At 35.2% G+C, this 120671-nt stretch overlaps 2 protein-coding genes and 1 pseudogene across 6 annotated transcripts; 2 read left to right on the top strand and 1 right to left on the bottom strand.

The window, feature by feature from the left end:
* The first annotated feature begins 6715 nt into the window (after positions 1 to 6715).
* On the top strand, positions 6716 to 8296 carry LOC124897961 (annotated as a pseudogene).
* A 14296-nt stretch (positions 8297 to 22592) lies between these two features.
* On the top strand, positions 22593 to 71908 carry LOC107867830 (protein-tyrosine-phosphatase PTP1). 3 transcript variants are annotated; one of them, XM_016714275.2, is made up of 8 exons: positions 22593 to 23006; positions 52162 to 52258; positions 52347 to 52429; positions 52551 to 52685; positions 64181 to 64312; positions 70339 to 70487; positions 70577 to 70718; positions 71287 to 71908. In XM_016714275.2, the coding sequence occupies exons 1-8, from the start codon at positions 22632 to 22634 to the stop codon at positions 71368 to 71370; spliced, it is 1197 nt and encodes a 398-aa protein (XP_016569761.1). In that variant the 5' UTR covers positions 22593 to 22631; the 3' UTR covers positions 71371 to 71908. The 3 variants fall into 3 exon arrangements, 2 of the variants coding, with proteins under 2 accessions (XP_016569761.1, XP_016569762.1); XM_016714276.2 differs by having other exon boundaries at positions 71535 to 71908; XR_001673363.2 differs by having other exon boundaries at positions 22617 to 23006; positions 70582 to 70718; positions 71535 to 71908.
* A 14034-nt stretch (positions 71909 to 85942) lies between these two features.
* Positions 85943 to 99321, bottom strand: LOC107867829. 3 transcript variants are annotated; one of them, XM_016714274.2, is made up of 4 exons: positions 99062 to 99321; positions 95918 to 96241; positions 91131 to 91195; positions 85943 to 86307 (listed from the first exon to the last, which is right to left on the bottom strand). In XM_016714274.2, the coding sequence occupies exons 2-4, from the start codon at positions 96191 to 96193 to the stop codon at positions 86283 to 86285; spliced, it is 366 nt and encodes a 121-aa protein (XP_016569760.1). In that variant the 5' UTR covers positions 96194 to 96241; positions 99062 to 99321; the 3' UTR covers positions 85943 to 86282. The 3 variants fall into 3 exon arrangements, 1 of the variants encoding a protein (XP_016569760.1); XR_001673361.2 differs by lacking the exons at positions 95918 to 96241; positions 99062 to 99321 and adding an exon at positions 91438 to 91717; XR_001673360.2 differs by lacking the exons at positions 95918 to 96241; positions 99062 to 99321 and adding an exon at positions 91278 to 91715.
* Between the last annotated feature and the right edge of the window lie 21350 nt (positions 99322 to 120671).

Genomic DNA, 120671 nt, shown 5'->3' on the forward strand with positions numbered 1-120671 from the left:
AAAAAAAAAAAAAAAGAGGACAGAAAAACGAAAAAAAAAGAAAAGAAAAAAAACTGAAAAAAAAAAAGAAATAGAGAAAGAAAGAAAATTAAGCAAGAATAGGAGAGAGATTATGAATTATATTTAATTGACAAGAAATGCTATGAATTGTAATTAACTAAAACTTAGACAAAATAGAATAATTAGAAATTTATATTTGTTAAGTCATGTAGTTATCCTTAAATTAAAGTAAGGGGTAAATTTGACCAATTTCCCTTATTGTAAAGTACATAGAAATTTACCAACATGGGTTGTGGTGCAGTGGATGGGGCTGATCCACCCTTAATCAGAGGTTGAGGGTTCGATCCTGGGTATGCAGAAACTCTGTTGGGAGCTCTGCCACCTTAGTGGGCCCTGCAACACGCGATCCGGATTAGTCGGGGCTCTAATGCAGGTACCGAATACCGGATTGGAAACCAAAAAAAAATACATAGAAATTTATTAGATATGATAAATATGTTTAGTTATTTCTCTAGTCTTTAAAAAAAACTAATTAAAATTTTAATCAACATTTACTCATAGTTTAATTAAAAATAGATATCCTGCCATTAATAAGAACACCTTTGGCCATGTGAAAAGAAATTGTGATTTGAAATCATGATACAAAATCATTTGAGCTGATTAAAATTTTATTTAGACATGCAATTTGAACTTTTTAAGTTGTATGTTTTTTTATAAACATAAAAACCTATTTATTGTGAAAATTATCAAAATTGCTTCAATTTTTTATACAATAATACCAAATAAGTAAAAGTTCACAACAAAGATATAATACACTATCACAAAGCTATTATTAAAAACATAATGTTTATTAATTAAACTTTAATTCAATGAAAATAAAATTGAAGATAAATCGTAATGTAATACACTCTTTAATATAATTCTTCCATATACTACAGACAATCTACTCATGTTGAATATACATGTAATAACATCAATTAGTATAAATTTTATTTACTAATGAATTAAATATAAAATAAAAAAAATTCATAAAATATAAATTTATGAGACAATTTTTATATTTAAAAAATTTAAAATTATAATATAAAATTCTAAAATGAAGCTTTTTAAAGAAAATTTCATCGAGATAGCTCATCGGAGCGCATTTCAATAACAATATGAAATCACATCTCGAAAGGGGAGATGCTATTAAAAGGGATAAAATAGTTATCCAAATAAGTGGGAGTCCTACAAGTCTTAAGAATCAGGTAGAAGGGACAAATGAATAAATAAAGGTTAATGAGATTAAATTTCAATAAAAAAAATAACTCAGCAGTCCTTAAAATTTAAATATTTACATATTCACCTCTCTATTTATTTCTCAAAATCTCAATTTTTAGCAAAATACATCCAAAGAAAAGGCGGAGATCCAAAAAATGGGTGTTCTTGTTGCCTTCTACCCCGTCCCTTCAACCCGCCTAAAATTACTACTTTAGGTATATATTTGTCCTTCCCCTTCTTCTTCTTCTTCATCACTTTTTATATTTGTGCTTTTATTGAGAAGATCATCAAGAAAATTTTATAGAAAAGAAAATATCAAAATATTATTAAACTTTCTTGAATTGTTTTTTTTTAACTTGAAATTAACTCAAAAAAGTATTATTGATAAGTATAAAAATAACATTGTGGCCATTCTTCAGCTAGGTTTAGTAAACTTAATCTGATTATCTTAGCCAATAACTTTCGTAGTTGTACGAACAACTACTCAAGTTTTTTTTTGGTAAACAGGTAACTTTTCCATTTAACCAAAAAAGCATTACAAACCGGCTGGATACTTTTGACTCAGCTCTAGCTCACATTAGATCTGTTTTCTATCTATCTGCTAGTTATCTGAATTTATATTGGATAGCATGTTAATCTATCTAAACAAACTGTCCATTTACTATGTTTTTGACCTACTACAAATAACTAAATGACAATGCTTCTCACTCTTTGTCTGACATTCTTTTTATGGGTAGTAAATCTTCTAGCATTCCTATAAGCCCATATGTGATATACTGCTGCTGCTAAGTAGAATCCAAGTATGCTAGCTATTGGTCTACTATTGGACATTAGGTGCACTAAGCGCTGAATGTCATGCTGACAATCCTTTGTGCTCTGCTGATAACCTAGCCAATGTAGAATGGAGCTCCAAAGAGTTTGAGAGTAATTACATTTAAAGAACAGATGCTCAAATATTTCCTCCTCTACTGTTGTACATAGCACGCGCTCTTTCTGCACTTGAATACCCCATTTACTAACTCTATCCACAGTTGCAAGTTTGTTATGTAAAGCCAACCAGAGAATAAATTGGTGTCAGGGAATCATCCCTTTCACCAAAGCCACTTTATTCCAAGGCACCTTTTGGTATTGTGGTCTCATGTAGTGGTAAGCCTTCCTGATACTGAATTATTTCTAATTAGTCATTTGGTGCAGTTCATGATGGATATTTGTTGTACCTGATAGCTACTTCCTTGCATCAAGAACATTCTTCATTATCCAGCTAGCTTGCTTTGGAATGCTGATTGTGTCTATACTGTGCTCTTTTATATAGTAACTATGGATCCATCTAACCCATAGTTTGTCTTGCTTCTGTTCCACAGGCCACAGGAGCTTGCAAATTGCAGCTCTATTCCAATACTAACATTCATCCCTCCTGCAGTTTTAGGTTGACAAATAGTTGCCCAAGCAACTAAAGCATTCCTAGAGCAATTATTATTTCATGTCTAAAGGAATATTCTGCACATTGTGGTAACCATATTTGTGATCTTTTTAGGTAGTAGAAAAATCTGTGCCTAGTATGTCTCCATCTCAAATAATAAACTTCTCACCAGTTGTATATAACCACTGTAAGCTAAGAGCTTGGAAGACCAGCATTTGATTCTATCAATTATCCTCTCCACCAAAGGCATACACTGAGAGACAGATAGTTTTCTAGCAGACAAAGGCACCCTAAATACCTGAAAGAAAGGTCACCTGGTGCTAAATGAAACTCCCTCAACATCTATTGTTTAAACTCTGAAGTGACTCCAGCAATATATAGAGAGCTCTTTTCCATATTTGCTTGTAAACCTGATATAACTGAGAAGTGATAAAAGTCCTCAAACATTAGTTTTATGGATATCTCATCAACTCTACAACTCATCAGGAGATCATCAACAAAACATATGTGGTTAATACCCAGCTTGTCACATCTAGGGTGGTAATTAAATTGGGGGTTATGCCTAAGTTTCTGCAAAGTTCTATGTAAATATTCCATCACTAAGACAAAAATCAAAGAGGACATAGGGTCCCCCTGTCTTTGTCTTTTCTTTGCTGGGAATACTGTGGTCATCCCTCCATTAATTAGTAGAGTATATTGAACTGTTGTCACACATTCCATGATCAAGCTGACCATCTGAGTTGGCAAACCAAACTCCAGTAAAACCATCTTTAAGAAAGGTCACTCCACTGAGTCATATGCCTTCCTTATATCCACCTTAATAGTGCACCTAGGTGACACCCCTTTTTTTAGAGTATCCCTTGACTAATTCATGTGGAATTATCACATTATCAAGGATATTTATACCACTGATAAAAGCTAATTGTGAAGGGCTCACTATATAATCCACCACAGCCTTCAACTTATTTATGATAAGCTTTGATATCATCTTGTACATTATTGTGCAGCAGGCAATTGGTATGTATTCCTTGACATAAGAAGGATTCTGAACTTTTGGCACCAGTGTCACAGTGGTAATATTAACTCCCTTCAACAGTTTACCAGTCTCAAAGAATTATAGTATACCTTCTGTAACCTCAGTACCTATTATATCCCAGTATGCTTTGAAGAATTCTGCATTAAATCCATCAATTTTAGGGCTCTTATCAACTGGTAGCTGCTTTACAACTTTCATCATATCTATTACTATTATAGGTATTAAGAGTTCTTATTGCTGTGTAATAGATAAACAGGCCCCATCTCCAGCTATTGTGATGTCCAACCCTTGTAATATATCAGTTGCCTGTCCAAGCAATGATTTGAAAAAGTGCACAAATTCTTGTTGGATGAGTTGTGGGTCTGTCAGCTTCACTCCCTGGTCAGTAGTGATTGAGGAAATCCTGTTCCTAGCTTGTCTTGTCTTCAGGTAGGCAAAAAAATACTTTGAGTTCCTGTCTCCTTGCTGAAGCCAGAATGCCCTTGATTTCTGCTTTAGGATCCTCCCATTGATTGTCTCCCAGTACTCTATGTTGTGTAGTATTTGTCTCTCCTCAACAATGAGTTCCTAGTTGAATAAGGCACTCTTCAACACTTCCTGTACTTGGTTTAGTCTGGTCTTGTAGCCATCTACTCTTTTATCCACAACATTTATTTCTTTCTGCAACACTTTAGCTTGACCAGCTATATTGGATAGTTTTCTCCATATACTATATATCTTGTAGCCTGGTACTTGTTGTTTCCATATTAATCTTGTCAGGGCTTTAAAATCTTCCTACTGCATCACTATATTAAACAACCTAAAAGGTCTTCTCACCTGCATCACTGTGAGGTTAGTACTAAGAACTATAGGTGTGTGGTCAGAGCACCCAAAGTCTTTATACTCAACCTCTACATGGTTGTAATGCATGAGCCATAAGTTATTACCTATGCCTAGTTAATATGACTATAAATACTTGCCTAATGATCTCTCTTATTTCACCAAGTGTATCTATGACCCTTACTAGGCAAAGGTCCTATTCCAACATTATCCACACATTGCTGAAAGTTTACCAGTTCTTGTGGAGTAACCGGTTCACTATTTATCCGATCATCATGAGATAAAATAGCATTAAAGTCACCCAGCACCACCTAGGATTTTGGCATACTGCTCCTATGTGGCTCAGGTGATCTCATAAAGTTCTTCTTGCAGCAAGTGTGTTGAAACCATATAAAAATGTCATCTAATATGTGAAAGTGGAATTCTTATCTTGGACTGCACAATTCACCAGTTGTGCTGAGGTTTCCAAGATGGTGACATCTACATTCCTCTATTTCCAACATACCCATATCCTTCTATTTTCTATAGCAGGGTAGTCAACATATACCTTTCATTCCTGGCTAAATGAATTCTAAACTTTTTTTGCATTTGTAGCCTGTATTTTTGTCTCCAAACAACCAATAACATCTACCTTATTTACTTGGAAGAAAGATCATAGTTCTTTCAATTAAAAGGGCTTATTAAGCCCTCTTATGTTGCATGAGCTAAATATCACGTACCTTCTATCAGGTCAGGTGTTTTAGCCCTGTCAGTAGGTACAATTGGTTGGTTTTTCTCCTTTCTTTGAGAATTCAGATGTTGCATTACACATCCTGTGCTCATAGGATTCTTCTGATAAGCTTATTGTAACGTAGGAAAAGAAACATCATGATTCATTTTAATTTCTTTTCCATTCTTCTGTTGTCCTACTTCACCTTGAAACTCATGAATTTGTTTAATTGGGTCCTTCTGAACCTGATCTTTATTCATGGATTTTGGGAGCCATGTTGGGTGAACTTTCCTCCTTCTAGCTTTGGGTCGAGTCACATCTTTTGGTGATTTTACCTCCTTGGTTCCTTCTTTAGTCTAACCTGTTGTGTGACCCTTATGCATATAATCCTGGCAAAAGTCTGGTGCCCACTCAAATTCTATAGCCTGTGTATGAATCATACTATCTTATTTTTCAATATACATCGCCTCAGGCAGCTTTTGTGTGATATCTACCTCGATAAACATCCAGGCGTATAAGATTCTTTCAACCTCCACTGTTAATCGACCAGAACATATAGGTTTCCCAATGGAACTTGCTATTCTACTGAGATTCTCCTTTGCCCAGTAGTAAATTAGAAGCCCAGGGAGGACAATCCATAGCGGCATGAAATGTAGCATCTCATCTTTGAATCGAAAGTCCTTTGCCCAATTCCATAACGCCATAGGAAGGTTATTATACGTATACGGCCCATTTTGCAGGATTTCATTCTTGTCAGTCTGAATATCAAATAAGAACACAAAATAGCCTTCATCATGGAAGTATACTCACGGTGTAGTGATAAAATTCCAGATGTTGTAGACAAACTTTTTCATATCCTTAAAACTTGGTGTTCCTCTAACTACACAGCTTATTAATGCATTTTCCCATTTACCACACTCCTCCTCAACCTCCATATGGTATATTTTCTAGCCATCCTTAACTATCGGAGGGATATAAGTAAGCTCCATACCTTCTTGCACTTGGCGATTATTGGCTTGATTCGATTTGGTCTGCTTTAAATCCTCCTTCATAGGTAGTATAGCTTGCAGTGCAGCTGAGAATGTAAGTTTCCAAGCTGCGTTTGAGTATTTCGCCTCGTTATCCTCCTGTAGCATTTCCCCTTCTAATATCGATTTCGCATTAGTCACATCTTCTCCATTATTCCGGCTACTTTGTTTCATCAGAGCAAGGGTGTATGGTATACCGGAGTCCGGGGTGATCGTTTTTCCTTGGGGCTCCTGCGTTGCTTGTATTGGTGGTCGAGTAGCTGCTCGTTGTTGTGCTAGCGCCGCTTGGTGCACGTTAGCAACTGGTGGTATCAAAATGTCCCATAAAAAAGTTCGGGTTTTTCATTCTTTCTCCCCTCCCCCCTCCCCACTTCTCTTTTTTTAATAAATAAGGCCCGCAGGCCCCTCTCTAATAAGGAAGGAAATGAAATAATCTCAATTTTATGAAAAATCTGGTCCGATGGTTGTTCTCCACTAACCACAAGGATATAGGTACTCTTTATTTCATCTTCAGTGCCATTGCTGGAGTGAAGGGCACATGCTTCTCAGTACTGATTCGTATGGAATTAGCACGACCCGGCGATCAAATTCTTGGTGGGAATCATCAACTTTATAATGTTTTAATAACGGATTACGCTTTTTAATGATCTTTTTTATGGTTATGCCGGCGATGATAGGTGGATTTGGTAATTGGTCAATTTCAATTCTGATAGGTGCGCCTGACATGGTATTTCCACAATTAAATAATATTTCATTCGGATTTTTGCCTCCAAGTCTCTTGTTCTATTAAGCTCAGCCTTAGTAGAAGTGGGTAGCGGCACTGGGTGGATGGTTTATCCGCCCTTAAGTGGTATTACCAGCTATTCTGGAAGAGCAGTTGATTTAGCAATTTCTAGTCTTCATCTATCTAGTGTTTCAGCCATTTTAGGTTCTATTAATTTTATAACAACTTCTTCAATATGCGTGGACCTGGAATGACTATGCATAGATTACCTCTATTTGTATGGTCCATTCTAGTGACAGCATTCCCACTTTTATTATCACTTTCGGTACTGGCAGGGGCAATTACCATGTTATTAACTGATCAAAACTTTAATACAACCTTTTCTAATCCTGTTGGAGGGGAAGACCCCATATTATACCAGCATCTCTTTTGGTTCTTCGGTCATCCAGAGGTGTATATGAACATTCTGCCTGGATCCGGTATCATAAGTCATATCATTTTGACTTTTTGGGGAAAATTGATTTTCGGGTATCTAGGCATAGTTTATGCCATGATCAGTATAGGTGTTCTTGGATTTCTTGTTTGGGCTCATCATATGTTTACTGTGGGATTAGACGTTGATACCCGTGCCTACTTCACCACATCTGCCATGATCATAGTTGTCCCCACTGAAATCAAAATCTATAGTTAGATCGCTAACCATGTGGGGGGTTTGATACAATACAAAACACCCATGTTATTTGTTGTAGGGTTCATCTTTTTATTCACCATAAGAGGACTCACTGGAATAGTTCTGGAAAATTTTGGGCTAGACATTACTATACATGATACTTATTATGTGATTGCACATTTCCATTATGTACTTTCTATGGGAGCCATTTTTGCTTTATTTGTAGGATTTCACTATTGGGTAGGTAAAATCTTTGGTCGGACATACCCTGAAACTTTAGGTCAAATCCATTTTTAGATCAGTTTTTTTGAGGTTAATATGACCTTCTTTCCTATGCATTTCTTAGGGCTTTTGGGTATGCCACGTCGCATTCCATATTATCCAGATGCTTACGCTGGATGGAATGCCCGTAGCAGTTTTGGATCTTATATATCCGTAGTTGGGATTTGTCATTTCTTCGTGGTCGTAACAATCACTTCAAGCAGAGGAAAGAACAAAAGATGTGCTCCAAGTCCTTGGCCTGTTGAACAGAACCCAACCACACCTGAATGGATTGTACAAAGTTCTCCAGCCTTTCATACCTTTGGAGAACTTCCAGCTATCAAGGAAACGAAAAGCTATGTGAAGTAAAAGAAGAAAGGGTCGTCGATTGCTACTAAGAACCTAACAGAACTTTTCCAAATGTGGGAAACCACTTGTGTAGGTTAGGGGTAAGAAAGCCCAAATAAGTATTTTATCCCTTATAAAAAGAAAACGGATTCTTGAACCCCTTTAACGCTCATGTCACATCGAGGTACTATAGAAAAAAAAAAGAAAAATCCGATCCAATTTATCGTAATCAATTAGTTAACATGTTTTGGTTAACCGTATTATGAAACACAAAAAAAATCATTGGTTTATCTTTCTATCGAGCCATGAAAAATATTTAACAAAAGACAGAAAGAAACCCACTACCTTTTTACGTCAAGAAATATGTGGAGAAACTCCCGATATAATAGTAAAAGCAATATGTGTAGTGGATTAAATCATCAAGTTCCCATTGAAATAGGATCCATACAAGTAAAAGCACTTGCCATTCGTTGGTTATTAGCGGCATCTCGAAAACGTCCGGGTCAAAATATGGCTTTCAAATTGAGTTCCAAATTAGTGGATGCTGCCAAAGAAAGAGACGATGTCATATGCAAAAAGGAAGAGACTCATAGAATGGCAGAGGTAAATAGAGCTTTTGCATATTTTCATTAATCCATGAACAGGATCTATACATCTCGATCAAAAATGAATCAAGAGAAAAAGAAAGAATCAGAATTGATCGATAGATTACTCAAAATAAACGAAAAGAAAACAAAAGATGAAACATATCATAGACCAACTAAGCCCTCTCGGGGGCTTTCTTAAAGAGGAACCTTATGTAAATACCATAGAATAAGGTTTGATCCTACTCATGGAGATTCCATAACTATTCCATAAATAAAAAGTTCGACATAATTGGGATTTTTTTTTAATTGGAAGCAGTTACTAATTCATGATCTAGCATGTACAGAATGAAAACTTCATTCTTGATTCTACGAGAATTTTGATGAAGTCCTTTCATTTGCTTCTCTTCGATGTAAGTTTGATTTCCCCAGAATTAATCCTAATTTTTGGCCCAATTCTTCTTCTGATGATCAATTCAACCTCTGATCAAAAAGATATACCTTGTTTATATTTCATCTCTTCAACAAGTTTAGTAATGAGCATAACGGCCCTATTGTTCAATTGGAGAGAAGAAACTATGATTAGCTTTTCAGGAAATTTCCAATTTCAATGAAATCATGCAATTTCTTATTTTACTATGTTCAACTCTATGTATTCCTCTATCCATAGAGTACATTGAATGTACAGAAATAGCTATAACAGAGTTTTACTTATTCGTATTAACTGCTACTCTAGGGGAAATGTTTTTATGCGGTGCTAACGATTTAATAACTATCTTTGTAGCCCCAGAATGTTTTAGTTTATGCTCCAACCTGTTATATAGATATACCAAGAAAGATGTACGGTCTAATGAGGCTACAATGAAATATTTACTCATGGGTGAGGCAAGCTCTTCTACTCCGGTTCATAGTTTCTCTTGGCTATATGGTTCATCCTGGGGAGAGATTGAGCTTCAAGAAATAGTAAACGGTCTTATCAATACACAAATGTATAACTCCCCAGGAATTTCAATTACGCTCATATTCATTACCGTAGGAATTGGGTTCAAGCTTTCCCTAGCCGCTTCTCATCAATGGACTCCTGAAGCATACGAAGGAGTGCGATTCATTAGAGAAATTCTTACCTCTCTATCTATCTCTAAGATGTTTGGATTTTTCAAAACTCCATGGATAGGCAGAAGAGAAATGCTATCCCCACTCGGACCAAGACAGAACTTTTACTTGTTTAAATAACAATAAAGGTGAAGAAGGGTCAAGAACGACGATTCTCTTTATGATAAATAGATCTATTTTGCAAGTTCATTATTACAGGTAGTTCCTACAAAGGATCGAACTAATGACGTATACAATACTTGAATTCTCGATGTAGATAATACATAGTTGGTTCTCATCCTTCAGAGAATACGAGTGTAATAAGAGCATCAGTCGATAAAAGGAACACCCTAAGATGACCATCTCGTGGCTATTGAGAATGAATTAAATCAGATGGTTCTATTTCTCAAGCTTTCTGACTTGCTCCTACGAAACCAAGGTCGAAAAGATTCAAAAAATCAGTCATTCACAACCACTAATGAAGGATTCCTCGAAAAGTTAAGGATTAGTAATCCTTTTTAGAAATCGAATGGATTCGATTTTATACATACGTGAGGAAGGTAATAAAAAAAAGCAACTGGGTTCTTCTTTCTTTTATCACTTAGGAGCCGTGTGAGATGAAATTATCATGCACGGTTTTAAATGAGAGAAAGAAGTGAGAAATCCTCTTTTCGACTCTAACTCTCCCACTCCAGTCGTTGTTTTTCTTTCTATTACTTCGCAGGTAGCTGCTTCAGCTTCAGCCACTCGAATTTTCGATATTTCTTTTTATTTCTCATAAAACGAATGGCATCTTCTTCTCTCTAAGAAGAGCAATTAGTTCACTACATGTCTTTTAACAAGCAAGTAAGCCAACTATCTTATCTCATTAGTGAAGCTAGAGTACATGAGTAGACTGTTTTTCTTAGTTAGAGAATGGAATTGATAAAAAAACTTTCTGTGGGCTTTGTTGCTCTCCCCAAGAAAGATTAGAAGGTCAGAAATAGATTCGCCCTGTGTGTTTCTCGCGATACCCCTGTGGAAATTCCTTCTAAGGAAGGCACTATTGAATAGCATTATTTTGAACGAGATATCGTAGTTCGTATCTCGGATTCCATTCTCATGAAAAGGCCTTTTCCTCATTTGAGAGGAATTTATTCATTAGCAAAAAGCTAAGCACGCTCCCTCCCCTGTGAGACCGGAGGTTCCTTACAAACTACTGTAAAGGGCGGGCATCTCGTGCATGTGTACGCTACCGAGCTCCTTAAGTAAGGACTAGACTCTGTCCGAGTGTTAGAGATCCCATAGATAGGGGAAGGCAGAGTGTTAGCACGCTGCACCTAAAGATATCACTATCTACATCGCTATATTCGAACGAATCCCAAGGAATGTAAGTGAAAATCTTGGTGGTCGAAAGACCTAGAAAGCACAGGTCTGAAATTAAGAGTTAGGAGGTTCCCGAGATACGGCCTATAAGATGATGGATGGTCTAGGTAAATAGAATACAGCCTTGCAGATAAAGCCACGGTCGATGGTAGAAGAAGAAGTACCATCCGGTGAAGTTGCAGCTCAAGCTCAATGGGAAATCAAAAGGATCCTACAAGATAACCAAAAAGAAAGGGTCGTGCTAGTTGACCAGTATAAGAAGAAAATAGACTTTCTAGAGGAAGAAATAGAAATACTAACTTATCAAGGCACCATCGATCGGTTAATAGAAATGAAAGAAAGAGAAATTTTTGGACTAATAGCTGACTATAATAGTAGAGTGGTCTCTTTTCTCTAGAACTAGAAGCCTCTTGGGATACTTTGAACTTGGTGAGCTTGGAATTGATTTTTTCTAAAATCTGTTCAGATAGTTTGAAATCATCATTCAGGTTTGGAAACTTATCCTTGTGGAATTCCGGAATCTTGAAGATAGGATTGGAATCCCGATCAGAAGTTGTAGAATAGTTAAATGTGTCTGAGAAATGCAGAAGTTGTCCTACAACTATCTATAATTTTGGGACAAATAATGTAATAGTGAAACAACTTATGTTAGTTGTGTCAACAACTTTTAAAGTTGTTCGACAATTATGTACTGTTGTTGGTCAACTAATTAGTTATTTGGACAAATAATGTAAATTTGGAGCAATTTATTAATTGTTGAAATAAATATTTGAAAAATTGTAAAAGTACCTAAAGCTACTAAAGTTTTCTGCCAATGTCGATCGCTGTGAAACAACTAAATAGGTGTAGAGACAAGTAATCAAAATTCTTTAGCAATTTTGAAGTTGTTTGATGAAGTCTCACTTGTTAGTATTACTGAAATACTTAGTGATGTCTTCAAGTACTGTTCCCATCTATGGAAGATCAAATAATAATAGGAATTGATTTACATGGTGAATGGATAGAAAATCCTACTCATTATACTTGGTGTTCGAAGGGCCGAGAGACAGTACCTATAAAGATACGTGAGAATATTACGTATGATGAGTTGGCTGAGATCATTATTTCTAGGTTTGAGTTAACTTGTGATAAAGATGATCTCTCCATTAGTTACATGCTTGGCTTTGTGGAAAAACAAAAAGGAGCTCCTTCTAAGATAAGAGATGATCGTGATTTGCGATTGTTTTTAGATGATCAAAGTAGGCCCATTTTAAGAATATCTGTGGCTGAAATGATTGTACAAACAACAAATTCAGTTCCAAATAATGAAGACCGTCATGTTACTATGGATATTCCAATAAATGAATAAGTTGCACATAATTCTATCTCAACACAAGGCAGCCACATAAATGATGACGGCACAGGCTTTTATAAAGGTAAAATTTTCAAGGACAGGGGAGAATTAATTAAATTATTGAAGCTTGCTTTTGTGAAGAAGGCTCAAAGATTCAAATCGGTGAAGAATTATGCAGATGTATATTATGATAAATGCGTAGATCAAAATTGTGATTGGTGGCTGCGAGCTACAAAGCTTAAAAGTTGTAATAGATTTGAAATTGTTAAGTATCGCAACACTCACTCATATGGAGCACAACACATTATAAGTCATCATCCACATGCTTCTACAGATGTCATTGCAGAATACATGCTACCTAGTTTCTTGAATGGAAAAGGTCCATACACAAGAGATATAAAAATTATAGTTCAAGCAGATTTAGGTTGCAAGATTAGCTACTAGAAGTATTTGAAAAGCAGTGAGATAGAAAAGGCTATGATAAGAAGGACACTAAAGTATGGGTATGCCGTTCTAGATGGTTACCGTCATATGCTTATGAGTGTAAATGAAGGACAAGACATCCTTGAAGCTTGATGACCAAAGAAGGTTTAAATATTTTTTTGTATCTCTTGGAGCTTGGATTAAAGGATTTATGCACATGAGAAAAGTCTTAGCTGTTGACGAAACATTCTTAAGTGGTCGTTATGATGGAGTTTTGTTGGTTGTTGTGGTGTAAGACACAGAGAATCATATTTTTCCTGTTCATTTTATGTAGTAGATAAGGAGTGTGATGCCGTATATCAATACTTTTTTAAGAAACTGTTAGAATTCGTCCCTAATACTTCAGAACTGTGCATTATTTTTTATAGACATCCAAGCATAGGAAAAGCAATATTAAAATTTTATTCTGAAGCGCACCACGACTATTGTACGAGGTATCTTGGTAAAAATGCTCGTACAAATTTTCATTATAGAGATTTTCTTGGACATTATTATCATGCAACAAAGGCATACCGAAGAGAAGTGTTTCATGATCATCTTTAACAAATCAGAATTATCAATGCAGAAGTTGCTAATTATCTACAGAAGATCGGCTTTGACAAATGGAGAAAAGCATATTTTCCAGAAAACAAGTAAACTTTTTTTAAAAGTTCAAATGTAAATATTGCAGGTCCCTAACAACTACAGTAGTTATTGCAACAACTTTCATAGTTGTTTCAACAACTACAGTAGTTGGTCCAACAAGTACAGTAGTTCATCCAACAACTACAGTAGTTGTTCCAACAACTACGATGGTTGTTCCAGAAATTGCAATAGTTGTTGAGGATCTACAATGATTGTATTTTAGTTTCTTGATATTTTTAAATTTTTAAACTTCAGATATGATGTATTAACCTCAAATATCGCTGAGTCTGTTAATGCAATGCTTAAAAAAGAAAGAGAATTTGCATTACTGCTTTGTTCAATGATATAAGTAAGAGATGGTCGAAATTATTTCATGAGAGACGGATGAAATATGCCAAATTAAAAATCACCTTTGTCCCTTCAGCAGAAACTAAAATAATGGTTAACAAGAATTTGGGAAATAAGCTTTTGGTCCATCAAATAGATGAAGACACGTTCAGCGTTACCGCAATAATGGGATCGCAATGGTCAGTCTACGCAAAACATGTTCGTGTCGAGAGTTTGATTTGGAAAAAATACCATGTCAACATGCTATAGCAGCACTTAGACATAAATTTTGAAGATGAGTATGGCAAGATGATTTACGAGTATTCTTCTCCATATTATAAGGTAGAGTCATACATACTTACATATGAAGACCCAGTTTATCCGGTGCCAGTTGAAGTATTTCGGAACCTTCCACTAGAAGTTTTAGAGAGAGTAATACCTCCACCTGAAAAGAAGACTAAACCAAAAAGAAAGCGGCATAAATGGATACCTACTATAGGAGAAGTGGTTTCAAAGAAGATAAATAGATGCTCTCTATGTAAAAGTATTGAACACAAAAAAAGTACATGTCCTACGAGATCGAATGGAGTTGCATGAGTTTGTATCATATTTATAACATGCCCTTAATATTGGTAGTTGTTTTTTTGGTTTAGCAAACAATTTGGTGTAAATTTTTGGCTTGTAGCAATCAAGACATTTAACAAACATTTTGAAGTATAATCTGGAGAAATTCAAACAACTTATATAGGTGAAAGGAACAAAAAAAATTCAGTTTTTCTTAAAAAATATTTTTGTTCCAACAACTTTGTGCAATTGTCGAACAACTTTGATAGTTGTTCGACAACTTTGCAAAGTTGTTCAACAACTATCAAGTTGTTCGACAACTGCGCGAAGTTGTTCAACAACTGTGCGACGTTGTTCGACAACTATCAGAAGTTGTTCAACAATTGTGTGAAGTCATTGACACAACTAATGCAGTTGTCGAACAACTGTTCCAATTGTTCAAGCGACTTTATTTTTTTAACTTAATAAGATTGTGGGACCCACTTGTCTCCTTTTTTTAATTAAAGATCGGCAGAGTCATTTTCTGAATTATTATGCATAAACGAAGTCGTTAAATAATAATTGAAGATCGACGGAGTCATTTTCTGAACTATCAAATACAAACTAAGTTATTTAATGGAAATTGAAGATCGATATACTTATTTTCTAAATTATATGCATAAATGAAGTTGTTTAATAATAATTGGAGATCGACGAAGTCATTTTCTGAATTATCAAGTACAGACTAAGTTATTTAATAACAATTGAAGATCGATATACTTATTTTCTAAATTATTATATGCATAAACGAAGTCGTTTAATAATAATTGAAGATCGACGGAGTCATTTCTGAATTATCAAGTATAGACTAAGTTATTTAATAACAATTGAAGATCAATATACTTATTTTCTAAATATTATATGCATAAATGAAGTCGTTTAATAATAATTTAAGATCGACGGAGTCATTTTTTGAATTATCAAGTACAAACTAAGTTATTTAATAATAATTGAAGATCATCTGAGTCATTTTCTGAATTATTATGTATAAACAAAGTCGTTTAATAACGTTTAATAATGATTGAACATCGACGGAGTTATTTTCTGAATTAATAAGTACGAAGTAAGTCAGTTAATAACAATTGAAGATCGATATACTCATTTTCTAAATTATTAAGTATACACTTAAGTCGTTTAATAACGATTGAAGATCAACGGAGTCATTTTCTGGATTATCAAGTACAGACTAAATTATTTAATAATAATTAAAGATCGACGGAGTCATTTTCTGAATTATTATGTATAAACAAAGTCGTTTAATAATGATTGAATATCAACGGAGTCATTTTCTGAATTAACAAGTACATAGTACGTCATTTAATAACAATTGAAGATCGATATACTCATTTTCTAAATTAGTAAGTATAAACTAAGTCGTTTAATAACAATTGAAGATCGACGGAGTCATTTTCTGGATTATCAAGTACAATCTAAGTTATTTAATAATAATTGAAGATCGTCGGAGTCATTTTCTGAATTATTAAGTATAAACTAAGTCGTTTAATAACGTTTAATAACGATTGAACATCGAAGGAGTCATTTTCTAAATTAACAAGTACAAAGTAAGTCATTTAATGATAATTGAAGATCGATATACTCATTTTCTAAATTATTAAGTATAAACTAAGTCATTTAATAATGATTGAAGATCGTCGGAGTCATTTTCTGGATTATCAAGTACAGACTAAGTTATTTAATAATAATTGAAGATCGTTGGAGTCATTTTCTGAATTATTAAGTATAAACTAAGTCGTTTAATAACGATTGAACATCGAAGGAGTCATTTTCTGAATTAGCCAGTACAGAGTAAGTCATTTAATAACAATTGAAGATCAATATACTCATTTTCTAAATTATTGAGTATAAACTAAAGTTGTTTAATAACGATTAAAGATTGTCGGAGTCATTTTCTGGATTATTAAGTACAAACTAAGTTATTTAATAATAATTAAAGATCGACGGAGTCATTTTCTAAATTATTATGCATAAATAAAGTTGTTTAATAATAATTGAAGATCGACGTAGTCATTTTCTATAGGAACAACTAAAGTAGTTGTAGGAACAACTGTAGTAGTTGTTTAAACAACTGCAGTAGTGGTTGTCCAACTAAAGTAGTTGTAGGAATAACTGAGGTAGTTATGGGGACAACTAAAGTAGTTGTTGTGCAACTGAGTTAGTTGCAGGAACAACTGAAGTAGTTGTTTTAACAACTGCAGTAGTTGTTATGCAATTGAGTTAGTTGCAGGAACAACTGAAGTAGTTGTTTAAACAACTGAAGTAGTTGTTGTGCAACTGAGGTAGTTGAAAGAATAACTGAGGTAGTTGCAGGGACAACTAAAGTAGTTGTTATGCAACTGAGTTAGTTGCAGGAACAACTGAAGTAGTTGTTTAAACAACTGCAGTAGTTGTTGTGCAAATGAGTTAGATGCAGGAAAAACTAAAGTAGTTATTTAAACAACTGAAGCAGTTGTTGTGCAACTGAGGTAGTTGAAGGAACGACGGAGGTAGTTGCAGGGATAACTAAAGTAGTTGTTGTGCATCTTAGTTAGTTGTAGGAATAACTGAGGTAGTTGCAGGGACAATTGAAGTAGTTGTTGTGCAACTGAGTTAGTTGCAGGAACAACTGAGGTAGTTGTAGGGATAACTGAAGTAGTTGTTGTGCAACTGAGTTAGTTATAGGAACAACTGAGGTAGTTGCAGGGACAATTGAAGTAGATGTTGTGAAGCTGAAGCAGTTATAGGAACAAGTGAAGTAACTAGTTGGACAGATAACATAAGTACTTGTTGTTCAATTACTTTAACTTGGAAATAATTAAAGTAGTTGGCACAAATACGTTAATACTGAAATAGTTAAATCAAAAGCTAACACAAAAAATAATTTCATTGATCCAAATGTTCTTGTAAATCAAGTACAAAAAGTAACTTCATACACTAGTCAATATCCCCAACTAATCCTTTAAGGATTCAACTCCTTCTCAATCACGCAACATCATATCTCATCCTAAAATTATCCATCTCATTGTCATTAAGGCACATCAAATTCATCCCAGTAAGCAAGTGATCAATAAAAACACAAGCATATGGTCCACATGCTGCACAAGAATTGCTTCTTGGGACATCCTTGAGACACTCATACGACCATGTAGCATTTAAAAATTTTTAGGCAAATGATTGAACACCCCGCTTTGCTTGAGTAGTTTGGGCCATAATTCGAGAATGGGTTGAATAGCAGTAAGAAAACTCGGTTCATCACACACATCAATATTGCAGTCATAAACTTGAATCAAACCCTTCTCCATTAAAAACTCGAGTGCAATAAAATATGTATTCTTTATGTTCATCATAGTGTAAATTCTTTTTGCTCCATCCCACTTTCAACCATACAGATATGGCTTTTCACCACTATAATATTTAAGTATGTTACTGTCCATCTTAAATAATGTGAGTGCCTCATGCATTGTTGGAGCACCATCCACTAAACTCTTATCACTCAAATTCTTGTACGGATTATACAAGATATTGCAGAAATTTAGATCTAAAATTAGATCTGCTTGGTTATAATGTCTGGGAAACCAAATCTCTTGCGCATAAGGGACAAAATTTCATTAACATGCTGCAAAATAAAAATAACAATCAAATAAATATCAATAGGTAATTGAACAAAGTAAAAAGTTGGTAATATTTACCTTGCACTTAATCCAGAAATATGGATCAGTCATGTTTATCAAGTCTTAATAATTAAATTCGCCAGTCAAATACATTTTTCTTTCCTCTTCCTTCTTACTAATGAAGTCATTAAAGACCTATCTTTTCTCCACATCAAGAGGTTTATACAAATTCACTTCCAATCAATTCTTTCTCCTTGCATTTTTGGCCTTGGAATTCATGGCCAATCTTCTTTTTTAACGCAGGAGTATAAGGAGATTTTTTTGCATAGCTCGGATATATAGTCCTCTTTGATTGCTGCCCATCTAACTTTGTTGACAAGGATTTCACTTCATTCAAAAGGACATCATACTTACCACAACATGTTTGACATTTACAACAACAATCAACATTAGAAGCATTTACGTTTGTTGTTTTTGTCACACACGGAGTATCTCTCCCACCAAGATCAACAGTATATGAGTCACCTCTTTCTACTCCACCAAAAGATCTACAAATATCAAATGCAATATGGCCAACGCTATCTTTCTCAACACCATAATTTCTCACAACACTATTCTCCCCACCAACCCTATAAAAAATTTTCTCATCACCAACTCTCTCAAGATTCTCCTCACCACCACTTATATCCAACTTTATTGCAGTTACACATGACAACTCATCTTTTAAAACATTAATTTTTGGATCAGATAATCTTCATAGGCCTCAATATATTGAACAAAAATCCTTTCTTTCTCTATGTTTGTTGGGAAAAAAAAGGGTGAACAACCTGATTTTGTATCTACATTTAAATTAAAAAAAATTATATATAGTTTGGAACAACTAATTTAATTGTTTAACAATAATTTCAGTTGTTTGTTGTTGTAGGAACAACTTTAACAGTTGCAGGAACAACTGAACTAGTTGCAGGAACAACTTTAACAGTTGTTGGACAACTGAAGAAGTCGTGGGAACAAATTCTACAGTCGTTGGACAACTGAAGTAGTTGTGGGAACAACTTAAGTAGTTATTGGAATAACTCAATTGTTGTTGGACAATTGAAGTAGTTGTGGAAACAAGTACAGTTGCCCACTATTTGAAGTTATTGCTTTGCACAACACAACTAAAGTTATGTACATATATAATCTTACGTTTTCTCTTGTCTGGTCAATAGGATTAACAGTTAACTTATGAACGGGTGTTATAGTCATCCATCTAATCATTCTTAGGAATGATCTTTCCGGTGAAGGATCCTTAGAAAGTCATTAAATTGCCGGAATAGCTTCAAATGCCCAAACCTATAATATAATAGTAAAAGTAGCTTATTGTACACAACAAAGTCATGATAATAGTTTAACTGATAATCAAAAAATGAAAACTTCAATGTAATTACTTACCGCGAACGCCCATGGAAAGCCATGAAGGTTATACTGTGATTTGGTTGGATCAAGCTTCTTTAAAAGATAGCTAATGGTAACATCGAAGCTTATTCGACCCCATGGATATGAATCAAATACATTTTTATTCGACGCTATCTTTAACCACTAAGTTTCTATCTTCTTATTTGCACTTTTTGAACATAAAATACAATGCAAGAACCAAACCACACTAAAAGCCACCTTTTGCCTTTTTATCAACTTTGGATCCATTATCTTCTCTATGAGTACATCAACATTTGGAGACTTACCCACTACATCAACTAACTTTTCACTTTTTTTTCCAATCTTTGCTAACTGCTGACTAAGAGGAGAAAAAGAATGACATCAAAGTCCAGTCATGATAGCAATTTAATTAATCCCAAAACATATCGACAAACCATTATAATCAAACTAAATCTCCTTTTGTCTTTTACAAAATATTCGACGAAGACAAAGTCCGTGTACTAACTTCATTGAAGTTGTACTGCTACATTTTCATCCAACTTCAGAAAATGACCAAAACAAGTCTTTTTGAAATTATTTTCAATATGCTGACTTCTTAGAATCTTTCTAAACTCAACAAATTGAGCTCTAAAGCCAACTCTCGCATTGATCTTTGATTCATATGGCTCAAACACATTTAAATGGGTTTTAAATTTATACTTTTCAATAGAAATTGATTTGACATAATCTGAAACTAGAAAAGATCTGGGTTCTCTATGATTATCAGATGATTCAGTACCTTGTGAAAAATTATCACCACCAATATCATCGGTTCTATCTTTTTTTTCTTTTTCTCCTGATTGCTCACTTTTTCTTTCACCACTTTTTTCATTTTCGCTTGATTTCTCACCATTACTCCCATCATCTTTTTTCTCTTCACTTGATTTATCGCAGCTGTTCTCGCCACTTTTTTCTTCACCTGATTGCTCACAACTATTTTCACTAGTATTTTTCTTTTCATCAGATTGCTCGCTGCTACTTTTCATTATTTTTTTCTTCAATAGATGGCTTACAATTACTATTTTGAAGTGTTTCTTTTTCATTAATCGAATGCTCATTATTTTCAATATTTTTCTTTCGGGCAGCGGCTCTAGCTTTTTTCCTAGCATCTGGGACAGGGGAAGATGCTCTACTTTGCTTCCTCTTATATCGACCCATTATCTACATAAAATAGCAAAAGTATAAACTAAAAATAGAAAAACTATAAAGCAAAATAGTGCAATTATAGAGCAACTAAAGCATTTCGTAATTGTCAAAATATGTCAAATATATATATACCAAAATTCACTAAAATACTACAAAATAAAAGCTTGGATATAGAAAAGAGAAATCGCCTATTCTTTTTTCAATCAAACCCTAGTTTTAAGCTTAGATATAGAAAAGAGAAAGAAAATTTACCTTGTATCAGAAAACTTGATAGAATTGATTATCTTTTTGATAGAAACAAATGTAAAAAGAAGAGGAATGAATTATAAGAGAAGATTTGAAGAAAATGGTGGAGAAGAAAAAAAGAGGAAAGGATGAACTGGACGTGAAGAGAAGATGGAAATCAATTTCTCTATTTTATCTGTGAGTTTCAAAGGAGACCATTTCAAGGATGCAAAGTTTCAAATAGTCTAATTTAGTCCCTTTTACGTTAATTAAATATGAATTAACTAAGTTAAGTAAATAAAGAAAAAAGAGAAAAAATAAATGGGGTCCACTTCTCAGCTCATTTTTCTCTCTCGAAAGTGCAAATTTCTACTAAGGGCCCGTTTGGCCATAAATTTTTTTCCTTTTTTTCGATTTTTTTTTCACTTTTTTAACTTTCCGAAAATTGTGGTGTTTGGTCATAAAAATTCGGAAAATTATTTTGGAGTTGGATTCCAAAAAGTGAAAATAATTTTTTGTTGTTTTCATAATTTTCCACTTTCATTATTATTACATATAACCCCAATCTTTAAATTTTTACACAAACATCTCTTATAACTACAATCAACCACCAAGAAAAAAATTATTATTTATTTTCTATGGTACGACATCATTTTTAATTGTTACAGATATTCTAATCTTTTTTCTTCTTTTAACCAAAATTTACTAACGTGAAGTAAAAAAATTATAAATGGCAATCTATGGTAGAAATATATCAACTTTGTTTTGAATGAACTATATTATAGAAATATAAAGCCTAGTACATTATTTTATTTAAAAATGAGAAATTTAATATTTTTTTCTTGTCATTCTAATTTTCTGTATATGTCATATAATGACTATTGTGATTTTAATAAATTATTAAAATATGGTCAATAAAGTTACATATCAAACATAACGTCATGATCCATATTTACGATACAATAATATTCAAGGAAAATCAATATCATCAATAAAGAACAAGCAAAAAATTAGCACTAATCTATTCAAAAATAATTCATCCGTAATTTTTTTTTTAAAAAACCAAATTCAATAAAATAATTAATTTAAGTGAAAGTAATTAAGAATTTTCATCAACAAATTTAAGAATATATAAAATATATTTATATCCATCAATCATATTTATTAAAATATAATTACTCTATTCCATCGATTATAGTTAAATAAACTTATTTAGCTCGTGTTTGTGATATTTTTATTCAAATTTTAAAAGAATAACAATCATAATAATTAGTTTGTTGTTAATTATTTTATCAATTGAATACATATAAATTATTTTCTCAATATTTGGTTGTATGTTAGCAAGTAAATTAATAATTGAGTGATTTTGATAATTTTTAAAAATTGAGAGCATAAAATCATATTAAAAAAAATTTAAAAAAAATTGGCCAAATATAGCTGTAACTTCATCTTCAACTCAACTCTAACTAACAAAAAATAATTTTCATGGCCACAGAGCTATTAAATAAATGGTGTTTGGGGGTAGTATATGTTCCCCTTTCGAAGTCAGGGGACAGCACCATTTCCCTCGTGGGACAGGCGCAGACTCCTTAGACCCAAAAAAGAAGAAGAAAAAAAAAAAAGTCGTAGCCACGGGTAGCGCCGCGTCAGTTCGGAGCCGGAGCCGGAGATCGGCAATGTCTGCCGCCGGTAATCCGTTATCTTCCGCTGCCACTTCCACGGAGGCGCCTCCACCTGACACTACTAAGAAACCTGTCGATTTCTCTGCTGATTGGGTTCCTTCGTCTGATCAGCGTAGTTACTGTTTGGAAGCACTAAAAGCCTTTAAGGAGAAAAAGTCTCACTCTCCAGAAAAAATTGCCTCTGAATTCTCATCTTTGCAGGTTTCCTTTTTCCCTCTCATTTTGTACTCCCTTCATTCGCTTAGACCTTTTCACGCCCTTGAGAAATAGTAATGATCAATATGAGTATATATTTATATTATATATGGTCTTAGATCTTGGTGAATAATTCGAGGACTAAGTAAGTAATGATGTGGTAAATTTGGGAAAAATAATTGTACTTTAAAAGTGATGTTTTTTGTTTGTAATAATGGACAAGTACAAATGAACAGAGGTACCTTTTCGCTATTTGTTTGAAAACCTCTGTGGCGAAATGTGGGCATTTACTGTAGTTTTCTTGCCAAAAGGGTATTGACATATTGTATTATCCTTGCACGTTCAGCCGAGTCAGCACAGGGGTGGAGCCACCTTTAGGGAAGGGTGGTAAGATGTACACCCTTCTCTGGAAAGTTGGTCAGATGTACACCCGTCGGAAAATTATGTGTTGAATAGAGGTTAAACGTTAACCATAATGAGTGTATATTTAGTTTTGCACACTCTTAACATAGTTGAGGACAAAAATTTGCACACCGTCCGCCAAATTTCTGGCTCCGCTGCTGACTCAGCAGCACCTTAGTTAGCTTTAGGATTAGTTGTATTTACTTGTGTTAGTTACAGTTAGGCTAGAGTTGGCTGTTAGTTTAACTTACAATTAGTTCACAGATGTTTTGTTTTTTCAGCTATACACGCGTATATAAGCACAATGTGTAGCATGAACCAGTTTGAGTTATCATTTCCGAAACTTGGACTCCACTGCTTTGTGTCTTTCCTCACTAGTTAACATTCTAGAATCCACCATTAGAGCTCAAATTGAGCCCAAATTGTTCTTTGCTTCACATTTAACATGGTATGGGAGCTCTGGAGTATCTCCTTGTGTTGTTCTTCAATTGGGACATGTGTTTTTATTTTATAACTGTGGTGTCCCGGCCAGCTTGCGCGCACCTCGATTAAATCTACGAGATACTTGCCACCTGTCCACCAAGGCTAGAACAGATGGGAAGAAAACACCTAGTGTTTGTCTCTGCTAGGAATTGAACTTGAGACCTCATGGTGTTCATCCCAACTTCATTGAAGGGACATGTGGTGTTAATTTTTGTACAAATAGCAAAAATCGAATCTCAATCCAACTTTCTATCTTCCAAATCATTTGTTTTCGTCTTCAATTTATTGATCAAATTATTCCTCGTGGCTATAATCGGAATGAGCAATCCATTGTGGATCCAAGTAGTGCTCTTTACATGTATCTTTCTGACAATCCTAGTTTTTCGCTAACCATTAGGCGTGCACCTAATTTCAGGTGGGAAACTCACAATCCATATGTAACTCGGAAAATTAGGACAACTTAGGTATGTTTTTGATCCTCAATTCCCTAAGTAAAACATTACAAAACAGGGCTTAGCGTACTTAGCTAGATGAAATTCAGATAAGATTCTACTCTATCTACATAAAACAAAGCATTGACTAAGTTATTACATAGATCATTTGTGAGAAATAATGGAGAAAAATATTATTGAATTGTGTGTTTACATAATTACACTGAGATCCTTTTCATAGACACCACATTACAATCCTTTTTCAAATAGGATTTTATTTTCTATTCCTATTCATACTCATATTTTAACACCCCCTTCAAACTGGTGCATACAAGTCATATGTACCTAGTTTGTTACAAATGTAATTAATACGAGAACTGGTGAGGGACTTGGTAAAGATATCTGTAAGTTGATCACTTGACTTCACTAAACAATATCTCTTGAGAGAATCTTTTCTCTGATGAAGTGACAATCAATCTCTCTGTTCTTAGTCCTCTCATGAAACACTGGATTTGCTACGATATGAAGGGCTGCTTGATTATCACACACAATTTCCATCTTACCGATTTCTCCAAATTTTAGTTCTCTCTGCAACTGTTTGATCCAAATTAGCTCACAAGTTGTTACAACCATTGCTCGATATTCTGCTTCCGCACTAGATCGAGTAATCACACTCTGTTTCTTACTCTCATAGGACACCAAATTAACTCGTACTAGAACACAATATCCGGATGTAGAACGTCTATCAGAGGGTGATCCTACCCAATCAACATCTATATATCCAATGATATGCTTATGGCCTCGATCCTTGAAGAGTAGTCCTTTACCAGAAGCTGACTTTATATATTGCAGAATACGGACAACTGCATCCCAACGACTATCACATGGGGAACTCATAAACTGACGTCAACACTCGCAGGAAAAGATATGTCAGGTTTAGTCACTGTGAGATAATTCAACTTTTCAACCAACTGCTTATACATTCCAGGATAATTGAGTGGTTCCCCCTGTCTTGGCAGGAGTTTAGCATTTAGATCCATAGGAGTGTCAATGGGTCTACATCTCATCATTCATGTCTCCTCAAGAATGTCTAAGACATACGTGCATTGAGAAATAACTATACCTTATCTGGACTGAGCAACCTCAATACCTAGAAAATATTTCAATCTACTGAAGTCTTTAGTCTAGAAACGGGAAATTACATGGGATGACTCCAATAGTGGGTGACTTTGAATTTTTGACCTTTATAAGAAAAGTCTTTAAAGACTAGCCTTCCTTCTTTTTTTATGTATAGTACAAGTATATTTTTGCCCCTCTACACCTCAAGTATTTTTAAACTTTTCATTCTCATTTGTCTCTCAACTTCTATTTTAATTTTTTTTATTTTTCTTACGTTAACTTTTATTTTTTCCTTATTTTAATTCATTTGTCTCAATTTTATTTTTCTTTTACTTTTTTCCAAACCTTATTTATTTCTTCATTTCTCTCTCTTTTTTAATTCATTAGTCTCAATCTTTTTTTATTTTTTGTTTTTTTATCATTTCTCATTTTTTCTTTTTCATTTTTCTCAAACTTTATTTTTATATTTTTTCTCATGTTTGTTTTTCTCAATTTTTTTTCTTTCTTTTTTTGTTATTTATTCTTTTTTTTCTTAATCTTTTTTTTTTTCTTTTCTTTTTTTTTTTTTTTTTTCTCTATTTTTTTTTTTTTTTTTTTTCTTTTTTGTTTGTTCTCTTTTTTCTTTTTTCTCAACTTCTATTACATTTTGCTAATAAATAAAATGTTGGATAATCTGCAAAGGAATCTTCTTCTTTTTGACATCAAAACAAATTTACGGACATGACTTGTTGTTAGAGAAAGTCCTTTGGGATAAGTCTTGCCTTTAAAGCAAAAATTATAGAACAACTCATAAATCAAGACACAATGTGGAGTCTGGCTTGTGGAGCATAACTTGTTATTTGAAAATCCTTGAGTTAAGTCTTGCTTGTAAGACAAGAGTTAATAAATCAAGAAACAATGTGGTAGTGTCAACACTTGTTCATTGGGCGTAACTTGTTCTTTTGGGAGGTTCTTGAGCTAAGTCTTGTTTTCGAGGCAAGACCTAAGTTACTCGGACTCTTCACTTTCGGAGCCGCACCCGTGTTGACACGACATGGTGTGGGTGTGGGATCCTTACCCGATATGGTCAACCGATTTTGGGTACTTTGACCAGAATCGACTTGGAAAGTCTGGATAGATTTATGAAATTCTATAATCAAAATTAAAGCTAAGGTGAAACTAAAGAAAATGGAATACCTTGTATATAGAAGTTTCTATATTATTGCTTTTCTTTTTATCTCCTTTTAGGATTTTCTTCTTGAAAAATATTTCTCCTTAAGATTTCCACATAATATCTCAAAATTTATGTTTTATAACTCTATTTTTAGATATTTAAATTATTTTTTGCCGAATCCCCGCACCCGTATCCATTTCTAGATCCATATCTCCAAATCTTTAAGTTGAGACCGTGAAGGATCCGACCTCTAGATTCGTACCGTATCGGACACCCGCACCCGAGTCCGAGCAACTTAGGGCAAGACCAATAGAGCATCACATAAATCAAGACACAATATGATAGTGTCAACTCTTGTCCATGGGGTGTAACTTGTCGGCTAAGTCTTGCCTCTTAAGGCAAGAGTTATAAAATATCTCATAAATCAAGACACGATGTGGTGGTGTCAACTCTTGCCCATGGGGTGTAACTTCTTGTTTGAAAGCCCTTGGACTAATTCGTGCCTCTAAGGAAAGAGTTATAAAATATCTCATAAATTAAGACATAATGTGGTAGTGTCAACTCTTATCCATGGGGCATAACTTGTTGTTTAAAAGTCCTTGATTTATAAAACATCTCATAAATTAAGACAATGTGATATTGTCAAATCTTGCCCATGGAGCGTAACTTATTGTTTAAAAGTCCTTGGGCTAAGTCTTGCCTCTAAGGTAAGAGTTATGGAACATCTCATAAATCAAAACATAATGTGATAGTGGCAACTCTTACCCATGAGGCTTAACTTATTTTTGAAAGTTCTTGCGTTAAGTCGGGCCTCTAAGACAAGAGTTAAAGAATATCTCATAAATCAAAACACGATGTGGTAATGTCAACTCTTGCCCATAGTGCACAACTTGTTGCTTGAAAGCCCTTGGTCTAAGTCTTGCCTCTAAGAGAAGAGTTATAAAGCATCTCATAAATCAATACACAATGTGGCGGTGTCAACTCTTGTCCATAGGGCATAACTTGTTGTTTGATGGTCCTTGGGCTGAGTCGTACCTCTAAGACGAGTTATAAGAGCATTTCATAGGTGAAAAACACAATGTGTTAATGTTGACTCTTGTCCAATGTACGTAACTTGTTTGAAAATTCTTGAGATAAGTCGTGCCCTTAAGACAAGAGTTATAGAACATCTCATAAATGAAGACATAACGTAGTAGTGTCAACTCTTACCCGTAGGGCATAATTTGTTGTTGGAAAGTCCTTGAGCTAAGTCTTGCCTCTATGACAAGAGTTGTAGAACATCTCATAAATAAAGACATAACGTGATAGTATTAACTCTTGCCCGTGGGGCATAATTTGTTGTCTGAAAGTCCTTGAGCAAAGTCTTGCCTCTAAGACAAGAGTTGTAAAACATCTCATAAATGAAGATATAACGTGGTAGTGTCAACTCTGGCCCATGGGGTATAATTTGTTGTTGAAAGACCTTGAGCTAAGTCTTGCCTTTAAGGCAAGAGTTGTGGAACATCTCATAAATGAAAATATAACGTGGTAGAGTCAACTCTTGCCTGTGGAGCATAATTTGTTGTTTGAAAGTCCTTGAGTGCCTCTATGGTAAGAGTTATAGAACATCCCATAAATAAAAGCACAATGTGATAGTGTCAACTCTTGCCCATAAAACGTAACTTCTTGTTTGAAAGTCATAAGTCTTGCCTCTACAATGTGGTAGTGTCAATTCTTACTCATGGGGCATAACTTGATTGAAAGAAATTAAAGAAAAGAAAAAAATAAAAATTGCGAAAAAAGAAGAAAATGAAGAAAAATATTTAAAAAAAATCAAAGAAAATAAAAAAGTAAAATAAAGAAAATATAGAAGCTGAGGGGAGAAAATAAAAAAATGAAGGTTGAAAAAAATAAAAAAAAAGACAAAAAATAAAGATTGAGCAAAATTTTTTTAAAAAAAAGAAAAAGAAAAGAGAAAATTTTTTAAAAAATAAATAGAAGCTGAGAAAAGAAAAAGGAAAAAAGTAAGGGTTGAGAAAAACTAAAAATAAAAAATTAAAAAATAAAAAATCAAAGTAAAATTAAAAAAGAGAAATTTTTAAAAAATAGAAGTTGAGAGGAGAAAAAGAAAAAACAGTAAGGATTGAGAAAGAACTTAAAAAAAAGAGAGAAAAGAAAAGATAAAAAATAAAGTAAAATAAAAAAGAGAAAAAAAAGGTTGAAAGATAAATAAGTATGGAGTTGTTTAAAAATATTTGAGATATTGAGCGGTAAATAGGTAATTGTGTTATATAAAAAAAGAAGGGAGAATAGTTTTATAAGACCATTTTTATGAGGGACAAAAAACAAAGCCACCTATTGTAAGGGTCATTTATGTAGTTTACCCGTCTGAAAATGCTGAAAGAGATGTTGCTTCAAATTAGTGATACCATATTGATCATTGCCAGTGATAACGATATCGTTAACATAAACCACGAAATAAATACACAGATTTGGTTCAGCATGCGGATAAAAGACTAAATGATCAGCTCCATTACGAATCATGCCAAACTCCTGAATTACTGTGCTAAACTTTCCAAATCAGGCTTGAGAGGACTGTTTCAGACCATAGAGTGACCTGCACAATCGACATTTAAGGCTACTAGACTCCCGTTGAGCAACAAAATCAGGTGGTTGCTCCATATAGACTTATTCCTCAAGATCATCGTTCAGAAAAACATTCTTAATGTCCAACTGATAAAAAGGTCAATGACGAACGACAACAATAGATAGGAAAAGATGAACAAATGCAATATAATCAAGCCCAAATATTTGCGTATATCCTTTGGAAACAAGGCGAGCCTTAAGCCGATCAACCTGACCGCCTAGACCAACTTTGACTACAAAATCCAACGACAACCAATAGAAGATTTACCTGTAGGAAAGGATACAAGCTCCCAAGTACCACTCGTATGTAAAACAAACATCTCATCTATCATAACCTACTTTCATCTTGAATGAGAAAGTGCTTCACCTTTAATCTTAGGGATGAAAATAGAGGACAAAGATGATACAAAAACATAATAGGGTGATGATAGAAGATGATAACTCAAGAGAGTATAATGTGGGTTAGCACTACGAGTGGAACGCATACCTTTTTGAAGTGCAACTGATTGGCTAGGAGGAGGAAAGTTCGCAGTAGAAGCAACGTCCAGTGCATGACATGAATCATCTAGGACTAATGTTGGACGCAGACGATGATGATAAATCAGAAGTGGTGGCACTGCAGCTAGAGACGTTGAAGAAATCGTTGATTCCTTAAAGGTGCGGGTAAGACTGAAGACCTTAGAGATATCAGGATGATCAGATACACTTTGGAGGCCTCGCCAATTTCTTAGCCAAGCAGATAAGAAGGGAACTTCTCTACTCAGTACTGCATTCGGTATGCCCTTCAGTTAGATCTTCTCGAAGGGTTTGAATATGATCCTAAATGGATGCTCTTTGAGTTCTGGAGGTATTTGTTAACCTTGCAAGGCATGTAGCTCCAAGTCCTATCGATCTGCATCATCATGCATCCCTCAACTGCCTTCCAAGGTTATAGTTACATATGTTAGAAGTTCACCGGCACCTCATCGGTATCCAATATCCTACTCTAAAGGCGGGGTTCTTTCCGGCAATATGACCGGAGTTACTACATTAGGAGAAAATAACATCTATTACAATGCTGGATTTAAGTCCTTCGAGATTATTAAATGTCATTCAGGAGCTTAAACATGGTACGAATGGGTTAAGCGCAACAGGAATTTAATGAGGAGAGTTCGAGTCAGTCATAAAGTTTTGAAGTGGTTGATATCGGTCTTTATTGAAGCATCAAAATCACAAGAGAAGAAGTCGGAAGATGGAGGATGAAGGACCACTTCTCAGAACTCTTTTTGCACCCTCAAGTACAACGAAAATGGGAGATATATTAGCTTCGTTGCTATTTAAGGCCAGAACAAATCGATCATCATCACTCCAGAGAGTTTGGGGTAACATAGCCCACAAAATATCTAGATTCATTTACGTTCCAGAAGTAACACAGCAACCTCAACTTGCACCCGGACTACTGGAAGGATCCTTCAAAGAGGCATGCACCACTAACAGATGGTCAACAGAAGCATCTAGAAAAGCCCAAATGCAGGTCGACAGGAACATAATCAACATCATAGGGGATGCGTTGACTTCAACCAAGGATCTGCTGAGCAGATGCTTAGTAGCCGGATTCCAGTCGATGGCGCATGAGCTTCCACATCTGAATGAAGTCAGAAGCTGGGCTTGTAACATGTGGAAAACAGGTGGAGGAGTTGATGTCTTCGCAATGAACGATGGTATATTTTTATTTGACCTCCCCTCAAAGAAAATAGTTGAACATGTTTTGAATGGAACATGGTTATGGAAGAAGAATAAGCTGGTTCTTGAATGGTGGAACCCAACTACGGGATGCTGGCCGACAGAAATCACCCGAGATTGGGTGTGGATCAGAATCCTAGGGCTTCCACTAAGCATGTGGTCGCAGAAGATCTTCAAGCAGACCGGGGATCAATGTGCTGGCTTTACTGAAACAGAGGAGGAGACATCACTAAGAACCACTTGCACTGGGCTCGCTTAAAGATTAAAGGTGACAAAAAATCAATTTCGCCAGAGATTGAGGTGTCCAGTGAGGGTGTCGTCTATACGATCCCGATATGGGTGGAGTCGGCAGTCACCTTCAAAATGGAGAAGGAGAATAGAGAAAGCGGAGGCTATGATTCAGGGGGTGATACTGTCGTGGGGGCCAGCTATGTGGATGCAGATAAAGATGAGAAAGATCCAGTTGTCGTGGGCCCCGGCTATGTAGGCACAACAGAAATTGATGAGAACTCAAATAAAGTGTCACGTGCAGATCATGTGAGAGCAAAAGAGAAGATGTGGGCTGTAGCGGGCAGAATTAAAGAGAATTTGGGCCAGATCTCAAACACAAAAAAGGTTAGATTTCAGGAACCTATTAAAAAGGCCCAAAGAGAAGACATAATGGACTTAGAAATTCAGGCAAATATTGCACAACTGAAGTCACTTTATGACAAGCTGGAGAACACACAGGCGAACATAGAGAGATCAATTACCCACTCTGTTCTTGCTAATCAGGTAGCGGAAATCTCAGAAAAAATAGACGAAGGAGAGACATTAGCCATGCAATTAAAGAGTCAAGGAGAAATTATGAATCGATTGGTAGAAAAAGCTATCCCACTGACAGTGAAACTGCCAGCAGAAGGAAGTGAACAGGAGGATAACACCTCTGAGTGGATTCACGAATATATTATCAAATTAAGCGCAGAACTTGGTGTGGATTTTAAGGGTCATGAGGAAAAGGCGAAGGAAATTTTCAGGAAAATAGATGACAAGAAGCAGTAGAACAGAGGCAATCAATTAACAGTGCAGACCAATGAAAATCAATTGACAGGGAAAAAGAAAGGGTCGAATGAATTGAAAAGGGTAGAGAGATGACAAATTTTGGAGTTATGGAACTAGAAGTAAGGGGGGATATTTGCCAATAAAAGACAAATGTATTTAAAAAGTTTTGTGGAATGTGCAGGGGTTGAATTGTGGGAGGTAGAGGGGATTAGTTAGGAATATTTTAAAATCTTGGTAGGCGGATATAGTATGTCTCCAAGAGACAAAGATGAAGGGGGATATCACAGAGATGGCGAAAAAGATCTGGGGAATAGGTTGGTTGATTATGTTCAACTTGAAGCTAGTGGGACTAGGGGGGCATTATTATAATGTGGGATGAAAGGGTTTGGGAAGGTGTAGTAAGTAGTGTGGGGATGTACTCTATTTCTTGAAAGCTCATCGGAAGAGATCAGAGCTATGAATGGCACTTGACTGGCGTGTGTGCTCCTAATGGGAAAGTAGAGAGCGAAGATACTTGGAGAGAAATAGGGGCTGCTAGGGGTATCATGACAGGTCCATGGGTCTTATGTGGTGATTTTAACACTACTAGGCATCTATCTGAGAAAAAGAATTGTATCAGAATCAATAAGGCTATGACCAACTTGTCTGAATTCATAGAGGACATGGAGTTGTTGGACTTGGAACTAAAAAGAGGTAAATACACTTAGAAGAAAGGAGACAAACATGACATAGCTGCTAGACTAGATAGATTTCTCATTTAAGAGGATTTGGATAGCAGCTTCAGAGAGGGTTGTATCAGACCACTCTTCTATCATGCTGCATTGTGGAGATTGGAGGCGTCCAACTCATATTTCAAGTTTAAGAACTGGTGGCTACAAACAGAATGGTTCAAAGAGAAAGTGAAAAGTTGGTGGGATTCTTTCAGATTTTGTCCGTGTTTCTAAGATGAACGCTTTGAAGATCAAATTGAAGGAATGGAGCAAGACAACTCATGGAAATTTGGGCATTTAAAAACAGAGGTTACTTGCTCAACTAGCAGAATTAGAGGAATTACAGGGACACAAGATCCTTCGGGAGGAAGAAATTGCCTCTGGAATGTCTTTGACCAACAAATTTGAAGATATTGCTAGAAGAGAAGAAATATTTTAGAGACATAGGTTTAGGGCCACCTGGCTAAAAGAAGGAGACAACAATACTAGCTTCTTTCACAAAACAGCCAATGCACATAGAAGAGTGAATACAATTGACAAGTTGAAAGTAGAAGGAGAGATGATAGAAAATCATGACGATATTAAGAAACAAGTAATATCTTTTTACAAAAACTTATATGTAGAGAGAAGATTGGAGACCTCAACTGGATATGGCAAACTGTCCGAAGATCAGTGAAGTGGAGAACTCCATGCTAGAGGTTCCTTTTGACGCCCATGAGATTTTGGAAAACATCAAGGCATGTGCGGGAGATAAGGCCACGGGACCTGATGGCTTTACTATGGAGTTTTTCAAACAATGTTGGGATGTTATCAGTGTTGATTTAGTAGCAGCAATCTAGAATTTTCATGAAAGAAGTTTCTTTGAAAAGAGTCTAAATGCAACTTTTGTGGCTCTAATTCCAAAGAAGGTGGGTGCTGATGAACTAAAAGACTAAACCAATTAGTCTTATTGGGGGAGTCTACAAAATCATAGCTAAGCTTTTAGCAAAGTGACTCAAGAAAGTGATGCATGGCCTAGTGGATAGGCAACAAATGACATTCATTAAGGGAAGACAGATCATGAATGCTGTGTTGATAGCTAATGAATGTGTAGAGGCGTGACAAAGAAGCAACAAGCCAGGGATAGTTTGCAAGCTAGATGTTCAGAAAGTTTATGACTTTTTGAACTGGAACTTTCTACTTTGGTTATTAGGAAAAATGGGATTTAAAAGGAGATGGATAAGCTCGATCAAACATCGCATCAGCACTGTGATGTTCTCAATTTTAATTACCAGATCTCCATGTGTTTTTTTCCTTTCGCAGAGAGGCTTGAGGCAGGGGGAACCATATCCCCATTTCTATTCATATTAGCTATGGAGAGGATCAGTAGTCAAATCAACACCGCAAAAGGGAAGGGATGGATCAGGGGATTTCAAGCTGGTGAATTAAACAACTTGGAGATAACTCACCTCCAATATGCAGATGATACGTTGGAGTTTTGTGATGCAGAAATAGATCAAGTTTTGATTCTCAGAGTCATATTTATCATTTTCGAGGCAGTATTAGGTCTCCATATTAATTGGAAAAAGAGATTTATTTATCCTATCAATACAGTTGCTGAGATAGAGTTGTTGGCTACAAAATTAGGAGGTAGAGTAGGTGAGTTCCCTACAACTTACCTAGGCATGCCTTTTGGTGCCAAGAGTAAATCAAAAGGTATCTGGAATGGGGTTCTGGAGAAATGTGAAAAGAAGCTCACAAATTGGAAGAGTCAATACTTGTCTTAGGAGGTAGATTGACACTAGTGAAGAGTGTGTTGGATGCAATACCATCCTATATGATGTCAGTATTCCCAATGTCAGCTTGTGTAGCTAAAAACATTGATGTTCTCATAAGGAATTTTTTGTGGCAAGGAAGCGAAGACAAGAAGAAGTTTCACTTAGTTAAATAGGAGAAACTAATTGTGAACAAGAAAGCAAGAGGTTTGGGAATTAGAAATTTGAGAAAGCAAAATCAAAGTCTCATGATGAAGTGGCTTTGGAAGTTCACTAATGAGGAAGGCATGCTTTGGAGGGATGTCATCACAGCAAAATATGGTATGAGAGATAAGTGGATGACAAAGGTGATAAGCACTCCATATAACTGCACTGTGTGGAAGGCAATTAGGAATTTGTGGCCTATCTTATACCACAGAACAAGAGTGAAGGTGGGCAATGGGCACAAGACCTCATTCTGGGAAGATAAGTAGAATGACGACTCTATAATGAAACAACTGCATCTTGAGCTGTTTAATTTAAGCCAACAAAAACTTGCTACTGTGGTTACCTTGTGGACTGGACAAGGGTGGAATTTGGAACTAAGAAGAGACTTGTATGACTAGGACACTGACAAAGTGGCAGAATTTCAGAATTCCTTATCTTCTTTCACTAATCTCACTGATGAGAAAGATCTGTTGATATGGGAGAGGGACAATCAGGGGCGGTTCTCCGTCAGATCAGTCTACAAGGAGCTTAATATGGACGCAGGATAAGAGATCAACTGGCCATGGAGGATGATTTGGAAAACTAAGGTGCCTTACAAAGTAAACTGTTTTCTATGGTTACTAACTAAAGAAGCAGTTTTAACTCACGAAAATCTTAAAAAAAGAGGTTATCAATTGGCATCCAGGTGTTCTCTATGTGGAGAGCAAATTGAGACAATAAACCATCTCTTTTTGCATTGCCCGTGGACAGATCAGCTTTGGAGAATGTTCATTTTCCTGAAAGGGATGAAAGGGATCAGGTGGGTGAAACCACGTAGCATTAAGGGAGTTTTAATTAGTTGGAACAGGGACAGTAATGCTTTGAAGGACGAGGAGAGACGGAAGATTGTCCCATCATGTATATGGTGGACAATTTGGAGAGAAAGAAACAACAGATGTTTTGAGAATGTGCAAAGTAGCTTGCAGAAGATCAAAATAAATTGTCTAGGCGTTTTTTATTTTTGGTGTAAACTTGATGTATTAGCTCAGACAGAAGAAATTTTTGATGTGCTAAATTATTTATAGGCACTAGTTAGCTCGAAAATGATGTAAGTTGTAACAATTTTTGGAGGGGAACTGCAGTTTTGGTTGTAGTATACCTGTGGATATATAGAGTAAAGTTACCAATTAAAAAAAAAGATATCAGGATGATCAGATGTATAGTAAGGTTGAGATTCAAAAAATGTGACATCGACGGACATCAGGTAGCGACGAAGATCCGGTGAATAATAACGATACTTTTCTTGAATGCGAGAGTAACCAAGGAAGACACATTTGAGAGCACGGGAGACTAATTTATCTTTTTCTAGGCTAAGTTATAGGCAAAACAAGTGCTCTCAAGACACGAGGGGGATAGAGTGGAGGTGTGAATGTTGAAACTGTATGGAATGGGGAACCTGATTCTCAATAGAAGATGATGACATTCTATTATTTAGATAGAAAGATGCGAGGATTGCATCGCTCCAAAAATGCAGCAGAACATGGGATTCAACGAGGAGTGCGAGTAGTCTCAATAAGATGCCTATTATTCCTTTCTATTGTACCTTTTTGTTGAGGGATGTACTAATGGCTGGTGAATAATTCCTTGGTGAGTCATAAACTCCTGAAACCAAGGATAAGTATTCTAAGGCATTATCATTGCGAAAAACATGGTAGAAACACCAAATTGATTTTGTATTTCAGTACAAAAATATAAAAAATAACTCAGGACGATCTTTCATTAAGAAAATTCAAATACATCTTGAAAAATCATCAATGAAACTAACAAAATAACGAAAATCTAAGGGTGAACTGACTTTACTAGGACTCCAAACATCAGAATGAACTAATGAGAAAATAGACTTTGAATAACTCTCAATACTACGTGAAAAAGCAACACGGGTGTGTTTCCTAAGTTGACATGACTTATAATCTAATGTGGATAAACTAGACAAACTAGGCACCATCTTCTGTTGCTTGGATAGACTCGGATGTCCCAAACATTTGTGAATTAGGTTTGGAGGGTCTGTAACGGAGCATGCTGTGAAGGAATTTGAAGAGGTAAAATGGTAAAGGCCTTGTGATTCATGTTGTGTGCCAATCGTCTGTCCTGTACTGCGGTCCTGTATTAGAAAAAAGTCATCCGAAAAAGTTATACTACAATAAAGGGTACGTGTCTAACGACTATCATATGCAAGATTAAAAAGACAACCAGGGACATAAAGAACATATTTCTAGAGTGACAGAAGATAGAGGTTTGGCTTGTCCAACTCTTTTTGGTTGTGTTCGGATCCTATTGGTTAAAGAAATAATATGAACTCAGGAAGAGAGTGTGAATATACAATATCAGACAGAAGTTATTTGTCACCAGAAATATGATCAGAAGCACCTGAATCCATGACCCATGATCCAAGAGTACTAGACTAGACTGTGAAGCACAAGCAAAAGAATTACGAGTAACAGAAACATCAGGCTGAATAATCGAGGCTACTTGTGGAGATGTCTGCTTGTTCGATACTAAAGGAACTCATCATATTCTGTCTGAGCAATATGAGCATTATTGGTTGGTCGATTAGGCTGTGGAGATGTTTGATATTGCTGAAAACTTGCTGGACAAAATATGAAATTGTAGGAATTAGGGTTTCGGCGATCGAAATCTAAGAAACTTGTCGGAAACTGAAAAAAAGAAACTGGTCGGAGCTCGAAAAAGTTGCGTGATCCCCCAACCCCCCTAAAAGGAACAACTCAAAAAGTCAATCGGAGAATAGCTCACGCATCGGCGCATGACACAGATCTCACCGAAAAAATGAAACTTCGGCAAGTGCGTGGGAGCACGTGACTTAAGAGTTTTTCGGTGGTTTTGGTCGGGTTATTGTCTCCTGAGCTTTCTGATCCACGTGGTGGTGTTGGATTTTGCACATAACCTACAAAACAGATAATGACACAAATCAGTCACCGAAAATTGACGCCCGGTGACTGAGTTTTCTTTTTTTGAAGTTTCTCACGAATGCTCTGATACCATGTGACAAGTAATGGAGAAAAATATTATTGAATTGTGTGTTATATAATTACATTGAGAAAATATTTATAGACACTACATTACAATCCTGTTCCTACTCATATTTGAACTTCATTAACTACTACTCCCTCCGTCTAACAATACTTGTCCACTATGGACTTGACACACACCATAAAAACAATAAATAATTGGGGTAATTTTACTATATCAACATTTAAATATAATAAATTTAATACTTTGAGAAATGGATTGGATAATGAATAGTATTTAATACCAAGGGTAATGGGTAAATTATCCATTGATTTTCCGAATTGGACAAGTATTGTTAGACATCTACTTTTAGTAACATGGACAAGTAAAGATGGATGGAGGAGTACTTAGAAAGGAAGCTGCTACATCTATGACTTCATGACTCCTCTACCCTTTGATTGCTAATACATGTTATTTCTCTGGCCAAACTCTCATTGTCTCTAGCTTTACCTTGAAAATTTGTGGCATTTCTCTCTAGACACAAGTATGTATGAATTCTGCATATACCACTTTACTGGCTTTTGCAAGTTTTGTCTTCTCCTTTGTATGCTGAATGATCCATTGTAGGCAGTGGCATAACATAATGCAATTGCAACTTGGTGAGTAGCTTGTTCGATCGAGTTCCTTTCATGAAACTCTGTCCACAAAGATTTAAGCATTTCATCGAGTTCCTTTCATGGAATTTTATCCATCAACATTTACATAGATGTGAAAACTAGTCTTTTTTCCCGCATTTCTGGGTGTAACGACCTGATTTTTGGTGATTTATGTGAATTGTTTATTTCTGTGAGATTTGACCATTCTACCCCTCCCCGTGGTTGCTTTGTGGTATTCCTGGGGTGTGGGGATGATTGACACAATTCTCGGTGTATTTCGGAGTGATTTATGTGATATTGTGATTTTTGGTGGCTTGAAAAACCTTATAGTTGACTTCAATCAACATTTATGAATTTGTGCATCTGATGGCAAAACGGACTATGCCAGCAGATTTGAAACGTCGATTTTAGGGTGGTAACATGGTTGGTATGGTTTTATGGGTTTTATATCTCATTTCGACCCTCGATTTAAAAAGTTGTGAAATTGGGTTTTAGGGGTCAACTTTGTGAAATGATGTTTTTTTGAAAATCTGATATCGCCATTGAGTCTGGAGTGTCGAATTTGATAGGGTAACATAGTTCGTTTGCGTTCGCAGGATTCCTAATAAATCCCGTCCCGAGGGGTCTGCGGAGACTCAGAATTCTCCAAGTCTCCGGCTGGTGCACTGCGTAAGCTACTTTGGTCGCTTATGCGACTCGGCAGATCAGACCAAGTGTCGCATACGCGACATCTTGATCGCGATCGCGAGCCCCGCGTAAGCGATGACAGGTTTGCTTATGCGACACCGGCCCTCAGGCAAGGTATCGCGTATGGGACACCTGGTCGCTTATGATATAGTTGCTTAAGCGACCCCTTGTTCGTGTATGCGATGCCTGGGTCCCTTGAATACTTATGTTTCGCCATTTTTCACCATTTTTGAGACTTGAAGCTTAGAGTTTCGTGATTTTGAGCAATTTCCTCTTTTTCTAAGCTTGGGTAAGTTCCAAAACATCATTTCAACTACTTTTCTTCAATTTTATCATTTAAATCTTGTTTAAATGTGGATTTAAAAGTGGAAATTTGGGATTTTGGCCCAGAAGCCTAAAAGTTGTAGTTGTTCAAACCCTGATTTCATCCCGTTTTCACTTGAATAAGTTTCTAATCTTATAATTATCATTTTTCTCTCAATTTCATCTTCAAAACGAACTCCAATTCTTGATTTTAAAATGGATTTCAGGGGTTTTGCTAGTAGAGCTGGAAAATAGTTTTTTCGTCGATTTGAATCTCGTTTTTAACTCATTTTCACTTGGGTTTTCAGTTGTAGACTCCTAAAAATATAGGGAACATGTTTCAAAAATAAAATTACGATTTTATCTTTTTTTTCGAAAATTCGTTTCCGAAGTTCGTATTGACCCGGACCCAAAAATAGGCAATATGGGTATCGTTGACTTTCTTTTGATGCAAATTCAATATTTCTATGTCTTAGTTGATTTCGAGTCCATTCGTGGGAGTAAGGCTTCGGATTAAAAGCTTTCAGATCAATTTTTGACATTCGATGTAGGTTATGGCTTAACTTTCTTCAGACTGAGCTGGGTAGCTAATGTTGATACAAAATTATGTTAAGGATGTGGGAACTAATCATGAAAATGACTATTTATCGTGTTGTGCTCGTGTGGGGGACTATATATTGATGTTATTTGACAGTTTTGGAATATTATTTGCTATGTGTGACCGTATGGGGTCCTATATGATGTTATTGACCTTGAGTATGTGGAATTAGTTGTATCTTGTTTGATGAAAAAGCCTAATGTGGTATCAATGGTGTTAGTTGTATCTTGTTTGATGAAAAAGCCTAATGCGGTATCAATGGTGACTTCTTTAATGTATTTCATTCTATTGGCATATGTATTATGTTGGAGTCATGGATGGTTGGATAAATGAGTGGATTTTGGCTCACTTGGTTAGTATATTGGTTGGATATGAAATCTTTCATTCTGGTTGATTGTGAGCATTCCATCCTCATATTATATTCATTCATGAAATATTGATACCATCGTGGAAATACTAGAAACACGGGCTTTTTCTTATAGAAATTGTGACATCTTTAAAACCCTCTACCGATGAATGTGCCGGAGAGGAGATATGGATATTGGTATTTGATATTGGTTGTATACGTGTTGGCAAACCCCCATGGGTCCTACGCCGAGAAGCTTTAGCTCCGTAGGTATATATAGAGGTTGTGCGACATCTTCGTGCATCACATCATCATCATTATCATCATCCGCATTGCATTTTATTTACATTGTACCCCTATTTGTGTTGCTTTATCTCCCTTGATGTATACTTGTCTGTTTATTTCCCCCTTTGTACTTGTATATGTGATATCTGTATACTTTTATTCCTTTCTCGTAATTGATATGGTGTATGTGAATAATATAGAATTGTTATTGGAGACGGTGTGGGCCACCGTTTGGGACATTTTCTAGTTGCAAGTGACGTGCCTTAGTGTGTCTTTTGTATACTTTATTTTCTACTTTGCTCAGTCGGCCTATGATACCCATTGAGTATAAGTGGACCGTACTCATCCTTACTACGCCCTTTCGGTGCAGATCCAGGTTTGAGTGCGCCTCACGATGGTTGATTTGGGCGACATTTGGAGTTTTTTTAGGTAGCGGTTGATTTCATGCGTCCGGAGTTGACTTCTGCCTTTGCTTATTTAGACTTTGTCTTTATTTATATTCAGAGACAAAGTTGTTCCTGTTTAGATATCTTATGTATTTTGATCTCGAGTTGTACTATGACACCAGGTTTTGGAGTTAATTCCTCAAAATGTCATTGAACTAATGTAAATATCCCACTAAAGTAATTTTTGTTTCTTTTATGAAAATATTGTCACTAAACTATGTACTTCTTTTCATTATAAGGTAAAACTAAGAAATTGTTAAGGATATGTTTGGAGAACCGCAAGGAAAGCGAAATTAGATGTAATTACATAATCCAATTCTCAATTAGGAATAGAGAATTAGGTGCAATTACGTGATGTAATTACAAAGTTACATTTTATTTCTTTTTTTAATTTTAATTTCTTTTTCTTTTAATTTTATTTTTTATTTTATTATTTTAATTTCTTTTTTATCTTTATTTTTTTCATTTTACATTATTTATCTTTCATCTCTTTTCTTCTCATTTTTCAACCTTTACTTATTATGATTCAATATAATTACTCATATTTTTTTCTTCATTTAGCACATTATTGCATTTTTATTCTAGTGTTTGAATTAAAGTAGTATTTCATTATTGAATGAGATGACTTATGTATTTTTCCTTTCTTTTGCATTATTTACTCGTTGGAATATAATATAAGAGTATTGGGTTTTTTTCTTGAATTTTCAATTTGTGTTTTGTTTTGTGTTTCAATTTATTTGTTTTAGTACTATAGACTTGTTATTTTATATTGCATGTCATTGCAAATTGTCGAGTTAATTTTCCAAATTGTCATTGAATTGTGCAAACATCCTACTAAAGTAACTTTTGTTAATTTCTTTTAGGAAAATATTGTCATTAAACTATGTACATCTTTCCAAAATAAGGTGAAACTAAAAAATAGTTAAGGACATATTTGGAAAGCCATAGAAAAATTAAAATTATATGTTATTAGACAATTTGCAGTGACATGCAATATGAAATAGCATGTCTATAATACTAAAACAAATAAACCGAAACATAAATTCAAAATCCAAGAGAAAAACATAATACTCTTGTATAAAATTCCGACGAGTAAATATAATTCAGAAGACCGAAAAACACATAAGTCTATAATCTCATTCAATAATAAAATACTACTTTAATTCAAACACTAGAATAAAAATTATAAAAATTCAATAATGCGCTAAATAAAGAAAAAAATATGAGTAATTATATTGAATCATAAGAAGTAAAGTTGGAAAATGAGAAGAAAAGAGATGAAAGATAAATAATGTAAAATGAAAAAAAGGTAAAAATAAAAAAGAAATTAAAATAATAGAAATAAAAAAAGAAATTTAAAAGAAAAAGATATTAAATTTTATTTTAAAAAAATAAAAATAAAATGTAACTTTGTAATTACATCACGTAATTGCACCTAATTCTCTATTCCTAATTGAGAATTGGACTATGTAATTACATCTAATTTCACTTTCCTTGTGGTTCTCCAAACATATCCTTAACAATTTCTTAGTTTTGCCTTATAATGGAAAGAAGTGCATAGTTCAGTGACAATATTGTCCTAAAAGAAACAAAAGTTACTTTAGTGGGGTGTTTACACAAGTTCAATGACATTTTGAGGAATTAACTCCAGGTTTTGGGATTTGTTTGGTATCTTTGATTATATTTCCGTATTTCTGTTTTACTATATATATATATATATTCGACTCCGTTCTAGGGGTTTTGCCTTGGTTTTGGTATTGATTTATCATTGTGTATCAGTTTGGGTGATAGATTTACTTGGCATGACTTGCCGCGACAAGTGCTATCATGATCCTTGGTTTTTGGGTCGTGACACGGGAGACAGTTTCGTTGACCAGGCTGCATTCTTGGGTATTTGTGGTAGTTACACCACGAATGGGTGGAAAAAAAGTTTCTTGTAGCATGTGTTGACGGATATCAACATATAAATGGGAATTCTTTTTTTTTGATAACCGTGATGTCCCGGCCACCTTACGCGTAACTCGGCTAATTCCATGGGATACCTGCCACCTTCCATCCCTGCAATAGGTACCAGGTAACTCTGTCCACCAAGGCTAGAACAGATAGGAAGAAATCACCTAGTGTTAAGTCTCTGTTGGAAATTGAACCTGAGACTTCATGATGAAAATTAATTAATTAGTCGTTTTGCGTCATTTGAATCCTAGTCTCTCACGGTCTTTATACAGTTTCATCCACCTCTGGTTGGGTACTTGCAATAATTATGAATGGATGCGAACAAATCTCTTATAGCCTCATATTAATAAGATGGATATCAACATATATGTTCTACATAAGGTGCATGGTCGTCATTATTTTGGTGATATATGCTAAGTTGCATGGACTCTTTATTTTTGTTGCCGAACCCGAGTTGACACAACACTGGTGCGAGTGCTGGATTCCTGTAGGATTCAGTCAATCCACATCGGATACTTTGACCAAAGTCCATGAACAAATTTTAGGGAAATTGAGATTTTGATTTCTCAAAATAAAACAACACTGTGACGGGACTAATGGAAGGGCCTTGGGCCATATGTGGGGATTTTAATATCACTAGATATATTTTCGAGAAGAAGAATGGTACAAACAGAACAAGGGCATGAGGGAATTTTCAGATTTTATCGAAGATATGAAGCTAGTTGACTTGCAACTAGAGGATGCTTGCTAAGTATACTTGGTTCAAAGGAGACCAATATGAAACTGCTGCCAGGATTGATAGGTTCCTAGTTTCCGAAGAATGGGATGATTGTTTCCAAAACTTTAAACAATTCCCCCTTCAAAAACCGAGCTTTGACCACATCCCTATAGCACTACTTGGAGGGCCTTGGATAAGGAGCAAGAACTATTTTAAATTTGAAAATTGGTGGTTGGAGACAAAAGGTTTCATTGACAGAGTAAAAAACTGGTGGCCCTCTTTCAATTTTCAATTTCTCAGGGAGGTCTGACTATGGCCTAGCTTGCAAGCTTAAAGCTTTGAAATCCCAACTCGAAGAATGAAGGATTGGGGAGATTGGGAACTTGGGCATACAAAGGAAGAAATTACTTGAACAAATGGCAGACTTGGACACTGAAAGGGCAGATAGAGTTCTCACTGATGAGGAGACAACTAAAAAGTCCGAATTACTTCTAAAATATGAGGAGTTGCTTAAGAAAAAGGTGATTTCATGGAAACAAAAGTCAAGAGTTCTCTGGTTGAAGGAAGGTGATAAGAATACTAAATTCTTTCACAAAATGGCAAATGCTAATAAAAGATACAACAATATTGACCAATTGGTGATACAAGGAGAACTTACCAAAGAATCAAGCTGAATTAAAGGAGAAATTGTGGACTATGTTATACACAGAATCCATCCATTGGAGACCTATCTAGCAAAATACTCAATGCCCAGTTCTAATAGAGAAGGATAGGGTGGCTCTCCAAAGTAACTTTGATGAAACTAAAGTTTTGAGGTACCTCAAGTTGTGTGCATCTGATAAAGCACCTGGGCCTGATAGTTTCACTATGGGTTTCTTTATCAAGTGTTGGGAGGTGGTGAAGCCGGACATTCCGAACACTTTTCAAAACTTCTATGATCAGGATGTGTTTGAGAAGAGTTTTGATGCAACTTTTATAACACTTATTCCTAAAAAGAAAGGTGCCAAAGAGTTGAGAGATTTTAGACCTGTAAGTCTGATTGGCAGCATTTACAAGTTGCTTTCTAAAGTACGGACGGAGAGACTAAAAGGGGTGATTAGCAAGTTGGTAGATTCTTAGCAAATGACATTCATTAAAGGGAGACAAATCATGGATGCAGTCCTGATTGCCAATGGAGCTGTTGATTCTAGAGTAAAGCAGAAGAAACCAGACATTTTTTGCAAGCTTGATATGGAGAAAGTGTATGACCATGTTAACTAGAGATACCTTGTGAAAGTATTAGAAATGATGGGTTTTGGGCAAAAGTGGTTGAAATGGATGAAGCAATGTATCTCAATAGTCAGCTTTTCAATAATAGTCAATGGTTCTCCTGCAAGATTCTTTCAATCACAGAGAGGACTCAGGCAAGGTGATCCTTTGTCACCTTTCTTGTTTCTAATTGCTATGGAAGGACTGAATAATATGATCAAGACAACGAAATTGAAAGGTTGGATTAGGGGTTTTGAAGTAGCCAGAGAAGGGGTTGACAACCCAAAAGTGACACACCTTCAATACGCGGATGACTCACTTATCTTTTGTGATGCTGAGGAAGATCAGCTGAAGCATTTAAGGGTAATCTTGATTTTGTTTGAAGGGGTTTCTGGTTTGCATATTAATTGGAGAAAGAGTCTAGTGTATCCTATTAATCAATTCAACAACATGAGCTGGTTAACAACAATCCTTGGTGGTGAAATTGGCACTCTGCCAACTACATACTTGGTATTACCTCTGGGAGCTAAATCTAAGTCCATGGATATATGGAACAGTGTAATTGAGAAGTGTGAGAAAAAACTAGCCAGTTGGAAAACACAATACTTGTTTATGGGTGGAAGATTGAGCGTCAAGTACTGCGAAAGGCAACTTGGAAGAGTTATTTCCTGACATCTATAGTTTAGTCACATTTCAGCAAGGGTATATAGCAGATTTATAAACACCGCAGGGTTGGAACTTTCAACTTCAGGAGACAACTTAATAACTGGGAAGTTCAGACGGTAGCTGAATTTTTCAACACAATGGAGCCTTTCAACGGCCTCCAAACGGGGGAGGATATCTTTTGGTGACAGGAAACAATAGAGGAACATACAAAGTCAATAGAGTTTATAAGTTGATGGATCAGGCAAACCAACAGAATACAAATTGGTCATGGAAACAAATCTAGAAAAGTGGAATACCACACAAAGTATCATGCTTTGTTTGGTTGGTTGCTGGCCAAAGAAGCAGTCCTAACTCAAGATAACGTTATGAAGAGAGGGATAACCTTATGCTCTAGATGCTTTCTTTGTGGGGAAACATTAGACACTGTTAACTATATGTTTCTACACTGCAAGTACACTTAACAACTATGAAGAATTCTTTTTAGTTTGAAAGGCATTTCCTAGACTATGCCCAGGAAAGTCTCCGAGGCTTTAAAGTGCTAGGAAGAAGCAGGAGCACAGGCAAAGGACAGAGACAGATGGAGACTTATCCTTGTTGCTATATAGTGGGCAATATGGAAAGAGAGGAACTTTAGGTGCTTTGAGAGCATTCAGAATAGTGTACAAAATGTGAAGTTTAAATGCATTCTACTGTTATGTTTTTGGTGTAATCAGGTATACTCAAATGATACTGTCTCTATAATTGATGTTTTAGACTCAATGTAGTCATAGAGCAGTAAGATTTGGGGACCACTTGTAGATAAGGTTTCAGTTTGGTGATATCATACAAAGTTACCAAGTTCAAAAAGAAAAAAAACATATAGTGTTATTCCACAAGTAGGATCTGGGAAGGCTAGAGTGTAAGCAAACCTTATCTCTACCTCTCGGAGATAGAGAGGTTGTTCCCGAAAGACCCTCAACTCAAGTTTAGCAAATCAAAGCAGTTATGAAAAAAGGATTTCTCAAAATAGAACTTAAAACAAGTTTAAAATATGGAAAATGGCATTCCTTCATTCCTTTTTAGCTTTTTCGTTTGGTCAATATTTGTTTTTTGTAAATGTTTTCTGTTTCGTAGAAAAGAGGGATAATTTCTAAACTAATTATTAACATGTTGATTTTTTGACAATTAAAATTTATGCTTTTTATGCCCATCTTGGAGAATGAATGATTAAATTCTACAACATACATGCAAGTTTTCTACATAATCTCTCTCAAAATTTAGAATATTTTTATGGCTCTAATTTTATAACTTTTAATTCTTTTAGCGAATCCCAGCACCGTATCCATACCTGAAAGCGTACCCCGAATCTTAATTTTATATTTTGACGAATCCAACTCTCGGATCCACATCCGTATCGGATACCCACACTCGAGTTCGAACAACTTAGGTGATATGTGCGTAAATAGATTTTTCAGTTTTCTTGGGTCCATGTTGGAGTCAGGGGGACAGTCGTTATACAATTTATGTAGGTTGTTACTTATGCGATAGGGAATTTTGAATGGCATGGTAAGCAAGCAATCTGTTATGTGAGGCCAACTCCACGTTCCCTTGTCCGGATTGCTTGTGGATATCTCCTTATTAGGAAGCCTTGGAGAAGACTCAGGTTGATCCCTTGTTGTGATAGATTTTAGCACTAGCATGGTTTGCACCAAATTTCTAGTCTAGTCAATTGAGAAATAAGGGCTCACTGAAAGCTTTGCTAGCCTATATTAATAGGACGAACACAAGCATATAAGTTATACATACGTGCATGAATATTTTCTTCTTCGGCAAAAACCAAAGAAATGTAGACTTAATGTGCTTTTGGGTCGAGATCTAGGTGTATCTTATCAATTTTTACATAGCAAATTGGTAGAGATAGGTTCTTCTAGCACATATTATCATCCTTATATCGTGATGTTCACCCTACTAGTATGTGCTAAATATGACTGCACTAACCTTTTGAATCCTATGATTAACCAATGTTTAGTTTTAGAATTATCTCTTACAAGAACTAAATGACTCTGAAAACACAAATTTTACTTTAAACAGTAATTGGTTGCGGACCCCACTTTGTGGTAATATACTGGGTATGTTGTTGTTGATAATTGATTGCAGATGTCACCAAAGAGGAGAGATTGTAATTTTCTAGTATTATTTATTTTTAAAATATCTGACCGTATAAATAACTAAAAATCCAACCAAAGAGGAGAGATTTATGTGACACAGTAGTGTTACCCTGATATACTAGAAATGACATAACTAGTGTTCCCTCTTCTTTAGTTATACTTTGTCCAGAACAATGCCTATGGATAATTGTCAGAACAAATATATTGCTAATAATACACCATTTTTGTTGCTAAGTATAGAACATTTCTTTAGAGTTTGTTGAATAGATCATGAAGTGAAAACCCAGAGTTTAGGCTACTGAAGTTGGAGGCAATCATAAATCTGTGATGCTTCTAGATGTTTTGAGCCACATGCGTGCACACTGATGTATCCAATGAGCTTATAGCCTTTGTCCACAAGTTGTGTAATGTTTGAAATTGCATATTAATGGGGATAAATCATCGCAGTTATTGGTCTAACAAGGACTTCCTAGTAAGCGCCAGGTCATCAGTTAATATTAACTGCTTGCATACATTTTGTACACTGCTGAAATATAATAGAAGTCTTGAAACAAAAGAATACGGAATTATATTTGAGGTAGAACGGGGGGAAATCCTATTGAATTTCCTTTTCTACTACAACAAACCCAGTATATTCCCACAAAGTGGGGTCTGGGGAGGGTAGAGTGTACGCAGTCCATACCAGACCTCTAAAGAGGTAGAGAGGCTGTTTCCGATAGACCCTCGACTCAAGATTAAAGACAGTATACAAAAGCATCAAAAGCAAGGAACATGATAAAATAACATAGGTACGACATCCACAGAAGATTGTACATTGCCAAACAAAGAACACCAAAGTCCACCTAATTACTGGCTACGACTCATCCACACCCTTAGCCCTCTATCCTAATATTTTTCCTCCATACCTTCCTATCCAGGGTCATGTCCTTAGTCAGCTGTAACTGCTCCATGTCACGCTTAATCACTTCTCTCCAGCATTTCTTCGGTCTACCCCTACCCCGCTTGAAACCTTCCAAGGCCAACCTCTCACACCTACGAACTGGGGCATCCGTACCCCTCCTCATCACATGACCAAACCATCTCAACCTCACTTCCCGCATTTTTTCCTCCACAGATACCACTCTCACCTTCTCCCGAATAATATTATTCCTAACTCTGTCAGCCCTTGTGAAACCACACATCCAACACAACATCCTCATTTCCGCCACTTTCAACTTCTGGATATGAGAATTTTTAACCAGCCAACACTCCGCTCCATATAACATAGAAGGTCGGATTGCAATTCTATAGAATTTGCCTTTTAGCTTGTGGGGCACCTTCTTATCGCATAAAATACCTGAAGCGAGCCTCCATTTCATCCAACCAACCCCAATACGGTGAGAGACATTCTCATCTATCTCTCCATTCCCCTGAATCATAGACCCGAGATACTTAAAACTATCCCTTTTGCAAACCGCCTTAGAATCCAACTTCACTACCACCTCCTCGTGCCTCGAGTCACTAAACTTGCATTCCAAGTACTCCATCTTGCTCCTGCTCAACCGAAAACCTTTAGACTCTAGGGTTTGTCTCCAAACCTCCAGCTTATCATTAACCCTTTGTTGCGACTCATCAATCAAAACTATATCATCTGCGAAAAGCATATACCAAGGCACCTCGCCTTGTATATTCCGCGTCAACACATCCATCACCAAAGTGAATAAAAACGGACTAAGAGTTGATCACTGGTGCAACCCTGTTAAGACTGGGAAATATTCAGAATCTCCTCCCACAGTCCTTACCCGTGTCTTCGCCCCCTCATACATGTCCTTAATCGCTCTGATGTACGCCACCGAGACCCCTCTGGCCTCCAAGCATCTCCAAAGAACCTCCCTAGGGACCTTGTCATACGCCTTTTCCAAGTCAATAAACACCATGTGAAGATCCCTCTTCCTCTTTCTATATTGCTCTACCAGTCTCCGCATAAGGTGAATTGCCTCGGTCGTGGAACGACCAGGCATAAAACCAAATTGATTCTCCGAAATAGGCACAATCTTCCTCAACCTTTGCTCCACCACCCTCTCCCAAATCTTCATTGTGCGACTCAACAACTTAATACCCGGTAGTTGTTGCAACTCTGAATGTCACCCTTGTTCTTATATAAGGGAATCATCGTGCTCCATCTCCACGCCTCAGGCATCTTTGCTGACTTAAAAATATTGTTAAACAAGTTGGTCAGCCACCTTAACCCTGCCCCGCCAGAGAACTTCCAAAAATCCACCGGAATTTCATTAGGCCCCGTCGCCCTGCCCCTTCGCATCTTGCGAATAGCCTCACTGACCTCCTCTACCTTAAAACGCCGACAAAAACCAAAGTCACGACACTCCCAGGAAAGCTCCAACTCCCCCAACACAACACCTCTGTCCCCTTCATCATTCAAGAGCCTATGGAAATACAACTGCCATCTTTTCTTAATGAGGGCGTCTTCCACCAAAACTCTGCCAATACAACTGCCATCTTTTCTTAATGAGGGCGTCTTCCACCAAAACTCTGCCATCCTCCCCCTTAATGCACTTCACCTGGTCCAGATCACGACCCTTCCCCTCTCTAACCTTGGCCCGCCTAAACAACCTCTTCTCCCCGCCTTTTTCCTTTAACCCCTTATACAAACTCTCAAAAGATGCTGTCTTAGCAGCCGTAATTGCTAGCTTAGCCTTCTTTTTAGCTAACTTGTACTCCTCCCTGCTCACCCGCTTCTCTTCTTTATCCTTGCTCTCAACCAACTTACCGTAAGCCGCCTTCTTCGACTCCACCTTCTTCTTAACATCTTTATTCCACCACCAATCCCCCTTAAACCGGCCAGACCAACCCCTCGAAACACCCAACACCTCCCTAGCAGACTCCCTGATGCAACCAACAGCCCTATCCCACATACTATCCACATCCCCCCATACTCCCACACCCCCTTCGCCTCCAACTTCGCCCCTATCTCTAAAGCACTATCCGGAGTCGAACTGCCCCACCTAACTCTAGGTTGACCCTTCCCACCTCGCCTCAACTTGCCCTTCTTGATAGCCAAGTCCATCACTAGGAGTCAATGCTGGGTCGCAAGATTCTCACTTGGGATTACCTTACAATCCTTGCACAAAACTCTATCTTCCTTCCTAAGCAGCAAAAAGTCAATCTGGGTCTTGGCTACCCTACTATGGAAAGTAACCAAATGCTCTTCCTTCTTCGGAAAGCTGGAATTCACTACCACCAATCCAAAGGCCCTCTCAAATTCCAAGAGAGCAGCTCCCTCGTCATTCCTAATCCGAACCCAAAGCCCCCATGCACATCATCGTACCCTAACTGCAAAGACTTGATGTGCCCGTTGAAATCCCCTTTTATGAAAATCTACTCCGAACTAGGCACGCCTCTAACCACCTCATCCAAAACCTCCTAAAAACTTTTCTTCTCCTCCTCGTCCAGGCCTACCTGTGGTGCATACGCACTACAAATGTTCAATGTAAACCCCCCCTCAAAACCAACTTGATAGTCATAATCCTATCACTAACCCTTTTAAACCTCCACTACCTGCCCCCTAAGCTCCGCGTCCACTAAGATGCCTACGTCATTTCTACGCCTATCACTACCTGAATACCACAACTTGTACCCATCTACATCCCTAGCCTTGGAACCTACCCACTTGGTCTCCTGGGCACACGCAATATTAATCTTTCTCTTCCTAAGAATCTTAACTAATTCTATCGACTTACCCTGCAGGGTCCCAATGTTCCACGATCCTACCCTCAAAATATCAACTCTCTTATCCCCTCTCTTAATACCTCGCACTCCGCATCTCGAACCTAACTCAACACCAGCCCCCGAACCCACCCCCAACCCACCAAGACCCCCAGGACATGACCCTATTCTACCATGAGCCACCAAGCCACTACTCAACACAAAATACAGCAAAGGCTAAAACAACAGTACCAATAAAAGGCACACGCAAAGCACAAAATGCAACCAAAATTCAAGAACAACAGATACTAGAAAAATAAAGAAATGTAATAAAATTCAAGAAATAAAATTCAAGGTTAGAATTCTCTGGGATATATAGAAATCCTGTCGCGGGCACATACAAAAAACACAGTAATATCTACCTCTAAGTAAATCGGGCACAACTAAAAACACAAGTTGCTTAGATAACAATTACCTTTTCTAAACAATTTTAATTGTTCTAGGTACAGAAAATATCTCATTTATGATGTTTTGGATGGTTGTTCTGCTTAGAAAGGATCTCAACAGCATAAAGTACGAGATACTTTTTAAGGAAAAAAATTCATCTATCTGATTTGTATCAAGCATGTTCTCTTATATCTTGAGAAATTTTGAGTCTATTGTTGTCTTTTAACTCCCTGTTATTTCGTTATCCTCCTCTGGTTTTATTCTGCTTCATTTGATCCATGCTAAATTCAAGCTCCTTTCGTTCAGAAAAATAGGTTGAAAGCTTCGGAAATGAAGAGTAGATGCTTGGTGGCATTGGACAGCACAAACATCAGCAAGAATCGTTATACTGATGTTATCCCATGTATGCTAATCTGTTGTCTTTTCGTTTTCTATGATTTTAAGTTGTATTATTATTTTGAAACAATTGTATCGAGCTTCATTGCTCTCAGTTGACAATAACAGGGTTGTTTTGGATCCATGTAAAGACTACAGACCGTTAGCTAAGGGATATGTCAATGCAAGCTTTATAGCGGTGGATTCCTACATCCTTCACTTGGAATTATTTAAAAGCCCATTTCCCCTACTCGCTTAGCAATCAATATTTACATTCAAAATCTGCTTCTGACCTCTTATATTTCTCCTTTTGGTTGAAGATATCTGAAGGGGTATCCCGGTTTATTGCAACACAAGGTCCACTAGCACACACCTTTGAAGACTTCTGGGAAATGATAATCCAGCAACGCTGTCCTGTGATTGTGATGCTTACACGATTGGTTGACAATTACAAGGTATTCAACTATTTAGACTTTTTTGCCATTAAAAAGTTGCAAATGGATCTTAGTTGAGTATTGACCTTTTATCTCAAGATACAAAACCAAATCGAGGAAGAAGAGCATGGAAAGGCTGAAGAGAAAAATTATTATCTTATTATATACCTTCATACGTTCGCCCACCGAGCTTTGGTCAAGCAGTAAGGGTGCTATATGTGATGTGTGGGTTAGGTGTTCATCATGTGTTTGAACACTGCTGCAGACAACATGGCGGTATTTAAGTGGGGAAGAAGAGTTTAGGCTGGACTATTATTCAACGAGTTTTGAATTGTGCGCCAATGGACATGGAGATTTTTTGGGTATCATAAGAAGATGTTTCTTGGTTCTTCCATATATGCTCCTATCTGAGAATACTGAAAGGCACCATAATGTTGATATTGCTAATTAGAGTTCGCATTATTTTATGTGTTCTTTCCTCATTCCTTTCTGGCTCTAGCATCAAGCTGGGGGTCATGGGTTTAAGGTTTGTACTTTGCTAAATATATGTGATTTAAACATATCTTGTTGATGTGAAACAAGAAAATAGAAGCAAGATAGATATTAAAGAAAGATACAATTAGATTCAAACAATTAAAGATGTAATGGTGAAACTAACCAAAACACCACTTAATTGGGAACTAAAAGCACCTAATCTATTAAAATCCTCAAGAAGGTACCTTACTTGCAAATCCTAAGACAAGTGTTGAAAATTCAACAAAGGATTCTCAAGCTCTCAAAGGAGGCACAAATTTTCAATCTTCAAAAACTAGTGGTTCAATCCTGATAGCTAACTAGAAGAAGTAAATAACAGACCAAATTGCCCTTCATTTAATCCCTCGACTCCAGTGGATTTAACTCCTTTGCCCAAAGATGTTATTGTGAGTATAGATGCAAAAGCTAAGACAATAGCTATGAAGAGCATCCATGACAAAGTAAAAGTAAGATTGCAAACTGATAAGGCTAACAAAAATGCAACCAAAAGAGCCAATAAAGAATGAAAAAAGGTCACCTTTGTACTTGGTGATTCGGTATGCGTTCACTTTAGAAAAGAGAGATTTCCACACAAAAGGAAGAACAAGCTTATGCCAAGAGGAGGAAATGACCCTTTTTAAGGGCTTGAGAAGATTGGACATAATGCTTACAAAATGGACTTACCAAGAGAGTATTTGGTTCAAAATGTTTCCAATGTTACTTTATCTCTTTTTGATGTAGGTTTGTGTATCTCTACTTCTTCGGAGGTAGCGGTATGGACTGCATACATTTTACCCTCCCCAGACCCCACTTTGTGGGAATACACTGGGTTTGTTGTTGTTGTTGTTGATGTAGGTTTGGCGAATTCGAGGACAAATTCTTTTGAAGAAGGGGAGAGTGATGTACATCAACGTGATGCTACTTCACGAAGGCTTTACACAAGAAGTCAAGCTAAGGACCTTGCATTTCAAGCTTTATGGATGAAGGTGAAATTCTTGGAAGGTTGCAATATGGATGACTTGAAGATATTTAATATACCACACTCAAAAGGGGTTATACCAATAGATCTATGAGTAGTTCTATTATATGCAAACTTAATTAATGGCAATTAATCCTCCCAAGAAGTTAACTTTTCGTTAACCATAGCTTTAACCATGTTACCTAAAGTTCTATTAACCACCTTGGTTTGATCACCCGTTTGAGGATGTCAAAAAGTAGACAATAACAATTTGGTTCCCAAATTTCCCCACAAATACCTCCAAAAATGAATAAGAAATTTTGAATCTCTATCAGTAACAATTGTTCGGGGAATACCATGCAATTTCATCACATTATTATCAAATAAAGTAGTAACATGAGATGCATCATCACTTTTATGACAAGCAATAAAGTGAGCCATTTAGAAAATCTATCCACAACAACAAAGATGCTATCCTTACCATTCCTAGTCCTAAGGAGGCCAACAACAAAATCCATTGAAATATCTAGCCAAGGACCAATAGGAATAGACAAAGGGGTATACAAGCCATGTGGTTGGGTTCAAGATTTAGCATGCTTACAATCCAAACACCTAGCACAAATTATTTTCACCCTTTCATCATTTTAGGCCAAAAGAAATGTTCACTAAGAATAGGTAAGGTTTTTGACCCATCAAACCTCCATTGTGTGCTCTATCTCCAATAACTCTCTCATGAAGACATAGGTGCATAAAGTTTTCCATTTCTAAACAAGTAGCCCCCCTTAATTCAAACCTAGGTGTTCTAACTTCATTTCCTCCCTTAACAACTTGCACACACCTGTTTAAGCTCACTTGACACTCTCCAAAGACTTGTCCAAAATCATCATTATTAGAATATAACTCCTTCAAACTCTCAAAACCCATCAACCTAGAAGTCAAGGTATTCATCAATGCATATCTTCTAGGTAAAGCATCCGCCACAATATTCTCTTTACCTTGCTTATAATTAATCACTTATGAAAAAGACTCAATGAACTCTATCTACTTGGCATGCCTTTTATTAAGCATATTTTGGACCCTAATATGCTTCAAAACCTCATGATCAGTTCTAATCACAAACTCCTTATGCCACAAATAATGTTGCCAATTTGCTAAAGCTCTCACTAGGGCATAAAGCTCCTTGTCATAGGTATAATATTGCAATAGAATTCCGCTTGATTTCATACTAAAGTAAGCTATGGGTTTCCCTTCTTGCATCAAGATCGCACCAATGCCTACTTCACTAGCATCACACTCAATTTCAAACATCTTCTCAAAGTTAGGAAGTTGAAGTAATGGAGTGGAACTAAGTTTCTCTTTCAAGATTCTAAAGGGTTCCTCTTGTTTTCTACCCAAAATGAAAGACATCCTTCTTAATAACCTCAGTTAGAGGAGCGGCTAGAGAACTCAAACCCTTCACAAATCTCCCATAAAAACTTGCCAAACCCATGCAAGCCTTCTAACATCACTAATGGACTTAGGAGTTGACCAACTTCTAATAGCCTCTACCTTTTCATCATCCACCTCAAGTTCTCTTGAACTTACAACAAAGCCAAGAAAAACAACACGGTACACAAAAATAACACTTTTTAAAATTCACATACAACTTCTCATTTCTCAACACATCAAATATCATTCTCAAATGTTGCACATGATCATCCGAACACTTGCTATAAACCAATATATCATTAAAATTAACCACAACAAAATTATTATAAATGACTTAAGCATAGCATATGGTTCATTAATCGCATAAAAGTGTTTGGTGCATTGGTTAGCCCAAAAGGCATCACCATCCACTTATATAACCCAAACTTAGTTTGAAAGCGGTTTTCCATTCATCTTCGAATTTTATTCGGATTTGATGGTATCCGCTTCTCAAATCAATTTTAGAGAATAAGGTAGAACCACGCAATTTATCTAGCATATCATCAAGCCTAGGAATGGGATGTTGATATTTTACCGTAATTTTATTAATGACAACAATCTACACATCCTCCATGTCCCATCCTTCTTGGGTACTAGAATTACGGTATCGCACATGGACTTAAACTTTCTCTCACCAAATCTTTATTCACAACAACCTCCACTTGTCTTTGCAATTCTTTGGTCTCTTGAGGATTGCTTTTATAAGCTGCTTTGTTAGGTATTTGAGAGTCCGGTAAAAAGTCAATTTCATGCTCTATTCCTCTCAGAGGCAACCCACTTGGTATTTCTTCCGAAAACAGATCTAGATCTTTATGATCTTGCAACAAAGAAGAAACAACACTTGGCAAAGATAAAGAGGTTAGTTCATTGTTAGAAAGCAAAGGATAACCTTTAGGTTTAATAAATATGACTTGAGTAGCATCCTTAATGTTTAACTCTTTTATGCTCTCTTGATTTTGCAAAATCATGCACATTTTCTCTTTTTTTTTATTCTTTTGTTTTTCTTGCTCACCTCTTTTTTTGTAATAACTCATTCTCACTTGAGCCGTGTATAATACACCCTTGTGGTAGGGCCTTTCCTCGGACACCGCATATAGCGGTAGCTTTAGTGCACCGGGCTGCCCTTTTTTTTCTTTCTCACTTGAGCTCTCAACCTCTTATTTTTCCTCTCAAGTTATCATTTTTCGCTTCCTTACTCCTCTCTTTCTTTTCTCTCTCAAGTTTTTCTTTCAAGTCTCCCATTTTTTTATATTCCTTACTCACTTGAAAAGGAGAAAGAAGGATAAGAATGTGTTTTTTTACCATCCTTAACAAATGCGTATTTATTTGACCTTCCATCATGTTTAGCCCCCACATCATATTCCCATGGCCTTTCCAACAGTAAATCACAAGTTTGCATTGGTACAAGATCACAAAGCACTTCACATGGTAATTTCCAACCTTGAATTTTATCAACACTCTCTTGGTCACCTTGAGTTCACCACATTCATTGAGCCATTGCAATCTATAAAGTTTTGGATGTCTTCTTGTTGGAAGTTTCAATTGTTCTCCCATAGATACACTAGCAACATTAACACAACTTCCACTATCAATGATAAAGAAACATAATTGCTCTTGAAATATACATCAATTATGAAATAAGTTCTCTCTTTGATCAGGATCTTCCCTTGCTAGAGCACTCATCTTCTCCTCACAACAAGAACAAGTTTTCTGTCATCATTAATTTCTTCTCCATCACTTTCTCCCATAAACTCATCACTACTATCATCCTCCATGTGGTTATCTTTAGATTTATCTTCGATTTGATAACCATCATCATTCAATGCAATAATAGTTCTTCTATTAGGACACTCATTTGCTTTATGACCATATCCTTGTCATTTAAAACACTATATTTTAGATGGAGTCTTAAGTTTAGCTTTGTTACCTTCATCTTTATAGACCACCTTTTGTTTTGCCTTTGTCTAAGTTGGACTTCAATTCTTGTTTTGCACCTTTGGATTTATCCCAAGTAGGGGATGATTTCGAAAATTCCTTATTTTTAGCCCAGGAAGAAGAAGAAGATTGCACCTTTGACTTGTTTTCCTTTTAATGACCCTCCACCTTGAGTGCCATTTGATAAAAACTTCATATAAAGTAGAAAGACAATGCAATTCTAATAGTTGTCTTACCTACTTATTTAAGTCCGAGATAAATCTTGCCAAAACCTTCATCTTTTCATCATTGAAATTAGCTTGAAGCCTAGTATGCTCTAGCTCCTCATAATACTCTTCTATACTCTTGCTTTCTTGTTGAAGTACTTTTTGAGTGTATTTTGTTCATAATCTTGACCCACAAACCTTTCTCTCATATGCCTTTTCATGTCATTCCGACTTGTAACAAAGTCTCTATTCACCAAAGCATCTCTTCCAATTTTCTCCCACTTTGTAGAAGTAAAACCCTCAAGGTGACTTATAGCGTAGTTCATTTTTTCAATATCACTCAAATTATTGAGATTATATTGCCTTTCAAGTTTCAAAATCCAATCAAGATATTCATTCGGCTCACTACTTCCTTTGAAGAACGGAAGGTAATCTTGATGTTGAATCCTCGATCGTCATTATCATTCCTTCTATTGTATTTTCTACCATCAACCGGATGCTTCCCTCCATTCCCTCATCTTATTCCTCTCCCACCTAACCTCTCTTGTTGAACTTGATCATTGACTCCATAATCATAATTATCACCATCAAAAGAATCATGCTCTTCAAGGTTATGTTGGACTCTCATTTGAGTTTTATTGTCTTGTGGTGGAAGTTTTCTTTGTTGATTTTCCTCCTTTGGAAGTGTTGCTTGATTGCAAACTTTTGGTAAAGTAGCATTAGGAGAGAGGGTATCTTGCACTACCACTATGCGGGATAGAGTTGTATCAAGAGGAGTCTTACTTGTTCCCTCAATGGGATTGAAAACATCAAGTGGCTGCTTTGCCATTTCTTGATTTCTCACCCTTCTATCCACATCTTCCAATTTTCTCTCCATATCTGTCATTTCTTCCAATAGTTTTTGAAGCAAAATTTCCATTTTGCTAGAGGATTCTCCCTCCAATTGAGTCATTGTACCTACAAAAATAAATAAAAAGTTAGTAAAAAGAGTTCCTCACCACTCACTCACATCATGTTTCCCTCTTTTTATCATTCACATTGGTGTATCACTCTAAAGGCCAAAGGCTTTTAACGCCACCCTCAAATGAACTCATTCCACTCTTGTTTTTGCCACTCTTGAATAACCGAAGGTTGAGAGTCAGCACTCTCAAATAATTTACAAGTGGTACTGCTTCTTCGGGATGGAGTGGAGTTTATGTAATCAAGAAAGGACAATTAAAACTAAAGGACAAGGAAACAAATAAGCATACAATGAAATGAAAGAAAAAAACATGAAATAATTTGACACAAATAAATTAAACTGACACAAACTAGTTTATCATTAAGTATGAATTAAAACTCAAAGTAAACTAGCTAGAATTAACAAGAAAAGAAGAGAAAACAAGTTTAAAAGATTTGGACTACTTTGTAATTCTCAAATTCATCTTCTTCAATACCCAAACAAATGAGCTCAAATTTGAAATAAAACTTTCCCACAACTCTATCAACAACTTCTAACCAACAATTTCTTTAACCAAACACCAAATCAATTAAACCCATTTTCAAGTTTCATCTTCGACATGACTTTCAATATTTTTTTGAGCCATGTATTCATTGTTTTTCTCAACTAGGAAACAACATTTAACTCAAGGAATAATATCAAACAACATTTAATCAAATTTGATTTTTTTTTGGATTTTCTCTTTTAAAAAAATAAATCTAAACCCCAGGACTTAGATTTGTGAAAACAGATCTAATCCAGGCTCTTGATACTAATTTGATGTGAAACAAAAAGATAGAAGCAAGATAGAAATTAAAGATAAAAATTAAAGAAAGATAGGTACAATTAGATTCAAACAATTAAAAGATGTAATGGTGAAACTAACCAAAACACCACTTAATTGAGAACTAAAAGTACTTAATCTATTAGAGTCCTTAAGAAGGTAGTAACCTTACTTGCAAATCCTAGGACAAGTGTTAGAAATTCAACAAAGGGTTCTCAAGCTCTCAAAGGAGACACGAATTTTCAATCTTCAAAAACTAGTTGTTCAATCCTAATAGCTAAGTATTTATACTAAGGGTTAGAAGAAGTAAAGAAATACCAAATTGCCCTTCATTTAAATTACAATCTAATTTAAATGGTAGACGCTTTGTATATTAAATATCTTCAAGTCATCCATATTAGAACCTTCCAAAGATTTCATCTTCATCCATAAAGCTTGAAATGCTTGAAGGTCCTTAGCTTGACTTCTTGTGAAATGCCTTCTTGAAGTAGCGTCACTTTAATGTACATCACTTGTTTACCTGTACCTATTCTTCTTTATTCAAATATGCATGAGCTTGGGCTTCGATTGAGTATTCTAAATTGATATTGAGTAATCCCAGTGGACATTACGCATTGGCAAGTTTGTGATTTAGAGATGAAAGTATAGCTTGGAGGGAGAAATTGTTGCCATAAGAATTAACATATCCGATTGTTGGGTCAAATTGCTATTCAATCACAACGACAACAATAATAACGCCTCAGTCCCAAATAAATTAGGGATCGGCTATATGAATTCTCACTAACCATGTTTCTCTATTCTCATTTCAGGCCAATATTTTGCAAAATAATAATAAAAAGAAAAATATACTAGAAGTTCTCTATATATTTTTCATTTAACCCACTATATTCTTACATAGTGGGGTCTGCGTCTCATCAATCAAAACTACATCATCCGCAAAAAGCATACACCAAAGCACCTCTCCTTGAATACGACGCGTCAACACATCCATCACCAAGGCGAATAAAAACGGGCTAAGAGTTGATCCCTGGTGCAACCTTGTCAAAACAAGGAAATGCTTTGAATCTCCCCCCACTGTTCTCACCCGAGTTTTTGTCCCATCATACATGTCTTTAATCGATCTGATATATGCCACTGGGACTCTTCTCGCCTCCAAGCATCTCCAAAGAACCTCTCTAGGCAGTTTGTTGTACGCCTTTTCTAGGTTAATGAACACTATATATAAGTCCTTTCTCCTCTCCCTAAACTGCTCCACCAGTCTCCGCACCAGGTGAGTTGCCTCCGTCGTCGAGCGACCAGGCATAAAACTAAATTGATTCTCAGAAATAGACACGATCCTCTTCAACCTCCGCTCAACCACCCTCTCCCAAATCTTCATCGTGTGACTCAACAACTCAATACCCCGATAGTTGTTGCAACTCTGAATGTCACCTTTGTTCTTATATAAAGGAACCATCATACCCTATCTCCACACCTCGGGCATCTTTGTTGTCTTGAAAATCCCGTTAAACAATTCAGTCAGCCACGTTAAACTTGCCCCACCACTAAACTTTCAAAAATCTACTGGAATCTCATCAGGCCCCGTCGCTCTACCCCTTTGCATCTTGCGAATAGCCTCTCTGATCTACTCCACTTTAAAACACCGGCAATAGCCAAAATCACAACACTTTTCTGAGTGTTCCAACTCCCCTAACACAATGTTTCTGTCCCCTTCGTCGTTCAAGAGTCTATGAAAATACGATTGCCATCTTTTCTTAATGTGAACATCCTCCACCAATACTCTGTCATCCTCCCCTTGATGCACTTCACTTGATTAAGATCACAACTCTTACACTCCCTAGCCTTAGCAAGCCTAAACAACCTCTTTTCCCCACATCTCTTTTCTAATCCCGCATACAAGCTTTCAAATGTTGCTGTCTTAGTTGTCGTAACTGCTAACTTAGCTTGCTTCTTAGCTAACTTATACTCCTCCCAGTTCTCCCGCTACTCTTCTACATCCTTACTTTCAACTAACTTAGCGTAAGCCATCTTCTTTGTCTCCACCTTTTTTTAACTTCTTCATTCCACCACCAATCCCCCTGATGCTGATCGGAACAGCCCTTCGAGACACCCAACACCTCTCTAGTCGTCTCCTTGATGCAACAGGCAACCCTATCCCACATGCTATCCACTTCTCCATTCCACCACCAATCCCCCTGATGCTGACCAGAACGATTCTTCGAGACACCCAACACCTCTCTAGCCGTCTCTTTAATGCAACAGGCAACCCTATCCCACATGCTATCCACATCCCCATCCCTTCTACCTTATGCCCTATCTCCAGCGCAGTAACTTGAGTCGAGCCACCCCACTTAATTCTGGGTCAACCCTCCCCGCCTCTTCTCTTCTTTCCCTTCTTGAAAACCAATTCCATCACCAGCAGCCTATGCTGGTCGCAAGATTCTCACCTGGAATGACCTTACAATCCTTACACAACGCTTTATCCCCCTTCTTAAGCAGCAAAAAGTTAATCGGGTCCTAGCAAACCTGCTTTGGAAGGTAATCAGGTGATCCTCTTTCTTTGGAAAGCTCAAATTCACAACCACCAACTCAAAGGCCCTCGCAAAATCCAAAAGTGCACTTCCCTCATCATTCCTATCCCCGAAACGGAAGCCTCCGTGCACATCATCATATCCTCTCGACAAAGACCCGATGTGCCCATTGAAATCCCCTCCTATGAAAATCTTCTCAGAGCTAGGAACGCTACTAACCACCTCGTCTAAGACCTCCCAAAATCTCCTCTTCTCCTCCTCCTCATCTAAGCCTACTTGAGGCGCATAAGCACTACGGACATTCAGAGTAAACCCTCCAATGACCAACTTAATCGACATCAACTTATCACTAACTCTCTTAAACTCCACTACCTGCCCCCTAAGATCTTCATCTACTAAGAAACCTATCTTATCCCATTCCTACGCCTGTCACTACCCGAGTACCACAACTTGTACCTATCCACATCCCTAGCCTTAGACCCTACCCACTTGGTCTCCTAGACACACACAATATTGATCCTCCTCTTTCTAAGAATCTTCACAAGCTCTATGGACTTACCCAGAAGGGTCCCTATGTTATAAGACCCTGCCCTCAATCTATCATCTCTCACATCACACTTAACCCCTTTCCTACCACGCTCCACCCCATACCCCATCCCCAACCCAACACCTGCCCTCGACCCCACCCCCAGCCCCCCAGGACATGACCCTAGTCTACCATCAACCTTCAAAGCCACTACTCGAAAACAGTAAAGAAACAACTAAGAAAACACAGCAAAAGCAATAAGGCGCACGTGAAGCACTACACAGCCAAAGACCAAGAACAACAAACACTAAACACCAATACCAATAAGCAGATAGGCCACAACAATTTAAAAGAGATCAAATTTAAAGGAAATAAGTCAAGATACAGAAATAGTAAGATAAGATAAAACAAAGTTTCAAGATTAGAAGTCACCGGCCACATTTATAGATCAAAGTTCTTTGCTCGAGCTTTCTTTGTTGGATTTTGGCAAATTGGTGTCGAAATTGGTCGTTGGAATATTGTCGCCGGAGTTTCGCCGGACAATCGCTGGATCTAATCTGGTTTGAATGTCACCAAGCTTGGTGGGAGTACAAGCTGTTGCTCTGGGCCCGTCGCAGTCACCACCGGCGATCGTCGGAAGTCCGACCTACTCGGTTGCAGAAAGCTGTGCGCCTTTTATTTTTTCTTTGTTCCGCCTCTCGCCTGAGGCCGACGCGTCTCACTATCCTACCGTTACCGGCGTTGAAACTACGGCAGTCCACACTCGCCGACGCTATAAAAGGGCAGGCGAAAGGGAAGAGAGAGACAGAAGGGAGAGAGATACTTACCTGATCGCCGGCACTATTAAGTCGCCGGGGTCTGTGTCGCCGGAGTAGATCCGGTCACGTCAAAAGACGACGTGAATGTTAGATAGAGACATTAGAGAGAGAGAGACGTCATATCTCAGGCCAATATTACGCATAATAAAAATAAAAGTAAAATCTACTAGATGTTCTCTATATTTTGAATTCCATATAGAATTAGAATTCAAGACAAATGGTTTAAATTAGAGTTTTCTCTTTCAGCAAAGGAGTCTCCTATTCATTTTGTTGGGACATCATTTTTTGCTGGATTTGTATTTATCTTGGATTTCATTTTGTATTTCAAGAGCATCTTAGAAACACCCCGAAGGCTGATGGATTTTGTACTTTCTCTAATACAATAGTGTTGTCTCATGATTTGGTGGACTAGGGCATCAGGGTTGACCACCGGGTCATATGATCTTAGGAGGATTGGAGGAGTCTGATGTAGAAAACCCTTGTTGCCTTTCTGAATATGATTTATGCCTCGTTTGTTGTCTCAATTTGCGTGTCCAAATTTTACCAGATAAATGGAAGCATGAAATGGTAGAAAGATGTATTCTCTCTGCATGGCCTGTATCTCAAGTCTGTAACTTTTTGACCAGTATGGGAACTGCTATTCCTTCCTTTTGTCTGTTTTAAGACTTCTTAACTGCTGTGTCTATTTTAGCATTTTGTTCTAGTGAGTTCCCACTTGAAATATAAGTGATTCCTATTGACCTATATTCAATTTTAGCAGTTTTATTATTTACCTTCTCCTTTGTGAAAACAAATGCAGATGGTGAAGTGTGGGGATTACTTTCAGGCAGAGGATGGGCCTAGAACATTTGGCAATATATGTATTGTGACAAAATATATAACGAGTGATACCTCTTTAGCAATGCGAATTCTGGAGGTGAACTATATTGAGGTTAGTAAATTGTTGTCAGCCCTTGTATGGTACAAGAAATACACATGAATGAAAAAGATCTCATCTTCTCATTGAATGTTGAGTTTGGGATCAGCTTAAGATGATCTTTTAAGCAATATCTGTGATGGAGATGGTTGAATTTGACTGTTTCATACTTAATTCTGAATTGTTTGTATGCCCAGCTTGCATTGTATTACAATACCTGATTCAGTGTCCTGTTATAAGCTCTGTTCTATTAAATTTGATGTCTGGTAAAGAAACATCTGATTACTTGAGAACGAATGTAGTTTTCGTTTTTATAATAGATTTTGCAACTGGTCTTGCACGCTGAATATGGTAGTTTTCATTCTTCACCATTCTTGTTTTTACTGCTGCCTTACGTCCACTAACTCACACAACTTCCTTTAAGTCATGTGCTGCCCTCTGATCTGTCCAAATCCTCTCTTGTCCGTCTTATCTTGAATCTGTCTGACATTGGATGACACTGATGCTTTCTATCTTTTCCACTTATATTTTTTATATTTCTTATTATTTTTGTTTTTCTCTGGATAATGTACAATGATATGCTCCTACTTCCTCATTTCCTGTACAATGTAATTTTCTTTTAGCCTTTTTATGGGTGTGTTAGTACGAAGGAAAATGTTTTCCATGGAAAATATTTTCCTAGAAAATATTTTCTTGGAAAATAAGTTGATTTATTACTTGTTTTCTTATGTTTGGTTGGTGGATTGAAAATATTTTCTAGTGTTTGGTTGGTGAATAAAAAAATATTTTTCAAAATATACATTTTAGTGTTTAGCTAAAGCGTAAGAATGTATTTTAGAAAAATAATTTTTGACCCCAAAAAATATTTTTTTTTTGGGTGTGTTCGATATGAAGAAGGCAAAACGTTTTTTAAAAAAACAAGTTGTTTCTTACTTAATACTCTTGTATTCGTTATGCAAATTGGATAAGTATATGTTTCTAAAAGTATTTGTATATATTTGACAAAAACAATGAGAATGAGATAAGGAAAAACTTTTGAATATTTTTTTAAAAATCAAATTAAAAAAATTATTCTATTTTTGGAGAGGGGGTTGGGGTTGTCAAAATATAGGTAGTAAGGGTGGGGTAAGAAAATAATTTTGTTTTTTTCTAAAAACAAATTATTGTTTTTGGGGTGTGGGGGGGTAGGGGTAGGGGTAGGGGAGCAAGGGGGGGTGGGAAAAAAAAAATTTAATAAATTTTTTTGATGGGGGTTGGTAGGGGGTGGGGGATTGAGGGTCGGAGTAGGGGTGACTGATTTTGAGAGTTGGATGAATATTTCAACTTAAGAATGAGGTTGAAAGAGAGTTTTGGAAAATGTTTTCCTTACTTTTTGAAGGGAAGTCATTTTTCTTAGATTTGAGGAAAATAAGTTGATTTGGAAAATATTTTTTGAAAACTTTAAGCCAACCAAATATGAGAAAATTGGAAAACACTTTTCAGAAATTTTTTTCTTTCATACATGAAGGAAAATGTTTTCCTGAAAAATAAGTTGGTTTCTTACTTGTTTTCTTATGTTTAGTTGGTGGATGGAAAATATTTTTCCGAAATGTTTTCTAGTGTTTGATTGGTGAATAAAAAAAATATTTTTCAGAAAATACATTTTAGTGCTTAGCTAAAGAATAAAAATACATTTTAATTTTTGACCCTAAAATATACATTTTTTAGGGTGTGTTCAATATGAAGGAGGAAAAACATTTTTTAAAAAAATAAGTTGTTTCTTAAGTATATTCTTGTGTTCGTTATAGAAATTGGGTAAATACTCCCTCCGTCCCATTTTATGTGTCATCATTTCCTTTTTAGTCCGTCCCAAAAAAAATGTCATCTTTTCTTATTTAGCGATTATTTAAAGATACAATTCCACTTTTATCCTTGTTGGTCCCACTTAATTAAAAAAAGACACTAGCACATTTTTTGATAAAGGACAATTTGGTAAATATTACCAAGTCTTCCCTTATTTCTTAAACTCCATGTCCGATCAAATAGCGACACATAAAATGGGACGGAGGTAGTATATATTTTCTTAAAGTATTTGTATATATTTAACAAAAACAATGAGAACGAATAGGATAAGAAGAGAGTTTTGAATATTTTTTTTAAAAAAAAAAATTAAAAAAATTAAAAATTTTTTGGGAGCGGGTTGGTAGGTGGAGGTTGAAGTTGTCAAAATAGGTAGTAAAGGTGGGGTAAGAATTTTTTTTTTTTAAATAAATTAATTTTTTTGGGGAAGGGGTGGGGGGTGGGGTGAGGATGGGGGTGGGGTTAGAAAAAGATTAATTTTTTTTGGAGGGGGAGGGGAGGAGGGAGCTTGGTAGAGGTGGGATGGGGGTGGGGTCGGGTAGCGAAGGGAAAGAAAAAAGTTTGAATATTTTTTTAAAATTTAAATATTTTTTTTAAGGGAGTAGGGTTTTGAGTTTTGGGTTATGGGATGAGGTAAGAAAAAAACTTGAAATAGTTTTTTTGAATGGTGGGAGTCGGGGTAGGGGAGTGAGGGTGGGGTAAGAAAAAAATTTAAAATTTTTCAAAAAATAAATTTACAAAATTTAATTTTTTTTTTTAGAGGGGAGGAGGGGATTGGTAGGGGTGGGGGTCGGGTAAGGGGTAAGAAAAAATTTGATTTTTTTTTAACAAAATTAAATATCTTTTTTTGGAGGGGAGGGGGAGGGGGGGGGAGAGTAGGGTTTTGTGTAGGAGGATAAGGTAAGAAAAATGTTTTAAATATTTTTTTTTTGGATGGGGTGGGGGTAGGGGATTAGGGGTCGGAGTAGGGGTGGGTGATTTTGAGAATTGTATGAATATTTCAACTTTAAGAGTGAGGTTGAAAAAGAGTTTTGAAAAATGTTTTCCTTACTTTTTGAAGGGAGTCATTTTCTTTAGATTTGAGGAAAATAAGTTGATTTGGAAAACATTTTCCAAAACTCATAAGCCAACACACCCTATATATTTGATTTTGTCTCTTTGTATCTTAACTATTTCCTTGTTAGCAGCCATATCTTTTTTTACAAATAACAACATACCTAGTGAAATCTTACAAGTGAGGTCTGGGGAGGATAGAGTGCACGGAGACCATACCACTACCTCTTAGAGGTAATGAGGTTGTTTCTGAAAGACCTTCGGCTCAAGTGCAGCAAATCCAGGTACCAAGAAGAAGGAGATAGTGAAGAAAATCTAGCAAATAACAAGAAAACAAGGCAAAGTCCATAAGAATTGAGCAAAAACCTAAGTTGTGCAGATTCTTCACTTTCAATGCCGCACCCATGTCAAATTCTCTAAAAATACACTAGTTTTAGCGAATCTGACACACACTCATCGACATTTTGGAAGAGTCCAAGCAACATAGGCAAAAACAACAACAAAATAGTGCAATAATCGAAACACAATAAACAACATACTAGGATAGATTATCGAAAACAATAATAGACAATGATAAATAGCAAAAACTAGAACTACAATAATACAACTAGTACACTGAAAAACACCAACCAACCTAAGCAAGACAACACTCCACTACCTACTAACCTTCTATCCTAGTATGTGTCCTCTACATCCTCCTGTCTAAGATCATGTCCTCGGTAACCTGAATCTGTGTCATATCCTTTCTTATCACCTCTCCCCAGTACTTCTTCGATTTACCTCTGCCTCTTCTCATACCCTTTATATCCAACCTCTCGCACCTCCTTACTGGTGCGTCAACGCATCTCCTCTTAGCATGTCCAAACAATTGTTGTCTCGCTTCCCTCATCTTGTCCACCACGGAGGCCACTCCAATCTTATCCCGAATATCCTCATTTCTAATCTTATTGCTCTTAGTATGACCACGCATCCACCTCAACATCGTTATCTTCACAACATCTTCTGGTGATGGGATTTCATTTCTTGACTGGCCCACACTCCACCCCATACAACAATTTAGGCCTAATCACGTCTATATAGAATTTACCTTTGAGTTTCGGCAGTACCTTTTTATCACACAAGACTCTAGAGGCAAGCCACCACTTCATCCACGCCGCATCAATACGATGTGTCATATCATCGTTGATATCTTTACTTCCCTGTATTATGACCCTAGATACTTGAATCTATCTATCTTGGGGATAGTCTGTGTGTCAAGTCTCACCTCCACTCCTACCTCATGCATCACATCACTGAATTTGCACTTCAAATGCTCTGTCTTGGTCCTGCTCTACCTTAACCCTTTAGTCTCCAAAGTTTTTGCAATAACCAAATAAATATTTGATCCATCACATAACCATTTCATTATTTAAGTAAATTCCTGTAGGGTATCTCAGGTTGTCTAATAACTGGTTGATATTTATTCCTAGTTTGGGTTTTTTTTTTTTGTGGACAAGGTAAAGGATGCTATTGACCACTGGGGAAAACCCATATACAAGTAGTATACCAAAAAGGAGAGAACCTACACCAAAATATGGGTCTCCACAAAAGAGACCCGGTCCTCTATACCAATACGGTGCTTATCATTTTTACGTATATCATAATTTCTTGGTATCTGAATGTTTTTCTATCTGTATATTCTATCTATATGTTTTCTAATACAAGGATCTTCATCATATCTTCTGGCATGAAGAGTATATTCATACCGAGTCCTATCTATTTCCATCTGTCTAAAGCCCATTGCGGATTTCAGAACATCTGGGTATCTCATTTTTGACACCTTTAAATTTGCCAAGCAGATACCCACCAAGGAACTCTCTCCTTTCCTTTGTTCTGCTCTCGTCTACCTCAGTGACACAAACTCTGTGATATCACTGATGCTTCTTTGTTCACTTCTGGCCGGCTATTTAACTGGGCTGCTTCAGCATAGGAAATCTGCTGAAAGGACTAGTTAGTCTCTTAACCCTTGTCTCTGAATCTGGCACGATAATCACTTCTTCAGACTCGCTGGAAAGCATACTCATCAACTTTCCATACCTGTTAAAGTATTGTGGCACTACATATTAATGTGCTTGTTCCTTCTCGGTCAATTTCCTATAGATCTCCACTCTTCCTTCGGATGCTAGCATAATCTTCGACAGATCCATAATAGGATCTTTCTGCTGACTGTCAATCTCTTGACTAAGAATTTCCTTCTCTCGATCCATTCTTAACAGTATTCATTATACGAGATGTTTTCTAATGTCAAAGGACTGATTCTCGGATGTATAGAAGTCTCTGTCTATTCACTGTTTACGTGCTAAGTTTTCAGCCAATCAGCTTTGTAGCTGCCATGTCTTGGGCTTAACTTACTGAGTGATTCTCCAAATACAGAGCTGTGATGAGAGAAAATCCTATTGCTTCCGCAATGCTGAGCTTACTGTGGAGGTCGGAGTTCACCTTCAGAGTATCTGAAACTAGATATATAAAGAAAAAGGACAGCCCGGTGTACTAAAGCTCGCGCTATGCGCAGGGTCCGGGGAAGGGCCCGACCATCTGAAACTAGATATCTTAATTTAATATGCTGTCTGAACCACTTGTCAATGCATAGCTAAATGCTCCAGAAGCTTGTGGTTGCAGAATGTTTCTCATTATTAACATGACGCTGCTTCTGTGCCAGCAGCACATGTAAACACGAAACATCCAAGATCAGTGCTAGATAAGTCATAGAAAAACACTTGGTTTTAGGTGAAGGTTTCCTGGTCCATCCTGCCAATTAGATTACGGTTGTTATCTGCATTAGTGATATGTGTATGCTTTCATATTTTACATTATAGTAGGTACAAGATAGATGTGCTGGTGGGATTGCTTATACTCAACAGCTACGCCTCAGTCCCAAACAAGTTGGGGTCGGCTACGATTGCTTATACTCATTCCTTCAAATTTGGTTCCTCTCTCCCTTGTAAGACCCAGCCCATTTTAGCTGGACCTGATGGGATAATGTTGTGCTATTCCCCTCTCTTCCAGCACCAATAGCCATATCTATATAAACTCAACTTTGCTAGATTTTTTGCTGTGGTATGGGGGAGATAAGAAAACATACCTGATCTGCTTCTCTTACTATGTGCCAGTCAGAAGAACCACCTTTGCGTGTTTTGCACATTCAGTATCCTGAATGGCCTGACCATGGAGTTCCAAGAGACACATTTGCTGTTCGTGAGATTCTGAAACTAACGTATAATGTGCCTCTCAGTCTTGGACCAATTGTAGTACACTGCAGGTTTCTCTGATCATTATCCTGTAATTGTGCTTTTAAAAATTCTATATTTAATTGTTTGTATAACCTGACACCTCATTCTCTTGTTACAGTGCAGGTATCGGCAGGACTGGAACATATTGCACAATCCATAATACCATCCAGAGAATACTGGGTGGAGATATGTCTGCTCTCGACATTGTCAATACAGTAGCCATTTTTAGGTCTCAGCGAATTGGGATGGTCCAGACCATGGTACGGTTCCTGTTCAGTTTTTCTTGCCCTGTTCAATTTTTTCTAATATGCTTCCTCTTTCTTTTTTTGGCTTCATTTTAACTACCTACTGCTTATAAGACTACTGCAGAATAATTTCTGATTTTTTAAAGTAGCAGACAACATCCAGCTCTCTTCTGAAAACAATAGCTGATTGCTGGTACAGAACATAGTGAGTTCATGTTACGTAAACATATTGTAAAGGATAAGCTATTGTTTTTAACCCTCCGTATACCCTCAGAGTATCAGTGATGTGAAAGGCTTGCTTGAGGTGTGTTTAAATCCTGAAACTAGGTGAAGCTCAAGTAATTGGCACCAAGACATGCGCCTACGTGTACACTCATCTTCCTTACAAGTGTAAAATCATAGTGTGCTCTACTGTTAAGGGGCTCCCCATTATCACAAGGATAGTTCTATTTGGCCTTGCCTAAACTACTGTAGATCAGCAACAGGCTTGAATGTGAACTTATGATCATGTTCCAGTATTCTCAGTGACTCTTTTATAGTTTAGTTTTATTACGCTTAGTATCTAAACTCTATTATGTTCCAGGATCAATACCTCTTCTGCTATGATGCCATTATTGATGAACTGGAAGATCTAATTTCAGATGACAACGGAGAGAAGAATCTGTAATTGTAATTTTCATTTAGTTGGAAGTTCATTGGTTGCTGCAGCAAGTAGAAGTACATGCATCAATTATTTTTACTCAAGAAATTTCAACCTTATTTATTCTCTGTATCTTGCTAGTCATGTCCCGAACAAAGAACCCCTCAATCTGTCGTCTTAACTTTGTACAGAAGTGAGTTAACAAGAGCTGTGATTCTTGGTCACAATGAGATATGAAACAGTAGTTTTGCTGAAGACGCAAATCAGTTGGCTCTACTTCAGTTGCTTCTTCCCCCTCTTTGTGTGGGATCCCAAGCTGTTCAAGTGCTGAGAACTCATTTGGATTCTCTTTGAAATTCAAAGTTGCATGCCGATGTCAGGTGTATCCATCCTTTGGCTAACTGAATATCATGAAGTCAAAATATTTGCAGATCCAGAAAATTATATTGCTGGTATTTATGGTTTCCGTGTAACATTCATTCAACACTAACCATGTTGTAACTCTTTATGTTATGTGGAGTCAAACTGCTAATTAATGATTATTTGCATTGATATGGATTTGAAATGGTGTGCGCTGAAATATTCAAAAGAATACATGCATAGGAGTAGAGTATTTTGGGCCTGCAGAGGTGTACCTGACAGATAAGAGGGATTTATTTTAGTTGAATACTTATAAGTTTACAGTTTGGCCCCCAAATAAGTTAGGTGAATTTGTCTATTTTAGCTTTTGTTTGGTTAAAGATTTTAAAGTTGAAACTTGAATATCTTGAGTTTTTGAAGTTGTGTTTGGATATACATTTTATTTGAAAAAAGTTTTCAAGTTTTGTGAGTTAAAGTCCCAAAAACCCATGGCCAATTTTTGGATATTTGAAGATCAAATTTGAATTTGATCAAATTTCAGTCAAATAAATATTTGAAGACAAATGCTAGCTTATATGTCAGCATTAGAAAGGCTCAACTTGTAGGTAGATAGGAATAAGAAATCCCTAGTTATTCCTTTTCTTCCTAAGCTAGCTTATTTCCCTTAGCGTTCTGATTATTCCTGCTAAGTTCAGATCAATCGTTTAATTTTGAAGTCCACAACAATCGTTTCACAGTTTTAACTTTCTCAATCTACTTCCTAAGCATTTTAATCTTGAAGTAAAATCATCATTTCTCAAGTACCAGCCAAGCTACCAAATATCCGTTGCATGTTTAATTTCTGCATCTTAAAGCGAACATTCAATTGTTTCAACCTTTTGGGTCCACGAGTTGTTTATTACTTCCCTGTTTCTAAAATGAGTGCAATTTTTGTCTTTTGATTTTGTTCCTAAATAAATATTTATTCAAGCCTTCAAGAATAAATTGTTTTTTTAAAAAAAAAAAATTGTTCTTGTTTAGATTAATGTAATTAATGTCAACTTGAAACGACATAAATTTAATTAGGAGTAACTTGGTAAAGATCTTTTATTTTCTAGGAGTTAGTCATTATTAAATGGTGTGTTCAATCCAAAAGGAGTACTTATTTAAAAATGGAGGTAGCATTAGTTGATGCACCTCATTGAAGCAATTTGAACTTTTCCATTGGTGAAGGGACTTAGCCCTTTGGTGGACGAATAATTGTTTCGGGGCCAAAAAGATGGAAAACGAGATAAGTTAGAAATTGATAGATAGGAACAATATGAAATTTATTTCTGTTCTAAGTCTAATTTGATTCAGAAGTGAATGCCTATTCCTTGAAAAAAAGAAAAATCAAATTTTATTGGAAGTGAATGCCTAATTTTTGGGAGAAAGGGATGAAATCAATTTTTCTCTATAAATAGAATGTTTCTATTCATTGTAATTCATCACTCAATACAATCTCTCAGAAAAAAAAAAAAAAAGTTTTCTCTCGTGCTCTAACTAAATGGGGAATTATAAATTGGGTTGTGGGATATTCCACTATGGTATCGTCGAACTTCTAAGCAGAGAAGAGGTTAAGAGTAAGTAATATTTGCTTAATCTTGAGACTCATTTTTGGTCAGGAATAAAGGTATTTTACGTTTCTTATGTTTCAAACGTATAAGTTGCATATTAATGCATAATGTTTTTGGTCAATTCAGGTTGCCCTTAGTACGCATACAGATTCCATTCGTCCTGTTTTTTTTTTTTTTTTTTTAGAAAAGTCAACTTATATATATTGTATGGTTTTGGATTATTGGTCTTTGAATATATATATTTGGCCCATTAAATTATTGGTGAAAGGTAAGATGGTGAATTCAAATCGCGTCACAGTAAAAGAGTAAGATATCTGGTTAGAGTCTCGTTGTACCATGATAATAAGATGTTGGGTTTAAGTCTTATTGATTTATAGTCTAAAATGACTTTATATGAATAAGATGTTGAGTTTGTATCTCAATGCACTATATTGATGATATAATAATGGCTAAGGCAAAATAATATATTTTTGATGAAGAGTCATGAAACATATAACATTAAATATGCTCCATTTTCTGAAGTGAATGTGGTAGTAGTGCATAATATATAACTGACTGAATATACGAATATAAGCGTGGAGGGAGGAACAATATATGTCAGAGAAAAATTTTCCACATTACATGTATATCTCAATTTGTTCCTGAAGTAGCAATATCTTAAAAGAGGCTATAAGCTATCATAATTTGATAGGTTTAAGGCAAGTTTAAATAATTATGTTCCATTCTTAAAGAATGAGAACTTTTGATAAATGCTACAGACAAGTGAATTAAATGTGACAATATTTAACAAAACTGATGTAGACACTAGCGGTGATGAAATCATGACTCACCTTTAAAAGATTCTTCAAAGAATTCTTTTATACTGTTTGTTCTCATGATAAGTTGATTAGATCAACTAATGCTGGGATTGGATCCCTTAAATTCTGAAAAGTATAAAAGGTGAATAAGTGCTTGTTCACTTGTCATGTGATATATTAAATAGATGCATCAATGATGTACGTTTATAGTCAATATACAGTTTGACATTCATAAAGTTGCTTCCTCAATATAAATTGAGTCAAGAGTATCATTTTCAAATTGAGCAATTAAGATAATTTATCTTGATAATGTTGATTTGACGTTGAATGCTTCCGATAAGTAGTTGAATCAATGCTTATGAGAACAAAGCTTCATGTGTTGGTTTGAAATATGATTTATTGCATACAATAACACTTGTAGCATTGAACTAATAAATCATGATTAATCCCTCCCTCTCAATTGGTTCAAGGTCAGTAATCAAAATATCCCATCTAGTAATTTTTAACGTGAGGTGTACAATTAATGGATATACCATGATGCATAAAGATGGATTCTCTAAAGTTAATTAAGATACATGTTAATTTTTGTATCATTGGGGGAGATAATAAGCAGCTAGAAAATATGTTGTGAAATATCATCAATATGATCCCCATTCATAATATAATTCAAATTTAAATGCTAGGAGCATTTGCTGATCCAAGATTGATCTCATATTTAGCTATAAATGCTCCAAATTGAATGTCCCTAAAGGACAAAGTCTATTGTATTCATGAAGCATGGTAGATCAATCGGTTCTAATCGCAATAATTTTTGAAAAAAAGAACTAAATGATCATTGGCAATGTACTCTTGAAGAGCCTACAACATAACACTTCCTGAAACCTTATGAGAGGTTCAGGTACCTGAAAATAATAAATTGATGATATCTCAAAATATTATGTCACATTGCGAATTAATGCGAAATGATATATCGCCGATGATATATTTGATACAATATGACATAATATTGTAAAAGATTACGAGAATCTGAATTCTACGTCTATTTATGTATGCTAACGTCAAAATATTTATCAAGTGAAATGATACATTTGATATGCATAAAGCTTATTGGACCTATAGTTCAGATATTAAAAAATATCACACATTCAATACTGGATGTTGTCACTTGATAAAATTTATATAAAAATTCTTGAAGAATTCAAATACCTGATGTATTTACAGAATTGAAAGATATTACTAAGTCAAATATTTTTATAAAGAACGTCATTCTAATTGAGGTTCTTGTAGGACCATCCACTAGTGTCGTGGTCAATGAATTCAAAGAACGTCTGAAGTGGGGTAGACCATTGAATTCTAAGGATCGAAATTCTAGAAAAAAATGGTCAAGATGACACTACAAAAGAATCGCGTATGAAAGTTTAAGATTTGAGTAATTTTAATATATCTGAAGGAATCAATGAGCCTGTGACTTAAGAAAATGAGAAACTATCCATAAATTCAAATGATGCAGAAACTAATTTGAATTGATCAAAAATTATGATGGATTATGTCTTTACATATTATGTTGCAACAAAATCATGCAAGATAGTGAGGATCTTTAACCTCAATCTATCACAGAATATTGACAAAGAAATGGCTAGCCAAAATGGCAAGAAACAATTCAATTAGAGTTGAATTTACTTGTCAAGCGTGAAATTTTTCAACTTATAGTTCGAAAACCTAATGGCATTAACCTGTTGGCTATAAATGAGTCCTTATGCAAAAAAATAAGAAAAATAAAATACAAAAATATAAAGCACTCCTTGTTGCACAAGGATTTTCACAAAGGCCTGATGTCGATTGTGAAAAGATTATGAAGAGACATACTCACCAGTTATGGATGCAATAACATTGCATTACCCTATTAGTTTCACTATTCATGAGAGGCTTGAAATGCATTTGATAGATGTGATTACAACATATCTATATAGAACACTTGATAATGAGATATACATGAAATTTCCCTAATAATATAAGATGCTTAAAGCATATAACTCAAAGTATCGATAAATATATTCAATTAGATTGCAAAGATCATTGTATAGTTTGAAGCAATCTGAATGCATATGGCATAACCGTCTTAGTGATTATTTATCAAAGGAAGTTTATATGAATGATGCAATTTGCACATATGTTTTTATAAAGAATATGGATGGATCATATCCATTAAGTACGTTGTTGATTATTTGATTCACTTGATGTGAATGGAGATTCATTCTGACCTCAAGAAAAGAATAACGGAGTCCTTAATCCTGAAGTACCATATCTAAGTGCAATTGGTGCACTAGTGTATCTAGCTAACACTACTAGACCTGATATAATCTTTTTGGTTAGTTTGTTAGCAAAGCAAAGTTCTACCCCTACTAGGAGATATTGGAATAAGATCAAACACATATCGCGGTGTCTAAAAGAGACTATTGGTATAGACTTATTTATTCTGATGATTGCCGATCTCGATTTTATGTGTTATGTTGATATATGGTATTTTTCTGATCTACACAAAGCAATCTCAAGTATGCTATGTGTTCATATGTGGGGGTATTACTGTATCTTAGAGGTCCACAAAGCAGTCTATTACGGTCACTTCATTAAATCATGATGAGATAATAACTATTCATAAAGTAAACCAAAAATATGTATGGTTGAGGTCCATGATATATCTCATTCGAGAAAAATATGATCTAAAATTTGATAAAGTATCCACGATTTTACATGAAGATAATGCATCATGCATAGCACAACTAAAAGGAGGATTCACAAAAGAAGATAGAATGAAACATATTTCACCAAAGCTTTTCTTCACACATGTCTAAAAGAATGGTGATATTAACATACTAAAGATTCATTCAAGCGATAATATGATTGACTCGTTCACAAAGTCTCTATCTACTACAACTTTCGAGAAGATGATGCACTAGATTAAAAGGTGAAGATTCAAAATTTTGAATTGATGTTCTTATTAGGGGGCCAATACGTGTTGTAGTCTTTTTTGCTTTGAAGATTTTATCCCTCTAAATTTTTCTTGTAAGGTTATTAATGAGGCAGTCGAAATACGTATTATTAAAGATGTGTACTCTTTTTCCTTCAGTAGATTTTTTTCCAATGATTTTTTTTTCTAGTGAGGTTTTGATGAGACACATTATCTATCAATTAGACATTCACGAGGGAATATTATAAATGTAATTTGATTTGGAAGTGAATGTCTATTCCTTGGAGAAAAGGAAACCAAATTCTATTTAGAGTGAATGACTAACCCTTGGGAGAAAAGGATCAAGTTAATTCTCCTCTACAAATAGAGGGGTCTTACTCATTGTAATCCATCCCTCAATATAATTTCTCAAGAGAAATAAGCTTATTATTCTTGTCTATGCTATATTATTTTGTAACAATTTTGAGTTTTATATTCTTATAGGAATTTTTTGTTTTTTCCTAATCAGATATTTGAAAATAATCATATCTTTCATTTAAATTTCTATTCAAATTATAAGTGGCCGCAGAGCATTTTTGAAAAAATCACCTAGGTATGCTATATCACGAAAATATTTATAATTCATAGTATTTTTTAAGAAAATCAAAGCATAGCAATATTTTTATAACACAAAATTTCCCTCCCCTTCCTCCCAGTTTTTAACAATTTTGAGTTTTATATATTTTACAAAAAAAACAGTTTTTGCCAAAGTGCTAACATCTAAATTGAAACAAAAAATAAGGGTCTTTGTGACATTGCAAAAGGATGAGAAAAGAAATACTGAAAATCTTGTTGTACCATTATCACTGGTCGTTTCTTTACTGAAAATTTTGTTGTACCATTATCACTAGTCGTTTCTTCATTGCCCGCCACCATGTTCACCGCCTAATTTCGTTCATCTCGAAATAGAATTTTTGAACATCCCATCAGAATAAATTTTATGATCCGATTAATAATTTCGACTATCTCATCGTTCTATTCTCCATCTCTTGTGCTATAAGGTCTAGATTTGATCGGTAAAGCATTCTCCGATTACTTCTTAAACAATCAGATATGTACTCTTTTTTCTTATCTCTGCTCTCTTTTCTTTGCTTTGTAACCCCTTTCAGGTACTTCAAGTCCGATGCATCTACTACGGCGGCTCACATGGATATTTTTCAGCGAATAATACATTTTTCGATGATCAATTTCAAAAATGATATTAGCAGTAGGTAAAGGTGACAACAACAATTTCGGTGACTAATTTCTACATCAAATTATCGGAATCTGACGAATTAATTCAAGAAAATATCCTTACTTCATCTTCCACTTAGGTGCACTCGTTTTATTTCTTCTAGATTTTTTGTTCTAGGTTTCTTGACTATTAGAGGCAGATACATCCTGTCTCATTCAATATCTATATTTTTAGTCATTTTTTTCTTAGTTTCTTGTCAATTATCTTGACTGTTCTTGTGGAATAATGGATTCCCATTTCTCTGTTACTTAGTAGGAATTAGTTGAGACTAACATATCTATTTATTAGGGTCCATGTTGCTATCTTATGCGGTTGTTGGTGTTACTTTCTAAAGCTGGCAAGAGTTCTTGTGGGTAGTATAGTTCTTGTTATTGATTGTTTTTTATCTAAACTTGCGTTATTGTATATTGGTTTTGTTGTTTTTGGTATACACGGTTGATTGATTCTTGATTTTTTTTAGCCTTACCTATTTATTTTTGTAGACTTACCAACTTGCTTGCCTTTTTTCTTCTCTTACCTTATTGAGCAGTGGCTGCAGGGGTCGATAGTAGACTAGGGTCATGTAATAGGTCAGGGTCAGGATTGGGGTCTGGGTTAAGAGGTTAGACTAGGGTCTGGGGTTAGGGCAGGGTTTAGTTCTAGTGATGGGTTAGGGTCGGGTCAAGGATCTAGTCTGGGGTTGATGGCGAGGGGTAGTAAGGGCAGGTGGGATAAGAGAGCTTTTAGGTTGAGGGTTGGGTCTTGGAATAGGTACTATTCAGGGTAAGTCCATAGAGCTCGTAACATTTTTTAGAAGGAGAGAGATTAGTATAGCTTCTGTCTAAGAAACCAAATGGGTAAGCTCTAAGGTGAAGGATGTGGATGAGTATATGTTGTGGTACACAGGTAGTATAAGATATAGGAATGGGGTAGGTATCTTAGTATATGAAGATCTTTGGGGACAAGTGGTGAAGGTTAAATGGGTTAATGACAGGTTGATTTCGATTAAGTTGGTCATTGGAGGATCTACGTTACATGTTATTAGTGTCTACGCTCCACAAGCAGGGTTGGATGAAGAAGAGAAGAAGAGATTTTAGGAGTTTTGGATGAGGTGGTGAGAGACGTTTCGAGCATTGAGAAACTTTTTGTTGGAGGGGATTTTAATGGGCATATTGGGTCTTTATCGGGAGGCTATAATGATGTGCATGGTGATTTTGGTTTTAGGGAGCGAAATGAAGGAGGAGCTTTACTTTTGGATTTTGCTAGGAATTTTGGGTTGTGGGTAGCGAATTAAAGCTTCCCAAAGAAGGAGGAATATCTTATTACCCTTAGTAGTTTGGTGGCCAAGACCTAGATAGTCTTTTTGCTCCTTAGGAAGGGTGATAGAGCGCTATGTAAAGACTGTAAAGTTATGCCTAGGAATCTTTCGGCCCAGCATACGCTATTGGTGATGGTCTTAGTAATCAAAAAGTGCAAAAAGAAGAGGGGCATGGAGGATCATCCTAGAATTAAGTAAGGTAGTTTGACTTTGGTCAATGCCTTGAAAATAGGAAAGTTAATGACTATGGGGGCTTGGTAAAGTAAAGGGGATGTGGATAGTATATAGGAGATGATTTCTAGTTTCATTAGGGAGACCACTAGAGAGGTGTTGGGTGTCTCGAGAGGCTGATCTGGCAAGCACCGAGGGGATTGATGGTGAAATAAAGATATTAAAAGGAATGTGGATACTAAGAAGATGGCCTATGCTAAAGCAAGGATGATGAGGAGAGGCAGGCGAATAGGGGTATAAGTTAGCTAGGAGAGAGGCTAAGTTAGCGATTATGACAACTAATAATTTTTGAGAGCTTATATGCGGCTTTAGAGGAGAAAGACAGGGATAAAAGTTGTATAGTCTTGCCAAGGCCATGGAGCAGAGGGCTTGTGACATTGACTAAGTGAAATTCATCAAGGGAGAGGATTACACACCATAAGTTGAAGATGGCCTCATTAGAAAGAGGTGGCTGTCCTATTGCCATAAACTTTTAAATGAAGATGGGGACAAATATTTTGTGCTGGGGGACTTGGAGAACTTAGAGAGGTATTGTAATTATAGTTATTATAGGTGTATAAGGTTGAGGAGGTTAAGTGGGTTATTCTTAGGATATGTGAGGATAGGGCGACTGGGCCAGATGAGACTCTGGTAGATTTTTGGAAAAGCACTGGCGGGGAAGGTTTGGAGTGGCTGACAAGGTTATTTAACATTATTTTAAGGCGAAGAAGATGCTCGAAGCTTGGAGATAGAGTACGACAATTCCATTATATAAGAATAAAGGGGACATTTAGAGTTGCAACAACTATAGGGGTATCAAGTTTTTAGTCATACTATGAAGGTTTGGAAAAGGGTGGTAGACTTGAGGTTGAAGAGGGTAGTGACTATTGTCATGCCCCAAAATCCCATCGGGCCGGACTGGCACCCGAAGCCGAGAAGGCCCGAGAGAACCCGTTCAAATACCTGTACTTTCACTTATATGTCACCAAAAATTTGGACAGTACTTCGTTGCATATAGAAGGGTCTAATTACCTGTATCAGCACAACACGCACAAATATATATATATATATATATTACTTGGCCGTCGGGGCCACCACATATACAAATATAACATCACTATATAAACTTCTATGACTTTATCCTTCCTTATGTCTACAAAGCCTCTAGGATATACATGACATAACTAGGGTCGGGACAAACCCCCCGCCCACACATGACTCCTGTACAATAACAAAACATAAGGAACCGACTCGGAAAGCTCCGAAGCAAACTGGAGCTCACCAATAATAGCTGTATGACCTGGCTCCTATCTATGCTGTGAATGAGCTGAGGTACCTGTGCCTGCAACATGAAATGCAGGTTCCCGTGGAGGACGTCAGTACGAAATATGTACTGAGTATGTAAAGCTGTAGATAATCACATATGATATAGGAGCTCAATAGAAATCAGAAACAAGTGAATAAGTCGTAATAGGAGTGGACCACACTTACTAGAACTTGTGACAACCTGTACATTGTATTTATTCAATCACTTTACCTTCGTTCTTATCGTCTTTGTAATCATTACTGTACTGTACTGTGACCATTAGGCTACCTCCAGTACATATCAACTGGGATCGACCCATGCTAGGCTTATGCCCCTGGGATACCACCCATAAACACATAAATAGGGATCGACCCATGCTAGGCTTATGCCCCTGGGATACCACCCGATAAGAGAGAACTTCCATCACTTAGTTCAATTAATCTTTGAGATTGTTATTTCGGTCGCCACCATATTTTTGATACTTTGAAACAATGATACATCAATAGGAACCAAGTAATAGACCTTCTATACAATAACGATGTAATAAAAACTCATTGGTACATCAACAATGTGTTTCAGAATCATCAATATCACAACAATGAAATAGGAGCCTTTTGGTATATCAATGAAACATTTTGACACTTTATAGGATGGAAACAACTTCGTAGGTAACGTAGAACAATACATGTTTTTGGACAACCTCGGAATCTTACTTGATGGAACATTGGTGTTTTCATGCCAAAGAACATTGTTAGAGTATGCTTTACATACCTCGTCGTAGATTTGGATACCAATTCAACATAACTTCCCGCCTTTACAAATCACTTATCTACAATGAAATATTTGGCATCTAGTATTAGCAACCCAACACCACAATTCTCTTCCATAATTCCATACAACCAATATTTGCAAAGCATTCCAAAAACCAACTTGAACAATAGGTTTATGTGTATATATATATATATATATATAATCATTTCAATACCACATCATCACACCAAATCCCTTCACAATTCAACATAATCCAACCATGCACAAGAATAATCCAACATCATTTCCGATCATCTTTCAACAACAATCAAAAAACACACTTCTTATGCTCACATACATATATATATATATCCATATAAATAACACCAACATAATTTACATCCTTACCATAAAATGGCCCTTTTGATTTCGAAGTCCTGTTGGCACAAATAAGGGGTGCTTCTCGAAACCCTCGAGACGGTGAACACAACTACGGAATCAATTTAGATTTTCTACGATTGAATCACAAGATAATTGGAGTTGAAATTTGGCTAGGGTTTCTTAGTCTTCAATAATGGATGATAAATAATGGATATGAGGCTAAGTATATGTATATAATGACCAATTTTCGTTCATGAGGTGATGAAAAATGACCACATTGCCCTTAAAATTTTAAGTAAATCTGAATCTGTCCATGGTGGACTGTTTTGACAAGCTAAAGTAGATCGACCATAAATCTTTGCTCCGATATCGGATTTGGGTGTATCGTTGGAAAGATAATTCAAAGGGCTTTCATTTCATATAAAGTAGGTCACCCAGTTCGTCCTGTACAAGGAGTTATGATCGTTTGAAGTTGACCCTAAAAATCTGTTTTGAGAGGCTAAAGTAAAATGAGTATAACTCCTTACTCATACGTTGGATTTGGATGAAACCAATTGCATTGGAAAGAAGACTCAAAGATCTTTCTTTTGATAGGTCGTATCTCTCCCAGTTCATTATATTAAGGGAGTTATGAGCGTTCAAAATTGACCCAAAAAACTGGCAGGCCTCAGTAGTTTGTGTGCAGGAAATTTTCCTGCACATTTACTATTCACCACATCCCGGCCACCATTTTATAGTTTCGAACGTGCTCGATTATATCCGAAACTTATCCGTTTTTGGAAATCTTTATATCGTTGGAAATCTTATTCAATAACCTTCGTATGAAACCATCGACGGGCAAATTCTGGTATAAATAAAATAAAAAATTAATTTCATATAAATAAGACCAATACACGTACTTGAATACGCCAATACATGTACTTGAATACGGGGTGTTACAACTATTTACGAGAATTAGTTTGGTTTCATGCAGTTTGCTCAACTACTCTAGCCATTCACCTTGTGAGGAAATTAGTGGAACAGTTTAAGAAGAGGAAGATGGACTAGCATATGTTGTTCATTGATCATGAGAAAGCATATGACAAAGACCATAGGGAGATTCTGTGGAGATGCTTGGAGGCTCAAGGCATGCTCGTGGCGTACATTAGGTCAATTTAGGACATGTACCATGACGCGAAGACTCGTGTGAGGATGGTAGGAGCAGATTCATAGCACTTTCCTACAATGATAAGATTGCACTAGGGATCGACTCAACCTATTTTTATTTGACTTGGTGATGGATGATTTGACGCGGCATATTCACGGGGAGGTGCCTTGGTGTATGTTATTTGCTGATGATGTTGTACCGATTGACAAGACTCGGGAAGGAGTTAATGATTAGTTAGAGGTTTGGAGATAGATCCTTGAGTTCAAAGAATTTAGGTTGAGAAGGACCAAGATAGAGTACTTGGAATGTAAGTTTAGTGATTTGTCGGATGTGGTTGATGTGGTAGGGAAGCTGGATTCTCAGGCCATTCAGAAGAAGGGGAGTTTCAATTATCTTGGGTCTATGATTCAGGGGAATGACAAGATTGATGAGGATGTCATGCACCGTATTGGTACATGGTGGTTGAAATGGAGGCTCACTTCGGGGGTCTTGTGTGATAAGAAGGTACCTCCTAAGCTTAAAAGTAAGTTCTACAGAGTGGAAGTCCGCCCGACAATATTGTATGAAGCGGAGTGTTGGCCATTCAATAACTCCCACATCCAAAAGTTGAAGGTGGCAGAGATATGGATATTGCGATGAATGTGCGGACTTACCAGGAGTGATAGGGTTAGAAATGAGATTATTCAGAAGAAGGTGGGAGTGGCTTTGGTGAAGGACAAGATGCGGGAAGTGTGGTTGTGATGGTTCAAGTATGTGATAAGGAGGGTCACAAATGCTTTAGTTCGGAGGTGTGAAAGGCTGGCTATGGATGGTTTTAGGCGGGCTAGAGGTAGGCTGAAGAAATATTAGTGAAAGGTTATTAGACATGATATGGAGTAGTTATATCTTACGGAGGACATGACCCTTGATAGAAAGATGTGGAGGACATGGACTAGGGTAGAGGGTTAGTGGGTAGGAGTTCATCCGTAATAATATGTAAGAGTGTTTTTGTTTGTATATACGTCTATTGTAGCTTGTTCTTGTTGTTTCTGTGTTGTCTTTGGTTTTGCATAGATAGTTTATAATATTACCTTGTGGGTGTCTTGTTTTCTTTATTATCTAGCGGTGTGTATCCCATTTTTGTTGAGTTCTTTTATGTTTTTTGTTTATTTGTTTGATTATATTGTTATCCATCCTGAGTCGGGATCTATTGAAAACAACCACTTTACTTCATTTAAGATAGTGGTATGGACTGCGTACATTTTACCCTTCTCAGACCCCACTTTGTGGGAATTCACTGGGTATGTTATTATTGTATATATTTTACAGGAAATTTTTGCTTTTTCCTAATCAGATATTTGAAAATAACACAAAAAATATGAAAGGATCATACATTTCACATAAATTTCTATTCAAATTATAAGTGGTCGTACAACTTTTTTAGAAAAATCACCTAGTTATGCTATATCACAAAAATATTTATACTTTATAGTATTTTTTTTAAAATCAAAGCATAGCAATGTTTTTATAACACAACATTGAAAAATATTCTCTCTCTTGACGGAGAGGAAACCCTAGATCACCATTAACATATTCTGACCTTTTCTCTACCGGAAATGGCCAGTTTGCCATTGGTTAACCAGATTCTATGGCTGGCTAATCATCACTTGTGAATATCATGGATAATTTCCCAGCTCTACCAATTAAAACCCATACAAAACCCACAACTCCTGAAACTTCAAGCCCTACACCCCTAAGGTGAATTATTCAGCTATTTTGAAACAGAATACTAGTGCAGTTAAATCAAGTGAAGAGGTGGAACAAATCCCTATCAAAAAACTTACTTTCATAAATGGAGTTCCTCGTGTAAGGTGGACAGAATAAGTAGACATGATGAATGTGATTGAAGGGCTTCAATATGCAGTCATTGGAAAGTTTTCATAGAGATGGCCTGACCTAGATGACCTAGGATTACAACTTCCTAAACAACTTAATATAAAAGGAGGATGCAACATTGGATTAATGAGAAATCGTCATATTCTAATGAGATTTGATAGAGTTAAAGACTTTGTCAATGTTATGTCTAAGAGTGTGTACTATATCAATGCTAAGGATGGATATGTTTATCAGATGCGTCCTTTTATTTATGATGCTAAGTTTAAATCTAATGAAGAAACTACACAGGTAATGGCCTGGATTTCTTTCCCTAATCTTAAACCTACTTACTTTGTTAAAGATTCTTCTCATTAGCCTCTACAGTTGGGAAGCCAATTCATCTCGATATGGCTGCTATGAACAAGAGAAGACCTAGTTGTGCTAGGATTAGGGTACAGGTAGATGTGCTTGCTGATCTTCCTACATATATTGAGATAGAGATTGTGAACTCAACAAATGGAGCCTCTAGAATTTAAAATGTGAAGATTCAATATGGTTTTCTACCTAAGTACTATAAAAAGTACATTCTTTAAGGACACTATGAATTTGAATGTAGGGTTCTTCACCTTGAATTGAAGCAAATACATAAAGAGGATGAGAATAAGTCACAACTTCAATCTCAAAATAATAAAGAGGAAAGAGACATAACAAGGAATCAAGGATTCAAGGAAAGAAATAATACACCAATGAGAACAAATGGCACCCTATTTCCTCATAAAGGTTATCAAGGAGAGAAAGTTATAACTCCTGAGAAGATTACTACTACTAATCAATTTCATTCTCTGACAGAGGAGACAGAGGACCAAATGCAGAATCATAATAATGTTGTTACAGTTGATGTGAATCATAATGGTGCAATTAATCTAGGGGACAGGAGTAAGGGGATATCAACAAAAGACTGGGTAACCAAGTCTTTTCATCATCAGGAAACAATAGCTTTTTCAGTGAATAATAAACTGGAGATATCTGCAATAAAGGAGAGGAAAAATTTAGAACAAAATCAGATGAATGATGCAAAAAAAGAAACTTAACAGTTACTGATGGTAATGGGTACATTGAGAAGGAGCAACTGATACATGAGATACACCAAAGTCCTATAGACAGAGGCAGTGACAGAAATAAAGAGCTTAATGTTAGTTCACCTTCCAAAATAATCAACAGTCCTGATGTAGATATTAATCATGTTGCAAATGATGAGGTGACAAATAAAGAATCTTTTAATAATAACCTAGCTATTGTAGATGCTCCTTTAGTAGTTGAGGAACCAATGTGGAGTGGAGATTCAGAATATCCCAACTCAGTACTACATGATATAGTCACACGTAAAAGTGATGGAGTAGAGGAGATTGGGGTCTGCTAGAAAGGGGAAAGGGGATTTTATACAATGAACTTTAAGAAGATCAGATATTAAAGGAATCATATGTGTCACCAAGGGTTAGTAAATTAGTCAAGCAAGCAAAAAAAGGTAAAAAGCAAAATATATATGAGAAGACTTTTCCCAGCAGATCACAACCTAAAATAGGGAGTGTAAATTCTATTAATAAGTAATAATGAAAGCCTTAGTATGGAATATTAGGTCTGTTAAGTCTCAGAAGGATTTCCAAGGGGTTCAGATGGTGAATAGGGTACATAACTTTGTTTTTAGCATTACTGGAACCATTTCAGCATAGTAGATATATAAACAAATATAGAGGAAGAATGCCACTCATGTTCCATAACTATAATAAAAAAATTTGGTGCATTGTGAATCATGAATTTATAGCCACAATAGAGAGTGATACTGAACAACAACTCTCTTAATTGATTCAGAATCTATCAATGGATCTATAATTTGTTTTGACACTTGTATATGCTAAATGTGATAGAAATAAAAGATTGGATTTATGGAATAATATATTCTCTACTGCTAATAGAATATCAGATCCATGTATTTTGGGAGGTGATTTTAATACAATCATGTATGCTTCAGAAAAGTTTAGAGGGCTACCTATTGTGCAGCAGAAATAGAAGATTTTAAAGAGTGTATTGAGGCTTGTGATTTATTACAAATTTTTCATAGAGCTAGCCCTTTTACTTTGTAGAATTGAAGGGCAGGAGATGATTGTATATTTGAGAAGCTGGATAGGCTGTTTACTAATGATGAGTTTTAGCACAAGTTTAACTTGTTAGAAGTAGAACATTTACCTAGAGATGGATTTTACCATCCCCTTTACTGCTAAGATGTGACAATTCTAAAGTTATAGTCCAAAAAACTTTCAAATTCTTAAAGTTTTGGACTGACCATCCAGCGTTTAAAGTGGTAATTAGAAGAAATTGGGATGTTGACTATTTTGATAGTCCTTTTATCGACTTTAAAAGGAAGATAAAAAGGTGAAAAAAGCTCTTATTCTATGGAGTAAATAAACTTTTGGGTATATATTTCAGTCGTTGATTGTTGGAGAGGAGATTACTAAAATGAAGGATTGTTTGAGGAAAACTCTTCTTTTGAAAATAGAATTGTTATGCAAAAGACTAGAGTTGAATACATTAAATATCTTAAATTGGAGGAGAGCTACGGGAAGCAAAAAGCTGGGTATGACTGGTTTGAAAGTGGGGATATAAATACTAAGTTTTTTTATAGTATTGTCAAAGGGAGAATAAATAGATTTAAGATTGCCAAAATTCTCAATGATGATGGATGCTGGATAGAAGAAGAAGGGCAAATTAAAAAAAAGTCCATAAAGTTCTATAAGAAACAGTTCACCCAAGAGAGAGATGCAACTGAGTTCCCATTGCTGAATTATATTCCTAGGCGAATTTTGAGAATGAGAATGATTTGCCTCAGGAAAGTCCCGAAGTAATGGAAATCAAAAAGGTTGTTTTTCAACTAAATAGGGACAGTGCTAGTGGACCAAATAGACTAATAGGCAGGGTTTTCCATGTATGGTGGGATATTATTAGTAGGGATATAGTTGTACAATGAAAAGCTTCTTTGTATGTAATACTCTTCCTAAATCTATTACTTATACTAATTTGATTCTCATTCCTAAAAAGGACAATGTACAATCCTTTTCAGATTTGAGGCCAATTAGTCTAAGTAATTTTGTTAATAAAATCCTATTTAGGATTGTTCATGATAGAATGAAGAGTATTTTACCAAATCTGATTTCTCCTAATCAATCTGACTTTATTAAAGCTAGAAGTATTTTTGAGAATGTTCTTCTAACCCAGGAACTGATTACTAACATAGGTAAAAGAGGGAAACCTTCTAATGTGGTTTTGAAACTTGGCATGGATAAGGCCTATGTTAGGGTTTCTTGGTTCTTGTTGATGAAAGTGTTGAGAAAAATGGGTTTTTCTAATACAGTGGTAGACATTATTTGGAGGTTAATTTCAAATAACTACTTTTCTATCTTACTAAATGGGCAATTTGTTCATTTCATCCACTCTACTAGAGGAGTTAAACAAGGGGACCCTTTATCCCTTGACCTCTTTATTTTAGCTGCTGAGGTAATGACAAGAGCACCCTTATTTTTTTTTTGATGATTCTACTTTTATTGGTTATGGCATGCCTAAGTGGAGTCCTGATTTGAACCATCTTGCATATGCTGATGATACTATTATATTTACATCTTCTAATGAGTATTCAATTAAGAATATAATGCAGGTATTAAAAGAATATGAGTTAGAATCTAGCCAAAAGATAAATATGGTTAAGAGTTTTCTCTATATGTACCGAAATACTTTGACAAGTGCAGTGCATCAGGTGGAGCAAGATATTTAAATAAGAAGAGGTTGTTTTCCATTAAAGTATCTTTGTTGTCCATTATCATATTCCAAGAGGAAGAAAGAGCATTATTCTGAATTGATTGATATAATGCAAAATAAACTTCAAAAACGAAAAGGTGGGCTACTATCTTTTGGAGGAAAAAAAGTTCTCTTATAAAGTGTGCTTCAGAGGTCCCTCTTTATGTTTTATCAGCAATTATCCCTCCTAAAAGTGTATTTAAGGAATTGCAAAGAATCTTTACAAAATTATTTTGGCAAAGTAAGGAGACAGGAAGAAGCAATCATTGGATTACATGGAATAAACTTTTATTACCCAAACAAGAAGGGGGATTGGAATTTAGATTCCTAATAGAGGTAGCTCAAGCTATGCATGCTAAACTATGGTGGAGATTCAGAACTCAGAATAACTCATGGATAAATTCTTTATGGAACAAGTATTGCAAAAAATAGATACCTACAATTGTGTAGTATAGAGAGGGTCTTGGAAGGCTATGCTAAAAAATAGGGATGCAATTAAACAACACATTTGGTGGGAACCAAGGGGTGGAACATCTACTTTTGATTTGATAACTGGACTAATACTGGTCCTCTTTTTATGTAGCAGTCTCAAGTTGAAACTTGTGATCTATTGTCTGATATTGCTTGTTTCTTGGATGAAGATGGTTGGAATTATGAAAATATGAAAGATGAAGTGTCAAATCATGTAGTGAGTCATGTTAGAGAATGCATGGATTTTGTATACTATGAAGATAAGATGGATAAACCATGGTTGGACAATGAATAGCAACGACAAGTTCTCTACAAGAAGTGCCTGGGATTTATATGGCAAAGAGAAGAAGAAAATGATAATTTGAAAGCAATACGGATTAAATATATACCTTTTAAATTTTTCTTTATAACATGGAGAATATGGAAAGGATTGATACTAGCTGTTGCTTTGATGCAAAGCTGGAAACCCTGAGCTCTCTGAAAGCTGTGTTTGTTGTAACAGTCCTAAAAGAGAAACAATTTCTTACCTATTTCTGAAAGGTGAGATAGCTACTAGGGTGTGGGATCACTATGTAGGAGTAGGAATAAGGGAACAAAGACTAAATCTGAAGCAACGTGTCAGGATGTAGAGGAATCAAAATGTCAATTCTAGATTAAATGTCGTATATACTGTGGTGCCTATTGTAATTATATGGTTTCTATGGAAAAGAAAAAATACTATTAGACATGGTGGAACCTATCATGAGAAGAAACTTTTTTGGGAGCTTAATGATACCATTCTTTAGTTTATAAAACTCAAATTTCATATGGAAGTTGCAGGTAGAAATTAGGTCAAGATAGAGGATGAATTGCAATCAGTCAGATTCTCTAGCTCTTTTAAACTGATAAGATGGATTGCTCCTGAGACTGGATGGTTAAAATGGAATACAGATGATGCATCTAAGGGGAATCCTGATCCTAGTTCTACTGCATTTTTTATTAGGGTTGAACATGGTGATCTAGTGGTAGCCCAAGGCAGCAGAATTAAAGAACTACAAGCTTGGAGACAGAAGTAATAACTATCATGGAATACCTAAAATACTGTAGTTTGAAATTTATCAATCAGATTATATTAGAAAGTGATTCTTGGGCTATGGTCAGATTCTGAATACTCAGTGGGAGGTCTCTTGAAGTGTGGAAATGGTGGTTATATTCACCAAAGTTTTGATGAAAACTATGTCAGTTAGAGTGATACATCCCCTCAAGGAAGGTAACACACTAGCTAAATTTTTCCCTGACCTGATTTTTAATTTTGCAGGTGATTTTTAGTTTAATAATGTGGAACAAGTACCAAACAAAGGAAGAGCTATAATTGAGCTAGATAAATCTGGCACCCCAACCATCAGAAGAATAATGCAAGAATATGAAAGTTTCTAACATTTACAACGCATCACAACACATACCAGGAATCAAGTAAAAGACAAGGACAACAAAAATAGAAGAGCTAAAATAGGATTAAAGGAAGCACATACAGGTCAAGTGTAAGAAGGTACCTGGAATCAATATGTATCATCGTGCATCTGGGGAACTTTTGCAGGTGTGAGAATCTACTGGCAACCTAAAGCAAAGTAATTACAATTATGGTTATAGATTATACAATTTATATATTAGGGACTGATTGTTGAAATGAGAAAACCTACTGCTGGAAATGATTTCTTTTGAATACAAAACCTACATCCTGTGAGATGTAGGAATGTTGAAGGCCAAAGTGTTCAAACAGTAGGTAAATCAGATCTAATCATGAAATCCCTAGATATAAATAGCAATGATCTAGAGCATTGTGTATCATTATACTCAGACCTTAGTTTTTCTAAACCTAATCATTAGTGAAGGTAGAGGTATCAGCTTCATTGAAGCTCAACCCACTGAACTAAAGGTTGGGGGAAAGAGATCTAAAGGTTAGAGACTTAGTTTTATTAGGAATGGAGAAGGAAGATGATAAACCACATAGCCTGGTCGAGAAGTAGCAACAAGAATCAGAGCTTCGACGATTTGATTAGCTGAAGAAGAGAGAGCTACTTTCCTATTTTTTCCCTAATGGTGGTTGTTGTAGGGTGTATTTGGTAGAAGGAAAATGTTTTCTATGAAAAATGTTTTTATGGAAAATAAGTTGATTTTTTATTTATTTTTTTATATTTGGTTGATAGATGAAAAATATTTTTTGATGTTTGGTTGATGAATTGAAAATATTTTTCTAAAAAATGTTTTTAGTTGTTTGATTGGTGATAGGAAAAAATATTTTTTGAAAAATATTACTAAACAATTAAGTAGTATATCAAACAACTCAATATTCTGTGGAACTAATTTAAGCATAGAAGATAATACCAATATCGAGTAACAAAATATTACAAGACGCTAAAATTTAAGCAACTATTAGTTACATAATTCAAGCTTCCTAATCAATTTCCACAAATTCACAAAAGAGAGAAGTGTGGAAGCAAGTACACGATACATTATCAAGAACAAAAGAAAGGAGAGAAGTTTGGAAGCAAATACACGATACATTATCAAAAACACAAGCATGAGAATAATAGTTGCTTCCAAATCCTATGAAGCTAAACCAACTAATAGGTGTCACTCTTGTTGTTGCTTGAATCGTTCCAACCATACCTTACGAAGATTTCTATTTTTGACCATGAATGCCTAAGCTAAAGTGTCGCTTTGCACCAAATAATCAAAAGCATCACCAAGGAACTCTTCACTATAATCTTCCATTGCCATAACTTCTTCATACAACTTTGTCACATCTAGACGACTATCAACCATTCTACCGATTGCCATTGCCACTTCTCCAATCTTTATTGATATATCACCCACGACATCTTGCACCTTAAAAGAACGTTTTCTTTTCCGACTTGTCTTGATTTGAGAAGCTTCGGTTACTTGCACATCCTTTTCGATGGATGGTCCTTTGACATCATTATCTTTCTAAAAAAAACTATCAAAATCCATATCTTCAAATGATTTACCACAATCTCCCCTAGACCGATCATTTTCACACAAGAGACATTTCGTCAAACATTTTAATTTTTTTGTTAATGAACTTGTCATGATTGGGATGTGCCTACAATACAAAAATTATATAAATTTGGTGTCAAATTTATTTGATTCTAATAGATTAGTGTACATAAACATTCGTTACAAATACAATAAATAATTGTTAGTAACATATCAGTGTAAACAAAGTAATATACAGACATATTCCTTATCAGATAATGCCCAATCTAGGACCTTAACCAACAACTAAAAACCACAATAGAACATAGCTACATAAAATAGACTTTTCGCTTGTAATTCAATAAGCACAGACAGAACTGATTTTTTTTATACTATCAACGAAGACGTTGCTATAGCAAAAGCTTAGTGCACCAAACAATCCTTCCAAAATACCACGTTGTAGAATCACTTGCCATTACCACAAACAATGCATCAAATCCTAAATGCTTAGCAAAACAGTTAACTAGTACTAGTTGGAAAAGGATTGAAGCCACTTTGTACATCCAAAGTATTTATCACCATGTTGCCATTTGATTAGAATAGTACGGGAAATACTCAATGACTGCGAGAGTGGCCATGGTTTAATCTCCTTAATATGGATTAGATAATCGACTTAAAACGACGGACTATTCCTAGTTTTAGTCTTCAGTCCCAAAATCATGATTTCAGAAACACAAATAAGCAATGGTCTTCAAATGGACCAAGATACTGTCCTTCTAACAACTCAACCAACTTTTGGGAGAAATAATAAATGTCATCTAACATGTATATTTCAATGCAACCTAGTAACATTTCCCAATTTAGTCTGATCTTCAAGAACTAAATTCTTATAAACTCGAATTATTCGTTATCAGCCCTTATGTTTGCGCAAGCCCGACGCCCACATCTAGTTCTCAAAGCAGTTTCCCTTTACTCGACATTTCTAACTTGTCGATGCTTAAGTCAAATAACCTTATTTTTAAACACATTTAAGTACACAAGACCTCAGAAAGAAGGGGGAAACAGTAATTTGTAGCAGGGTAAGAAAATAAATCCAAGAAAAGAAGAGCAAACAAAATCTAGAAGGGTACAAGTATAATATATTGTCACCACAAAAGCACTAAAAGCATAATGGTCAGAAATTGAACACCATAGAAAATAGCACCAAAAATATAAAAATAGGAATTTGTAGAAAGACAAGAATATCAATCCAAGAAAGAAGCGCAAACAAAATGTACAACACTTTATTATGATATATATGATATTAACATTTGATCGTAGTTAATTGAGACACATTTTTACTTAATCATAGTAAGTTAATATAAAGTTTGAGAACAAGTTCATCTCTTAGCTTGTTGGTCACAAAGATTAGTACTAGCTGACAGGTTCCACCAATTGGCCCCAGATTACTTTTCGTACTTCTCAGTTTCATGTGAATTCTCACTCTGTAGTCTCCACCATATATGCTGAGACAAGACAAATACTATATGGTTTCACGATTGTTTCATTTTTATTAATTAGTCATTCTAAAACAACAACATACCTAGTGAGTTCTTACTAAGTGGGGTTTGAGGAGGGTAAAATGTACGCAGTCCATACCACTACATTTGAAGAAGTAGAGAGGTTGTTTTCGATAGACTCCTGGCTCAAGATACAGAGATTGTAGATAAGGATCATAATAAAGCATGAAACATGGAACATGCAACAAGAAACATGAAACAACATGAAATAACATAAATAAGGCGCCCACCAAGTAGTACGATCCATTAACCAACCGCAAGCACCCACCAACATAAATAATTCATTTTTTTCAAATAATTAATTATTCATTTGTAGATTGAGCTTTGTAAATATATTAGTATAAGACCATAATGATCATTGTAAGTTTTAGAATAAAACAAAAATTAAATAGGACGATTCAATGACACAATGTAAAGCAGTAGGCCCTTTCTTCCAGATTTTTTCAGCTAATTTCTGGTTAATTATTCAGTCCAAAACAAATTAAAATATCAGTTAGAAACTTAAGTAAAACTGGCACTTTCACCTGATACATAAATCTTTCAGAAGGTAATTTCCAAATTTTGTATACTTATTTTTCTTCCAGAAATAAGAACAACCTTTTAATGTTTCAAAAAATACTAAGTACTATACTCTCTTCATTTCAATTTATTTGTCTGATTTTGACACGACACAGAAAGAAAAGACAAATTTTGAATCTTGTGGTTTTAAATTAAGGTTGGGTAGAATGTATCAAAATGCCCTTTAATGTTGTGAGTTGAAACATGTCATATGAAAAATACAAACTAAAGAGTTGCCAAAAAAAAATTAGAGATTTTTTTTGAACGAGCTAAAAAAAAATAGACAAACAAATTAAAATTACTATATATCATTAAAGGACTTGCATTTATATCTAACTAAAACATAGAAAGAGTAGATCAGGTGATCCTATTAATTGATCATATATACTGTTTTTCAACACTTTGTCACTACAGTAGTAGATTGGCAAACTAACAAAGGAGAATGAGAGTAATCCCATATTGAATAAGGCATAAGAACAAAAACTAAACAACTACATCACAAATTCACTATGTGGAATGAGGTATTAGTAATAACTAAAAGAAGTACTATACAACAACATCAAGATTTTCACTGACAAAACCAAAAAAAAAAATATACATAGAACACTACACCAGAAATTTCAAATAAACTTTGTACTTAGAATATTACACTAGAAAATCAAATGAATATGGGAAATGTATTAGTTTGTACTTCTCATATCACTCCCAACCAGCACATTTCTCAGGTTCAATGTTTCAGGTTTCTGGTTAACATCAGCAAGGACTGCTCTTATGAATATGCAAACGACATGCACTTTCTCCGAGATGACATTGTTAGTCACTGTTAGATACTCTACTTTATCGATTGCTAATTCAGACTTATCAAATATAAGTTCAGACGCAACAACATATCCACAACAGATAATTAGCACGGAAATGTCCAAACTATAGTATGTTGCTCTAAAACTTTGTTTTCATCCAAAATACATATATATAAAGCAAAACAAAAACCATCACTTCAGTAACCATATTCTCAATCCATGCTAACATCTCATATTCAGATAATTTTACTTCTTAAAACAATGTTATCAATACCAATCGAAAAAAATGAACAAACAAATAAGAAATTCTAACTCCATTCACACTTAAGGAAATAATCGCTAGCTCGCCACGCGCAAATGCACACACAATTTTATTCAACAAAATAAAGTAATAGAACTGCGGTAAAGCAAATAAGCACATTTTACCTGAATATGGACCGCATAGACTTCGGGACTGGCCGTAATCATCTTCAAGTTGTCATCCCATCCAAAATCGCTTTTGTTTAGTAGAGTTTGGATTGTACTCCAAGTGTTTCTTATTGTTTTAAGATGATTCTCCACATGCTTAGATGTAAAATTCATTCCTAGTTGTTCGTTAATGGCATTAGAAATACGATTAAACGAGCTGGCCTTAAACTGAGTCGTCGATTTATTCCCTTGCTTTACTTCATCAGCTAGAATCTCCAATATCAAATATTCCATTGGTTTTGACTACCTAAACTGCTTCTCTCCTTTTTTTCCCATGATTTACTGTTATAAGTCAAGAAACTACATGAACAATTCATACTCAATAGAACACAAATACAAATTAGCAAAAACCTTTGAACTCTACATATACCATAAAAAGTGAGCAGTAAAAAGAACACTCGAAGCTAATAGTAAAATAATAATGAGCCATAAAAGTATTTCTTCCATACAGGATCTGCCCAATTACTACAACAAGACGAAGTAATAAGAAAATATCAAGAGCCAAAACAAGCTGCATTAGCTATTTAGCTATCAAAGTTTCTTAATACATTAAATTCCCTCATTCCTCCGCCTATCATAATTTATAAACATAGCATGAGCAATTGAATCTTTTTTTTTATGACCATTGTCTAGCTTCTTTACACCTTTTTCTTTGTGTTTGACAACTTTGACTTCCTTGAGAATTTTGAGTAATTTAAACATTTTGAGGTTGAATTACTGCTTCAACATATACTTCTTGTATTATCATGTCATTTGGATCCAAATCAACTATGTGATTATGTAAAATGCACGATGCTAATACCACATTAACTTGTGTCTTAAAGTCCCAAAAAGGTTCATTATCAATCACACGAAATCGTCTTTTTAAAATATCAAAGGTACGTTCAGCCGAGGATCTCAATGATGCATGACGAAGATTGAATAGTTCTTTTTCATTTTGGGGAGGACAATCACTATACTCTTGCAAGTGATAGCATATTCCATGATAAGGAGGAATAAACCCTTTACGAAGTCCATATCCCGCATCTACAAGATAGTATTTATCTACAAAGTAAAACTAAAGTTAGTTAATTTACATTGTTCACCTACTTTTCATATAAACTACTTTGTATTGAATAAGATACCTTGTGGGATTTGGAGACCACGTGGTCTCTCCAATGTATCATTTAATATGTGAGAATCATGTGCAGATCCTTCCCAACCATCAAGCACATATATAAACTTCAAATTAAAGTTAATGAAAGCTAATACATTTTGTGGTGTTGTGCCTTTTCGACCACAAAATCTATTTTGTTGTTCAATAGGAACAGATGCAAGCACATATGTTCCATCTATTGCTCCTACACAATCCTATATACAACTTAAGTTAATAATATGTAGTATTTCTAATAAAATGACTTAAAATGTAAAATTTTAGTATGTCACTTACGGTAAACCAGGGATAATACCGATGGTTGTTCATTATCTCTGGTTGGATGGTTCCATTCGGTGATTTTATAAGAATTGGATAGAACTTCAAAACTGCTTGAAGCACAGTATGGAAGCATCAATGTAGACTCGATTTACCTATAAAAGCGTGATCCAATCTTTCGAAATCGTTCATTAAAACCAACAATTTCTAAAAATATGATCACTTGTTCTTGAACAGACATATTTTTGGTTGAACACAAGAAACTATTCCTTCTAAGAGCATTTCATAGTTCATAAAATGCATGCTTACTCATTCTTATCTGACCTACACAATGAACATCACTTCCATTCAAAATACTATTCATGTAAAATTCTCTTTCTTGATCTTTATTAACATATGGTTCTCTAGAAATGCTATTTTCATGTTCGTAGGCAACAATTATTGCAACTCCGGTAGCTAAAATAGATGTAGCTGCAACTCCAATTATTGAATCATCTTCATCTTGGTTAGACGAACTCATCTGTTGTAGTGACCAATGTAATTTCGTTACATTTCGTTTACTATATACAACAACAACATACCCGATATAATCTCACAAAGTGGGGTATGAGGAGGGAAAGTATACGCAGTCCATACCACTACCACAAATGTGAAATAGAGAGGCTATTTTCGATAGACCCCCGACTCAAAATAAAGCAATTTAAGTTCAAAATTCAAATCATCAAACACAATACAATTGAATCATATCACTTGGTTTAAGATGGAAATGTAGTATTATCTGAAAACTGGAGATCAGATTCTTGAAAGCATTTTCACTACTACTCACCATGGTCGATTCTGTACTGAGAAAAGATACAAAATCAAGAATGCAATCAAAATGGCCTTATTGATCCGAATGATCCTAAGGGGCAACAACTACAATTCAACAATGCCATTTTGTTTGACAGGAAGTTTTTGCACTAAGCTTGCAGGGACCTTTGCAGTAATAAAAGAGAGTCATGAATCTCAGTTTCAAGTCGCACAGTTAAGTAGAAAACAAGTCATTCTGTCAAGCTACTCAAAGTATTTCATAGTATTTCCGCAAACAAGTCATTCCGTCAAACTACTCAAAGCATTTCTGACAAACAAGCCATTCCGTTAAACTACTCAAAGCATTTCTGACAAACAAGCCATTCCGTTAAACTACTCAAAGCATTTTCGTCAAACAAGCCATTCCGTCAAACTACTCAAATTTCAATTTTTGAGCAAATAAGATGTTTCTCAAAGTCTTGTCCCATAAATGTATAGATTTGAAGTGTAACACAAATATCAATCTAATTTATGTTTTATCCATTATAGTTACAAGAAAAGTTTCATCTTTGCTAGTCTAGAAGTAAGAGCACAAAAATGCCACTACTGTTGCAAAAAATCCCAAAAAATTAATTCAGATGCAAAATTTCAATGTAGAAGTTTCAAAAACAATAAGATTAAATAACCAAAGCACACAGCAAGAATAACTATTATTGGAGAAATAAGTTTCCTTTTCTTGAAGAAGTGGAAATAGAAGAAGAATCAATTGAACTCAAATCAGAAATTCAAATTTCAATTTTTGAATAAAATTGGCCTCAAATTAGAAACCCAAACAAGCAAAATAGAAAGAATTGAAGAAATTTTTTACCAAGCATCATAAAAAAAATTAGTTATGGACATACCTTTAAAATTCTTGCAGTGGGGAGAAGAGAGAGAGGGGAGACAACCCTAAATTGAAGACGATGAGGAGCTGCTTGTGGGTGAACTATCGATTTTGTTGGGGGTGAAGAAGAGGAGTGAATTATCGATGTTGTAGCTCTCAAATGTTTTATCTGGGAAATGACTTCCTTGACTTATTAGGGAATTCATTTTCCTTTAAGTGAAGGAAAATAAGTAGCTTTGCAAAATGTTTTCTAGATGATTTTTCATAACCAAACAAGAGAAAATGGGAAAATATTTTCTAGAAAATATTTTTCATCATATCAAACACACCCGTAGGTTTTTGTTGTTTTCAAACCGGGTCAGGCAACTTTTGGGCCTGACTTGTCAGAATGTACTCATAATTTGGACCTGTTTTATTTTTATAAAATGGGCCTTTGGCCCAATTCTAATTTAAAAAAAATTATAACACAACATTTCCCTTTCCTTCCCTCCTCCACCTTTTAGATTTTTCATCTTATTCATAACTTCACCCAAATAGCTATCTTTAAAGCTATATCCGTATCTTTAAATCGAATTTCGCACGTCTTTCACAATTTTCATCCAAAGAATGATGAGGAGAAAAATACAAAGACAAAAAAATTATACAAATTTATGGCGCAAAGATGAATTTCAAATCTCTAAAATTGTCGCAGTAAAGAATTCACCATTAACGACTATTAAACAATTTTAAGCTTTGAATTTGGTATTTAAATTTACGAATTTGTGATAGTTTGAATTGATTGTTCTTGCAAATAATTGAAAACATCTTTGTAGTTTATATCTCAATTTTGAGGAAGAGTGATTAAGTTTAAAATTATTTTAGGAGAATATTATATTAAAATACGAAGAAGGCGAAGTTTTATGACTGTTTCACAATTGTACTAAAAGTTTTAGATTTGTTTCATAATTGTATTTAAATCATAAACAATACATCTATAATACATATTATGGATATCACTTCCCTCTTAGTGATGCCAACTAAAATTTTTTATAACACACTTACAATATAGAAATAGTACATTTTTAATATATATTGCAGACAATATTCTAGTTTAATTCAATCTTCCAATAATTATGCATTCAAACCTTGCCAAAAGTAAGGAATTTTCATTAAACACTCTCACCTGTTGAGAAATAAGTTTCAACCTATGTACTCAATCATTTACAATTATGTCCAATTAACATAAAACAATAATTTTTAAAAATCAATATATATATATATATATATATATATATATATATATGAAAGAAAAAAGAAAAAGAGACTAACAAATAGAGTGAGAAAGAGAGAGAGATCCACACAAACTGCATAATATTGTTGTGTATTATTATAGAAAATAAAAATTAGAAAATACATTCATGTTATGAAATATAAAGTAAGAACAAGAAGAACGGAGAGAAATGGGGAGATATTTTATTTTAGTTGAGGGATGAGGGATGAGGGATGAGGGATGATTTACAATGAAGAGAGCTCCTCTATTTATAGGAGAAATTTCTCCTAATTTCTCTTTAAAAGTAGACATTTCATATCTTGATAGATACTCACTATATCTTGATAGATCTCGGTAGATGCTCTCTATATTTTTAATAGACATTCACTACAAATTAAAATGATAGATATCAATATTATTTAAAAAAACTCCTCTTGAATGTCTAACTGATAGATAATTTGCCTTCTTAAAACCTTACTGAAAAAAATCTATTGAAAAAAAATCTAGTGAAGGGAAAAGATTACACATCTTCAATAATATGCATTTCGGCTGTCTTATTAAAAATCTTACCAGAAAAATTCAGTGGTACAAAACCTTGAAAGAAAAAAAAAGTACAACACGAATAAGATCCCCTTGATGAGAGCATCAATTCAAAATCTTGATTCTTTGCATATTAATCTTGTGCACCATTTTCTCAAAAGTTGTAGTTGATAGAGATATGGTGAATAAATCAATCATATTGTCACTTGAATGAGCATGTTTCCCATTGCACTACTAGAAATTACCCCTATTGTAATAGACCTTTTGGCAACGGTTCCAAAAGCGTTGCTATAGAAGGTCTATTGCAACGGTTAGAATCGTTGCAAAAAAAATTATTGTAGTAGAACTAGTTGGTGCTATAACTGTTGCTATTGATGGATAACTGTTGCAATAGGGTGTCTTATAGCAATAGTTACATGAGCCATTGTCATAGAATCACCTATGGTAACACTTTATTGGAAAAAAAGTTATTGCATCATATTTATTTTCCCTCTACTTTGAAGATTATTCCATTTGTTATACTATTTTTTTGGAAGCATAGAGAGAGAAATCAAATCCAAACACTTCTTCTTTCTATAATAGGGAAACACTACTTTTCCCTTTCCCCTCTTTCCTCCTCCACCACCTCTCTTCTTTTTTCACGAAGCACAGCCAGTTTGAGGGTTTCGACACTGATGATATCTATGACTTTGTTGACCTCGATGAACCTAGCTCTACTATATAACGCCTCCTTCTTTCTCTACCTACCACCACTCTCTCCATTTTCGACCCTATTGAATCTCATTATGGTCTACCTCTATCTCCTCCGTTTGATCTTGCCACTCAAGTTATATTTCACCGTCTGACCTGAATCCTACGTCGATGTATTTTGAGAAATGGGATGAAGATGAGTTAGAATGTATTCCTTAATATCCACCCTCTAATTCCTCTTTAATTATGGAATTGATGCACTTAAAGGAATTCACAACTGAAAATTGTTAATCTAGGAGCCATGCTCGAAGAAGATGATAGCTAAATCAGGGATTAATCCGAGAATTGAAGCTAAAAAGAGATTATAGAGAGAATATAAAAGAGATAAACTTGAGATATTATTCATGAATGAATGCTTACACCAGTAATGCTTGGTTTTATAGCTAACAATCCCACTTGAAAGCTGTAGCTAAATCTCTAACTGATTAACTACCCATGTGACTTGAGCTACAGTAATAATTGCAATGAACAGTAAAAACAAAATTTTGAATTCTAATACAGTTTAACTACTTCTAACTAATTTGGTGATTCCAGCTGTGCTTCACTTCATTTTCAGTTCCCCAACTTGTATCAATACCCCTCCCTTAAAGAGCATCCTTGTCCTCAAGGATTAAAGGAAGGAAACCTTAGCAGTAACTCGGAAGTATATTCCCATGTAGCTTGTGTTGCATCAATTCTAGTCCATTGCACCAAGACTTGCTCTACAGCCTTGTTTCCTCTTTTGACCAATCTATTATCTAACACCCTCTGTGGAATAGGGCAACAAGGACTAGAAAGATGTATGACAGGAGGATGAGTGAAACTCTGAGCTAAGGCATGACACCTCTTTAGTTGAGAGACATGGAAGGTAGGGTGAATGAGAACATCACTAAGCAGTAAGAGCTTATAAGCAACAACTCCGATCTTGTCTTCAACCATATAGGGGCCATATACTTGGCAGCAAGTTTGTTAAAAGGCCTGCCGCCACTGAAACTTGTCTATAAGGTTGCAATTTTAGATAAACCTAATCACCTACTTCAAAGGACCTATCTGATCTATGCTTGTTGGTAATGTCTTGCATTCTTTGTTGAGCCCTGATAATATGGAACTTTAGCAACTGAATAACAACCTCTCTAGCCTCTAAACTTCTGTCTACCATCTCCACAGCACTTTTACCTACTAAGTAAGGTAGATGAATGAGAGGTTTTTAACCATATAAAGCTTCATAGGGTGTGTATTTGATAGTGGTGTGATAGGTAGTATTGTACCACCACTCAGCCAGGGAGAGATGATTAGCCCATTCTCTTGGACAATCAGAGCAAAAGCATCTCAAGTAAGTCTCTAAGGTCCTGTTGACCACCTCAGTTTGACCATCAGTCTGAGGGTGGTAAGCAGTAGATCTCTAAATTTGTACACCTTGTAAGGTGAATAATTCTTGCCAAAAAGCACTTAAGAAGACTGGATCTCTGTCACTAGTCATGGTAACAGGTAATCCATATAGTTTAAAGATATTATCCATGAAGCATTTAGCAACTGTCTATGCTGTGTATGGGTGTTGCAGACCTAAGAAGTGACTGTATTTGGTGAGTCTATCTACCACCACCAAGATGACATCTTTACCTTGGGATTTAAGCAAACGTTCAATGAAATCTAAGCAAATATCAGTCCATACACCTTCAGGGACAGGTAGAGGTTGCAAATACCCTGGAGAAGCAGCTGCATCATACTTGTGTCTTTGACAAACATCACACTGATTGATGAACCTCCTCACATCTGCAGTAAGTATTTTCCAATAGAAGAGGGATTGTAACTTCCATATAGTAGCATCCATGCTTGAGTGTCCACTTTGTGGAGTACTATGCCACAAAGAAATACTGTCAGTCTTCAACTGTTGATCATCACCTATAAATAACCTTTTTTTCCATCTAAGTTGGCCACCACACCAAGTGTAGGATTTGAAAGGTTGTGTCTGAATTTTCTATATAATCACCTGTAATGCAGGATCCATTTCCCAAGATGCCTTTATCTTCAAGTATAATTCATCATGTGGAGTGAGTAATGAGATGGCTAATAATTCAGCATCAGGCATTCTTGACAATGCATCAGCAACACTATTCTCAGAGCCTTTTTTGTACTCAATACTAAAATCAAAAGCCATTAGTATGGATATACCAGCAATCTGGAAATCAGTGTGAATTAGTTGATCAAGCAAGTGTTTCAAGGCCTTTTGGTCAGTTCTTACTATAAAATGGTTATGCAACAAGTAGTGTGACCATTTGGTAACTAAAAAAATGAGAGCAAGCAGTTCGTTACATAACTTGATGTTTAGGAGCTAAGGACTTGCTTATATAAGCAATGGGGTGTCCTTGTTGCATTAACACAGCTCTAATTCCTTTACCACTAGCATCCGTCTTTACAATAAAAGGTAAGGAATAGTTAGGCAAGACTAGCACTGGAGAAGAAACCAATGCCTGTTTTAGTGTACTAAAAGCCTCATAAGCTTGTTCAGACCAGTGGAACCCTTCCTTTTCAACATATCATGAAGGGGTCTGCATATAATTCCAAGACTATGTATAAACCTCCTGTAGTAGCCTGCAAGTCCTAAGAATCCTCTTAATTGTTTGAGATTAGTAGGCATAGGCTAATTCTGAACAGCTATAATCTTTCTAGGATCAGTTGAAACTCTCTTTGCACTGATAAAATGGCCTAAATACTCCACCTTAGTCACTCCAAAGGCACACTTAGACATCTTAGCATACAACCGGTACTGTTTCATTAGTTCAAACACAACATGAATATGAACCAAGTGGTCAACTAATGATTTACTGTAGATTAAGATGTCATCAAAAAACACCAATACTGACTTTCTTAATAAAGATTTGAAAATTGCATTCATAAATCCTTGAGAGGAAGATGGAGCATTGGTTAAACCAAAAAGCATAACCAAAAACTCATAATGGCCTTCATGAGTTTTGAAAGTTGTCTTATGAGTGTCTTCTTCAGCCATTCTCAACTGATGATACCCGGCTCTAAGATCAATCTTTGAGAATATAACAACACCCCTTAATTCATCCAACAAGTCTTCAATCATGAGAATTGGGAGTTTGTCTTTAATAGTTAACTAATTGAGACTTTTATAATCAACACAAAGTCTCCAAGACCCATCTTTTTTTCCCACCAACACCACAAAAGAAATATATGGGCTAGAACTATGTTGAATAACCCCTTGATCCATCATCTCCTGTACTAATTTCTTAATAATATCCTTCTTAAATGCAGGATATCTGTAAGGTCTCTTACTAACAGGAATTGCTGAGGTGGTAAGGTGCTAGGCAGTTCAAAAATACAAGCAAATTGTTCCAATAAGGGCTTCAATTCTGGTAACAAGTTAGTACCTGGAGTGACTTGAATACTGCAACAATTTACTTTATTTACTGCTGGGTTGGTTACTGTCATCATGAACATTTGAGTTTCTTGGCCTTCCTTCTTGATTAGGGACTTAGCCTTAGCAGCTTTTATGTGTACTCCAGCTCCTCTTAACACATGTTTTTTTCCTTAATACCTGAATTCAATGGACTTATTTTGGAAGTCAAATAAGATTCTTCCCAATGTAGTTAACCACTGAACCCCCAATACAATGTTAACATTTCCTAGTGGTAAGACTAGAAAATCAGATGAAAATAGCCTTGTAAAAGTCAAGTGAGATCCTTACATACTGATGTAGTCTGCACTTCTCTACCATCTGCTACACTAATAGACTGCTCATGAGCAGGAGAAGCTTTACATTGTAATTTTGTGGCTACCTCTTGATCAATAAAGCTATGTGTGCTTCTTATGTCAATTAAGACCTGCAAGGGTCCTTTTTCATGATACCCTGTGACCCTAAATGTTTGATATCCTGCCACTCTTATAAGAGCTTGTAGTGATATAGCCATGAACTCATCTGCTTCACTCGTCACAATAGGGACTGATTCTTGTACTTCAGCTAGCTCTATGTCCCCTCCTTCTACTTCTTCTACCTCCACCATATACAACTGTTTATTACTTCTACAATTGTGCCCTTCTACATATTTCTCATCACAGAAAAAACAAAGGCCTTTTGCCCTTTTCTCATTCATTTCTGCTACTGATAGCCTTTTGCCAAGAATTTTGCTACCTCCAATTTGCTTTTGTTCAAATAGTTGCTTATAAGTGGAATTGAATGCAAGGTTGTAAGAAGGTTTCTGGGTATACACAGTCTTAACCACTGCAGTAGTAGGTAATAATCCACTATTATTCTTATAAGGTACCTTCAAACCCCATGACTAAGCTTGTGCTTCAAACACCTCTTCTTGTAGCCTAGCTACCTTATAAGTCTGCATTAGTGTTTTAGGACCTTGTATTCTAACAGTCTTATTTAGTGCTGGAGTTAAACCCCCTAGGAAGCAGCTGATAGCATTTTCATTTGACAAGTTAATCCTAGTCAGAAGTTTATCAAATTCTGTCTGATACTCCTTACACTACCAGTTTGTCTCAAGTTCTTTAGGCTTCTATTGGATCCTCAAATCCATCTCCAAACCTCTCATTTAATGCTATGACATATTCAGTCCAAGTAGGATCCACTACAGAATTCCTGCACCTCATATATGCTCCATGCTAGGCTATGGCCTCATCATCAAAATGGATGGAAGCTACCTTAACCCTCTTCTCAAAAGGTACTTCATCCATGGAAAAAAACTGGTCGACCTTATATAACTAAGTCCTTAAATCTTGGCCTAAAAATCTAGGAAATTCAAGTCGAGAATACTTTGTAAAGTAATTACCATGTGAATTTGAGTTGTGATGACCTTCTTTGGGTCTTTTCTCTTGCTGCAGCTCCATTGAACCAGCCCCATTAGTGGATTCTGCCCTATTTGGTTTTCTTCCTTTCCCTTTCTGCGCCATTGATCCCAATGCTTCACGAATCTCTAACAATTCTTTATCAGTCTGTTGATTTTTTGCATTCATATTCAACATTCCTTCCATTAACTGCTGCAGCTGATCTTGAATTTGTGTCAATTTATCATCCATTTCTTCCCCAGATTTATCTTGACCTTTACTTCTTACCATTATTATTCCAAGAACACACAAGCGTTGATACCAATTGATGCACTTAAAGGAATTCGCAACTGAAAATTCTTAATCTAAGAGCTATGCTCGAAGAAAATGATAGCTAAATCAGGGATTAATCTGAGAATTGAAGCTAAAAAGAGATTATAGAGAGAATATAGAAGAGATAAACTTGAGATATTATTCATGAATGAATGCTTACACCAGTAATGCTTGGTTTTATAGCTAACAATCCCACTTGACAGCTGTAACTAACTCTCTAATCGATTAACTACCCATGTGGCTTGAGCTACAGTAATAACTCCAATGAACATTAAAAACAAAATTTTGAATTCTAATACAGTTTAACTACTTCTAACTAATTTGTTGATTCCAGTTGTGCTTCACTTCATTTTCAGTTCCCCAATTTGTATCAGGAATCTGCCACTGAGACTTTCACTTCTTCTAAATTGGATCCCAATTTGAAACCTGAACTGAAGTTTGACACTGAAAGACCAAGATTGATATGGGATTATACTGTTGAGATAGTCTGTTTTTTTTTCTTGATTATGTTTGTAATAAATTAATTTACTGGGAAGAATGAGAATGAGAACTTAGCATTAGCTTGGGCGAGTTAATTCACAATGAGGGATTCGGTAGTTGATAAGAATTTTAGTTTATTGGGTGTTGGAAAAAGGGAAGATTTGCCATTATTGTTGAAATAAGGACAAAATATGCTCAAATTTTATGCTAGTGGGATGAGATTTTGTCAGGGTTTGCTGGCTATGATGGAGCTAAAAAGTCAGCAAGATTTGATATAAAGGTTGTATAATATGGTGGTGCCTTGTAAAGATGAGATAATGTTTGAGGTGTATATAAATAATGATGCAATGGATCACGTGGTTTTTGATATGGCTAAAAAGAAATTGGCCGAGATAATGTAAAAAGAGATTACAGATTTCCAGAGATTTGCATCAGTGGTGAGTCCGCCAAGTGGAAAAAAGTGAATGGCTGACGAGTTGGCTGTTGTTGCTGAGTCAAAAGAGGTGGCAGAGGATATGATCAGTGAAACCGTGCTTGATCAGGTTTGTTTCTTAATGACTTTTTCTAGCTTGAGTTTTTCGTAGTTCATAGTAGTCTCGGATGTTTTGTTGTTAGAAATAATATGAATATTAGTTTGATCTGTGTCAGTCATTCGTGCTATATTAAAATTGTGCTCTTTTACTAGAATATTTGTTAGTATAATCTACTCAATTGTCATTCTGGTATGTTGTATGCTTCTGGTGGCCTTTATTTTATAACATTGGCTATTGCTTTATAACAAATAGTAAAACAACTGTTGCTATTATTGTTGCTTGCGTATAGTGGGGATTCATATAACCGACCTCAACTTTGTTTAGAACTGAGGCCTAGGGATTCATATAGCCGATCCCTTCTTGCTTGAGACTGAGGAGTAGTTTTTGTTTGAGTATCCAGATCTCAACACCCATTTAGCCAAATACTCACATAGAATAAAAATGCTCAACTATTTAAATAGGGCATATAGAAGTAGACACATTATATCTAGGATCCTTTGCATTTAAATTTTTGTTATTTTGATGTATTACATATATTTAGTAGACACTTTATACCCACCTTGGAAAGGAAAAAGAACACAAGATTAGGGATAGAGATATGGATACCGTTGGAGGTGATGAAGAAAAAAATGATAATGAAAGTAAAAGTGATGTTGGGATTTTGCACCAAAACTTGACTTCAGCAAGTAGTGCACTTCAATGATTATTAAGAAAATTGGGTGTTGGTTTGGTAGATTTAGTGCCAAGTTCAGCAATGGTGTCCTCCACTTCGTCGTCGCATCAGAACGGGGGATTAAAAAAGATTTTATTAGGTTTAAGAGCAGATGGTGAAGAAGGGAAACAAATAGAGGCATTAACGCAGCTTTGTGTGATGCTTTCGATAGGGATATAAGACTCGTTGAGCAGTTTTTTCATGGATTCTTTTGTACCTGTGCTTGTTGGGTTGCTTACTCATGGAAGTAATCCTGATATTATGTTTCTCGCAGCTAGAGCGTTAACCCATTTAGTTGATGTTCTGCCATCTTCTTGTGCTGCTGTTGTGCATTATGGAGCGGTTTCGTGTTTTGTAGCTCGCCTGCTCATCATTGAATACATGGACTTGGTTGAACAAGTGACAGTTTATTCCTTTGTGCCAACTCGAGTTGATTTCAGTGTATATTCTCAATCCGAAACTATTTGGGGTTGGTTATATGGATCATCCCATTTGGACTCCAGTGCTCAACAATTTGTGTATTTACGATAACATAAATAGTGTGTTTGGATGGTTGTTACCTATTTTATGGTATTGTGTTGTTTGGTTAGATACAATATTTATTTTGATTGTTACTTAAATTTTATTACTATATAGTTTAGTTAAAATTTTTCGTTGGGTAACGATGGAAAGTCTCATTTTATGTGACGACCAATTTGGTGTGATTGTGTCATTACCTAATTTATTTTCTCATTGTATCTTTATTATTATCTAATAATTATATTTATCTTTTATCCTACCTTTTTATAGCAGCCCTACGCCGTCTCCTACTTTTCTTGTAGGTTTACCTTTCAAATTATTAATGTGTGAGATTATGTAACGATGAAAAATGATACAATCTATCCAAAAGTTGTATTCATTAAAGCAAATACAGTACGATACAATACAATAGAAATATAATACAATACAATGATTGTGAAACAATATATCACAACCATCCAAACAAAGTATAAGAGTTCTCTAGAAGTAGAAATTCTCTATATGACATCTCTGCTAATAGAATATGACTTGTAAGCATTACAGTTTACTTAATATTGGCATGATGATAATTTTAAGTTATGATGCTAATGTTTAGATTTAACAGTCTCTACAAGCTTTAAAGAAGATATCTCAGGAAGATCCAACTGCTTGTTTGCGAGCAGCTGCACTCATGGTCGTGATTTCGTATCTCAATTTCTTTTCCACTGGTGTTCAGGTAGAGAAACTGATAAATTTTTATTCCATTAGTAGGGTGAGTGTCATTCTGATCTTTTTTCTTTCTTCCGTAGAGAGTAGAACTAGCAACTGCTGCTAATATGTGCAAGAAGCTGCCTTTGGATACTACTGACTTTGTGATGGAAGTTGCTCCACTATAGACTAATCTTTTTTAGTATTATGATGCAAAGTTGAAATCATCATCACGTGATAACAAAATCATGGGATGATATGTCAAATTTTTGGCATGATGAACTTATTTTCATCCTTTTCGACTCCTCAATCTGGTTAAATCTCTTATCTTGGATATGTAATCGTATTGTTGAATGATGCAGGGCATACATGATACATGTCAAGTTTGTGTATATATTTGACTGGAAAAGGCCCATGTTATGTTAATCTCAAGCTTTCGTGGTTCATTGAGTTCTTTTTGAATTTATAAGAATCATACCAGCGGAAAAAATTTGAATATCTTGATGTAGTTTTAGATTATAGCAACAAATCTGTACTGAAAGCTCTGGTGTATGCAATCAAACATGAATAGAAATAACCTATTTGTACAGTCAAATATTAAGTTTAGGCAAACATGTGCAAGCATGACTGTATTTGTGCAGTCCAACATGCTACTTCACATCTGCATTTACATAAACATAGCTCAAGTTTGAAGAGGGGAGGAATTGCATTCTAAAGTTATATAAGAGGGACGTCATCAAGTGGTGTAGGTGCTACTACCATCCAGCAATCTGAGTCTTGAATATTAGCTCTAACTGGCGTATGCAGTGTATTTAAAATCAGTTAACGATGTATAATTCACACTAAGGTGAACTACAAATACCTCTGTTAATTTTGATTATGTTCTTAGAGAATAATCATATTTAGTTAGAAACATTTATGAAATTAGCTTAACTGAAACATTTGTGATTACCTATGATCATATTTAGTTACGGAAAATTGGAAGTCGGATACCTGCAACAGAATTTCACTCTATCTGTTACATTCTTTGTAGCTTTAAATTTCTTTTAATTGGATTTGCTTTTGCTTCTGATTTATTTCTGCATTACCTTTTTATCAATGCATTTTGCTTTGCAGAATATTTCTACACTGATGTGCTTCAGGCTACTCAAAGAGCTGTCAATGATGGGAAAACTCGATTAAAGGTATACTCTCCGATTTAAAAGTAATTCAGATAAGGTTGACATCAAACTAGATCGAGTTGGTAGAACTGTTTTATAAGATTATGTTGATTGGTTAACATTTTAATTAAGACATTCCCTTCTTTCAGAACCTATACAAGGAACTTAGGCATTTCCATTTACATTAGCGTAAATCCATGTTAGACCAATACCTTTATATTGAATTGACAGATTGAAATCAGTATCCCCGAGCTGAATCCTGCAATGGTGAGAAGTTTTTTTTTAATCATATGCCCATAGTTTATTTAGGTTTGACAGTATCTTGAATCCACAGGATGTTTATCGAATAGGTATGCAAATGGAACTTATTCGTGTACTTGCCCTTTCATTTGCTGATGATGGAAAGCGTGTCAAGGTATGTGTTGTTAATGGTTACTCTCTTCCTCTCTTAGTTAATTTATACATATTCATTTCTCCGGATATCATTCATAGGTTTGTGTCCGAGGTTCTATGGGGGAAGGTGCATTTGCAGGGATGCCTTTGCAGCTTTCAGGAAGTCAAAAGATATTACAGTTCATGGATTGGGGTGATTATGGCGCGTTGGGCACCTTTGTCAATATTGGTTTTATAGGTATGACAGAGATTAACATTGTGTGTGATGACTTTCACTTCTTATCCAATATCATGTATTTAGAAGAATATTGCAATCGATAAATAGTCCTCTGAAGACATGATATAAAATCTATCTGTGCATACGAAACATTTTTTCATTGTGAGACAGGGGCGGAGCTACAACAGAAGTTATAGATTCAGTAGCTTAACTTTGGCTTAAACGCTTTCATTGTATTAAGAAATTCAGTTCATATATATAAATAACGTATCCAAGTAAGAAAAAAAGTTGTCGTTTAATATTCATAACTTAAAATCCTGAATCTGCCTCTATTATGAGGAAATTATTTGAGAATGTTTCCCTTTTATTGCTTACTGTAGAAACTTCATAGCTTTATAAATGCTTCTGTAGTGTGATGACTATTTTTGTTTATTTTTCACATCTGCTCATGCTAAAACAAATTCTTCTTCAAACCACCAGGACCTCATCACTTGTTTGCTCATCATCCGTGGAGAGAACAACCAAGAACTCATGTCTGAAAATGAAATCATTCATAATGTCATGCTCATCATAGTTGTAGGACATGACACTTCATCCGTCTTGATAACTTTCATGGTAAGACTTTTAGCAAACAATGTAAACATCCATGTAGCTGTCCTTAAAGGTAAGAACCCTTAACTTGTGGAACATTGAGTGGACTCTATCTTTCGGGTTTCTTCTACATAACTTATGAAAACGCAGAACAAGAAGAGATAGCATAGAACTATCACCTGGAGATTCCCTAATTTGGGAAAACCTTGGCAAGATGAAGTACACCTGGAAAGTGGCAATAGAGACACTGAGAATTTTCCCTTCGATTTTCAGAGGCGTAAGGCAGACTGTAAAAGGAATCGAGTACGAAGGCTACCTCATTCCAAAAGAGTGGAAATTAAGATCAACGACCCCATTTTTAAAATCTTCTATTCTTCAACCTATCAATTTGGTAGTACTCCATTGTTTTCTGATTGTCAGTAATCCACATTTAACCACTGCTAAAAAATGCTAAACAAATGCTTAATGTCATGGAGAGAACAAATGCTTAATGTCTTGATATCCAGTTCCACTTCCTCATGAGTTTTCTTTCTTCAGGTTCTATGTGAGAGACATTTTTGTGGAATCAGCTAACCTATTGGTGGAGTTGGCGGGATTGCCGAATCCTTAGCAAAAGGATTGGGTGATCATGGAAGTCAAATACTTTATAGGGTAAATGTCACAAGTATCATTTTTGACAATGGCAAAGCTATGAGTCTTCTGTCGTAGGACGAGTTTGAAACTTTTGTTGAGAGTGATTATTCCGATTATGAGATGCGAAAGCTATAGTCTGGTGTTTTCTTTAGAATGTTTTAGCTAACACTATTTAGACATACTAGGACTCGTGTTTCACACACTAATAACTCTGGTCATATCTTCTTTCTATTGTTTGGCCATCAAAAAACACTTGCGCTACATATGTGATATTAATTCAACACACACATATATATATATATCCCGTTGTTTCTTCACGTTTATCATTCTTATATTCTATATTTTCCCTAATTTTAAACTCTTTATTTTTTTTTATCTTACCCCGTTCATCTCTTCCTCTTAATCTATGTTCTTAACAACTTACTTCTTTAACCACACCCCAAAACTTCATCTGGCAACTAACACTTGTCCTTCGTCTATTCTGCAGACATGTCGGACTATCAAGGCCAAAATTTCTAGGAATTTACAGGTTAATCCATCGTTGTTAAGAAATTAAGAGGTTAACCATATACTAAGGGTAATGAATTTAAACAAACATTTTTTAATTTACATGATGAACATATCTAAAATTTCTAAAAATATAAACATCTAAAACTTAAAACAAAACATATTTTTGGAGGGGAAATATAAAATAAATAAGAACTTACATGAAGTAACTAGGATAGAGGTTTCCCTTTAGGGAATCCCCTAAAGATTTTGGAAAACTGAAAGCTTTTTTATTCAACTTCCTTATATTACAAACTTTGATTTACTCCAAGAGGAAAGGTTGGTTGGAAAAGGAGGATTTATACATAGGAAAGTACGTTCAGAGGTTCAAGTTCTAAGGTTTTTTTTTTTTTTTTTGATCTACTTCTTCTACTAAGTTACAAGTCTTATATAGAATTAATATAATAAAAAGGAGTGGACTAGGATCACACTACGTGGCCTTGATAATATGGCCGACAGGTAAGGATAAGATTCTTTAATAATGCAGGTTGGGTACACATTGGGCCCCATCGTCACATGCATTATTATTTCTCTTTTCCTGACGCGTGCTTCAACAGTTTTTCTTTCTTTTGGAAAGTAATGATAAAGGAATCACTCACTCTAACATAGACATAGACTTAATTACAAGACTTAATGTGGGCATACCCACATGGCACTCTTATCACAATTACAATAATTGTACCTTATTGTATCAATCTCCTTTATTACATGTCTTTGTCTGCTTATGTGTCCAAGTTGTGCAGGGCTATGGTGTTGAAACTCATTCCAGAGTCATCATCTTCATAGGGATCCTGAGCATCTTGGAGAAGACTATCTTCAAATATATCATCTTCTTCGTCTGATGATGTTGGAATATTAACGTCTGTAGTATTCATTTCTGGAACTACTCTATCTGTACTTGTACTTGGCTTGTCTTTATTATCCATATGTTTATCTTGTTCTTGGCTACTAAAGAATTTTTCTAATGTTTGTTTTACAATAATCTCAATTTGTTTATTCTTCTTTTTTGTTGTTAATGTCTTTTTTAAGGTACTAGTCTTATGAGGTTTTGATGAAGGTCCTGCTTCATCTTCATTTTTTGGCAAAGTGACAGCCCTTAACGGATTTGATTTGTCTTTATCGATTACCGTTTGAGCCAGACTAGCTGCACCAACATCCGGTACAGTGGATTTCTAAGCATTCAGAGGGGAATGCACACCTTTTTTATCTATTTTTTGTGGAGATGGAGAACTCTGTGTCTGAGTACTGATATTAGTCTTTCTTGTATGAAATTTACTCAGTTTGTCTTGTAAAGTCTGTATTTGCTCCATGAGTTTAGAGTTTTCTGTAATAAGAGCCTCCTTTTGAAGATTCAATCTCTTGAAGACTTCGGTCATAGAGTGGCAATGATCACAGAAAATTATTTTACTTGAGTTTTTTTGGATATTGTATTGAGGAATCTGGTTATGATTTTGTCTTAATGCTGGAGATAAGAAAAAATTAGGTCCTAGGTGTCCTCTTGCATAATCAAAAGCTTCAGAAAAATCATTGAAACCTTTGTAAAGAGGATGTTTTGTACCACTTATAGAGTCTAGCACTTCTATCCATGTCTGAAAAATTTCGTTTGTCTTACCATGTATAATTACATAATATTTGAATCTAGGCTTACTTTTATCTGATATACATTGACATAAAGCATTCATGGCGGCTAAAAAATGTTTATGATCTGGTTTATGGTGTGATATCCACAAATTGTCTATTAGGCATTTTTGGGGTCTATCTAAAATATGTTTTGGTCTTAAGTTAAAAGAATAATTACTAGGTGGGAAAGCAATTAAATTAAAAGGCCCAAAGTCTATTCTCTCCAGTGGTTGCATGGAGTTTTGGAGTTCGATAGAGTTTTGGGGTCGAAATCTAACGTTCCCTAGCATTGTCTGAAAATAAATGTCTTGAGACGAGGAAGACGCTATTCCTTTGTCTTTGTCTGCTGCATGTTGATTAGTTGGTCGCATGCTGAAACAAATATTAACCTGTTAAACAGATTTTGTTTTTAATTGTAACCTACTTAATTTATCTGCTAATTCATTTTCTTTTCCTTTAATATATTCAAAAACAGTATTTTTATATACCGATATAGAGTCCATAAAATTTAACCATCTTCTTCTACTACTTTCTTTATCATTTATCTTTTGACTAAATTTAACGATTGCCTCACAATCTGTTCTTACTAAAATTTCTGTTTTATTTAAGATATATAATTTAAAATTGTTTAAACCATATATTATAGCTAATACTTCTAAATTTATGCTAGGCATATTTCCTTTTTCTTTATATTGTCCACTCTGATATGCACAAATTTTTCTTCATTTTTATCACTATATTTATTAGGTCTTGCTTTTAATATGGCTCCCCAACCTAATTTGCTTCCATCTATTTGAACGATTAAGTAATCAGTTTCTAGTGGAACTTTTAAGTCTGGAATATGTTTTACTCTTTCTTTTATTTGTTGGACTAATTTAATGTCTTCATTATTAAAATGTTTTTGACCTTTGCTTCCAGTTTTAGCATATAAAGGTCTAGCTATTTTTCCTAAGTATTGAATAAAATTTCTTGCATAATTTACTATTCCTAAAATTTTTTGTAGATCTTTAGTATTTTTTAATTTATCTGGCATCTCTAATACCTTTTTGGCTATATGAGGTTGAAGTTTAATCCTCCTATTTCCTAGAGTTATTCCTAGAAAATTAATATGTGTTTTACATAGTTCCATTTTCTTTTTACTAATTATTATTTCATGTTTGACAAATAGTCTAAAAATCATTTGTAAATGTCCTAAATGTTGTTGCATATCTTTATTAAATACTAAAATGTCATCTACATATACTAATACAAAGTTTTTATCTTCTCTAAAAATATCATCCATTTTTCTCTGAAAAATGGGTGGAGCTGTTTTTAGTCCGAATGGCATAACAAGCCATTCATAATGTCCTTCTGGACAGGTGAATGCTGTCCATTCTATACTACCTGGGTGCATTTTTACCTGCCAATACTCGGATTTACAATCGAACTTACTATATATCTTTTTACCTTGTATTCTATTAATTAACTCACTTTTATCTGGTAACTTATATGCGTCTGTTTTAGTGTTGTCATTTAGTCTTTTATAGTTTATTACCATACGAGTTTTTCCCCTGATTTGCTCGCTATAGTTTCTTACCATAAATGCTGTTGATCTGTGTCTAGATGTTGATCTTCTAATTACTTCTAACTTTAATAATTCTTTAATTTGTTTTTCAAATTCTTCTATTTCTTCATTATTAGCTTCTATTGATGTCGTCTTTATGGTGTATTTTGGGTTAATTATATCTAACTTACACATTATTTCGTTAGCATCCCAATGTGCTAAAGATTTTTCTCCTATTATTTCTATTTTATCTAAAATTGCTATCACATTGTCTAAATCTTTCGGATTATTTATTATTCCTATTGTGTTTATTCCTTTTTTTAAAGTTGTAAAATTGAGTTTCAATATTTATTAAAGTATAGTCTTTTTCTATGTCTTTTAGGCATTCTTCCCCTTCTGCATTAACTAGAGTATAATTTTTAAAATCTTCTAAGTTATCTTCTAAATTTTTGTTTTCTTTTAATAGGTTGCTATTTTGGCATTGGTTATTTTGACAATCTTCGCAACATGGTTTAGCAATTAAATTCTTTTTATGTGTTTTTAATGTTCTATATACTGTTGGTAATGTTATTGTTTGTACCGGTGTATAAGTTAGATTTTTAAAAAGCATTATTCCATCTCTTGTTAAGAGACATCCTCCTTTATTTTGGATACAAAAACGTAGTCCTATAACAAAGTTTGATCCTATGTTTAAATCCCTTGCTAATATTCTATTAACATTGTAAATTGGGTTGTAGAATTTATTCCATGTATTTAAAAAACTTATTTGTGCATTTTCTATGCAATAATTATAGATATTTTGTGATCCATCTATTTGAGTAGCTGTTATAGGTCTTTCCAGTATTTTTAGTAAATGCTTTGGTACTATTTCTTTATTAATTAGATAGCTAGTACATCCGGAATCTACTAGTGCTAAAGTTTCTATCTCTACGTCTTCAATTTTAATTTTTACTAATACTTTTATGGTAGAGAATTCTTTATCTTCATTGCATATTAGGCTAGTTTCATTATCTTCCAAATTCATAAGTTCTGCCTCTAGTTTTTCTAAATGTATAGCTTCTTGTGTATCTGATTCTTCTATAGTGATTTTGATTTTTCCTTTTTCTAGGATGGTTAATCTTTGTTCTAGATTATTTACTCGGGTTTCTAGAGTTGATACTCTTAAATTTAAGATTTTATTATTTGTATATTTTTGTTCGCTATTTATTCCTGATTCTATTTTTATCTTTAAAGTGTTTTCTATACAGTTTATACAAGCTTCTAAATAACATTTTTTACATTTAGCTCTATTATCTTTACTTGGATACCAATTACATATACGACATTTATTACTGTCTAAACCTTATTTTCTTTGGAATTCATGTACACATTCTTGAGTGACATTCATTAAATTATTGATTACTAGATTGTTTAAGTCTAGATCCTCTATCTCCTATCCTAATTCATTTACTAAATTATCTTCTTCTGATTCTGAAGAATCAGATTTAGAATTATCTTTATCATTTATATCAATACTTATTATTGAGTATATACTTTCTGTATCTGACATATATTCGTCTACATTTAGTAAAGTTTCTTCGAAATCCTCTATTAATTGAGAATTTCTAGTTCTATTATTATTTCTTTTAGGACATACATTAGCTAAATGGCCTATGCTTCCACAAGTATAGCATTCTAATTTATTTTTATAGTTTCTATCATTTCTATATTTCCTAACATGTCTATCTCTATTTAACAATGATTTTTTGGCTTTTGATTTTCTTAAGAAGTATTGTTTATGACTATATGATTTCTGATTATGTTTCTTCTTATATTTTCTATATTGTTTTTTATCATAGTTTTGGGTTATGCATATAACAGATTTACAAAAATTCATTTCATTTCTTTTTAATTGTTTTTGTATTTGTATGTTTGTACATTTTTCTGTTAGTATATCCATTATATGTTGCGTTCTATGTCCTATTATCTATTTTAGGTTTGGGTTAGCTACTACACCATCTCTTTTATACCATCTATCTTCTATTTCTCTCAGGTAATTTATTAAATAATTTTTTGCCTAATTCTTCATTAAAAGTGTTTCCACTGACAGTGCAATAATAAAAATAGTCTTGAAGAAATTTCTTTATATATACCCAATGTGAAATGCTTAGTTGTTCTAGTTTTATTAATGCTTCTTTTTGTAATGCAAATAATCCACTATTTGGATCTTTTTCGGTTAATGACATATGCATTTTATTTGTGAAATTATAGGGGTTTGGTCCCATACTTAATAGAACCTGGAAATCATATGGGCAGTTTGTTTTAAAACTTTTCCATGTGACTTTTGCAGATTCTACTAAAAAGGTTTCTAAATATTTGTACATTGTTTCCTTATCCGTTTCTGTATAATGTCTTAAGTAATCTGTTGCTACTATTCCTTTCCATAGATCTATTACTGTATCCCACATTTGTGGATCGTGTGCTGCTATATTTAGAATTTTACCTTTACTACCTCTTTCTTGTAGTTTAATTGGTTCTTCTATTGACATTCTCTTACCCGCTAGTCTTATATTATCTCCTCTAAGTTCTGTGTCTGGATTTATCCTAATTGCCGATCTTCTAGGTACATTACCTGTACTATAATCTATTGGTTGAGGATTAGGGCTTATCTGTTGAAATGGGCTAGCACTTGACGAGCTAGTTGGTTCTAATTCTGCTAGTTCTTTATAACTTATTGTAGAACTTAATACAGATATTGTGTCTTCATCTTTTCTTTCAAGAAATAGTTCTTTGTTATTTCTATATCCTAAATTATCACTTCTTTCAAAACAATTTTTAAAATGTTCTATACATTCTTCTATTTTCATTTCATCTTTTTGACATCCTTTACATTTAAAAGTTATACGTTTATATTCTTCTGCTAAATTTTTAGCTTTTTCTATTACCATATCTACTTCATAACCTTCTTGTAGAATTTCTATATTCATAAATTCACTTTCTTTTTCTATATTACTTTTTGTTTCGACATCGTCTAAATTTCTTTTAGTTGTATAATTATAATCTGTAAATCTAACTGAAGTTTCTCCTTTACTTGTAGTGTATAATAAATGAGAGTCTGGTGTGAGGATTTTTGGTTTATTAAATTTATTTAGATTCCATTCTAAACCTGCATATACTTCTGGGTCTATTTTTATTGGTTTTATTAAACTTATGCCTTTATTTCCCATTATTTCAACTACATCATTTATTTTTAGTTTAAATTTAGTATTACTACTTAAAGTTAATTTTTCGATAAATCCTATGCACATTAATAAATTATTAGCACTATTCATTTCTTCATACCCTTTAGTTTGGATTCCTATTTTAATATTTTTTTCAAATTCTTTTAAGTTCATTAAAAAATCTGGACTTACATAGAATATTCCTCCATAATTTGTCATATCTACTTCAGTTAATCCTATTATTGATTTTTTAATGTCTGACCATCTATCATCATATATTGTTATTAACACTTTAGATCCTAGATTTTTTTTAGTTAGACCTTTTATTCCTATAACAATTAAACTCATATGCATTAGTATCATTTTATTATTTTTTATATGTCTTAAAGAGTTAGCATTTACTAAATCTAGTATTTTAAAATCTTCTCCTATAGCTGATATTTGTTCTTCTCTATAATGTCTATATAGCTGATTATCTGTAGAAAAATATCTTGCATTATATAATGTTTTAGGATTTAGTAATTTTAATTGATGTTGTTGAAAAATTTGCAAATCTTTATCTACATCTATTATTTCATTTAGTTCTTGGTTTTGCTCCATATTTGGTTGTCTTCTACATATTCTGGATAATATATTATTATTTCCTATTTTGTTCTCAGAAAAACTTACTCTTTGTCTCTCTTCTCCTTGTCTTTCGTTGTTTTCGATGGTTCTCCGTCTATTTGATAGAAAGTCCATTTTTGTGATTTTCTTATTATATTTTTCCTTTCTTGTTTAGGAGTTAATTTAGTTCTTTTTAACTGATTAATAAGTTCTTCTATTTCAAGGTGGTTTTTTGGTGGTTCTTGAGCTTCTTTATTTATTATTAGGATGTCTATCTTTTTATGTAGTTCGGGTAATTCCGGTTCTTCCTGAACGAGTTTTTGAACTTCTTTACCCTTAATTAAAATATCTATCTTTTTATGTAAGTCTAATAATAACTCTATTATAGTATTGTTTTGTTTTAATAAAATTTTATCTATTATACTTGAAGGTATATGCTTAGATAATCCTTCTGGTTCGCTATGATAGCTTTTTGATTTTTCTAGTGTCTTACTATAATTTATATCTTCTTCACTCATGAAAGTGATATTTCTTCTAATCTTTT

Source organism: Capsicum annuum, chromosome 4 (genome assembly GCF_002878395.1).
Source record: "Capsicum annuum cultivar UCD-10X-F1 chromosome 4, UCD10Xv1.1, whole genome shotgun sequence".
In the NCBI taxonomy this organism is placed as follows: Eukaryota; Viridiplantae; Streptophyta; class Magnoliopsida; order Solanales; family Solanaceae; genus Capsicum; species Capsicum annuum.

What these genes read in the sequence shown, in the direction of transcription:
- LOC107867830 (XM_016714275.2), top strand. Translation starts at nt 22,632, where the DNA reads ATGGTGTTTGGGGGTAGTATATGTTCCCCTTTCGAAGTCAGGGGACAG. An exon ending in TGGAGGTGAACTATATTGAG is followed by an intron (nt 64,313 to 70,338) that starts GTTAGTAAATTG and finishes ACTATGTGCCAG; the next exon opens with TCAGAAGAACCACCTTTGCG. An exon ending in CCAATTGTAGTACACTGCAG is followed by an intron (nt 70,488 to 70,576) that starts GTTTCTCTGATC and finishes CTCTTGTTACAG; the next exon opens with TGCAGGTATCGGCAGGACTG.
- LOC107867829 (XM_016714274.2), bottom strand. Translation starts at nt 96,193, where the DNA reads ATGGAATATTTGATATTGGAGATTCTAGCTGATGAAGTAAAGCAAGGG. An exon ending in TCTATGCGGTCCATATTCAG is followed by an intron (nt 91,196 to 95,917) that starts GTAAAATGTGCT and finishes ACTTTGCTTTAG; the next exon opens with GTTGCCAGTAGATTCTCACA. An exon ending in ATGATACATATTGATTCCAG is followed by an intron (nt 86,308 to 91,130) that starts GTACCTTCTTAC and finishes CCTTTATTGCAG; the next exon opens with ATATCTCCAGTTTATTATTC.